Source organism: Callithrix jacchus, chromosome 10 (genome assembly GCF_049354715.1).
Source record: "Callithrix jacchus isolate 240 chromosome 10, calJac240_pri, whole genome shotgun sequence".
In the NCBI taxonomy this organism is placed as follows: Eukaryota; Metazoa; Chordata; class Mammalia; order Primates; family Cebidae; genus Callithrix; species Callithrix jacchus.
Window position 1 is genome coordinate 35,652,180 of NC_133511.1, and position 143,700 is coordinate 35,795,879.

The window sequence follows — 143,700 nt, forward strand, 5'->3', positions numbered from 1 at the left end:
GCTAGATGCGTCAAGCAGCTGATACACTAAAAAAATATAGTTAAAGGTTTCTTCTGAGGGGACTGAGGGAAATTGCTTGTAAAAGAATTTCACATCAAAAGCACTTCAAAAGCCCTCTACCTTGGGCTCTATATATGCTCCCGAGATGTTGTTACTCCCCAGATAACCTTCCAGGTTAATTCGCACTTTCCTTTACTTTCCTTAGTTCCCTTACTCTGCAAACCAGACCCAGGTTCAAGATTGTTAGAAACCATTGCACTGTAGTTCAGATTTTGTATTTATTGCTATCATGATCTAAGTGTCTCAAACAATTAGTAACTGGAGAAAAACTGTCCAATTATTTTTTGAAAATTAGTGACCACCACAGAACATCAACTGTATGCTCCTATTCTCTGTTTTCCACACCCAACAATAACTTAGCTTTAGAGACTGTACTGTTAACTACTCCTGTAGTTAACTTCACCTGCGAGGAAGGCCTTAGGTGCTGCTTCTCCATCCCCAGCCAAGGGTGGATGGCAGGCTCCACTGTCCTGGTGTAGAAGTGTGCATGCCGGTTTTCACTACAGGCCCTCTCTGCACACCACAATGAGGCCATGTCCCTGGGGCTGTTCCTGCACAACTCTCACAGCTATGGGCATGTTTACGTGGTCTGGGACCTCCCAGGGGGTGGCAGAAAGCAGGGAAGACTGGGGCCCACTCAGGAGACAGGGCATTGACTGAGAAGAGACTTCCAAGGAGGTGAGTTGAGGTCTTGGGAATCAGGGTGTCTGGAGAAAAAGGGGTCTGGGAGCAGAAGTCCTGATGAAATCTCCTAGGGTGTGTTTCTGGCTTCGGAGAATAAAAGCTGCAGCCCTGGGCAGCCTCTTCTCCTCCCACCATCCCCACCTAGGACAGCAGCCAGGGCAGGTTTTGTCATGAAAGAGGTGGGCACAGGGAAGTCCTGGCCATGGGACTGGATCCAGGTGTGGGGCAGCCTTCAAGCTGTCCCTGTGGAGTCTGGGATGTGAGAAGGAGGGAGAGGAGCAGGCCAGCAGACCTGGACAAGGGAACAGGAGGAAGTGTCAGCGCAAACTCTGCACAACCAAGGTCCAGAGAGGCGGATGCTCAGAGGGGCCTGGAATTCAGGCTTCTGACCCACCCCATGACTCTTCCCTCCATTGCTCCATTCCAGGGATTTCTCACAGGCCATAGACTATGGCTTTTGCACAGCAGGCACCTTCTGGTGTAGGGGAAGGTGAGGTGCCTGCCTGAAGAATATCCCTCTCTGATATGCTTTTCCTCATCCTTCCACCTGCACCTTCCAAGCCTCTGAAAGTGTAGGGCAGATGACAAAATGGCCCTGTGGAGTCAAAAAACTAACACAAGTTTTCCACTAGTTTGTATGTGACTTTGGACAAATAGCCCAGTTTCTTTATCTAGCAAATGAGACATTTCCCCCTCTCCCAACTACCCTACACAGGATCTCTAGATGTCTAATAAGAAAACAAAACTAGTTTTTAAACTGTAGCATGCCATTTGTATGCACATTATTATTACTCTGATTATTAGAAGGCGAGCTGAGGTTAACTGTGTAGAAGAGGAAACACAGTCTAAAAATTCACATTCACAGATTTTAGTCAAACTGCTGTCACTTAATAGCTTTTCTGAGTCTTAGTTCCATAATTTTAAAAATGGGCTTGTCAGGAGTGATGTCAGTGAGACAATGGACTGGAAACTTCAAACCTTTGTTCCCCATGGAAATATTAGAAAAGCAACTAGAGATGATAAAAACTTTATAGGAGCTCTGAAACAAATCCAACTTCTACAGCAACTAAGAAAACATCAAATCAAGAAAAAGTTACATTTAAGCCAGCAGGAAATGCTGTTAAATTTATATCTACCCTTGCTCTACCCCCCTTGGCATCTTGCAGCACAATTCCCAGTTTCTTCCCTCAGGCTAGAAGAAAAAGAGTAGCACTAATCTGTAGTAGTCTACTCTGTATGTGACTGCCCAAAGGACTGGTTTCTGTTTTGCCTGGCTGGGAGTTCAGGTGGAGAATGATGCCATGGCTTGGATCTCAGGCTGCTGGAAGCCTTGTAAAGCAATGGCAGACACCAAGGCATGGGAGAGCTAAAGGGGAGGTTGAAGACTATGGACACCTGGGCCAGTGGAACATAAGCAGAGAAATACAATAGAACATCTCAGGCCTCAGCGTGAGAGAAGCTGAGTGAGGGTCAAGACATGTAAAAGCAGCTGTTTATATGGGAGCAATTGAGGAAAGAAAAAGAGAAAAAGCATACACACACATACAGGCCCAGGCAAGACACATGCCGGGAAAATACCTAAAAAGAACTTAAGGCTTTATCCCAGGCTGATCCAGACTTATGACATGTTTTCCTAATTAGCAAAAGTCTGCCACACCAGTCTTTAAAGTCTGAGAGAGTCATCTGTTTCTTTAAATGCCCAGTTTTTTTTGTTGTTGTTTTTTTTTAATTTTTTATTGGATTTTAGGTTTTGGGGTACATGAGCAGAGCATGCAAGACAGTTGCGTAGGTACACACATGGCAGTGTGCTTTGCTTTTCTTCTCCCCTTCACCCACATTTGGCATTTCTCCCCAGGCTATCCCTCCCCACCTCCCCCTCCCACTGGCCCTCCCCTTTTCCCCCCAATAGACCCCAGTGTTTAGTACTCCCCTCTCTGTGTCCATGTGTTCTCATTTTTCATCACCCACCTATGAGTGAGGATATGCGGTGTTTCATTTTCTGTTCTTGTGTCAGTTTGCTGAGGATGATGTTTTCCAGATTCATCCATGTCCCTACAAACGACACAAACTCATCATTTCTGATTGCTGCATAATATTCCATGGTGTATATGTGCCACATTTTTCCAATCCAGTCTATTATCAATGGGCATTTGGGTTGATTCCAGGTCTTTGCTATTGTAAACAGTGCTGCAATGAACATTCGTGTACATGTGTCCTTATAGTAGAACGATTTATAGTCTTTTGGATATATACCCAGTAATGGGATTGCTGGGTCAAATGGAATTTCTATTTCTAAGGCCTTGAGGAATCGCCACACTGTCTTCCACAATGGTTGAACTAATTTACACTCCCACCAACAGTGTAAAAGTGTTCCTTTTTCTCCACATCCTCTCCAGCATCTGTTGTCTCCAGATTTTTAATGATCGCCATTCTAACTGGCGTGAGATGGTATCTCAATGTGGTTTTGATTTGCATCTCTCTGATGACCAGTGACGATGAGCATTTCTTCATATGATTGTTGGCCTCATATATGTCTTCTTTCGTAAAGTATCTGTTCATATCCTTTGCCCACTTTTGAATGGGCTTGTTTGTTTTTTTCCTATAAATCTGTTTGAGTTCTTTGTAAATTCTGGATATCAGCCCTTTGTCAGATGGGTAGACTGCGAAAATTTTTTCCCATTCTGTTGGTTGACGATCCACTCTAGTTACTGTTTCTTTTGCCATGCAGAAGCTGTGAAGTTTGATTAGGTCCCATTTGTCTATTTTGGCTTTTGTTGCCAATGCTTTTGGTGTTTTGTTCATGAAGTCCTTGCCTACTCCTATGTCCTGGGTGGTTTTGCCTAGATTTCCTTCTAGGGTTTTTATGGTGCCAGGTCTTATGTTTAAGTCTTTAATCCATCTGGAGTTAATTTTAGTGTAAGGTGTCAGGAAGGGGTCCAGTTTCTGCTTTCTGCACATGGCTAGCCAGTTTTCCCAACACCATTTGTTAAACATGGAATCCTTTCCCCATTGCTTGTTTTTGTCAGGTTTATCAAAGATTGTATAGTTGTATGTATGTTGTGTTGCCTCCGGTGCCACTGTTTTGTTCCATTGGTCTATACCTCTGTTTTGGTACCAGTACCATGCTGTTTTGATTACTGTAGCCTTGTAGTATAGTTTGAAATCCGGTAGTGTGATGCCCCCGGCTGTGTTCTTTTTGCTTAGAATTGACTTGGCTATGCAGGCTCTCTTTTGGTTCCATATGAAGTTCATGGTGGTTTTTTCCAGTTCTGTGAAGATAGTCAATGGTAGCTTGATGGGGATAGCGTTGATTCTGTAAATTACTTTGGGCAGTATAGCCATTTTCACGATATTAATTCTTCCTAACCATGAACATGGAATGTTTCTCCATCTGTTTGTGTCCTCTCTGATTTCGTTGAGCAGTGGTTTGTAGTTCTCCTTGAAGAGGTCTCTTACGTTCCTTGTGAGTTGTATTCCAAGGTATTTTATTCTTTTTGTAGCAATTGCGAATGGCAGTTCGCTCTTGATTTGGCTTTCTTTAAGTCTGTTATTGGTGTAGACGAATGCTTGTGATTTTTGTACATTGATTTTATATCCTGAGATTTTGCTGAAGTTGCTTATCAGTTTCAGGAGTTTTTGGGCTGAGGCGATGGGGTCTTCTAGGTATACTATCATGTCGTCTGCAAATAGAGACAATTTGGCTTCCACCTTTCCTATTTGAATACCCTTTATTTCTTTTTCTTGCCTGATTGCTCTGGCTAGAACTTCCAGTACTATATTTAATAGGAGTGGTGAGAGAGGGCATCCTTGTCTAGTGCCAGATTTCAAAGGGAATGCTTCCAGTTTTTTGCCCATTCAGTATGATATTGGCTGTTGGTTTGTCATAAATAGCTTTTATTACATTGAGATACATTCCATTGATACCGAGTTTATTGAGGGTTTTTAGCATAAAGGGCTGTTGAATTTTGTCAAATGCCTTCTCTGTGTCAATTGAGATAATCATGTGGTTTTTGTTTTTGGTTCTGTTTATGTGGTGAATTACGTTGATAGACTTGCGTATGTTGAACCAGCCTTGCATCCACGGGATGAATCCTACTTGATCATGATGAATAAGTTTTTTGATTTGCTGTTGCAATCGGCTTGCCAATATCTTATTGAAGATTTTTGCATCTATGTTCATCATGGATATTGGCCTGAAGTTTTCTTTTCTCTTTGGGTCTCTGCCGGGTTTTGGTATCAGGATGATGTTGGTCTCATAAAATGATTTGGGAAGGATTCCCTCTTTTTGGATTGTTTGAAATAGTTTTAGAAGGAATGGTACCAGCTCCTCCTTGTGTGTCTGGTTGAATTCGGCTGTGAACCCGTCTGGACCTGGGCTTTTTTTGTGTGGTAGGCTCTTAATTTCTGCCTCAACTTCAGACCTTGTTATTGGTTTATCCATAGTTTCAGCTTCCTCCTGGTTTAGGCTTGGGAGGACACAGGAGTCCAGGAATTTATCAATTTCTTCCAGGTTTACTAGTTTATGCGCATAGAGTTGTTTGTAATATTCTCTGATGATGGTTTGAATTTCTGTGGAATCTGTGGTGATTTCCCCTTTATCATTTTTTATTGCATCTATTTGGTTGTTCTCTCTTTTATTTTTAATCAATCTGGCTAGGGGTCTGTCTATTTTGTTGATCTTTTCAAAAAACCAGTTCTTGGATTTATTGATTTTTTGAAGGGTTTTTCGTGTCTCAATCTCCTTCAGCTCAGCTCTGATCTTAGTTGTTTCTTGTCTTCTGCTGGGTTTTGAGTTTTTTTGATCTTGGTCCTCTAGCTCTTTCAATTTTGACGATAGGGTGTCAATTTTGGATCTCTCCATTCTTCTCATATGGGCACTTATTGCTATATACTTTCCTCTAGAGACTGCTTTAAATGTGTCCCAGAAGTTCTGGCATGTTGTGTCTTCGTTCTCATTGGTTTCGAAGAACTTCTTTATTTCTGACTTCATTTCGTTGTTTACCCAGTCAACATTCAAGAGCCAGTTGTTCTGTTTCCATGAAGCTGTGCGGTTCTGGGTCGGTTTCTGAGTTCTGAGTTCTAACTTGATTGCACTATGGTCTGAGAGGCTGTTTGTTATGATTTCAGTTGTTTTGCATTTGTTGAGCAGTGCTTTACTTCAAATTATGTGGTCAATTTTAGAGTAGGTGTGATGTGGTGCTGAGAAGAATGTGTATTCTGTGGATTTGGGGTGGAGAGTTCTGTAAATGTCTATCAGGTTTGCTTGCTCCAGGTCTGAGTTCAAGCCCTGGATATCCTTGTTGATTTTCTGTCTGGTTGATCTGTCTAATATTGACAGTGGAGTGTTAAAGTCTCCCACTTTTATTGTGTGGGAGTCTAAGTCCTTTTGTAAGTCATTAAGAACTTGCCTTCTGTATCTGGGTGCTCCTGCATTGTGTCCATATATGTTTAGGATCGTTAGCTCTTCTCGTTGTATTGATCCTTTTACCATTATGTAATGGCCTTCTTTGTCTCTTTTGATCTTTGTTGCTTTAAAGTCTATTTTATCAGAGATGAGAATTGCAACTCCTGCTTTTTTTTGCTTTCCATTAGCTTGGTAAATCTTCCTCCATCCCTTTATTTTGAGCCTTTGTGTATCCTTGCATGTGAGATGGGTTTCCTGGATACAGCACACTGATGGGTTCTGGATTTTTATCCAATTTTCCAGTCTGTGTCTTTTGATTGGTGCATTTAGTCCATTTACATTTAGGGTTAGTATTGTTATGTGTGAATTTGATACTGCCAGTTTGATGCTAAGTTGCTGTTTTGCCTGTTAGTTGTTGTAGATTCTTCATTATGTTGAAGCTCTTTAGCATTCAGTGTGATTTTGGAGTGGCTGCTACTGGTTGATTCTTTCTATGTGTAGTGCCTCTTTCAGGAGCTCTTGTAAAGCAGGCCTGGTGGTGACAAAATCTCTGAGTACTTGCTTGTTCGCAAAGGATTTTATTTTTCCTTCACTTCTGAAGCTCAGTTTGGCTGGATATGAAATTCTGGGTTGAAAGTTCTTTTCTTTAAGAATGTTGAATATTGGCCCCCACTCTCTTCTGGCTTGTAGTGTTTCTGCCAAGAGATCTGCTGTGAGTCTGATGGGCTTCCCTTTGTGGGTGACCCGACCTTTCTCTCTGGCTGCCCTTAGTATTCTCTCCTTTATTTCAACCTTGTTGAATCTGACGATTATGTGCCTTGGGGTTGCTCTTCTTGCGAAATATCTTTGTGGTGTTCTCTGTATTTCCTGCAATTGAGTGTTGGCCTGTCTTGCTAGGTGGGGGAAATTTTCCTGGATGATGTCCTGAAGAGTATTTTCCAGCTTGGATTCATTCTCTTCGTCCCCTTCTGGTACACCTATCAAACGTAGGTTAGGTCTTTTCACATAGTCCCACATTTCTTGGAGACTTTCTTCATTCCATTTTATGCTTTTTTCTCTGATCTTGGTTTCTCATTTTATTTCATTGAGTTGGTCTTCGACTTCAGATATTCTTTCCTCTGCTTGGCTATTGAAACTTGTGTTTGCTTCGCGAATTTTCGTATTGTGTTTTTCAGCTCCTTTAATTCATTCATATTCCTCTCTAAGTTATCCATTCTTGTTATCATTTCCTCGAATCTTTTTTCAAATCTTTTTTCAAGGTTCTTAGTTTCTTTGCATTGATTTAATACATGATCTTTTAGCTCACAAAAGTTTCTCATTATCCATCTTCTGAAGTCTAATTCTGTCATTTCGTCACAGTCATTCTCCGTCCAGCTTTGTTCCCTTGCTGGTGAGGAGTTTTGGTCCTTTCTAGGAGGCGAGATGTTCTGGTTTCGGCTGTTTTCCTCCTTTTTGCGCTGGTTTCTTCCCATCTTTGTGGATTTTTCCGCTGGTCATCTGCGTAGTTGCTGACTTTTTGATTGGGTCTCTGAGTGGACACCCAGAATGTTGATGATGAAGTATTTCTGTTGCTTGATTTTCCTTCTACCAGTCTAGCCCCTTCGCTGTATGACTGCTGAGGTCCGCTCCAGACCCTGCTTGTCTGGGGTGCACCTCTAGCAGCTGTGGCACAGTGAGGGATGCTACCAGTTTCTTTTTCTGCTATCTTTGTCCCAGGATGATGCCTGCCTAATGTCAGTCTTTTGGATATAGAGGGGTCAGGGAGGTGTTTGAGGAGACAGTTTGTACTTTATAGGGGTTTAATTGCTGAGCTGTGCACTCTGTTGTTCCTTCAGGGCTGTTAGGCTGCTATGTTTGATTCTGCTGCAACAGAGCTCATTAAAAAACCCTTTTGTTTTTTTTCCCTCAAATGCTCTGTGTTGAGGGGTTTGGGCTTTATTTTTGGATGTTCGATGAGGTGTCCTGCCCAGGTAGAAGGCAGACTAGACACTGTTTGACTGCCGAGTCTCCACCCTGCTGTTGTGTGATTCACCCCATTCCTACAGGCTCTGCTGTGGTCTCCGCCATGCCCTGCTGCGGAGTCTCTTGGTTGTAGCGTGTTGCCTCAGCAACGGCAGGCTGCGTCAGCAGTGGGCGTGTATCCCAGTAGGGATGGGTTGCCTCGGCAATGGCTGGCTGCATCAGCAGTGGGCGTGTATCTCAGTTGGGGTGGGTTGCCTCGGCAACGGCTGGCTGCGTCAGTAGTGGGCGTTTATCTCAGTTGGGGCGGGTTGCCTCGGTAGTGGTGGACGCCCCTCCCCCACAGAGCGTCTCGGGCCGTCTGCTCGGGATAGTTTGAAATCGCGGTTTTGTTCGTCCCACTGGGTATCCCAAACGATCTGTCCCTACAATCCCCTGGGCTGGGCTTCTGTCCAAGTCTCGTTCAGTCTCAAGCCCAGCCCTCTCAAGTCTCAGGTTGCCAGTTCAACAAGGCACCCAGACAAGCGCGCCCTGTGGGGATTGCTGGATAGGGCCGGCCGCCGCCGCCCAGGCTGCCGGCTTCGCCAGGCAGACCTACTGCCTGGCATCCCGTGTCTTTTTTATACTTGGGAGTTTCCCCGTTCTGTGGGCAACAAAGATCAGTCTGGAAATGCAGCTCAGACTCACCGTTTGCGGATTCAACGCGAGCTCCAATCCTGGGTTGTTCTCACAGCGCCATCTTGAGTCCTCCTCAATGCCCAGTTTTTAACAAAAGATTACAAGGCATACAAAGAAACAGGAAAACATCACCTATTTGCAAAAACAAAATAAGTTTTCAGAAACTCTCTTGGAAGAAACACACACATCAGACTTACTAGATAAAAGAATTTAAAATAACACTTAAATGTGCTTAAAAGGGTTAAAGGAAAACACAAATGAAGAATTAAAGAAAATTAGAAAAGCAATATATAAAAATACATAAAAATGATAAGAAAATAATCAAAATTATTTTTAGAAAAGCAAACAGAAACTCTGGAGCTGAAAAATACAGTAATCAAATTGGAAATTATACTAGAGCTGTTCAACAGCAGATTCAAAAGGTCAAAAGAAGGAATTGGTGAACTTGAAGGCAGGCCATTTAAGTTATGAGTCTGAGGAACAACAGCAACAATAAATAAAGCAAAGGGAGCTCAGGGACTTAAAAGGCACTGACAAGTGAACCAATGTATGCATTATGGAAGTGTCAGAAGAGATATTGAGAAAGAAAGACAGAGTTTTTTTTTTTTTAAATAATAACGGTTGAAAATTTCCCAAGAAATCATGAAGCTCTCTAAATTCATGAAGCTCAATGAGTTCAAATAGAATCACCATAAGATACCCACACTGAGTCATATTAGTTAAATTGCCTAAAATCAAGTAAAATAGACAGAAAGGAGCAAGATGAAAGTGACTGGCCGTGTAAAAGGGACTCCCTAGAAGATGATCAGTGAATTTCTCAGTGGGAACTTTACAGGTCAGAAGACAGTCAAGGACATATTTAGAATGCTGAGAAAACAAATAAGGAAACTCTCAACTAAGAATTGTATATCTGAAAAAGAAAAAAAGAAAAAACTTCCTTCAAAAATGATGGCACAATAAAGACATTCCCAAAAACACGAATTCTGGAAAGCATATTGCCACAAGACCTACCCTACAGAGAATGTTAAAGGGAGTCCTTCAAATCTAAACAAAAGGGCCCCAAAGAGTAACTGGAAGCCCTGGCATATAAAAGTAATGGTATCTGATCAATCGCATGCATGAGCAAATATACACACATGCACATATACCATATTTTGGTTTGTAATTCCGTATTTATGTTGTGATAAACCAATCACAAAAGGTCAAATAACATATAAGTTTACCTATATGAGGTACCTAGAGTGGTCATGTTTATAGAGACCAAAAGTAGAATGGTAGTTGCCAGGGTCTGGATTAGGGGAATAAAGAGTGTTTAATGAGGGCAAGGTTTCAGTTAATGGAAAAATTTTGGGAATGGAAGATGGTGATATTTGGACAACAGTGTGGATGTACTTAATGCCATTGAACATTGCACTTAAAAATGGTTAAAATAATAAATGTTATGTTATGCATATGTTACATATACACAAAATACATACATCAATGTATACAATAAAATAATAATGCTATAATAATTTTCCAATACATGCAATACATATTTTTTGAGATGGGGCCTTGCTATATTGGTCAAGCTGATCTCAAACTCCTAGGCTTGTCATTCTTTACCTCAGGATCCTGAGTAGCTGCAATTTTAGGCATACATACAATGTTTTAGTTTGCATACTTCAGAGAACATGTTTTTATCGTTTACTGCCAGCAAGAAAGACAATAAATAAGTAAGTAATGAAAACACTGGGCCAATTTCAGACAGTATTATGTGCTGTGAAAATATCTAAATAAGAGCCAGGCACCATGGCATGTGTCCATAAGTTCATCTATTTGGAGGGCTGAAGCAGGAGGATCCCTTGAGCACAGGAGTTCGAGGCTATCGTGAGCTATTCACGCCTGTGAATAGCCAATGCACTCTAGCCTATGCAACATAGCAAGACCCCAAATCAAAAGAAAAGAAGAAAAGAGAAAGATAATATAAATCTAAATAGAATATAGAGAAAGAGAGACCGGGGTGGGAAGAAACATCAGGTTCTGACTTGTGTTGTTGAAGGCCTTTCTGAGTGGGTGATTTTCCAGCCTGAGTGATAGGAAGCAGTGGCTATGTGTGCAGCCCTGGGGGGAGGACTCCAGGCAGAGAAACATCCCTGAGATGTTGAAAGAGGCCAAGGATGTGTGTGGTGGGGCACGGTGAGGTGTGGAGGTGAGCCGGATGACTTGGGAGACCGGCTCTCTCGGGCCCTGTAGAATTGTGTTCAGTGTGCACTGAAATCATGCAATCTGATGCACACTTTGGAAAGCTGTTCTCCCTTCTGAGAGAATAATAAATTTTTATTTCAGAGGGAAGTAAGGAAGCTAGACAAGAGGTTGTCGCCTTGTCCAGGCAAGAGATGATGGTGTGCTGAATGGCACTGGTTGCAATGGAGATAGACTGGGAAGATGGTTGGATTAGGAAAAGACAGAAGGTAGAATTCAGGAGAATCTCCTATGGGCCAGACCAGTGTTTCCAGGGAAAGAGAAGAACCATGGATGACTCCTAGGGTATTAGTCTCAGGAATGAGCATGTAATGACACCATTTACAAGAATAAGGAAGATAAGCGAAACAGTTTTGGATAAGTAAATTCAACACTTTTTTTTTTAATCTTCTCAATTTGAGATGCTGGCAGAGGTGGTAAAGGCAGATAGATAAATGAACCTAGAATCCAGGAGTGAAGTCAGGGCTGAAGCTACAGTTGTACCCATTATTGTGCAAAAGGAACACTTCCAAGTGAGAAGGGGCAGAGAAGGGGAAGTTTGTAAGAAACTGAAAGAACTACAGGTGGAGAGTGTGGGATTCTGGAATCCTGGAGAGGAAGCCATTTCAAGCAGGAAAGAGATGAACAGTGCTGAGGTATGAAATAATGTTGACTCCTCTGAGGTAGTATTCAAATGTCAACCACAGGGGGCTCCTTGAAATGGAAATGGAGTGGGTGGCACAGGCAGGAAGGAGCTCCAGAAAGTGAGAAGCTACTCAGAACTCCAGAAGATGCTCAGTTGTAAGTGCAGGTATCATCAGGGTCAGAAGTCCAGGTCAGTGTCTATAATCCAGTGGTTGAACCATGAACCTGCCCTTCTCTTCTTACAAAATGCTGGGACTCTCCCCACTTCCACTCAGGATTCAGAGGCCTGGGGAGACAAATCCAGGGAGAGAGAGCTGCCCCTCTCCCCAGGGCTTTGAGGATGGGATGTCTTAGCTGAGCCAGGGAGAACTGCTGAATGAGCCTCCCTGGACCGCTAAGGCCTGGAAGTCCCTGGGAGACAGCTTCTTTTTCCTCCAGATGGCCATTTCTCCATAATAACCCAGAAGAGAAAACTCTGGGCCTGTGTATGAAGCACGTCCAGGCCAGTGTGCACTGCTGCAAGCAGCAAGACTAGTCAGCGGGGCTCAGGTTTCTCCATTACTTTGACTTCCAAGGCAAGCTCATACTGCCTTTCTCCTCAATTCCGGGTAAAGCAATTATTGTCTGATGGTGGGGAGAAGCTGTCTCTTTTCCAAGAAGTTAAAGTGGGGCAGAAAGAACAGAAAAGATGATTTGGGCCCTTGTAGGATCCAGAACATGAATTGATCAATACCATGAGAAAACAGAGAACAAAGATAGAAGACAATTGAGTGATGTTTGGACATGTCAGCTTTCTCTACGTTCCCAGCAGGGGCCATGTGTCCTGGTAGGTGCAGCCTTGAAGCCATCCTGCAAATGATGTTGAGGGCACAAGGGTTCCTGCTCCAGTAATCAGAGAAGGCCATGGGCTGGGAGAGACCCTTCACCTCCACTACACTGACAAAATCTTTATACTTCTGCGGCAAGCGTCACCCATTCATTGTCTTAGTCTGCTCTGGATGCTATAACAAAATACCATAGGCTGAGTGGTTTATAAACAACAGAAATGTATTGCTCACAGTTACAGAGGTTGTAAATCTATGACCAAGTCACCAGCAAGTTTGGTGTCTGGGGAGGACTCACTTCCTAGTTCACAGACGGTGCCTTCTTATTCTGTCCTCCCATACTAGAAAGGATGAAGGGTCTCTCTTGAGCCTCTTTGAAGAGGACACTCATCCCATCCATAAAATTTCCACCTCCATGGCCTAATCAATTCCAAAAAGCCGCAACTCTTAAACTCATCACTTTGCGGGGGATTAGGTTTCAACATAAATTTGGGGGGAACATGACCATGGTACCCATCTTTTATAGCTACAGAAAACCTAGATTGAACTTCCCTACCACCTTGATCTCCACTGTTTCAATCTCTGCACTCAAGATACGGAGAATCCGTAATTGCGAGGGGGGAGTTTTGAGTTTTAAGGAGAAAAGAAAAAGGAGAAGAAAATTCATGCTGTTGATCACTTCAGTGTGTCAGGTACTTTAAACAAGTGTTCATTTTAATACCACAAATTGTATTTTTTTATAGAGGAGGGTGTGAAGGCCTAGAGAATCAAAGTAACTCTCCAAGATAACCCAGTTATTAGGAGAAGGCAGAGCTGGAGTGCACACTCAAGTCTTCACAGCTAAACCAGCAGAAGGGTGAGGGTTTAAGTGATTTCCTCCCAGATGTCATCCCTGAGTCAGGCTTCTGGGCCTTGATGTTATCACCTCAAATACTGTCATTCCCCCAGGTGCTAGAATTCAAACACTTTCCCCCAGGAGACTTCATACAGGAAAAATATCCACTTCAGGCCCTGGAGACTGTCTGACAGCTGGGGTGCTTTCAGTCCACTCTGCATCCCAACTTAGCTGTCAACTCCAGGGCCTGAATCTCAGACCTCAGTGCCTTGCCCACTGTCCATGCTTCCTTTCTACAAAAGGCAAAAACACTGGCCACTTTTGTGCCCAGTTTGATCTGAGGGTCAAAGGATTGTAAGTATTGCCGTATCACATGTTTAACATGTTTAAGTTGTAATGACCACTTGCTAAGTGTAACTCACAAGTCTCGACACTGGAAATGACACAGAGGTGGCTCAGATATTGATCTGGTTTGGCTCTGTGTCCCACCCAAATCTCACCTTGAATTTCAATAATCCCCACATGTCAAGGGCGGGACCAGGTGGAGATCATTGAATCATGGGGATGGTTTCCCCCATGCTGTTCTCATGACAGTGAGTGAGTTCTCATGAGATCTGATGGTGTTAGGTCTGGCATTTCCCCTGCCAGCACTTCTTTCTCCTGCCACCATGAGAAGAAGGACATGTTTACTTCCACTTCCACCATGGCAGTAAGTTTCCAGAGGGCCCCCCAGTGACTCACATGTGAAACTGTGAGTCAACTAAACCTCTTTCCTTAATAAATTACTCAGTCTTCTGCAGTTCTTTATAGCAGCGTGAGAATGGACTCATACAGATGTGATCCCTGCTTTCAGGAAGATTTACAGCCTAGAAAAGGTGTCAGATGCTGAGGAGAGTAAAGTGCCCTGGTGACCATTGAACAGAGAATGAAGTAAAAGACTCCTTATTAGAGGAATTTAAGTGGGAGCAAACACCCCTGGTGACCATCAAACAGGCTATCTGGAGGGAAAACTCCTTATCTGGGAATATAGAAGTAATTAAACTTGTCTAGTATCTAAAGTCAGCATCTGGTTCCAGGCGTCTTTTATAAGTAACTTAAACGTCTATACATCTCTGAACTGCCATGTGAAAACTCATTTTGCAATGCTTGCTGATATTAAGGCATCAAAATGTCTAGAAATGTAATCACTTATGACCTATGTGGCTAACGTGACCCAAATTACCCTCAAGCCCCCCTCTTAAGGTCCGTAAATGCTCCTAAGGAAAATTCACTGAGGCACGCTCGGTCCTCTCACAATGAGGCACACCACTGCACCCTTTTGCAGCCTGACTTCTTTCTAATAAACTTTCCTTTTTTTAAAAAACTATACTGTTGTCAGTAAATCCTCTTTACCAACACACAAGTTGACTACTTCCCAATACGAGGGTTCTGACACCTTGTCAGGCAGATGCAAGTTAAACAATCAAGCAATAAAACAAGAAGGGCAGACTGAATAGAGGAAAGGCAGCCAGCCCGGTGGCTCACCCCTGTAATCCCAGCACTTTGGCAGGTGGAGGCAGGCAGATCACCTGAGGTCAGGAGTTTGAGACCAGCCTGGCCAACATGGCGAAAACCTGTCTCTACTAAAAATACAAAAATCAGCCGGGCATGGTGGTGGCCACCTATAATTCCAGCTACTCAGGAGGCTGAGGCAGGAGAATTGCTTGAACCCTGGAGGCAGAGGTTGCAATGAGCTCAGATTGTGCCACTGTACTCCAGCCTGGGCAACAGAGGAAGAGTTTGTCTCATAAATGAATAAATAAATGAATAAATAAATAAATAAATAAATAAAATATGTCCAGTGCCTGGGACTCAGACCACCAGGGTCACAAAGAACAGAGGGTGACCTCAGGCAGAACTATGGGTGGTCCTGCTGCTTCAACTCCTACTGAGGGCAGATAAGCATTCAGAGAGTCTTGGCAGGTCAGGAGGCTAGAGTGCAAAATTCCAGATCTGGACTTCATCCACCTCCCCCAGGGCCTCCCTCAGCCCCACACACACCCCCAGGTAGACTCTGGGCTCATTTTGCCTATCAAGGATGAGGCTAACTCTCACTGTCCATCAGCTTCCAGATAGAGAGTAGCTTCAGGCCAATACAGGAGGCAGGTTGCCACCGTGGAACACATGTTGGCTTTGCAGCCTCAAGATTGGTTGAAAATCCAGCCTCCCTGCTGGATTTGGTCTTCAACCAAGATCTGGTTACCCAGGTGTATGTGTTCATTGATGCTCCTGGGTGGCTTTGAGTGTACTCTGGGAGCTCCACGCCCCCATGTGGGACTTGGTTCGCAGGTTATGGGCTTAGGTGCAGGGCTTTTGTGGGTTTCACTTGCTTCCATACAGGCCCATGGGATAATAGGAGCCACCAGGCTGGGAGTTCCTGTGGTCAGCCGTGCATGGCCTTGACCCCATGTGCATTTCTCTCACTGGGTCTGTGCCATGCTGCAACTGTTCATGTGTGGCCAACTGTGTAATTTAATCTTGCATTCAGTAGCTTCTGTGTTATGGCCTCCCTGTGGTAGTTTGGATTTCGGAACAATGAGAGAGCCAGAAATTGAAAAAGTCATCTTTGAGACTTCTCTGTAGACAGAGTTGGGCAGGAGCGGAGGATAAATATATCTGACCTTGCAAACCCTTTCACCTGAAGACAGTTACAGGCTTCTCAGATCCAAACCTTTGAAATCTTCTCCTCTGATGTTTTATTGCAGCATGATTAGAGGGGTGTGTGTGTGTGTGTGTGTCTATGTGTGTGTGTGTGTGTGTGTGTGTGTGTGTGTGTTGAAGAGTTTTCTGGCTTAGTAATCACAAGACTTTCTAATAAGGCTCTTCAGAGAACTTCCACATGAGGCTGCCTTCTATGAGGGTGACATGCAGGCTCCTTTCCCACAGTTTCTGAAGGCTCAGCTCCATATCAGCCCACACAGCACATTATTAAAAGGACTGCACTTTTTTCTGTCCTCCAGGCTGATACCTCTGAATGGTTCAGAAACCCACGAGATGCTCATAGGTTTTATACTTTTCAGTGGAGATTAAGGCTAAAGATTTTACCATGAGAAGAGAAGGAGTTAGAAAAAAAAAGATGGTGGCTCAAAAAAATTTTTTTTTCAATAACCTTCCCAGGTTCAAACCCAAAGCCTGCTTATCGTTGCCTCCTCCTCAGGAAGCAACACAGGACATGGTACTCAGAGATGAATTTTGTTCTCTCTTCCTGGGGCAGAAATGCAGATTGTCCCCATCCCCCTACTCGTACAGCTCTAGGAGCTGTCATGCCCCTTGATCACCTTCCGCAGTCCAGACGTCCCTCCCCTCTTCTGTGCCATGGCCCTGTTCCCATCTGTGCTTGTTTCCAGGTATGTCTGGCTCTACCTTAAGAGAATGATAGCAGCACGACAATGACAGCCATGCTGTGAACACTCACTATGCCACACACTGCAATCCAGGCTTTGTGTAGAGCATCTCACTAATCAACGCTCTACGTGTAAACAATTCACTGTTCTTTATAGAGGAAGGAATGGAGACTCAGACAGGTTGAGTTATTTACCCTGTGTCACACAGCTGGTTAATCTAACCAGGGCCTGACTGACTCTTAAACCCAGTATGTCAATCTCTATGTTGTGCTGTGCTGTACATTACCTGCCATCCTCTTCCCCTCCCTCCTTCTGAATCAGAAGGCAGAGACCAGATGTCAGTGTCTCTCTGTTGCAACCCAACTGTCTCTGAGACCTGGCACTTGGGGAGCTGACACAGCTGGAGGATGGCCTGGAAGGTCAAACTGAAGCTAAGGTGAGGTTCAGTGTTGGTCAAAGCCACCAGGCTGGTCACCTTGTCACATTTTCATGGATAGACTTGAATAGGTACCCACAGAATAGCACCAAGCTCCCCTGTGCCTGGGTGGAGAAAAAGGGTAAGTATGCTATCTTCCTATCTCCATCAACCTGTAAAGGAAGAGGCAAGGCAGGTGCCCCTTCACTGAGGCAAGGTGCCTAGGGCCTCATTAGCTTGTGCTTTTTGAGACATCTGTGAACAGCAGGTGCTCAGAGCTAGCCCAAGGGAGAGAACAAAGCTGCCTCCATTCAGAAGGCAGGGAAAGCATCAATTTTTTATCTTGTCCAAATCAATCTGCAGCTTCTTTAAGAAAAAGAAAAAAAGCCCAGTAAAGTCAGTCTGCGTTGGTCAACCAGGAACAGTATCGATCATCTGCTTCTTACTTCTGGATAATAGTTCATCTGTGACCCCACTTTTTAGAGCACTGATGGGACTGTAAAGCCATTAGTTCAAAGGATGAGATTAAGTGGAATTGGAAAAGAGATGCTTCAGGCTTTTCTGAATCCCACCAGGCTCCAGAGCTTTGGAGGTGGTGAGTCAGGTGCAGTGCCCTCTGGCCAAAACAGTAGCCCTGAGGATGTGGGCTCCTGGCAGAGTAATCCGCCCTTTCAAGTGTGGGCTTTTGCTCTCCAGACTGATGGTGAGCTCCGTCAGCACAGGAGTGTTTCTAGTGCAACAGAGTGGAAGGGGACCTTTACACAGCTCAGGTCATTTCTTCATTTGCAGGTTTGCATGTGGAAATCCCAAAAAGTGAGTTCACCTGTGAAGGTTGCGGCCCCGACTCCCTTCAACGAGTGTTTTTGGTTAATTTTGAACAAAAGTCCCGGGAACCCCGGTTCATGTCTAAGTCTTTTCCACTTTCTAATTTTCATTTTATGTCCACATCTCTCTTAATACCATGTTGTTAGACCCTTGTTTGGTACTCAAAAAGCACGCTAATTAAATGGCAGGGAGAACAAGATTTAAAGTCAGCTGCTGCCATTGGGAAGGTGCCAGGTCTCTTCTGTTACAGAGAGAATCATTCTTGGGTTCATTCCCTGGGATTCTCTGTGCATAGCGCTAACAGCCTGGACCCTGTACAGCAACCTCCATATGTAACTTTCTGCAGCCATTGGCCCTTGCTGGCCACAAGCCCATCTTCCCCTCCCTAAGGAGCCAGACATTCCTTGTCCTGCCCTCCTGACCCTGCTGCAGCCCCTGCACCTCCCTGGGGACCACTGCCCACCTGGATGTCCACTTCTCATAAGTCACAGGGTCAGGTAGGGACTGAGCTCCCAGGAGAGGGAAGGTCTTCTTGGCCCAGGTGTGGGAATTAAGAGAGGACTCTGTACACAAGGACTGAGGGAGAGGTGATGAAAGCTCTCCAGAAAAATAAAAACAATGCCCCGAGGGAGAAAAGACCAGGGAGGGGACTCTCCCTTCCAGGTCTGTGAACGACAGAGACAGCGCTTGCCGTGAGCCTTTGTGGCTTTCCTTGCTTTGAATGCTCTGATTTTTCTCATTGCTGAGCATATTGAACAGGAAACAACAGATTCAGAGAAGATGAACATTCATCGAAGCAAGGAGGGAGATTGTAAACCAGAGGCATTACATTTTGGTAGCCAAAGTCAGAAGCCATTGGCAGTGGCAGCAGAGGAAAGAAGACAGGCAAGTTTTCGGAGGGATCTCGGGAGAGAAGATTCTGATGACCTAGGATCTAGAAGCATCCATAGAGCTCCGTGGCAGAGTTCTGCTGGCTGAGATGGTCGCCTCCCACCTGCCCAGGCCCAGTAGGGAGACTCAGGGGGCAGTGTGGACTCAGTGTGGACTGCTTAGCACAGGAGCCAGGGGACCCAGGCTTCTGCTTACCCACCTACTAAATGCTATTGTGGTGTCTTCAAAATTCATTCAAACACCCATGTAACAAAAACAGTGTTTTCTACGGAGAATGGTTTTTTGATCCTGTCCTTTTTGGAAAAACACTGATTGTTCTGAGTCCATAGTCACAGGTGACTCTGCCAGTCTGGTTTAGTCCCGCTTAAGAGATTGAGGGCAACTGACCCTCTTCCTGGCCCAGCAGCAGCAGAGCCATTTCAGATGCCAGTAGAGGAAGGTTCTCCCTTGCAAAACAAGCCACTTGTTCTCTACTTGCTGCCATCCAGGGCTGGGGTGAGCATGGGGTTGAGGGAGAAGTTCAGGGCTGTTGCATGGTGAAAGACTTCTGGCAGAGGCAAATGAGCCGCAGTGCATGCTCAGGAGGGAGTTCCCGCACCTGCAGCATGGCCAGATTTCTCAAATACAAACAGAGGACACCAAATTCAATTTGAATTTTAGATAACAAATTAGTTTTTGTATACATTGTTTCAATCATTGCATGAGACACACTCAAAAATCAAATCTGCCATCCTGTTCTTTCTCTGAAAACCCTGTACTCCTGCCACTCAGCTACCCTGGTAAGTTTAGCTGGACTGTAAGTGGACTGGTAAGGCTGCAGGGTCACTGTGGGCTTGGGATGGTGGGGCCTTGCTGGGGATCTGGGGGTCTGGTGGATGTGCCCAGGGTCATGGGAGAAAGAGCGACTGGTGGTCTTGAGATTCTCTGGTGCACAGCAGCGTCCTGGAGGGTCTCTGCCTCTGCGGAGCTGGACTCAGGGACATGGAGAGCCACAGGCCCTGGATCAGGCTTGGCTAAGATGAGGTGAGCTTCTGGGGCTTTCAGATGGGCCATGAGGACACGGGTTGAATGATTCACATGCAGCACCTCATTTTCATGAAATGCTTAATTCAAGCGCCCTTTCTGCTAGGTTCTTTTTTTTTTCCAGTCTCATGGCAGCGAACTAACTTTCCTCATCATGATACTTAAGTCCCTTTGGGTCCGGGAGTTCTGCATCCTGCAGTGCGAGCTGCCAGGACCAGAAGCAACTGATGAGAAAAGCAAGCAGAGCAGGGTAACCTTACCAATGCACCTGGTAAGGGGAAATGCCTGCTTAGGTACTCTTCTTTCCTTAGATTTACCTGGCCTGCTTTGGACACTTCCACAAGGGAAAGACATGGCAAGGGACCCTGGACACCAGATGGGTTTGGGTTAAAAGACAGGGAAGCATTTTCCAGATCTCAGCTGAGCACCAGATCCTCCTCCATAAGGGTATTCAGAGCCACAACCTCCTCCCTGCTCCAGGCCCTAGACCTCCACACTGCAGCCCTGGTGATAAAGGCTGTGTGCCCCACCATGACCCACCAGACCTCTGTCTCTGCCCCCGTTCCCAGCTCCTCTTAGGTTTTGTGTGTGGAGGGAAAGGTGTACAAAAAGCCTGGAAAGTCATTTTCTGCCAGATCCAAGCCCACTACATTCTTCTTCCTGAGGAAGAGTCTGGCAGAAGGTAGAGCCAGGCCACTTCATCACCCCTGTCTTGTCTGGAACATAAGCCTGGGTTGGGAGCTGGTGGGAGACCCCCATCCTATTGCCCAAACCTCCTGGGCACAGAGGAGCCACTGGCATCTGCCAGGGGTAGGGCTGACTCCTCCAGCAGCCCTGCGCTCTTACGCTCAGGCTCAAGGGCAGTTCGGGAGCTTCTCTCCCACAGCTGCCTCCCCAGGCACTTGAGATGCTTTTCTTGGGACTAAGCTCTCAGTAAAAGCTAAAGCCTGTGACGAAGGCCTCTTGGACAGAAATGCAGTGAGTGACATTTGTGGAGGTGAATCTGGGTCCTAGGGGAACCTAGAAGGCAGGTGAACCAGTCCTAAAAAGTATCTTCTTTCCCTTCTTTTTTCCCATCCCTAGATGCTGGCACCTCATCTGACTCCAGCACAACAAGCAGCCTGTAAGGCTTCCCAAAACTTATTGTGGGCTGAAGGACTCGAGCAGTTCTGACACCATCATTGGCCCTTCCAGGATCCTCCTAGAGAATCACAGAGCACTGGGTTGGACTCAGCAGATCTGGGGCTTAACCAAGCCGGAATGACTGCCTCAGCTGTCCCCCTGTGCATCAGCAAGGCTGTCCTGGCCCCATCTACCTTCAGCACAGCAGACAGAAACGTTTGGAGGCTTGGAGACCTTTGCCCTAGTGGCCCATGAGGAGCTGGGGTGGACATTGCCCTGGCTCTGTGACATTGTCCATTCTCACAGCTTAGAAAGGGCCTGATGAGTGAAGCTATTCCTGTCCTCAGCTCAAGACCCTGGTTAGGACCTGGCCTCCTGGTCTGGTTGAGTAGCCAGAGAACACTTTTTGTGGTGACCAATTCTTGGAAAATTGGGTGGGAACCCAGAAAGAGGCTCCATACTCGTACACAGTCTTTTACATGTACTTCAGAAGAAAGATCAACCGTGTGCTCTCACCCCTGTCACCCTGCAGCACACTGCCCTGGGGTCAGCAATGGGGAGATCATGGCTATGGGCAGTGGAGGGGTGCCAGGGAAAGCACTTGGCTGGGACTTGGGAATGGGGTAGGACAAAAAGAGGGCTCCGCTTTGCTCAGGCTTGTGGGGGGGCATGGGTCAGGGTGTGTCTGCAGAATACCCATAGTATCTGTCATATAAGTTGGACATTTTTGTGAATGACAGAGATGCTATGAACAATTATTGTAGAATCGTCTAGGAGAGATTGCACTTTATGGTTCCCTAAGAATATGAAATGGAGAGTTTGGGGGTCTGGCAGTGATAATGAGGAAATACAAAATAAAGTTGTGGGGACAACATAGAGCAGACCAAAGTACATGGTCCCTCCTCAGCCTGGCAGTGGGTGTGCATGCCTATCAGGTATTGGGAAGATAAGGCTTGGGCCCTGGCTGTGGTGTGGGGAAAGAAGGAATGAGGTTGGAACAGACTGGGAAGGCCTGAGTGCCCTTGGACAGTGGAGGACATGATACTTGGGCACAGTAGCAAGGGTAGTGCCGAGCTTTAGGATGTTCACTCTGTCATCAGCAAGGTGGGTGGAGAGAGACACTGCATCCGAGATGGAGAAGCCAAGCCAGGCCTCCAGTCCAAAGGTAGGGGTGCCCTAAGCGGGGCATGAGCCAGGAAGTGTGGCACATTCTGGAGGTTTGTTCTCTAGGCTCCTCAGGCCCAGAGCAGGGGGCCCTTCTTGAATGGGGAGCTAAAGCTACACTATGCCCCCTATAAGGCCCAGGCTGTGCTGTGGGAGCAGCTTCTTGGAGTAAAGCGGCCCAGAGCAGGGGGCCCTTCTTGAATGGGGAGCTAAAGCTACACTATGCCCCCTATAAGGCCCAGGCTGTGCTGTGGGAGCAGCTTCTTGGAGTAAAGCAGCCCAGCCAGGTTCTGCTAAGGTGTTGCTGAGGTCACATAAAGCAACAGTCCCCGGTTCAGCTCACCCACACCCCTTAACAAAGCAAGCCACTGGCTGTTCCAAAATTCTTCTCAATGGATACCCCACTGGTCTGCTATTGCAAAGTACAACAGATGCTCACTGAAGCCTGACAATGCTAGTCTCTTGTGCCTCAGTTTCCATAGCTGAAGAGGATGGCTCTTTCCCCTGCCACCCTCAATATGAACACTTGCCAGATGGTTGCAAGCAGGTGACTCCACTTCACACTCCTGAGACCCAGCTATGGAAGTCCAGGGGCAGCCCCTGCAGGGTGGGGTGTGGGTCCTACAGGCACACAGCAGAGCCCATCTGAGGTCTGAGGCTGAGGGATCCTCACCCAGGAGGGAGTGTAACTGGGGGACAGAAGATGGGCTCCAGGGGCATTCCAATGATGCTCAGTGTTCCCTGATCAGATGTGTTTTTCCAGGTCCTTGGGCTCTCACTCATCCAAGAATGGGGAGGAGACCCAGGTGGCACAGTGATATTGTTCAAGTAAATATCTGAAACAAAGAGCTTTGCAAAAAAGCAATTTATTAGGCAGAGAGAGAGAGAAAGAAAAAGAGAGAGTGAGCTCCCATGCTGTCATGGGAGGAGATCCAGAGATGGAGTCTGCACAGGTACGGAGAAGGGGAACTTTTAATCTGGGAGTTACTCCCTCCCTATTCAGGTTCTTGTCCCATGAGAGGAATTCCTTCAAACTTCCGCTGGAGTGATTGATCTTTGACTTTGATATTGGATTAGCTGCCTGGCCCACAGTCCTCCCAGAGCTTTTCATGGGCTTTCTAAACAAAGGAAGTTTACCTGGGCAGTCTACCTTCCTGTGGGCAGGAAAGTTAGACAAAGAACTCTAGGCTCCTGGACAGGGCACAGGGGTGATAGAGGCAAGGTGCTGGGAAGTTCTTGGCTTTGAAACCATGCCCTTTGTGGACCCAGGAAGAGAAGTTAACATAGTCCCTCAGGAGGACTCTGAGAGGTGGCTTCCATGAGTCGGGGTCTATTCTGCAAGGCAAGTGAGGTTGGAGACTCTCATTAACCAATGAGAAAATAACTCTTTGAGGGGATTATTGGGGACAGATAGGAGGTGTCATGTAAATTGCACATAGCACATCTAACACCCTTTCCATCACTGGAAAAGGCAGCGGGGATATTTATTGCCTGGTGCACCCTGGCCCATGGCCCCAGATGATACTAAACCCACAGGCAGGATTAGGGGGTGAGGTCTGCAGGCAGAATGAACAATTCAGCAGCTGGCTCTTCTTTGCTTTCCCCATGCATCTCTGTAACTCTGTAGAACTGGAGCTCAGAATACCTGGCTGTGACACTGGGTAGAGACTTCCCGGCCATTTGCTGAGTGTCGGCCGCTTGTCAGATCTGCACCGCAGCAGGGTCCTGACTCCTGAGGTCCATATCACACCCACTCCTGCAGGTCTCACAGCCTCCACATGCTTCCTGGGCTTCCATGCCACTGCCAGTTCCTGCTCTAAAAGACATTTGAGGCTGGATGCGGTGTCTCATGCCTGTAATCCCAGCACTTTGTGAGGCCAAGGCAGGTGGATTGCTTGAGCTCAGGAGTTCAAGACCAGCCTGGGAAACATGACGAAATCCCATCTCTACAAAAAATACCAAAATTAGCCAGGCATGGAAGATTGCACCACAGCACTGGGTGACAGAGAAAGATCCTATCTGAAGATAAATACATAAATAAAATTAAAAATAAACAAAAGACATTGAAGTCACTCATCCACAAGTTCATTCAGCAGGTGTGCACGTGTACAGATTAGGGACATGTTCTTTGTGGTCCTCCTCTTAACACCGTCAGTGAGCCCCTCCTGCTTCCCATGCCATGCCCAGCCCCGGCTTCTGCAGACTCTCAGGCTCCACCTTTGCCTATCTCCCCAGCTTTGTCCCCGGCACACCCTCTATACTCTCAGTACTTTAGTTACACTGACAATTTGGTTTGCCAAGTGGCTTCCTGTGGGTCCTTGCCTGGCTCATGCTATTCTCACTACTGGAAATGGACCTTCCCTCTTCCATTCTTGTAACCTGATTTCTGTACATTTCCACAGGAATCAGTGCCATGAAGGTAGATAAAGTACTAACTCCATAGACACACAGATGGGGGTTCACTTTGCCAAACAGGCAAGTCCCTCAGCCTGGTGAACCCCATCATCTCGGGTTTTCTGAGACAGCGATTAGTACATTTCCTCAGGGGCTGCAGTGACCCAGTGGAGAGAAGACACACAGCAGTTAGCTCAGTGCCTGGCGCGTCCTACAGTGCTTGGTAACTGCCCACTAGGTTATTACGTGCAGGAGAGCACCTGGCATAGGGCTGGCTGTATCCTAGCTGCTCAGGGCTGATGGCTCCTTTACAAACTTCCTGCAAGGAGTCCTTCCAGTTACAGGTGCTGCTCTAAGGGCTTGATTAAGCCCAGCCCTGGCTCAGCAACCCAGACAGACCATCTCCTGTTTTCCAGGGTTGCTTGTGATTGGTCACAGCCCTTTCTCCACCTGTGCCTTGTATTGTGACGGAAACCTCACTAGTCATCCCACACTGTCTTTGCACAGTCAATCCTGTCATTCATTATCCATCCTTCTTACCTGGACATCCCTGGGCTTCAGTGTTGGATTGGGAATAAGAATATTAAAAAAAAAAAAAAGAGTAAAAGGCCGTATCACAACCCTACTGTCGATATAAAAATTTTATTTTTTGGCCAAGGGTGGTGGCTCACGCCTGTAATCCAAGCACTTCAGAGGCCAAGGCAGGCAGATCACCTGAGGTCGGGAGTTCAAGACCAGCCTGACCAACATGGTGAAACCCTGTCTTTAAAAAAAAAAATTTTTTTTTCTTTTTTCTTTTCTTCCTTTTAATCCTTCTGTATGCCTTTCTCTCTGAAGTTACACATTTTTCCTTGCTTTTCTTTCGTATGTTCATTGTTTCTGAATGATAGGAAACCTCTGTCAGACTCTTAGAATAAACTGTTATGATGCTTAACTTCCTTCATAGTCAGCTTAATTTAAACAAACAAGCGAGATGTGGTCAGACAAAGAAAAGAACGGAAAGCAGCACTGCTCTCCTCAGGAGAAGTCACCCAAGCAAAGGTAACCATGCCCATAGGGCCTGTGGAGAAATAGATGGAAACTCAGAACTTCCTCAAGAAGTAGGCAGGGGCTTTCTGGGTGACTGGCTGCCAAGAGATGATGGCTAGATTTTCTGTTTCAGTTCCACTGTCACTATAGCTGAAGGGTTGGGTGGTTTGTGCTGATGGGTGTGAGATGCTTGGTTCTGTGTCCCAGAAACAGTCATGGACAGCACACAGAGTCTTGTCCTAACTAAGGATTTGCCCTAAGCTCTGGAAAGACACAGGCTTTGTGCTCTGTCTCAGAACGTGCCCCAGGGCGAGTAAGCTCAAGGCCATCTGCTCATTTCTGGTCTTAGAGCATATCCACACACACTGGTTACCGTGGAGAGCCAGCTTCACATATTGGCTCCTCAGTTCACTTCTTGTGAATGCAGGCTAACAGCCAGATGTGAGCCACATGGGGATGCTTGAAGAGCATTTGAAAAAATGTCAGGTGACACCTGCCACCAGGGGCTGGGTGTGGCCTGGGAAGCAGGAGGAGGACCACAAAGAACATGGCCCTAATCTGTAAGCAACTGCACACGTGCTGAATGAACTTACGGATGAGTGACTTAAATTAATTAATGAGAGAAGCTGCATGAGAGAAGGGGCTTTGTCTGTCATGTTCATTATTGTATCTATTATATTATGTCACATTCATATCATATTATATATTGGAGATATAATAGCCAGGTCGGTGTTGCATAGTAGGAGCTTAAAAAGTGTTTGTTGAGGCCGGGCGTGGTGGCTCAAGCCTGTAATCCCAGCACTTTGGGAGGCCAAGGCGGGTGGATCACGAGGTCAAGAGATCGAGACCATCCTGGTCAACATGGTGAAACCCCGTCTCTACTAAAAATACAAAAAATTAGCTGGGCATGGTGGCACGTGCCTGTAATCCCAGCTACTCAGGAGGCTGAGGCAGAAGAATTGCCTGAACCCAGGAGGCAGAGGTTGTGGTGAGCCAAGATTGCGCCATTGCACTCCAGCCTGGGTAACAAGAGCGAAACTCTGTCTCAAAAAAAAAAGTGTTGAATGAATGAATAAGTGAATTCACTACTCAATGGATAAGCTTTATGCCCCATAGTTTCTGTAAGGTAGTGCTTTACAGAAATGCCCATATGCATTAGCGGAGCAGGGGCTGCATACTGTGATGTCTAGCTGAGGAATGGTTGGAGCAAACTCAGCAAGGCCTGCTGGAAAGAAGGATGCAGGATTTTTTTTCAGGCTGCCCGACTGATGGTCCTTTCCCCAAGGCATCTCTGATAGGGTCTGCCCACTTCCATTGGTATCCATGTGACTCTGAGTCTCTGAGGTGGCTCTTCAGTCTAATGAGGCCCTTCCTGGCTGGAGACTGCTGTGTGGGCTGTGCCCTCTGTTCCTCCAGGGCAGCTGGCCAAGGGAAGATGTGTCTCGGCTGGGGGCTGTGACTCCAGGGACAGAGGACCAAGGACCAGAGACTTCTGTTCTGGGAAGCTCAGAAACAAAGCGTTAAGGAAAGGCCTTGACATCCCACCCTTCCAGGCAGAAGGTGCACCTGGTAACTCCTTGGTGATGGCCAGGAACACTATGGCAACATTGCCTCCATGACTGTGTCTCATGGCAGGGCCATTAGGATAATGCCATGATGCTTTCCACATCAGCTGCACCTCTGTCTCATTTGTGTGATGTCAGCTCCTCTGCTCTGGTGCTGAGAAATGGCTGTGTGGGTATAGTAGGTGGTAGTTTGAAAGGAATTAGCATAAAGTCATTTGGCAAAGTCATGCCTAGACCTGCTGGGCCCTCCTCTCCATTCATCTTTGCCCTCCCTCCAGGCTGGAGGTGGCTGGGAGCAGACATTTCTGTAGGTATACTTCTGCTCCTGCCCTACTGTATCTCAGGCCATGACCAGACTGAGACATTACACTGAGGGCACGTGGACACTCATTTGACATAAAGCAAAGGTTCTCAGAGTGAAGTCCCTGCACCACCATTATCAGCATCATCTGGGAACTCGTTAGAAAGGCAAACTTTTGGGCTCCACCCCAGGCCTGCTGAGTCAGAAGCTATGGTGGGGAGGCCTCACCATCTTATTTTAACAGGTATTCCAGGTGATTCTGAGACATGTAGAGGTTTGAGCCATTTTTGGGGAATAATTTCAGTCCTTCAGAGGGGCTTCTGACTGGGACCTCGGGAATGCTTTCATGGCTTCATGGAGAAAGGGTGACTTGGGTTACAGGTTTCAGACAAAACTAGGTTCAAATCCTTCCTGTGCCCTTCTCACAGTGGGTCATATTGAGTAAGAGACTATATACTCAGATTCTTAGTGCCCTTTCTTGTGTATCTGGGACAATATTTTCTGCTGTGTTTTCTTTATGAAGTTAATAAAATGATCAAAGGGAGACTATGGCAGAAAGAGCTTTACAAATCATAAAGTATGGCATAAATGTCATTTTCAAAAGGCAATAAAGGGTAGTGCCTTTGAGAATAAACTTTGAAACTGGCCTGCTTGATTATGAATCCAAACTTTGCCACAGATGACTGTATTCTTTCGATGAGTTAATTAAGCTCTCTGTGCAACAGTTTCCTCACCTGTAAAATACAGATGTAATCATGCCAACCAATGATGTGAGGGTTAAATTGATTAATATAAATTAAGCACTTAGAACCACGTTTGGCACATAATAGTGTTATATAAAGGTTTTCCATGATGATGATGATTAGTTATTACTATTGTTTTTGAAATCTGTGTTCTGATTAGGACAATTAGCACATGTTCCTGTCTTCTGGTAACTGCCAGTCCCAATGGCCATTAGAAGTACAGGGTTCTGTGCCTTCCTGGTGTATCAACAGAAGCATAAAGGTGCAGCACCTGAAGGCTGGGCTGCTTCTCCTTTGCACGTGGATACTCTTCACTGAGCACCCACTCCATGCCCGGCTCTGCCATGACTGGCCCTTGGCCCCATTCCAAACCTCAGAGTGACACCACAAGGCAGGCACTGTTATTTCCACTTTACAGATGAGAAATCTGAGGCTCATGGATTTGAAGATACTTGCCCCCTTTTAAATTCTAGCAGGAGGTAGAGTTGGGATATAATTCCAGACCTGTCTGACCCCAAGGCCTACTCCACATGCATGCTGACTTCTTATGTACAAATGTAGACATCAATTGCTGGAGAAGAGAGATGACTGCCCAAGGAGGAGAACCAATGTTTCTAACTCACTCCCACATAGATGCTTCTTCTGGGGTCTGGGTTTTCCAAATGCTTAACTAGAAATAAATGCCAAGTCAGTTTACTTCTGTCTTCACTGCAGGCCCTTTTGTGCTATTGTGTGGTCCCATTGGTCATAAAAAATGGCTTGCCATGTGAGTGGGAGGTGGGCTGGGACTGTCTTCATCGTCTCCGGAGATTCATGACCAAGTGAGGTGAATGCCTCTTTCAAGCCTTGATCCTTTTGGACTTGGAGAAGCACCTTGGAATTACTAGAAAAATATGGCTATCAGGACTTTGACATTTAGATTGCTGGTTATCCAGACAGTGAAAACCATGAAACTTACAAAAATGAGACTTGCCATGTCCAAGGTTCTCCTTTGGAGAATAGTGATGAGACTTAGCAACTGCCCTCCAGTAAATTTATTCCATTTGAGGTGGCAGGAACAGTGCAGCATGGTCCAGCATTCCACAATCCCACAGAGCACCTGAGTGCAGAACCAGCCCATCCAGGATGTGGATACACAAACAGTATGATTCCTTTCTTTTTAACAATTTTTCTGTCTCTCCTGTTCCTCATCCATGCATTCATCCATTCATGTACCCATTTATACATGCATCCATTGATCCATGTATCCATCAATTCACCTGTTCACCTAACCAGTCATCCATCCATCCATCCATTCATCCATCATCCATTCATACATACGTACATGCATCCATCCATGCATCTATCCTTTCATCCATCCATCCATCTATCCAACCATCAATCCAACCATGCATCTATGCATCCATACATGCATCTGTGCATTCATCCATCTATCCATCCATTCATCTATGCATCCATCCATCTATGCATCATACATTTATCCATGCATGCATGCATGCATCCATCCTATCCATGCATTGATCCATCCATCCATTTATCCATCTATTCATCCATCTGTCCATCCATGCATCCACTCATGTATCCATTTACTCATCCATCCATCCATGTTTATTAATACAAAACATATTCAAAGTTTTTGCCCCTATTCTTTCCTAAACCTAAAACTCTCTTCTTCCAGAGGTCCACATGGTTCATCTCTGCTTGTTCCCTGAATGTGTTCATGTTTTCCTGCCTAGTGAGGCCTTTCCTCACCACCCTATATAAAAATATCAGCTCTCCCACTGTTCCTCTTAATCCTCCTTATTCCATTTTAGTTTTTTATGTTATTTTGTTGATACTCTATTTCATATTATTTTGTTTATAGGAGGACAGAGGATTTGTTAGTTTCATTATAATTTTACCTAAAACAGTACTAGGTCTGAAATAAGTACTCAGTGTACATTTGTTGAAAAATTGAGTTTATGAATGAATGAACGAATGTTGTGATTAAGTACATATTGTCTTTAAGAATCATCCTTTTGGAAAATTATATACTTATTCTAATAAAGCCAATTATTACTTTTTAAAGTTAATAATTACTTGTGTTTAGCACCAACACATGTTACACATGTAAGCACATTTATTTCTGACTCATGATACAATGCTGCAGGAGGTGATGTTATCTCCACTGTTAAGATGGAGAAATGGGGCTTCCCAAAGTTATATAGCTCATGGATGGCAGGCTCAAGCTTCTGACTCAGCCCATCTGCAGCCAGTCTCCTTCCCTACTCAACAGTGACTCTCAACCATTAGTCCAAGGCTTTCTTTCACACAAGCCTCCCATATCTGTTTTAAAAGCTGCACACAGAGTCCAGCCCCATCACTCTGAAGCCACACCCAGCCCTTCATCATGTCTGTCTGGGATCCTGATTCCCCACCTTGCCTGATTTGGCACCAGATAATTTTAACTATTTCCCAAAATCAAACAAACACCCCATAAAAAAGTAAAACTATGACTGAAGACAAGACAAGACCCTCAATATAAATATTATGTGGGTTTTTTGTTTGTTTGTTTTAAAAAAAGGATAGTTCCAGACTTTATACTGATTCTGTGTAGTGGTTTTCCAAAAATCACTAAAACAATTGGGGAATTTTCAAGTAAATACTAAAAGCATTTGTGTGTTTTACATATGATTTATCAATACAATCAGTCTACTCATTGGCATCAGTTCTAAGAATTAATAGAAGTCTGTCCATTCCTGAGCCTTACGCCAAACCACTTTCTGGGTTGTTGTTTGCTTGCTTGCTTGTGTTAATGTCTGGAAGCAAAGAGACAGTAGCATCACTAAGATTTTTTTTTCCTGACATTTCTAATACGAAGGGCCTCACTTGATCAGAAGACTTAATGAAGCTACTCTTGTTGGAGAAATTCCTTTTGGTTCAGCAGAACACATACTTTATGAGCACAGGATATAGCCAAATGTGCCAGGATAGAAAACTCAGGGTCTCCGCCCTAGGGGTATTCAGGGTCTCGCTCTGGTAGAAGAGAGGAACATACAGCCCATTTACATTGGAATGTGACAAGGGCTGCACTAGAGGGCTCTCCCAGCACACATGAAGGGAAACAGTCATGGCAGAGAGAGGGATGGTCCTGCAAAAGGTGTCTGAGTGAAGTTTTCCGTGGCGTCAATACAAATGGGACAGGTAAGGTATATTGACCTCTTGCTGTGAGCCAGGCACTGTGCTGAGTGCTTAAGCACGTTTTCATTTTATTCCCACTGCCACCCCATGAGATGGGAATTATCATTATTCACATTTTATGGCTGATGACACTGATGCTCAAGATCACTTTATTGGTACCATGTGCTCCTGGGTCCTGCTGAGCCCAACTGCACTCTTCAGCCCTGCTCTCTGAGCAAGAGTTGGCTAAGGCTGAGAGGGCTGCATGGGCCAGGGCCTGCAGTGCAGAAAGGTGCCGGCCACCAGAAGTGCTTGCCAACAAAGGCTTGCCATGCTTTCTCTAAGTGCCTTAGGTCAGGGTCCCCAACCCTGGGCTGCAGACTGGTACTGGTTGGTGGCCTGTTAGGAACTGGGCCACATAGCAAAAGCTGAGTGGTGGGTGAGTGAGGTCTGCTGCCTGTCAAATCAGCCAGGGCATTAGATTCTAATAGGAGTGACTGCACATGCAAGGGATCTGGGCTGTATGAGCATTATGGAATTGAATGTCTGAAGATCTGAGGTGGAACAGCTTCATCCAGAAACACCCTTCTGTCCATGGAAAGATTATCTTCCATGAAACCAATCCCTGGTGCCCAAAAGGTTGGGGACTGCTGCTGTAGGTGACTAAATACATTCAATCCTTTAAACAGCCTACAGAGAAAACATTGTTTCCAGGTCACAGATGCAAAGCCTACAGCACAGAGAGGTGGAATACTTGCCCCCAGTCATCTTGCTGGTAAGGCAGGACCAGGTTTCAAACCCGGCTGGGCCAACATCAGATCCTGGCCCTCAGAGTGAGCACCCCACATGAGTGTTTGGGAAACAACATGCAGATCTGTGACATGAAGGAAGCATGTGCCCTGGTGAGTGCCAAGACTGGAGGGATAGTGGGTGTGGGGGAGACTTTGTCCAGCGGGACTGTGCACTGTGCCCATGAGCTTAGACTTTACCTTCCAGGAGATCAGGGTGGGGCGCTGAGGGATTTGAAGCACCAGGGTAACACGGTCCAATTTGCATTTCAGTGAGATTCAGCTGGATATTGTGTAGAGGGCAGGCTCATGTAGACAAGTCTACACACAAGACCATCCAGAGAGGCGATGCAGAGCCCTGCCTGCCAGTGAAGGCAATCTGAGCATGGGTGTATCATGAGTAGGAGGAAATGAGGGAGGCAGAGATGAGTTGTTCCTTTTCGTGCATTGGAAGGGTTCACACTTAGAGAAGATGAGAACTGGCTTTTTGGCAAGAGACCGAAGTCTGTTGCAGAAGGGAGGTAAATAAGGTCACATTCATGTCTAATCTGAGATGACTCAACTTTCCCCTCCTCCCCTCCCTTAGCTAACAGAAGCTCAGACCTTTGTATAATTATTTTCCTGGCACTCTTCTAAAGGTATCTAGGCTTCCTAGTTGACCGATCAGTTCCATTCTCAGCCTCCTTTCCGCTGAGTGACTTTCCATTACTAGGAAAGTAATGGAAAGTGCAAAGCCTAGGAAGTCACCCATTCAGCCTCACAGCTCAGGTTCACCATGCAACCCAACACTTAGCCATGAGATGCCAGGGAACATTTGCCTTTTTGATAAAGAAAAACCCTCCTCCACCCTCAACTGCTCTCTGCCTTGAATGAGGATGTAATGTCCAGGACCATGGCAACCATATGACAAGCAAAGAGGGAGAAATCATCATAGGAATTGCAGAGATTTGGGTCTGACACCACCGAGCCGCCACTTACCCTGTGAGTTTCCATTACATGAAAATAGAAAGTGCTATTTGTTTAAGTTACTGTTGGTCAGTAGTTATTTCATCAGCTGCTGAAAACAGCTCCAACTGATGCCTGTGCACCACTCCTCAACCCTTGACTGTCAACACTCACTCCTGCTGCCTGGGCTGGAGACACTAACCTCACCTCCTGCTGGTCTCTGAATGTCTCACCAAAGGAAAAGGGATGTTCTTGCAGAAGAAGAAGTCTTCATTTTTCTGTTTGCAGAGGAGAGGTCCCTATGTAGGGCCATTTGGTACTCACTTTCAGTTCACCCGCAGACTTTGTTTTCTGTCCAAGGCAGACATCCAGTAGAAGATCACTGGGTTCAGGAAAAGATAAGTAGCAGCTGTCACCTGGGCTTAAAAGCCACCCCTTCTGTCCTTCCCACTCCCGCTTAGGGAATTTCCTGGCAAATCACAAGGGCCCTTTGAGTGTGACCACTAATTTGCCTGTGTGTATGATTATGCAACCTTGCGGAATCATCTCTGAAGTTCTTACCTGCGTTATCTCTCAGGGTTTTTGACAGATACAGGAGAGCATCCACACGTAAATTACCGTGCATGGGTCAGGGCATGCCTGCCACATCCTGTGTGGAAGCTTCATTCCTGGTCTTTTCTAACAAGACTTTTTATAAGATCAGGTGAGACAAACTCTGGAGGCACCAAGCAAGAGGTGTTGCCTCTTCCTGAAAAAGGCTTTCCCTGTCTACCCACATCAGAAAAGGCCTCATTTGGTTAATCCAAATCTTCCACGCTGATTTTGATGGCTATTTTCTGTGGCTCCTTTTCTGGCAAATGGAACACAGCCAGTCTCCTGCACAGACAGTTGCTGATTTTGTGTAGTGTGAAAGATAACTTCCAGCTATCATAAGCATCTGTCAAGCTCCACTCCAGTGATCTTTCTCAGTAGTATTTTAAACAGAATTCAGGCTGAGCCCATCCCTCCAAATGGAAATGAGTCCTCTTTCCATTTCCTGAGCCACTGCACAGGCTGGACTTGCCATCTTCTGAGATAATTGTTGGCCAAAGCTCTGAATTAAGCCCCATGATGAACAGAGAAGCAGGAAGGACCATGTATGGTGGCCCACATGTTGGAGAGATGGGAAATCAAGATGCCATTTGAACCCCTGCCTGGGGGCCAACCCAACATGAGCAGCATCGAGAAAGGAAGTACTCTTGGCCTCCCGAGAGACTGAATTAACCCCAGTTGTTTCTCCTTTTCAAGATAAAGCTGCTCCAGGAGGCACATCTGCTTCTCAGTTTGGACCAAATTCAAACCTGGCAGCCATGTGACCTTTTTATTTAAATCCAGACTCTAAGCTGGTTTAATCCCACAGTCCCAAGGAGAGGTATCTCCCTTATCTCCCTTTTCCTCTCGAAGCCCTCCTGGCCCTTTCTGATGCAAAGCCTCAGGCCTTGTTGTGACAGTAGAGGCCAGATGCAGAGATGATGCCTCTTTGGGAGCCATTGAACACAGTGCATTAGGGAGGTTTGAAACACTGGCTCACTTAGAGCTCCACAGGGCCCCATGCTTCATTTGGGAAGCCAGATACACCTCTGCCCTCACAAATATGCTTCCTGTCCCTCATCATATTTAGTAATGTCCTGTAAAAATCAGGGCTCTCTAGAGAACCTGGAGAGTATGTCTATCTCTCTCTCTCAACATATTTAAGATAGATGATAGACAGATGATAGGTGACAGGTAGATGATAGATGACTGACAGATAGATGATAGATAGATAGATGACAGGTAGATAGGTAGATCACAGATACATGGATAGGTTTAGATGTAGATACAGATATACAGACACACAAATATAAATATAGATGTGGGGGCTAAAAAGTCTGAAATCTGTGAAATCCCCTGATTCTTGCATGATTCTGAAATGATGATAAAGAGTAAGAAGAAGATGAATCAGAGGAACTCAGTAATATTACCCAGCTTCATAGAAAATAGAACAGCTAAGCTGTCCTTACATGGGCTTAAGATTCCCTGGACACAGTAGATTCCTAGGGCCTGCTGTATTTCTTTTACAAGACCTCTGCTTGAACTGACTCTCCCTTACATAATCCCCCCTTTTGACTATGAGGCCTTGATGTTACAGGGGTTGGATCTCTATGTAATATTCCAGATGCCTGTGCTGTAATCAGCAGTCAGACTATGCCCCATTGTTAGGGCACACAGAATGCTATGCAGTTAGATAAATAAAGCCATAGGAATTTAACTGGACCTGAGTTGAAATCCTGGTTCTGTTTCTCACTACTTGGATGACCTTCACCAAGTGCTTTACCCTTTCTAAAGGCTCAGTTTTCTTCAGTCTGTCATTACTCTGGAATTTCTTTAGGCTTGTCATGAAGAGTTGATATATAATTGATGGCTGATGAAGAGGTAACAGGTAAGGAGTGTTCAGCGAAGCACTATTCTCCCTCCTGTCACCACTCACAACAAAGTAACAAAGTATTTTTAGTCTAAAATCACTCGAATCAAAAACTGTAACTAATAATGTTCATCCCTGCTTTTTTTCTCTAGAAAAAGGAACTTCAGGCAAATGTGTTGGGCTCTTTGTCCATGATCTTTGGTTCTGCTCTCTACAGTCTGCTGTAAGCATGTTCTTGTCACTGCTGGGCAGAGCAATGGAGGAAGAAGCAGCTCTCCATGGTGAAGGGCCCAAATCCTCCACACAGACCATGACCTAAAGCCCCTCACAGAGGTGTGGTGAGCAGAGCCTCTGGCACTTGCTTCTACTGAGGAAGCTCAGAGACAAGTTTGATGTTTAATTACAGCAAGGACGTATTCCTCAGTTAAGCTGATGTACAACACTACCTCTTTGTTACTTTGATTCTGATATTCATTATATTCCTTAGTTGTGAAAATGAAACAAAATAAGATATAAATAAACTTAGTAAATCAAAATAATCCTGATTATATACATCGATCACCAGCCAATCCCTGGATTACTTCCCCTCTAGATGCCATGGCATCTAATATAACAATATACATGTACTTATGTTTGTATATATACACGTAAGCATGTGCCAGCATGCACGAGTATGCCGAAGCTTCCTGTTTTGTTTTTCCTAGGCCCCTGCTTAATGGAATCAGGTAAAGTGCTGATTTGGATAGAGACTGTCATAACCCTTTGCAAAAAGAAGATAATGCACTCAGGAAACAGTTACAATGATATCAACTGTGCTCATAGAAATAATTTCATATCAGAATAAATACACCTAAAGAAAAGCATGCACACAGGCTGAACAGTAACTTAGGGTTTGATCAGCAGTGGAAAAATTTCAACACTGAAGAAAATGGTGAGATGCAGCATGCACCACCCCTTCCTGGGGCTCCACTTTTCTCCACTGGTGTGAGATTTCCTTCCTGAGACCAGTGCTTTCATTGCACTGGGCAGGAGAAGAGAGAAAATGAGTTAGCTTCAATTTTATAAAAACCCAAAGAAAGAATCGAGAAAAATCTGAGGTTATGAAATCTGTGTACACTAGCTTTGATTTTATGGTGGTGACATAGCTGAAAACAATTGATTTATATTAAAAAAAAAGCCTATTCAATTGTTAAAGAAAAAAGTCAATGATATTTATATTTAAAAAATGCACTTTTGTTTTAATCTTGTTTTCTCTTTTCTCCAACCTGAGTAAACTCAGTTTTTCTTTCCAGACTTGGACCTCTTTTCACTAAGGTGCTACCTAGTTACCCTGCTTGTCTCTGTCCAGTGCTGAAAACAGCTCACTTCCTGACCCTGATTTGTAAGCAAGTTATTAGGATTAGCCTTGAAAAATCAGCAGATGAGTCTTGGCTCTTTGAGGCAATTTTTTTTTTTTCTGCTTCAAAGAGTCTGAACTCTTTGTAACCTATAAATAATCAAGACAAAAATTATAAAATTTAGGCCTTCACAATCAAGGCTGTCAATGAATCACTAGACTTGCATTAAAGATAAGAGTGCCTAAGCCAGCTTTGTATTTAAACAATGCTTCTTATTAGCTCAAGCACATAGAAAATGCAGAGTAGCTGTCATTCTTTTTTTTCTCTCTTTTTTTTTTTGTTTTGAGGGAAAAAGAGAAAAAGAAGGGGAAAAAGAAGAAAAAGAGGGAAAAAGGAATATTACTTCATTCCTAAAATGGGTTTCAATAATGGCCGATCAATATTTTGAGTTTTTAAAGTGGTTAATGCATATTTTATGTGTTTAAAATGGAGACCTCTATTGTGTTTATTTGTTCTGGCTCTGAGTTCAAGTCCTGGATATCATTATCAATTTGTTGTCTCGTTGAATCTAAATCTCATTATGTGTCTTATGTATCTGGGTGTTAAGATCTCTTATTGTTGCATTAATCCTTTTACCCTTGCATCCCTGTAGCTTTGAAATCTATTTTATTAAGTGTGAGAATTGCAACTCCTGCTTTTTATTTATTTATTTTTGCTCTCCATTTGGTTGGTGAGTTTTTTTCCATCCCCTTGTTTTGAGTCTTTGTATATCTTTAGATATATCGTTAGATTTTGTGGATAATGTATATTTTGTGTGTTTAAAATGGAGAGCTCTATTGAGTTTATTTGTTCTGGATCTTAGTTCCAGTCCCGGATATCATTATCAATTTTCTGTCTCATTGAATCTAAATCTCATTACGGGTCTTATGTATCTGGGTGTTAAGCTCTCTTATTATTACATTAATCCTTTTACCCTTGTATCCTTGTAGCTTTGAAATCTATTTTGTCAAATGTGAAAATTGCAACTCCTGCTTTTTATTTATTTATTTTTGTTCTCCATTTGGTTGGTACGTTTTTTTTTTCCAACCCTTTATTTTGAGTCTATGTATATCTTTGGATATACCATTAGATTTTGTCTGTATCTTTTGATTGGGAGATTTGGTTGATTTAAATTTAGGGTTGCTGCCGTTTGATATTAACTGGCTATTTTGTCCTTTCATTGATAAAAATTCTTCTTTATGTTAATGCTCTTTACTTTTTGGTGTATTTTTAGAGAGGGTCATACTGGTTGTTCCTTTCTGTGTATAATGCTTCTTTTAGAAGTTCTTGTAAAGTAGGCCTGGTGGTAATAAAATCTCTGAGTACTTGCTTGTTCCTAAAAGATTTTATTTTTCCTTCCAATGTAAAGCTTAAATTGGCAGGATATGAAATTCTGGGCTGAAAGTTCTGTTGATTAAGTATACTGAATATTGGCCCCCACTCTCTTCTAGCTTGTAGGGTTTCCATTGAGAGATCTGCTGTGAGCCTAATAGGCTTCCCTTTATGGGTAACTTGATCTTTCTCTCTGGCTGCCCTTAATATTTTCTCCTTCATTTCGATCTTGGTGAATCTAACGATTATGTGCCTTGGGGTTGGTCTTCTTGAGGAATATCTTTGTGGTGTTCTCTGTATTGCCTGGGGTTGAATAGTGTCCTGCTTTGCTAAATTAGGAAAATCTTCCTGGATAATGTCCTGGAGAGTATTTTCCAGCTTGAATTCATTCTCTCCGTCACATTCAGGTACACCAATCAAGCGTATATTAGGTCCTTTCACATAGTCCCATATTGCTTGGAGACTTTGCTCATTCCTTTTTATCCTTTTTTCTCTATTCTTATCTTGTCGTTTTGTTTCATTAAGTTGATCTTTGACCTCTGATACCCTTTCTTCTGCTTGATCCATTCAGCTGTTTAAGCTTGTACAAATTTCACTAAGTTCTCGTGTTGTATTTTTCAACTCCATAAGTTCATTTGTATTCCTCTCTATATTGTCTATTCTTTTCAACATTTCATCTAACCTTTTTTCCAAGTTCTTAGTTTCTTTACATTGGGTTAGAACAAGTTCCTTTAACTCCCAGAAGTTTCTTATCATCCACCTTTTAAAGCCTACTTCAGATAATGGAACACAGTCCTTTTTCATCAGGGTTTGTTCCGTTAGTGATGAGTCCTTTTCCATCAGGGCTTGTTCGGTTGCTGATGAGTCCCTTTCCATCAGGGCTTGTTCTGTTGCTGGTGGGTTCTGATTTTGAGTATACTCGGCCTTCTTAGGCTGTTTTTTTCCCTTCGTTGTAGATGAACCACCTTTCTAATTAGGTTTCTGAGTCAACATCCAACTTATTGATTCCCAGTGCTGGGATCCAAGCAACCCACTGTGGCAGCCTAAATAGCAGCGATAAGACTGATGGTGCTCTTCTGCCCGGGAATCTCTGGTCTGGCTTCCCTCTTGAGTCCGCAACAAGCGGCTCTGACTTCCTGGAGCTCCAAACTCCGGTCAGTAGGGGAAGCAGTCCCATTGGCTCTGCATGAAGAGCTGCTGCACCAAGACACTGGCAAAACCGCTGCGGCAGCCACAAGAGTCGTGCTGGTGACCCGTGGGGCTCCTCCACTGGGAATCGGCTGATCGGTGAGTGACGAAAATTCGTCTAAAGATGTGGCATCGTCTCATTCTCTGGGCTTTCACTGGGAGCTACAATCCTGAGCTGTTAGTGGTCGGCCATCTTGGATCGATCCTGCTGTCATTCTTTTACTTTCTGCACCACAAATAGCATCATTTAACATCCATCAGAGTACTGGAAAGCAGGTCTACAAAGTATTTGCTCTGTCACATTTTAGAGGCCTTCTAGCTTCAGGAATCTCCTATTCAAATGTAAATACTTCCAGAAAGAGAAAAAACTTTTAGCCAGCATATAAATATTTTCATGTGTACACACAACCTGAATAAGGATGGTGGCACCCAGCTAAGCTTTAAAGTACTGTTGAGTTAAGTGGTCAGATGAAGGACCTAAGCAGGGTGCCAGAATAATTAAGGTGAAGGAAAGGTCTAGAAAAATATGATGGATATGTTCTATAGACAAATATTATCCAATTCACTTTTCTTATTTAGAGCTTGAAAGTCTATTTGTCTTTCACTCATTCATCCAGCCCAAGTGTGAGTTTATTCCTAATCTTGAGATCTGCCCATGAAAGAGTTTTTTGCTATATAGCAATGCCATGGATATAAAAGTCTCCAGGAAGGAGGTGGTAGTGATGGAGAAGAAGGTAGAGAAAGCTCTCCTCTAGATCAGCCTCTGCCACCACCTAGTGCATGTTTCTTAGCTAATTGTCCTGACAACTCTACTGGGCTCTCTAAAATGGGCTCTTTCCTGTTTTAACACCAGATCTGGGAGATTTAAATGCAAGCCCAATTTGCACATTACATAATTGGGTCTAGAATTTCAATATACATTTGGTTGTAAATTAGGAAGTATTATTTTCTCAAAATGCATAACCTAGACGTGGGCAGCTGATGGTGTTATTTTAGACCTAGCTGGTGTGAGGGATGGCCTCTCTTTGTTCTCTTGGTCTTTATTATATGCTCCTGACTTTGCCATGACAAGATGGTACCTCCAACACAAAACTGTATCTCCAATTAAAGCAAAAAATACACAAGTATTAGTTTTAACTATTGTATTTGGAAAGAAAACAAATGTTCTAGACCCCCCAATAATCACATATAATTCATTTGTCTGAAAAATGACATGTCACTACCCTTACTGTCAAAGAGGCTTAGGAAAATAAGTATTGAGTTTTCCAGCCCCTATAGTGAAGTCAAAATCATAATAAAATGTGTCTGTGATTGCCTAATTACTGAGCTAAGTACATTGTCTGCCACGTGATAGACAAGGAATAAAATCTGGGTCATTAAATACAGATTTTATTCTCCCCTACCTCCTCTTCCACCACACGCACACACTTACTTTCCACCGTAGGACTGCTGGCTTGTTTTCTGAATCCATATCTGCTGTTCCATGAAATATATACATTTTCAAAGAAAGGCCATTTTCCATTCCAAGTTGCTGCTATTTTAAAAACAGGCTACATTACCTATCTAGGCAGAGCAATGCATAATAGAAACTCACCACATCAAGAATCAGGACCCCTTGTTTTTTATCCTGATTTCGTAAGAAATGGAAGATTTTTGCCCACTCTATACTTCAGATTTACCTGTAAATATGAAGAAACATTACCTTCTACCACCTTACTTAAGATGTATTTTGTGTGATATATTTATAAATGGATTTAAAACACTGTGCATAAGCTCTATAGATTGGAGCGATACCAATAATATCACTGTCCACTCCCATATACAATATCTGCTCATAGCTCCAAAGCTTAAAATTACTTTAACATGCGTAATCATATGAGAGCCTTCCTTCATCCATTCATATGTTTAGTCTGAGTAAGAAAACATCTCACAGTTTCACATCTGGCAACAACACCTCTCACAAAACACATATTTTTCGTTGATTTCAATTGAAATCAAAATAGCTTTATACATCTTATTTTGTACAGTCTCATTAAGAGTCTCTTAAAGTAATAACTGGCATGATGCTCCCTTCTCTCTTCCATTATCTGCCCCCTGCCAGTAAACCCAAAGAGAGGAACAGATCTGTCACCCGAGTGGAAAAGATCTAGTGACTTGAAGATAGTGGTGCACATTTCTGGGAGAAGTGGTCCTGGTTGAGGAATGATTTCATGAGATTGCCAGTAAACAGTTCAAAATAACGGATTCTGAACGAGATTCATTGTTTTCTCTGGCTGAGAAGCAAAGTGTTCGTTTGCCCCCCTAACCATGCGCGGGCTGCTACCTTCCTTGGTTAGAGTGCAGTTTGGGTAAAAACTGGAGACTCCACATGGTCTGACCTCCCCCTCCTTCTGAAGTAAGGGGCCTTCTGTGTTTTCTGCCATTTAGAAATGCTACTTACAAAGTTCAATTAAAATGCATGAATTGGGCTGGGTACAGTGACTCACACCTGTAATCCCAGATCTCTGGGAAGCCAAGGCAGGAGGGTTGCTTGAGACTAGGTGTTTGACACCAGCATGGAAAACAGCAAAACCTCATCTCTACATAGTCTTTTTTGAATTAGCTGGGCATGGTGGCACACACCCATAGTCCCAGCTATTTAGAAGCCTGAGATGAGAGATGAGAGATTGCTAGAGCCCAGGAGTTCAAGGCTCCAGAGGGCTATGTTGTGCCAGTGCACTCCAGCCCAGATAACAGAGAGAGATTTCAATAAAATAAAACAAAATAAAATGTATGAATGGATAAACAAATCTGGTTTATTCATATAATGGATTATTAGGCCACAGAAAGTAATGAAGTATTTGATACATGCTACAACTTTTCACTTAGTGTAATTTCATCATGTGTTCATTATTTGATCATAATGTGCACAAAATAAGATTGAAAAATCAAGTAATGTATTATTTCATTTATCTAAAATATCTAGAATAGTTAAATCCATACAAAGAGAACTCACTAGTGGTTGCTAGTGTCTGGGAAGAAAGAAGCAAAAATGGAAAGTGACTATTTAAGGGTAAAGAGCTTTTCCTTCCAAAGATCATAAAAATATTTTGGATAGACAGATGTATGATTGCACAACCTTGCAAATGTGCTAAACGTCATTGTATTTTACACTTTAAAATTATTCTTTATGTCATATGAGTTTTACCTCTGTAAACAAGCAAAGAAATAAGAAAAACCTTAGTGTAATTTACCTCAAGAAGAAAACACTGTGGGGCTCTAATCTAATATACAGCTAATCTGATATCGTGGGCAACTTCTGCTGTGAATTTGCCGTGCCTTCCACTGTCTTCTCTGGATCTGGCCTGAGATATGTTCTGGGAGACTTTCTACCTCAAGGGCTATGAGATATGCAGTGGGAGAATAGCATAATGCACTAGGCTGTCACAAAAGGAACTGTGGCTTTGCCACTACTTCACTACTTTCCATGGTAGAAACTACACTTACTTTTGCACCAACCCAATACCATTTACCCTCCAGCTCCCTCTGTCAATATTTAAGCCTGTGTTTGATCTCGGTGTGGTGTAAGACCTGAAACTAAAGCCTTGACATCTGCTTTGACGTCTGGTGAAACCACCACAGCTTCGAAGACTCTAATGCACTTCCCGCCCCACTCTAATTCTGTGGATGGGGCCTCCTAGTCAAACAAGCGTCCTTATCCAGGGACTAGACACAGTTCTTTTTCATCCCTGAGAGGAGCCCTTATGCTCCCTGCCAGCCTACACAGTTACACAGAGAAGACATGTGGTCCTTCCCTGGAAACCAGGGACATTCCTCCCTCTTGAGACTGAGAGGCCTGTCTCCCACAGTCTTTGATTGTTCTCTCTGTTCTTGAGTTATAAACTTTTGACCCATTGCTCAAGTGGCCTCCTCTGGAATAAAAAACACTGGGATCTCTCGTATCACTAATACCCACGGTATAAATGAAGGTAGTGTGTGCCTCTACAGATGCTAAGGGTGGAAGAACAAGGCCTCATCCCCATGGAGTTCTAGGTGTTATTGACAGTGAGTGCCTAATGCTGGGCTCTTGAAAAAGCCATTGCTGGATTTTTCACCTCCCCTGCAGGCCCTGAACAGTTGGTTTAATTGAGACATAATGGACTCTTCAAAGAACTCCTATTAAGGTACAAGGTAGCAAATGGGTCTATTGCTGGGTGTCACTGTTGTCAAGGGCATCAACTGGTCTTATTCATACTTCCTGGGGACAAGCATTCACTTGCCAATGCCACACAGATCCCTCAATTGCCCTTATTGGCCATAACCCCTCAAAGGTTCATGCTTTTGACAACTTCCCCATCACGTGGGCCTCTCCCTACTGTTCTAGTACCACTTCACTCCCTAGGGAGATTCTTCTACTTTCCAGAAGTCTGAATGAGGCAGGAGTTCAGCAGAACTGGTTTGGCAGGGTCACCAGAGCCTGCCAGGAAAATGACATGTGGTAAAGAAGCCCATCCAAACCCGCCAAAACCAACATGGCAAGGAAAGTGACCTCTGGTTGTACTTATCACACACTAATTATAATAAATGAGTATAATACAGGAAACTCCCAACAGCGCATGTCAGTTTACAAATGCCATGGCTGGCTGCACAGGGACCTTATCCTATACGGTCGAAAAGGGGGAAGAACCCTTAGTCCTGGAAAGTGCCCACCTTTTTCCCAGAAAATTAATGAGTAATTCACCACTTGTTTAGCATATGATCAAGAAATAATCATAAAAATAGCCAACTAGCTGCCCTCAGGGCTGCTCTACCCATGGAGTAGCCACCCTTTTATTTTTATTTTTTTACTTTCTTAATAAACCTGCTTTCACTTTACTGTTGGTTCACTCTTTAATTCCTTAATTCTTTCCTGTGTGAAGCCGAGACCCCAACTTTGGAGTTTGCCCTGTGATATCAGCAAACACCATAGTCTAAACTGATGCCAGGGCATCGAAGGGCCAATGGTCGTGTAAGGCCTGACATTAAGTTTCAACAAGTAGTATGTTCTGCCTTGATATCTGGAACTAGTAAGGCTTGCACAGCCTGAGCCCATGTCATCCACCCCCACCACCACCTTGCTCCGCTCATGCAGATCAGGTCTCCCAATTAAACAACCCACCTTATCAGGAAGACTAGCAGTCCTTGCCTCTTCCTGAGTAGCAGTATTTATTACCCGCCAGCCCACAGCATTATTTAAACAAGCCAATCACATCTTCCTACAGAAACCAGGGGCACCCCACCCTCTAGCTATTACAAAGCTTACCTCCCTCCTTGTTCACCCTGTACAACCCCCATGTTGTAGATTTCTAATTTTATCCAAGAATACGCATCAGAATCATCTATGGAAATGTGTAAAACCAGCAGAGCAGTTACCCCAAGACCAGTGATTCCAATGTGAGGGCTCTGGACTGGGCTATGGCTGCCGTATAGTTAAGTCATGTGTGATTGTGGTGTTCAATCAGGTTGATAACCATTAGTCCACTTCAATGCTCTCAATATATCCTGTGCATATGAATCACCTGGCAATCTTCTTTAAATGCATATTCTGATTCAGCAGGTGGGGGGCGGGGTTTACATCTGAAATTCACAACAAGCTCCCAGTGGCTGTTGCTGCTGCTGGTCCAGTTACCACACTGTCCATAGCAAAAATCTAGACCAGTGGTTCTCAGCCTTGGATGGTTTCAGAATCGCTGGCAACGTTTAAAAATAATTGATACCCAGTCCATACTTTAGATTAATTCATCAGAATTTGTAGACATAAACTAGTGTATCTGCATTTTACCAATGTCTACAGGAAATTCTGACTGCATATATTTAGAGGTAGGGGTCTCGATGGCTGTTTCTTAACCTTTTTCATTTTTATTTTATAATCACTGCCCTAAAGAGCCTTTTTAGAGATATATTTTCCTAATTGCTTCTACTGTGCTCCTCACAAAATTTAAACCAGTGATATACATTACGTATTTGTCTATGTCCTGTGACCCTTTAGAGGGACACAATCATTGTAATGTATAAATGTTTTCATCTCCTCCAACAGCCAATCTCTCTCATTATGGAGAATATTGACCCGATTGAGAACGCATGGCCTAAAATGACAATCTTTGAGCACCATTCAACTCTCTGGTCCTTTGACCATGATCACAACTATCGAAATCCCCAGGAAATAAGCAAAACAACCTAGAGAGACTCTGATGTACAGGAAGCGAAACTCTGTTTTCCCTGTTGCAGTATCTAATGAGGAGGGGCTCTGGGATGCCCCTATAATGTATTATTAACATACCTTCTTTGTACCTGCCTGGCATGGAAAGCCCTGTCCTCTGTTAATACCTCTCTTGTGTGTAGGTGTGTCAGGGGGCAGAGGTGTCTTCCCCCATGGAGTGAGGTTTTGGCAGTGCCATCACACAAAGATCCCCTGCTCTGACCAATTAATGAGTCTGTAGCCCATGACAGCCAATCAGATACTGCTTTTTTGGAATGTGAATTTTGAGCTCGGGGACAGAAAGAATGGCCATGTGTGATCACCCTGTGACATCCCAATAGAACTATCATCAGTGTCTAAATTTCAGCTCCTGCAGTCCTTTTTGAGATGAGTCATCCATATTTTCCTTTCCTCAGCTCCTCACTTTCCAAAAGTTTATTTTTTACTTATTAGTGAAAGTGCCTTTGGTCACCTACAACCAAGCAACCTTAATTATATTCTTTATAAGCAATATATAACCCCACAAGATTATGTTCAACCTACATTTTAGTCTTTTTAAAATAGTGATAAAGGAATAGACCTCACCCCAATGGGCGCTCCAGGCCCAGGGAGGTATCCTCTTCTCGCCAAGCTTTGCCTCATACATGGCCAGAGTCTGGGCACTCAGACAGCTGATATCTGATGAAGAAATAAGTGACTCATAAATAAGAGAAAATAACTTCTGCCCATGCTGAGTCAGACACGCTATCAAAACTTGCTAAGGCCAAACACTGAAACAGACAGAATATTTAAACAGTATCTTCGTCCTTCCCTCTTTTCTAGTTCTCTGGTAACTTTTTCTGCCCACTATTTCCAGCTTCCTTAAGCTCTTCCCATAAAGTAACACATATGCTAGGCCAGTCCCAACATCATTTATCCATCTTCTTTCCCTGTCCTTCTCTCTGTAGGGCAGCAAATAGGCAACCTGAGACTGGACCAAGCTTAGGACTGAAAGGCCAGCCCAAGTCTCATCCAAGGATGAGACTAAACACTGAAAACTGAAAATCAATGATTGGCCAAAAAGACCAGGTCTAGACCTCTCAGAGCATGCAAAGGTTATGGCGTAGGTAGGAATGCCACTCTCCCCAGGCCTTTTTTTTCTATCATGTCAAATCATAAAGTTAAACTGGAAAGCTTCTTCTCAAAGAGTAAAAAGATCAATCATCTTTTTCTTTCTTTTTCAGCCAGACCTGTGTCTACTTTTGGCTTAGCTGGCTTGGTGCCAGGCATTGCGGTCAGTTTCTCTTTCTGTAGGTTTCATTTCTTCTGCCTGACAGGCCCTCTCTGGTTTGGCCACTGGCGGTAAGATCTGAGGTTTTGTTACAGGAAGAGAAATAAGTTACAGGAAAGGTGTCTTGATCCAGACCCCAAGGGAGGGTTCTTGGATCTCGCTCAACAAAGAATTCAGGGCAAGTCATCAGCACAAAGCAAAACCAAGTTTATTGGAAAAGTAAAGAAAAAAAAGAATGGCTACTCCATAGACAGAGCAGCCCTCAGGATGGCTGGTTGCCCATTTTTGTGGTTATTTCTTCATTATAGGAAAAATAAGGGGTGGATTATTCATGCCTCCCATTTTTAGACCATAGAGGGTAACTTCCTAACATTATCATGGCATTTGCAAACTGTCATGGTACTGATGGGAATGTAGATCTCTGAGGATGGCTAGAGATCACTCTTGTGGCCGTGTTGGCTTGGGTGGGTTTGGGCTGACTTCTTTACTGCAAACCTGTCAACAAGGCCTTTATGACTTGTATCTTGTGTTGACCTCCTGTCTCATCCCGTGACTTAGAATGCCTTAACCATCTGGGAATGCAGCCCCGTAGGTTTCAGCTTCATTTTACCCAGTGCCTATTAACCAGTGTCTATTCAGGATGGGGTTGTTCTGGTTCACATGTCTCTGACATTTGCCCCCTCCCTTTAATAAGAGAACACTTAATCCCAACAGTTGCAGAGAGATGAAGATCCATCTTTTGTAACTTCTTCAGGCTGAATAGTGGCAATGACATTCCTCCCTAATAAGAGACCTATTCGGTCTCTCGTGTTCAGGGTAGAGAGAAGCTCAATCAGAAAGCATCAGTATGGTGAGGGCCATCCACGACTCTTGAGTTTTAAATAGAGGTAATATCTGGAAGATTAATAAGTGTTTAGTTTAAGAAAACATTCTGTAAGCTTGCTCTGTATTTCTACACAAAGAGTATAACAGCAACATATCCCACAAGAGTAAAAAGCAAAGTTATTCCAAGTAAACTAAATTGGAAGGTTTTTCATGAACTGGTGAACTGTTAGAACTAAGCTGGTATTGAAATATATACTGATAGCACATTTATATAAAGACAGCCCAAAGAAAACCAAACACCATTTTATAATAACCAACTTGACAATCCTTTCTATATTATTTTTGTACCAAAGAAGTCAAATTTCACCTTTACATTAATGTACTATTAATGTTAAACTCAATTTTTAATAAAACTTTATAGCCATATTTACCCAATTTTAACTTTTAACCAGAAGGTAATGTATTTTTTTTTTGAGGCAGAGTCTCACTCTGTTACCCAGGCTGCAGTGCAATGGCATGATCTCAGCTCACTGCAACCTCCACCTTCTAGGTGCAAGTGATACTCCTGCTTCAGCCTCTTGAGTAGCTAAGATTACAGGTGCTCACCACCACATCCATCTAATTTTGTATTTTTGGTAGAGAAAGGGTTTCGTCAATGTTGGTCAAGCTGGTCTCGAACTCCTGACCTCAGGTGATCCACCCTCCTCAGCCTCCCAATATGCTGGGATTACCGGCATGAGCCTCCACAACTGGCCACCATAAGGTAACATTCTTATAAACCTTTTATAACTGTTTACATTTCTGTGTGTGTGTGTGAAAAAGCAGATCAGTGCTCTAAGAAAAACCTGTTGTGCTTCTATTCCAATGTTTAATTTATCTACCATCTTCCTCCAGAGATTTTTTTTTCCCACAAAAGGAAAAGTAGTGTTCTTTTTTTTTTCTTCTTCTTTAGTTCCTTTTTGCTTTTTTTTTTTATTGCATTTTAGGTGTGGGGGTACATGTGCAGAACATGCAAGACAGTTGCATAGGTACACACATGGCAGTGTGTTTTGCTTCCTTTCTCCCCTTCACCCATATTTGGCATTTCTCCCCAGGCTATCCCTCCCCACCTCTCCCTCCCACTGGCCTTCCCCATTTCCCCCCAATAGACCCTAGTATTTAGTACTCTTCTCTCTGTGTCCATGTGTTCTCATTTTTCATCACCCACCTATGAGTGAGAATATGCTGTGTTTTGTTTTCTGTTCTTGTGTCAGTTTGCTGAGGATGATGTTCTCCAGATTCATCCATGTCTATACAAATGACACAAACTCATCATTTCTGATTGCTGCATAATATTCCATGGTGTATATGTGCCACATTTTTCCAATCCAGTTTATCATCAATGGGCATTTGGGTTGATTCCAAGTCTTTGCTATTGTAAACAGTGCTGCAATGAACATTCGTGTACATGTGTCCTTATAGTAGAATGACTTATAGTCTTTTGGATATATACCCAGTAATGGGATTGCTGGGTCAAATGGAATTTCTATTTCTAAGGCCTTGAGGAATCGCCACACGGTCTTCCACAGTGGTTGAACTAATTTACACTCCCACCAACAGTGTAAAAGTGTTCCTTTTTCTCCACATCCTCTCCAGCATCTGTTGTCTCCAGATTTTTTAATGATCACCATTCTAACTGGCGTGAGATAGTATCTCAATGTGGTTTTGATTTGCATCTCTCTGATGACCAGTGACGATGAGCATTTTTTCATATGATTGTTGGCCTCATATATGTCTTCTTTCGTAAAGTATCTGTTCATATCCTTTGCCCACTTTTGAATGGCCTTGTTTGTTTTTTTCCTGTAAATCTGTTTGAGTTCTTTGTAAATTCTGGATATCAGCCCTTTGTCAGATGGGTAAACTGCAAAAATTTTTTCCCATTCTGTTGGTTGCCGATTCACTCTAGTGACTGTTTCTTTTGCCGTGCAGAAGCTGTGGAGTTTCATTAGGTCCCATTTGTCTATTTTGGCTTTTGGTCCCAATGCTTTTGGTGTTTTGTTCATGAAGTCCTTGCCTACTCCTATGTCCTGGATGGTTTTGCCTAGAATTCCTTCTAGGGTTTTTATGATACCAGGTCTTATGTTTAAGTCTTTAATCCATCTGGAGTTAATTTTAGTGTAAGGTGTCAGGAAGGGGTCCAGTTTCTGCTTTCTGCACATGGCTAGCCAGTTTTTCCAACACCATTTGTTGAACAGGGAATCCTTTCCCCATTGCTTGTTTTTGACAGGTTTATCAAAGATTGTATAGTTGTAGATATGTTGTGTTGCCTCTGTTGCCTCTGTTCTGTTCCATTGGTCTATATCTCTATTTTGCTACCAGTACCATGCTGTTTTGATTACTGTAGCCTTGTAGTATAGCTTGAAATCCTGTAGTGTGATGCCCCCCGCTGTGTTCTTTTTGCTTAGAGTTGACTTGGCTATGCGGGCTCTCTTTTAGTTCCATATGAAGTTCGTGGTGGTTTTCTCAAGTTCTGTGAAGAAAGTCAATGGTAGCTTGATGGGTTTGCGTTAATTCTGTAAATTACTTTGGGCAGTATAGCCATTTTTACAATATTAATTCTTCCTAACCATAAACATGGGATGTTTCTTCATCTGTTTGTGTCCTCTCTGATTTCGTTGAGCAGTGGTTTGTAGTTTTCCTTGAAGAGGTCCCTTACATTCCTTGTGAGTTGTATTCCAAGGTATTTTATTCTTTTTGTAGCAATTGTGAATGGCCGTTCGTTCTTGATTTGGCTTTCTTTAAGTCTGTTATTGGTGTAGAGGAAGGCTTGTGATTTTTGCACATTGATTTTATATCCTGAGACTTTGCTGAAGTTGCTTATCAGTTTCAGGAGTTTTTGGGCTGAGGCGATGGGGTCTTCTAGGTATACTATCATGTCGTCTGCAAATAGAGACAATTTGCCTTCCTCCTTTCCTATTTGAATATCCTTTATTTCTTTTTCTTGCCTGATTGCTATGGCTAGAACTTCCAGTACTATATTGAATAGGAGTGGTGAAAGAGGGCATCCTTGTCTAGTGCCGGATTTCAAAGGGAATGCTTCCAGTTTTTGCCCATTCAGTATGATATTGGCTGTTGGTTTGTCATAAATAGCTTTTATTACTTTGAGATACGTTCCATTGATACCGAGTTTATTGAGGGTTTTTAGCATAAAGGGCTGTTGAATTTTGTCAAATGCCTCCTCTGCGTCAATTGAGATAATCATGTGGTTTTTGTTTATGATTCTGTTTATGTGGTGAATTACGTTTATAGACCTGTGTATGTTGAACCAGCCTTGCATCCCCAGGATGATTCCTACTTGATCATGATGAATAAGTTTCTTGATTTGCTGTTGCAATTGGCTTGCCAATATTTTATTGAAGATTTTTGCATCTATGTTCATCATGGATATTGGCCTGAAGTTTTCTTTTCTTGTTGGGTCTCTGCCAGGTTTTGGTATCAGGATGACATTGGTCTCATAGAATGATTTGGGGAAAATTCCTTCTTTTTGGATTATTTGGAATAGTTTCAGAAGGAATGGTACCAGCTTCTCTTTGTGTGTCTGGTAGAATTCGGCTGTGAACCCATCTGGACCTGGGCTTTTTTTGTGTGGTAGGCTCTTAATTGCTGCCTCGACTTCTGCCCTTGTTATTGGTCTATTCATAGTTTCCTTCCTCCTGGTTTAGGCTTGGGAGGACACAGGAGTCCAGGAATTTATCCATTTCTTCCAGGTTTACTAGTTTATGTGCATAGAGTTGTTTGTAATATTCTCTGATGATGGTTTGAATTTCTGTGGAATCTGTGGTGATTTCCCCTTTATCATTTTTTATTGCATCTATTTGGTTGTTCTCTCTTTTCTTTTTAATCAATCTAGCTAGTGGTCTGTCTATTTTGTTGATCTTTTCAAAAAACCAGCTCTTGGGTTTATTGATTTTTTGGAGAGTTTTTCGTGTCTCTATCTCCTTCAGTTCAGCTCTGATCTTAGTTATTTCTTGTCTTCTGCTGGGTTTTGTGTTTTTTTGATCTTGCTCCTCTAGCTCTTTCAATTTTGACGATAGGGTGTCAATTTTGGATCTCTCCTTTCTTCTCATATGGGCACTTATTGCTATATACTTTCCTCTAGAGACTGCTTTAAATGTGTCCCAGAGATTCTGGCATGTTGTGTCTTCGTTCTCGTTCATTTCAAAAAACTTCTTTATTTCTGCCTTCATTTCATTGTTTATCCAGTCAACATTCAAGAGCCAGTTGTTCAGTTTCCACGAAGCTGTGCGGTTCTGGGTTGGTTTCTGAAATCTGAGTTCTAACTTGATTGCACTATGGTCTCAAAGACTGTTTGTTATGATTTCAGTTGTTTTGCATTTGCTGAGCAGTGCTTTACTTCCAATTATGTGGTCAATTTTAGAGTAGGTGTGATGTGGTGCTGAGAAGAATGTATATTCTGTGGTTTTGGCGTGGAGAGTTCTGTAAATGTCTCTCAGGTTTGCTTGCTCCAGGTCTGAGTTCAAGCCCTGGATTTCCTTGTTGATTTTCTGTCTGTTTGATCTGTCTAATATTGACAGTGGGGTGTTAAAGTCTCCCACTATAATTGTGTGGGAGTCTAAGTCTCTTTGTAAGTCATTAAGAACTTGCCTTCTGTATCTGGGTGCTCCTGTATTGGGTCCATATATGTTTAGGATCGTTAGCTCTTCTTGTTGTATCGATCCTTTTACCATTACGTAATGGCCTTCTTTGTCTCTTTTGATCTTTGTTGCTTTAAAGTCTATTTTATCAGAGATGAGAATTGCAACTCCTTCTTTTTTTTGCTCTCCATTTGCTTGGTAAATCTTCCTCCATCCCTTTATTTTGAGCCTTTGTGTATCCTTGCATGTGAGATGGGTTTCCTGGATACAGCACACTGATGGGTTTTGGATTTTTATCCAATTTGCCAGTGTGTGTCTTTTGATTGGTGCATTCAGTCCATTTACATTTAGGGTTAGTATTGTTATGTGTGAATTTGATACTGCCATTTTGATGCCAGCTGGCTCTTTTGCCCGTTAGTTTTTGTAGATTCTTCATTATGTTGATGCTCCTTAGCAATTAGTGTGATTTTGGAATGGTTGGTATTGGTTGTTCCTTTCTATGTGTAGTGCCTCTTTCAGGAGCTCTTGTAACGCAGGCCTGGTGGTGACAAAATCTCTGAGTACTTGCTTGTTCACAAAGGATTTTATTTTTCCTTCACTTCTGAAGCTCAGTTTGGCTGGATATGAAATTGTGTTGAAAGTTGTTTTCTTTAAGGATGTTGAATATTGGCCCCCACTCTCTTGTGGCTTGTAGAGTTTCTGCCGAGAGATCTGCTGAGTCTGATGGGCTTCCCTTTGTGGGTGGAAAAGTAGTGTTCTAAACAATATCGGGATACAGGGAAGAAAGGGCTTTCCTCCCACCGCAGCACGCTTTCATGTGCACAGTCAACTCTTTCTGCACAGGGGGTGTGCGAGGCTCTCCTTTCTGGAGGTCCTCAGATCTGGGTTGTCCAAACATTTGCAAACCTGACTGTGGTTTTCCATTAAAATAGAGTGAGTATTGGATTATCTGAGAGTGGTTAGGATGGGAGCAGGTTCCTCAGCAGTTGTGGCGGGCAGAGCACTGGGCATGTGCGGTTTGGCCATTGCACATAGTCACTCTGCAACCCTCTTCAGTATAGGGTAGGGCACAGCAGGATGCGAAGACACGGAGACCTAGGTTACCTCATCACAAACATACTTCAGCCTTTGAACTCCAACCCATGAAACATTTCTAGATATTGCTTTCTTACAAAACTGTTGCAACATTTTAAATGTGATTATTATTCAAAAGTCAACATGTTTACTTCATTTAAGGTTTTGCTACATTTTTTTCAAGGACAGTTTTAACAAGCTCGCTGGTCTTGGCTTGGACTTGGGTATCCTGGCACACGTGTCCAGCAAATGTGGGGTTCCAGCACAGCCGCCGTGGGGAAGCCGGGGAACAGGGGCCTCAGAACGAACAGCGCCCGGTCCGCCGTGGCAAGTGAGGAGGCACCTCCCTAAAGGAAGCCTGCATCCAGAATCCTAAATCCCGCGACAGGGAGCCTCCCTGCGGCCTTCCCAGCAGCTTCGCTTAGGAGGGTCATGAGTTTCTCCAAGTAATCTGAAGCCCACCAGGGCCCCGACCCTTCCATCCTAGGGGACAGCTTCCCCAGTGGAAGCGCAGGCACTGGCAGGAAGAAGTAGCTGGGAGGGCAGAAGGAGGCACCGCAAGTTTTATCCACCTCTGTGCGACTGCAAGGGACCAACACGCTAGGAGTGCTGCCCGCGAGGTTCCAGTTAGGCACCAGCAGTCGTGGTTGTGGGGCGGGGCCTGGGGCTGCAGGGTGGAGCCTCCGAGGCCAGGATTGCAGGCAGATGCGGTGCTGTGGGGGGCAGAGGCGGGGCAGAGAGGTGGGGCTGTAGGAGCGGAGGCGGGGCTGTGGGGCGGGGCTGAAGTGGCAAAGGTGGGGCTTCGGGGGCGAAGCTGCAGAGGTGGAGGCGGGGCTGGGGGGACGCTGAAAAGATGCACATGGGGCCGCCGGGCCTCAGGGCCTCAGTCTAGGGGTGGGACCACTGGGGCGGGGCTACGAAGTTGGTCTCCCCACTCTACCAGTGGGATATTCAAGAGAACCCACATACCCAATAAGAGTTCCACATAAAGAATAAAGCAGAGATGGAGACCTTATAAAAAAAATACTGATAGTCAAAAGTTCCTGGAAGCAAATCTAGAAATTTCCCATTGAAAGGGCCTGGAATTACGGACTCTAACATGATTCAAACCATAAAATAAGAACACAAAATTTCAGATCACTGGAGACAAAGTAAAGATCCTACAAGAATCCCAAGAGCAAACTAAAATGAATCAGTTGATACACAAAGAATCTGGAGCCAGAATGGGTTCAGACTTCAATAGCAACACTAAAAACCAGAGACCTAAAAAGCCTTTGAAATTGTGAAGGCAAGTAATTCCAAGGTAAAATTCAATACAACAAATATTTTCAAATTTGCAAAGTCTCCACAAACTTACTTCCCAGACATCATGTCTCAGGGAGGTACTGAAAGATGTAAACATGGTCCTTCAGAATGGAGATCAAGGTGAACAGAGGCCTCAGAATGCCACTGTGTACCAGATGAGAGTAGGCCCCAAAGCTCAAAGGGAGAAGAAAATTCAAAGACTGAAAACATTTGAGTCTTTTTATTTTTATTATTTTTTATTGCATTTTAGGTTTTGGGGCACATGTGCAGAACATGCAAGACAGTTGCATAGGTACACACATGGCAGTGTGTTTTGCTTCCTTTCTCCCCTTCACCCACATTTGGCATTTCTCCCCAGGCTATCCCTCCCCACCACCCCTCCCACTTGCCCTCCCCTTTTCCCCCCAATAAAACCCAGTGTTTAGTACTCCCCTCCCTGTGCCCATGTGTTCTCATTTTTCATCACCCGCCTATGAGTGAAATATGCGGTGTTTATTTTTCTGTTCTTGTGTCAGTTTGCTGAGAATGATGTTCTCCAGATTCATCCATGTCCCTACAAATGACACAAACTCATCATTTCTGATTGCTGCATAATATTCCATGGTGTATATGTGCCACATTTTTCCAATCCAGTCTATCATCAATGGGCATTTGGGTTGATTCCAGGTCTTTGCTATTGTAAATAGTGCTGCAATGAACATTTGTGTGCATGTGTCCTTATAGTAGAACGATTTATATTCCTTTGGATATATACCCAGCGGAGTTTCTATTTCTAAGGCCTTGAGGAAGACACACTGTCTTCCACAATGGTTGAACTAATTTACACTCACACCAACAGTGTAAAAGTGTTCCTTTTTCTCCACATCCTCTCCAGCATCTGTTGTCTCCAGATTTGGTAATGATCGCCATTCTAACTGGCGTGAGATGGTATCTCAATGTGGTTTTGATTTGCATCTCTCTGATGACCAGTGACGATGAACATTTTTTCATATGATTGTTGGCCTCATATATGTCTTCTTTCATAAAGTGTCTTTTCATATCCTTTGCCCAATTTTGAATGGGCTTGTTTTTTTCCTGTAAATCTGTTTGAGTTCTTTGTAAATTCTGGATATCAGCCCTTTGTCAGATGGGTAAACTGCAACAATTTTATCCCATTCTGTTGCTTGCCGATTCACTCTAGTGACTGTTTCTTTTGCCGTGCAGAAGCTGTGGAATTTCATTAGGTCCCATTTGTCTATTTTGGCTTTTGTTGCCAATGCTTTTGGTGTTTTGTTCATGAAGTCCTTGACTACTCCTATGTCCTGGATGGTTTTGCCTAGACTTTCTTATAGGGTTTTTTTGGTGCCAGGTCTTATGTTTAAGTCTTTAATCCATCTGGAGTTAATTTTAGTGTAAGGTGTCAGGAAGGGGTCAGGAAGAGGTCCAGTTTCTGCTTTCTGCACGTGCCTAGCCAGTTTTCCCAACACCATTTGTTAAACAGGGAATCCTTTCCCCATTGCTTGTTTTTGTCAGGTTTATCAAAGATTGTATGGTTGTAGGTATGTTGTGTTGCCTCTGATGCCTCTGTTTTGTTCCATTGGTCTATATCTCTGTTTTGGTACCAGTACCATGCTGTTTTGATTACTGTAGCCTTGTAGTATAGTTTGAGATCCGGTAGTGTGATGCCCCCCCTGTGTTCTTTTTGCTTAGAATTGACTTGGCTATGCAGGCTCTCTTTTGGTTCCATATGAAGTTCATGGTGGTTTTTTCCAATTCTGTAAAGAAAGTCAATGGTAGCTTGATGGGGATAGCATTGATTCTGTAAATTACTTTGGGCAGTATAGCCATTTTCATGATATTAATTCTTCCTAACCATGAACATGGGATGTTTCTCCATCTGTTCGTGTCCTCTCTGATTTCATTGAGCAGTGGTTTGTAGTTTTCCTTGAAGAGGTCTCTTACGTTCCTTGTGAGTTGTATTCCAAGGTATTTTATTGCTTTTGTAGCAATTGTGAATGGCAGTTCGTTCTTGATTTGGCTCTCTTTAAGACTGTTATTAGTGTAGAGGAAGGCTTGTAATTTTTGCACATTGATTTTATATCCTGAGACTTTGCTGAAGTTGCTTATTAGTTTCAGTAGTTTTTGGGCTGAGGCGATGGGGTCTTCTAGGTATACTACCATGTCGTCTGCAAATAGAAACAATTTGGCTTCCACCTTTCCTATTTGAATACCCTCTATTTATTTTTCTTGCCTGATTGCTATGGCTAGAACTTCCAGTACTATATTGAATAGGAGTGGTGAAAGAGGGCTAGAACTTCCAGTACTATATTGAATAGGAGTGGTGAAAGAGGGTATCCTTGTCCAGTGCCGGATTTCAAAGGGAATGCTTCCAGTTTTTGCCCATTCAGTATGATATTGGCTGTTGGTTTGTCATAAATAGCTTTTATTACTTTGAGATACATTCCATCAATACCGAGTTTATTGAGGGTTTTTAGCATAAAGCGCTGTTGAATTTTGTCAAATGCCTTCTCTGCGTCAACTGAGATAATCATGTGGTTTTTGTTTTTGGTTCTGTTTATGTGGTGAATTACGTTTATAGACTTGTGTATGTTGAACCAGCCTTGCATCCCCAGGATGATTCCTACTTGATCATGATGGATAAGTTTTTTGATGTGCTGTTGCAGCCAGTTTGCCAGTATTTTATAGAAGATTTTTGCATCTATGTTCATCAAGAATATTGGCCTGAATTTTTCTTTTCTTGTTGAGTCTCTGCCGGGTTTTGGAATCAGAATGATGTTGGTCTCATACAATGATTTGGGAAGGATTCCCTCTTTTTGGATTATTTGGAATAGTTTCAGAAGGAATGGTACCAGCTCGTCTTTGTGTGTCTGGTAGAATTCGGCTGTGAACCCATCTGGACCTGGGCTTTATTTGTGTGGTAGGCTCTTAACTGCTGCCTCGACTTCAGACCTTGTTATTGGTCTATTCATAGTTTCGGCTTTCTCCTGATTTAGACTCGGGAGGACACAGGTGTCCAGGAATTTATCCATTTCTTCCAGGTTTACTAGTTTATGTGCATAGAGTTGTTATTATTCTCTAATGATGGTTTGAATTTCTGTGGAATCTGTGGTGATTTTCCCTTTATCGTTTTTTATTGCATCTATTTGGTTGTTCTCTCTTTTCTTTTTAATCAATCTGGCTAGTGGTCTGTCTATTTTGTTGATCTTTTCAAAAAACCAGCTCTTGGATTTATTGATTTTTTGAAGGGTTTTTTGTGTCTCTATCTCCTTCAGTTCAGCTCTGATCTTAGTTATTTCTTGTCTTCTGCTAGGTTTTGAGTTTTTTTTATCTTGCTCCTCTAGCTCTTTTAATTTTGACGATAAGGTGTCAATTTTAGATCTCTCCACTCTTCTCATGTGGGCCCTTATTGCTATATATTTTCCTCTAGAGACTGCTTTAAATGTGTCCCAGAGGTTCTGGTATGTTGTGTCTTCATTCTTGTTGGTTTCAAAGAACTTCTTTATTTCTGCCTTCATTTCCTTGTTTATCCAATCAACATTCAAGAGCCAGTTGTTCAGTTTCCATGACGCTGTGTGGTTTAAATTAGTTTCTGAAATCTGAGTTCTAACTTGATTGCCCTATGGTCTGAGAGACTGTTTGTTATGATTTCAGTTGTTTTGCATTTGCTGAGCAGTGCTTTACTTCCAATTATGTGGTCAATTTTTGAGTAGGTGTGATGTGGTGCTGAGAAGAATGTATATTATATGGTTTTGGGGTGGAGAGTTCTGTAAATGTGTATCAGGTTTGCTTGTTCCAGGTCTGAGTTCAAGCCCTTGAGATCCTTGTTAATTTTCTGTCTGGTTGATCTAATATTGACAGTGGAGTGTTAAAGTCTCCCACTATTATTGTGTGGGAGTCTAAGTCTCTTTGTAAGTCATTAAGAACTTGCCTTCTGTATCTGGGTGCTCCTGTATTGTGTCCATATATGTTTAGGATCGTTAGCTCTTCTTATTGTATCGATCTTTTTACCATTATGTAATGGCCTTCTTTGTCTCTTCTGATCTTTGTTGCTTTAAAGTCTATTTTATCAGAGATGAGAATTGCAACTCCTGCTTTTTTTTTTCCTCTCCAGTTGCTTGGTAAATCTTTCTTTATCCCTTTATTTTGAGCCTTTCTGTATCCTTACATGTGAGATGGGTTTCCTGGATACAGCACACCAATGGGTTTTGTTTTTTTATCCAATTTGCCAGTGTGTGGCTTTTGATTGGTGCATTTAGCCTGTTTACATTTAGGGTTAATATTGTTATGTGTGAATTTGATACTGCCATTTTGATGCTAGCTGGCTGTTTTGCCCGTTATTTAATGCAGATTCTTCTTTTTGTTGATGCTCTTTAGCGTTCGGTATGTTTTTAGAATGGTTCATACTGGTTGTTCCTTTCTATGTGCTTCTTTCAGGAGCTCTTGTCAAGCAGGCCTGGTGGTAACAAAATCTCTGAGTACTTGCTTGTTTGCAAAGGATTTTATTTTCCCTTCACTTATGAAGCTCAGATTGGCTGAATATGAGATTGTCGGTTGAAAGTTCTTTAAGGATGCTGAATATTGGCTCCTACTCTCTTCTGGCTTGTAGAGTTTCTGCTGAGAGATCTGCTGTGAGTCTGATGGGCTTCCCTTTGTGGGTGACCCGACCTTTTTCTCTGGCTGCCCTTAGTATTTTCTCCTTCATTTCAACCCTGGTGAATATGCTGATTATGTGCCTTGGGATTGCTCTTCTTGTGGAATATCTTTGTGGTGTTCTCTGTATTTCCTGGACTTGAAATATTGGCCTGTCATGCTAGGTTGGGGAAATTTTCCTGGATAATATCCTGAAGAGTATTTTCCAGCTTGGATTCATTCTCTTTGTCACATTCTGGTACACCTATCAAACATAGATTAGGTCTCTTTACATAGTTCCACATTTGTTGGATACTTTGTTGATTCCTTTTTGCACTTTTTTCTCTAATCTTGCTTTCTCATTTTATTTCATTGAGTTGATCTTCGACTTCTGATATTCTTTCTTCTGCTTGGTCAATTCAGCTGTTGAAACTTGTGCATGCTTTGTGAAGTTCTCATGTTGTGTTTTTCAGCTCCTTCAATTCATTCATATTCCTCTCTACGTTGTCCATTCTTGTTATCATTTCCTCTAATCTTTTTTCAAATCTTTTTTCAAGGTTCTTAGTTTCTTTGCATTGATTTAGAGCATGTTCTTTTAGCTCACAGATGTTTCTCATTATCTACCTTCTGAAGTCTGATTCCGTCATTTCATCACACTCATTCTCCATCCACCTCTGTTCCCTTGCTGGTGAGGAGTTTTGGTCCCTTGTAGGAGGCAAGGTGTTTTGGGTTTCGGGTGTTTTCCTCCTTTTGCGCTGGTTTCTTCCCATCTTTGTGGATTTATCCACCTGTCGTCTGAGTAGTTGCTGGCTTTTTGATTGGGTCTCTGAGTGTACGCCCAGATTGTTGATGCTGAAGTATTTCTGTTACTTAGTTTTTCCTTTTAACAGTCTAGCCCCTCTGCTGTACAACTGCTGAGGTGCACTCTAGTCCCTGCTGTTGTGGGCTCCGCCCTGCTGCTGTGGGCTTTGCCCTGCTGCTGTGGGCTCCGCCCTTCTGTCCTGGGCTCCACCCTGTTGCCCGTGGGCTCTGCCCTGTTGTCATGGGCTCTGCCCTGTTGGCAGTCTCTCTGTTATGGCGGGTTGCCTTGGCAATGGCAGGCTGCGTGAGCAATGGGCATGTACCTCAGTAGGGGCGGAATGCGTCAGTAGTGGCAGATGCCCTTCCCCCACGGAGCTTCACTGTCCTGCATTCATCTGTGCCCGCAGTGAAACTCTCAACCCCGAGCGTTCTGATTCTCCGTTTTGTTTGTCCCTGTGGGGGTGGGACATGCCGAGCCTGATCACCTGGCTCCCTGCCTCAGAGCCCTTTCTCCCTATTTTTTTTTTTAAGTTGAACGAATGACTCTCTCCCAGGTGTTTTAGTCGCCTGCTGGCAGGGCACCGAAATCTGTGTGATTTCCCTTGCAGGAGCCCACTGCACTGGCTCAAATGTCATTTCCCGGAAATCTCCTTGTCTGGCTCATCTGCCCTCCCAAATCTCAGATTGCCGGTTTAACAGGGCACCCAGATCAGCGCATTTTGTGCGGGGTGCCGCTGCACTGTGGCTCCATCTGAAACGGCCCGCAGAAGCCAAGAGGGCTGCACTGGCTTCCCATGACTCTCCTGCACCTGGAAATTTCCCCATTCTGTGGGCAACAAAGATCCATCCGGAAATGCAGCTAGGACTCACCCTCTGTGCCTTCACTGAGAGCTGCAATCCTGAGTTGTTCCTACCGTGCCATCTTTGAAAGGAAGGATTTTGAATTAACCCAATCGAATAAAAAGAAAGAACAAATAATTTTTAAAAATTAACAAAGCCGGGAGCCCACTCAAGCTTCACCGCAGAGGGGAAGGTTCTGGAATGGGAGTCATATATATTTTAAATAGCTGGACATGCCTATAGTCCCAGCACTTTGGGAAGCTGAGGTGGGTAGATCATTTGAGTTCAGGAGTTTGAGACCAGCCTGAGCAACATGGCAAAACCATGTGTCTACCAAAAAATTTTTTAAAAAAATACACACACACAAAGGCTGAGTGTGGGTGTGATGGCTCATGCCTGTAACCCAAGCACTTTGGGATGCTAAGGCAGGTGGATCACTTGAAATCAGGAGTTTGAGACCAGCTTGGTCAACACAGTGAAACCTCATTTCTACTAAAACTACAAAAATTTGCATGGTGGCACACACTTGTTATCCAAACTGCTCAGAGGGCTGAGGCAAGAGAGTCAATTGAACCTAGGATGCAGAAGTTGTGGTGAGCCGAGATCACACCACTGCATTCTAGCTTGGGTGACAGAGTTAGACTCCATCTCAAGAAAAGAAATGCAGATTCTGATGCAGAAAGCCTGAATTAGGGCCTACTGTGCTGGCCAGTGCTGCTGGCCAAGGTGGACCACACTTTGAGGAGCAAAGTTTGGGCAAGGGGACAGAAGTGATCAACATTAGAACTGTTTAAAGAAAAATGCTGCCAGGCGCAGGGGCTCACACCTGTAATCCCAACACTTTGGGAGGCTGAAGCGGGTGAATCACCCGAGGTTGGGAGTTTGAGACCGGCCTGACCAACATGGAGAAACCCCATCTCTACTAAAAATATAAAATTAGCTGGGCAAAGTGGTGCATGCCTGTAATACCAGGTACTTGGGAGGCTGAGGCAGGAGAATTGCTTGAACCTGGGAGGCTGAATTTGTGGTGAGCTGAGATCATGCCATTGCACTCCAGCACAGAGGGCAATAAGAGCGAAACTCTGTGTCAAAAAAAAGAAAAAAAAACAACTCTAGACAAATTAAATTCAACAGAAGGTAATTGAACAAAGACTGATTCCTTTAAAAAATTGCTTTTAGAGATGGGCCTCACTCTGTTGCACAGGCTGGAGTGCAGTGGCACAGTCATAGCTCACCACAGCCTCAAACTCCTGGGTTCAAGGGACCCTCCTGAGTGGCTAGAACCACATGACACATGTGATGTTTCCCAGATTTCATTTAGTTATTTATTTTCATGTTGTTATATTGCCCATGCTGATCTCAAACTCCTGGCCTCAAGCCATCCTACTGCCTTAGCCTCCCAAAGTGCTGAGATTATAGATGTGAGCCTCCATGCCCAGACTAAAGAACAGTTCCTGAATCAGGTGGCTCTGGGAACAAGCAGAGCTTTAGAAAGCTCCACTCTGCAATGTAGGCAGGGATCACTTATAGAAAACAGAAGTGAGGTGTGAAAAACAGCTTGATTGGTTACAGCTCAGTATTGAGACATGGTCTGATCAGTTGGTAGCCTGTAACTAACTGAAGATCAGCTGCTGTGCTTGGCTGAGACTCAGCTATCTGTTACAAAACCTCTATATTAGGCCTTTGGTTTATCTGCTGAAGTCAGGTTGCAGTTCTTTCAGTAGGAACTCAAGGTATGGAGGCAGTCTCTGGCCAAATTTAGTTTAATTTATTAGGAACTTTAGTAACACCTGAGGTCCTATTAGGGTAGGAGGGGGATTAAAAAGAGGCTCTGAAGGAGCCTGGAGGTGAGAGGGGACTTGACCTGAGAAGGTCCTTGGAGAACCAGGACAGTGTTGTTGGAAAAGATACTATAAAAGCATGTTTTTTTTTTTCTTTTTGAACAAGAGTCTTGCTCTGTCGCCAAGGTCGGAGTGCAGTGGTGCGATCTCAGCTCACTGCAACCCCTGCCTCTCAGGTTCAAGGATTCTCCTGCATCACCCTCCCACGTTGTTGGGATTACAGGTGCACCAACAAGCCCAGGTAATTTTGGGTTCTTAGTAGAGACAAAGTTTTGCCATCGTGGACAGGCTGATCTCAAACTCCTGACCTCATGTAATCCACCCCACTCAGTCTCTCAGTGCTGAGATTACAGGCGTGAGCTAATGTACCCGGCCTATAAAAGCATTTCAAGGCAAAATTGTCAACAGCAATACAAGCTAAGAGATGATAAGGGGCCCTGCTCAATTAAGAGGCTACTACAGGCTGGGTATGGTAACTAGCACCTGTAATCCCAGCACTTTGGGAGGCCAATAGAGTGGATCATGAGGTCAGGAGATCGAGACCATCCTGGCCAACATGGTGAAACTCTGTCTCTACTAAAATACAAAAATATCTAACTGGGCATGTGGCCCTCGCCTGTAGTCCCAGCTACTCGGGAGGCTGAGGCAGGGGAATTGCTTGAACCTGGGAGGTGAGATTGCAGTGAGCTGAGATTGGGCCACTGTACTCCAGCCTGGGTGACAGAGCAAGACTCCATGTCAAAAAAAAAATAGGCGACTACAAGTAAAAAAGAATAAAAAGCTACTGATCAATATATCATGAATATGGTTTCTGTGAATAATAGAAGCTGAAATATTTAATAATGTTGGGGTGTAGAGAGTGAATAGGGAAAGTGGAGCTAATCTCTTTTTCTAGAAAGAGAGAAAGTGGGGCAGGGGTGGTTTATAGGGAAGTTGTTTGGTTTGGTTTTGCAGGTGTGACACCAGAAGCTCTGGAGTTATACTGAAAGGGAAAGGGATGAGGGAGAAATTGACCCAGAGAATGTGGGTGGTTTCTTGTCTCCTAAATAAACAAACATGTTTACTGAATGTCTGCAGTGTGGCAGCTCCAGGAATAAACAGGACACAGCCTTGAGCTTCAAGTTCTTGACTACTAAGGGAACTTTGTGCCTCTCCTGTGAAACATGGGCTTTGCGATGAATAATCTTTTCTATATGAGGCCTAATTCAAGAAAGATACACATGTATCTGGTCACCAGTTTTCCTCACAGTGGAAATATTTTCATTTCTCCATCACTGGAGAGTACAATTGTTAGCCTAAAATTCCAAAACAGCACCATACTGTTAGAGTAGGTAGTCAGGCAGATATGAGCAGAGCAGGAGAGGACTCCCCTCCCTCTAGGAATGTCAGGTGATGGGTCAGGCAACCATCAGGTGATGATCAGGCAGTTGTTAAACTGTTTCTCAAAAATAATAATTGGACCGGGCGTGGTGGCTCAGGCCTGTAATCCCAGCACCTTGGGAGGCTGAGGTGGGTGGATCACCTGAGGTCAGGAGTTTAAGGTTAGCTTGACAAACATGGTGAAACCCTGTCTCTACAAAAATTAGCCAGGCATGATGGCAGATGCCTATAATCCCAGCTGCTTGAGAGGCTGTAGTGGGAGAATCGCTTGAACCCAGGAGGCAGGGTTGCAGTGAGCTGAGATTGTGCCATTGAACTCCAGCCTGGGTGACAGGGCAAGACTCCATCTCAAAAAATAATAAAATAAAATAAAATAAACCGGGCACAGTGGTTTATGCCTGTAATCCCAACACTTTGAGAGGCCTAGGTGGGCAGATCACGAGGTCAGGAGTTTGAGACCACCCTGGCTAATATGGTGAAACCCTTTCTCTACTAAAAATACAAAAGTTAGCCAGGCGTGGTGGTGAGCATCTATAATCTCAGTTTACTTGGGAGGCTGAGGGAAGAGAATCGCTTGAACTTGGGAGGCGGAGGTGGCAGTGAGCTAAGATTGTGCAGCTGCACTCCAGCCTGGGTGAGAGAGTGAGAGTCCATCTCAATAACTAAATAAATAAAAATAAAAATTGGTTATAGCAGTCACCAAGGGAAGGCAGTCTCCCAACAGATAGCAAACACCTGACACTGGTAATCAACAGCTTCCTGATAAGATCTCAGGAGCTGGGGGATTGGGCTCAAGCATGTGCACTAAGAGGGAAAATGGCAGATTTTAACTGGTATTTGACCTTTCTCTAGCAACACTCAACTGGTAAGGGAAGAACACCTCAAATAAGCATGCACATAACTTTAGTGAACACACTGTGCACGTGGTTCCTCCCCAAGTACTGGCAGGCAACAGCACGAGGACAGCCCACATGGAGGGAAGAATCAGGGGAGGAGGAATGCACACCCCAGAACCATGCCAGTGTATGGTCAGCTGGAGCTCTTGGATCTCTCAAGTCACTCGCTTGGACCTTCTCCAAGTGTAGTTTACTTCCTTGTGTTCCTGCTCTGAAGCTTTTTAATAAACTTTCACTCCTGATCTAAAACTTGCCTCAGTCTGTCACTCGGCCTTATGTCCGGCGGCTGAATGATTTCCTTTGAGGAGGCAAGAATGGAGTTCTGACCCATGGGAGCCACTGCTGCTGACAGTATCAGTAACCACTGTATGAGGCAACAGCACTGGGTCTCTGAAGCAATGTTGAGTGAGACAAATAGCTGAAGGGGTTAAAACATGGGGTTAGGTTAGAGGCTTGGTGCTGAAGGACTGGGCAGGGTGGCCAACACCTGCAATTCCAGCACTTTGAAAGGCCAAGGCAGAAGGATCACTTGAATCCAGGAGTTTGAGACCAGCCTGGGCAACATAGCAAGACATTGTCTTTACAAAAAATTAAAAAAAAAAAAAAAAAACTTGACTGGGAGAGGTGGCTCATGCTTATAATCCCAGCACTTTGGGAGGCCAAGATAGGCAGATCACCTGAGATCAGGAGTTCAAGACCAACCTGGCCAATATGGTGAAACCCCATATTAACCAGGTGTAGTGGAGTGTGCCTGTAATCCCAGCTACTAAGGAGGCTGAGGCAGAATTGCTTGAACCGGGGAAGCAGAGTTTGCAGTAAGCCAAGACTGTACCATTGCACTCCAGCCTAGGCGACAAGAGCAAAATGCCATCTCAAACCAAAAAAATGAAATTAGCCAGGCATGCTACATTACTATGTATATGCCACAGGCATTAGTGCATGCCTGTGGTCCCAGCTACTCAGGAGGCTGAGGTGGGAGGATCACTGGAGTCTGGGAAACTGAGGCTACAATGAGCCGCAGTTGTGTCACTGCACTTCAGCCTGGGTGACAGAGTGAAACCCTGTCTCAATAAAAAGAAAAAGAGAGATTTGGCATTGCAGTATAGTCACAGATGAGGGACAACCATAAAAACTCAGCCCCTTGGAAAATTCGACATCTGATGTGAACTGGAGGCAGGGGCTCCAGCGCTGGGTTATGGAGTAAAGTGCAGTGTGCAGGGCCTAAATAAGAAGGTGAGGGCCATGGTGCAAAGGCCTTCCAGAAGCTCCATCTGCCCCTAGCTTCTCTCAGGCTAAACGAGGATAAAAGAGAATTCAATTCAAGCATTCAGACCCCACCCAGCCCAGAATAGACTCTGCAGTCTATTAAATTGCTCTGCATATTTCCAGAGAAATTGAAGTTCAATCCTCCTCCAATTCTGCTCCCCAAATCAGCCCACCTAGAGGTTTATGTAACTACTGTCTCTGTTTCTCATTTATATGCAAATATTCAAAGCCTGACCATCACAGAACTGTCCACAGGGAGCAAACAAATTTAGAGGCATCATACAGGTGCTCATTTCCCTTACAGCTTGAAAGTACCTACAGGTTCCCAGATTCAGACAATTGGTGATTTGGGGATTCCTCTAGCATCTTGGTTTTGGAGGAACTCAATGCCTCTAGCCCTGGGCCACTGCCTCCTCTGCTATGCTCTCTGAGGCCTTCTCCCTCCTCTGCCCCTCTACATCCCCTGGGCATTTGGAGCCATCTTAAAGCAGTTGAACACAAATAAAGGAAGAACATTGCAGTTCTTTCCTTCAAGGATAAGTGCTTATACAGGCAGATATGTGTGATGTATGCTTCAGGATTGGTTCTATGGATAGTGAGTCTGAGGCTACAATAAGCCATAATTGCACCACTGCACTCCAGCCTGGCCCACAGAGAAAGTTCCTGTCTCTAAACAAACAGAACAAAACAAAGCCCGAGGAAGTTATCCCAGTTGGGCAGAGGCCAGCAGCTTTGTCTAGGCTTTTGTCTAGTCTGCCTGCCTTCCCTCATTTCTCTTCCAGAAAGACTTTTTGGACCCCCAAGTCTGGGTTAATTTTCCATGGTACTTGGAGAACACCCCAAGTATATTATCTAATATATAGTAATGTGGTAGTTCCTTGGGCATAGAACTGTTCCATTTTCTTCATCTTGGAATTCGAGTGCTTTTTGAATGCTCAATGCACTCAGTAGGCCCTCATAAATGGTTTCTTTCTTTCTCTCTCTCTTTTTAATAAAGATGGTATTTCACTATGTTACCCAGGCTGGTCTTGAATTCCCAGGCTCAAAGGATCTTCCCATCTTGGCCTCCCAAACTGCTGGGATTACAGGCCTGAGCCATTAGGCCTGGCCTCATGAATGTTTTCTGAATGAATGAGTATGAATGAGGGTGAGCTGAATCTACTGGGTCAGTTCACATGGAGGGTAGGGGCAGGCAGGGAGTAGAGAACCAGGACCAAAGCAGGGAGGAGCTTATGAGCCATGCTAAGGAATTTGGCATTGACCCCTTAGGCAGATGGGCCATTCAGGAAAATTACTCTGTTATATGATGAATGCATTGGTTGAGGTGAGGACACTGCTAGAGTGAAGGGGTCTTACACAGGGTTTGACACACGCAGGAAATGGATGACTATTTCTTAATGAGGAAGCAGCTGGAAGCCTACTGAAGTTAGGTGCAGTGGCTCACACCTCTAATCCCAGAACTTTGAGAGGCCAAGGTGGGCAGATCACCTAAGGTCAGGAGTTTGAGACCAGCCTGACTAACAAGGTGAAACCCCATCTCTACTAAAAATACAAAAATTAGTGCACACCTATAGTCCCAGCTTCTTGGGAGGCTGAGGCAGGAGAATCACTTGAACATGGGAGGCATAGGCTTGCAGAGGTTGCAGTGAGCTGAGATAATGCCACTGCATTCCAGGCTGGACTACAGAGTGACACTCTGTCTCAAAAGAAAAAAAAAAGGCTACTGAACCTATCCAGGTGAGAGTTGACTAGGCTGAAGCTAAACAGATTACTGTTTTGGGGGCAAGAAATATTATCTCACTGTTGCTGCAGGTCAGGATTCTGGACATGGTTTTGCTCGGTCCTTTGGCTCAAGGTCTCTCAAAAGGAAGCAATTATGGTGTCAGCCAGGGCAATAGTCATCTCAAGGCTTTCCTAGGGGAGAGTCCATTCCAAGCTTAGTCAGTAGTTATTGGCAAGTCTCAGGGTCTCCCTGGCTGTTAGCCCAAGTCACCAGTTTCTTGCCATGTGGCCCCTCCATAGGGCTGCTGACCACATGTTAGCTGGCTTTCCACAGAATGAAGGCAAAGAGAGAGAGAACGCAAGATGAAAATTACATCTCCTTTCTGTATGCTAATCTTGGAAGGGCCATCCCATTACTCGTGCCCTATTCTATTTGTTAGAAGTCACTTTGGGTCAGGCACGGTGGCTCACACCTGTAATCCCAGAACTTAGGGAGGCCAAGATGGGTGGAACACTTGAGGCCAGGAAAAATAAGTGGTGTGGTGGCATATGCCTGTAATTCTAGCTACTGAGGAGGCTGAGTCATGAGAATTGCTCAAACCCAGGAGGCATAAATTGCAGTGAGATCACATAACAGCACTCCAGCCTGGATGATAGACCATGACTGTGTCTCAAAAAAAAAAAAAAAAGTTGGCTGGGTGTGGTGGCTCATGCCTGTAATCCCAGCACTTTGGGAGGACAAGGCAGGTGGATCATGGGGTCAGGACAGAGACCATTCTGGCCTTCTGGCCAATATGGTGGTGAAACCCCATCTCTAAAAAAAAAAAAAAAAAAAGTTAACTTTTGGAAAAAATGATGCCCATAAGGAAACGGTATAAACCATGGATAAACTTTTCTTTTTTTATTTCAGTAATTTTTGAAGTACAGGTGCTTTTGGGTTCCATGGATATGCTTTTCAGTGATGATTTCTGAGATTTTGGTGCACTTGTCACCTGAGCAGTGTACACTGTACCAAATGTGTACCCTTTTAGTCCTCTCTCCCCACCCCTTCCCTCCAAATCCCCAAAGTCCATTCGTATGCCTTTGTATCCTCATAGCTTAGCTCCCACTTATAAGTGAGGACCTATGGTATTTGTTTTCCATTCCTGAGTTACTTCACTTAGAATAATGACCTCCAGCTACATCCAACTTGCTGCAAAGGCCACTATTTTATTTCATTTTATGGTTGAGTAGTATTCCTTGGTGTATATATACCACATTTTCTTTCTTTCTTTTTTTTTTTTTTGAGATGGAATCTCACTCCGTTGCCCAGGCTGGAGTGCGATGGTGCGATCTTGACTCACTGCAACCTCTGCCTCCCGAGTTCAAGTGACTCTCTTGCCTCAGTCTCCTGAGCAGCTGGGATTACAGGCACACATCACCATGCCCAGCTGTTTTTTTTTTTTTTTGGTTTCTTTTGAGATGGGGTTTTGCTCATGTCACCCAGACTAGAGTGCAGTGGCACAATCTTGTCTCGCTGCAACCTCTGCCTCCCAGGTTGAAGTGATTCTCCGGCCTCAGCCTCCCAAGTAGTTGGGATTATAGGCACCCACCAACCATGCCCAGCTCATATTTGTATTTTTAGTAGAGACAGGGTCAGGCTGGTATCAAACTTTTGACCTCAGGTGATCTGCCCTCCTCAACCTCTAAAAGTGCTGGGATTACAGGCATAAGCCACCGTGCCTGCCAAGTGTCAGCTTCCTTATTGATTCTGATGACTGCATAATATTCCATTGCATACATGTACTGTAATTTATTCAACTAGTCCTCTGTTGACATTTAGATTATTTCCATTCTTTTGCCTTTATATAAACTATCTGCAGAATAAGCATGCATATGTATCAAATCATGCATATAAATTTCTAAATGTGAAATTTGAGTAAAAAAGATTATAATTTTGATGTGTTGTCAAAGTATCCTTTATCAAGATTCAACAGCAATTATACAAATTTAGCCGATATTTCTTTATCTCTTTTAAGCTGTATTCAATGGCTGTGAGAAAGGAAATATGAAACTGACCCAAAAAAAAGATTCTAAAGTGGCTTTCCCAAAATGATACATTTGATTTTGCAAAATATAAACTTCTTAGGGTTCAAACAGCTTACCCCATAGAAGACTTTGAAATTTTAGTTTAATTCTTGTACAATACTTGTAAAGATTGTGGTTTCTAATACTCCAAAGTCTTGCTCTTTGGCTTAATTTTTTTTATTTTAATCATGTAGATGTTTCCAGCTGCACTATATAGAGAGCAAAACTCAGAAAGGTGGCAAATAGTTCAGCTGTTTTACAGACCTGAGCACTGGCAGAGAAGAGGAAAGGGGCTCTCCGAGGGAGCACTCCTGGAGGCTCTTACTGTCCTTGAGGCATTTTCCTTGCCCAAATAAGAAGAAAAAATATTTTCCAGTCTTAAATTGAGTGCCAAAATTATTCTTGGAATTGCTCCCTTGATCTGTCAGTTTCAGTTTTTCCATGGAGGTGTGGTTGGGGCAGCCAGACCTTCACCGTCAGAATCAGGATTGGAACTGAATTGCTCCCACACACAGCTGATTTAGAAAAATTCCTTGCAAGGCAATTTTGATAAGTGATGAGAAACATCAGAGAGCTGATACATGTTGGATCTGAAGCTCTAACCACACATCTGACTTGAGTCTCTCTATGGTGCTAGTGGCTAACAGTGACACAAAGGAATTAATCATCCTTGGAGATTTCTTAGGAAAGAAAAGACAGAGGAGTTGAGTTTCACGGCTTCTTAGTGTGAGTCTCTGGCTCATTTCCCAAGTTCTTCATTTTCATTCTCTTGCTTAGTCTGGTCTAGTCAAGAGTGTTGGCTTTGGAGCCAGATGAACCTTAGCCACATCCATATTTGTCCCTTGCTGGCTGTGGGATCATGGATGAATTCGCATGCTAGAGATAGGGTCCCCACCAATAAGACTGGGAGCACACTATCCTCCTCTACCTTCCTGTTAGTGTTGAAGTGAGGATTAAAGAAAATCAACTAGGCCGTGGTGGCTCACACATGTAATCCAGACACTTGGGAGGCCAAGGCTGGCAGATCATCTGAGGTCAGGAGTTCAAGACCAGCATGACCAACATGGTGAAACCCTGTATCTATTAAAAATACAAAAATTAGCCAGGCATAGTGGCAGGTGCCTGTAATGCCAGCTACTTGGGAGGCTGAGGCAGGAGAATTGTTTGAACCCGGGAGGCGGAGGTTGCAGTGAGCCAAGATCATACCAGTACACTCCAGCCAGAATGACAGAGTGAGACTCTATCAAAAAAAAAAAAGAAAGAAAGAAAGAAAAGAAAAGAAAGAAAAAAGAAAGGAAGGAAGGAAAGAAAGAAAAGAAAATCAACTATGGGCATGATGTCTTGCATGGTCCTGACAAATAAGGCTCAATAAATGTTCCTTTCATATTATCACCTTTCTACCCCACTGGCCAATGACCTAAAATTCATTCTTCTGGAGCTTATGGTCTTGACCAGTATTAAGTTAGAAAAGAAGCATTACGGTAAGGCAATCTAAGTCGGAACACCAGCTTCACTTGTACCTAAACTAGAATTTGGAATTTTTCTAAAAATCCATTCCTTTCCATGTGGTAAAATTTTCAAACCCTCTGCAGTGTATTTTGCAGTGTTGACATCCCCTGTCTCCTGAGTAGCTGTGACTATAGGCACGCACAACCATGCCCAGCTAATTTTTGTACTTTTAGTAGAGATGAGGTTTTGCTATGTTGGCCAAACTGGACTCGAATTACTGATCTCAGGCAATCCATCCACCTCAGCCTCCCACAAGTGCTGGGATTACAGGCATGAGCTGCAACATGTGGCCAGAAGCTACATTTTTAATATAGCAAAAAAGCTAGAAGGAAGATGTGTGGGTCCCTGAATCACTCCTGGAGAACTGCCCAACCAGGAACATCTGTATTAGACTACATTGTGAGTGAGAAACAAGCCTTTGTGTATTAAGCTACTGAGATGGGGTGGGGAGGTATTTGCTCTAGCAGCGAGTATTATCAATACAACCTCAAAGACAAATTGCCATCTCCCAGTCTTCAAATATCTTTACATCAGCCCCTTCTTTCCTCCCTCTCTCTCACTCTCTCCTCCCCACTTCCTCTTTCTCTGTCTTCTTTCTTTTTTCCTTCTTTCCTTCCATGCTTCTTTTTTTTTTTTTTTTTTTTTTTGAGACAGAGTCTTGCTCCATTACTAGGTACCAGGCAGGAGTGCAGTGGCACAATCTCGGCTCACTGCAACCTCCGTCTCCCAGGTTCAAGCAATTCTCCTGCCTCAGCCTCCTGAGGAGCTGGGACAGGCATGCACCACCACGCCCAGCTAATTTTTGCATGTTTTAGTAGAGACGGGATTTCACCATGTTGGCCAGGATGGTCTCAATTTCTTGACCTCGTGATCCACCCACTTTGGCCTCCCAAAGTGCTGGGATTACAGGCTGAGCCACTGCACCCAGCTCATTCATTCTTTCATTCCTTCCCCAGTACTAATGGAATATCCAGCACATTTTTTCTAGGCATTGTTCTAGGCACTGGGGATCCTGAGGGAACAAAGCAGACAAATCTTTGCCCTCAGGAAGCTCACATTATAATGGGTGAGTCAGAGAATAGGCAAGTAAATAATAAGATTTCAAGCACTAATTATTGCAGCTGTCCCTAGGTATCCATGGAGGATTGGTTTCCTGGATTAGCAAATTGATAGATGCTCAAGACTCTTATATGAAATGGCATAGTACTTGTATATAACCTACACACATCTTCCTGCATACATTTACTCTTAGTAAAAGAAACTTAGGGCTTTTCTTTGAGACAGGATGTCACCCTGTCTCCCAGGCTGGAGTTCAATGGCATAAACACAGCTCACTGCAGCCGTAAAGCCCCAGGCTTAAACTCCTGCCACAGCCTCCTAAGTAGCTGGGACTAAAGGCATCTGTCACCATGTAGGGCTATTTTTATTTTTATTTTTTATAGAGACAAGTTCTCTTGATGTTCCCCAACCTGGTCTTAACTCCTGGCCTCAAGTGATCCTCCAACCTCAGCCTCCAAAGTGCTTGGATTACAAGCATAAACCAGTCTGCCCCCTCTTTTGTGCTTTAAATGATCTCTAGTGTACTTATAATACCTAATACAATGTAAATGCTATATAAGTAGTTTGTTGTGTTCTTTTTCTGAGACAGAGTCCTGCTCTGTTGCCCAGGCTGGAGTGCAGTGGTGCAATCTCAGCTCACAGCAACCTCCACCTCCCAGGTTCGAGCAATTCTTTGCCTCACCCTCTCGAGTAGCTGGGATTACAGGTGCCACTACCATGTCTAACTAATTTTTGTATTTTTAGTAGAAATGGGGTCTCACCATCTTGATCAGGCTGGTCTAGAACTCCCGACCTCGTGATCCAACTGCCTTGGCCTCCCAAAATGCTGGGATTACAGGCTTGAGCCACCATGCCCAGCTATATAAGTAGTTTTTATATTCTCTTGTTAGACAGTATGACAAAGTGAAAAAAGGCCTGTACATAGTCTGTACAGCAGCAGTCACCTACTTTTTCTCATTGAATATTTTTGATCCATTGTTGGTTGAATTCACAGATGTTGCACTCACAGAGGTGAAACTCGCAGATACAGAGGGCTTACTGTACTTCACTGAAAAATAAAGAAGAATAAAAGGAGTTAGAGAGTGACTAAAAGCATCTTTTATATAAGGTGGTTGGGAAAGAGCTCTCTGTGCTGGTATTATCTGACCAGAGACCTGAATGATACAATGATTAGAAGAGTGAACTCTTAACAAGTTGTTAAGAGTTGTTCCTCTGAAACAAGTTATTTATAGAAGGAAAAAAGGTAACAACAGTACAAAAAAGTAAAGAAAACTAGGCCAGGTACAGTGGTACAAAGAAGAAAACTAGGCCAGGCACTGTGGCTCACACCTGTAATCCCAGCACTTTGAAAGGCTGAGGTGGGTGAATTGCTTGTGGCCAGGAGTTTGAGACCAGCCTAACATGGCAAAATCCCACATCTCTACTAAAAATACAAAAATTAGGCTGGGTGTGGTGGCTTACACCTGTAATCCCAGCACTTTGGGAGGCCCAGGTGGATCACCTGAGGTTGGGAGTTCGAGACCAGCCTGACCTGTCTCTACTAAAAATACAAAATTAGCTGGGCATGGTGTCTCATGAATGCCTATAATCCCAGCTACTAAGGAGGCTGAGGCAGGAGAATCGCTTCAACCCATGCGACAGAGATTGCAGTGAGCTGAGATTGCACCACTGCACTCTAGCCTGGATAACAGAGAGAGGCTTGGTCTCAAAAAAAATTAGCAGCGTGGTGGCACACACCTGGAGCTGCAGCTGCTCGGGAGGCTGAAGCACCATAAAAACTGCTTGAACCTAGGAAGGAGAGGTTGTAATGAACTGCGATTGTGCCACTGTACTCCAGTCTGGGCAACAAAATGAGACCCTGTCTCAAAAAAAAAAAAAAAAAAAAAAAAATATATATATATATATATATATATATATACTGAAATGAATCAACTTAGACAAAGACAAGTCAAAAAGAAAGATGAAACCCAAACCCCAGGCTTATAGATTCCTGACCTGACTTTGCCCTTGTCTAAAACTGGTGGATAAAGCTCTTTCTTCTGTTTTTGACTTTGTATCCATATTTCCAGTCTTTCAAGTTGAAATTTGCCCATTTATTCAGACAACTCAATAAATATAGTAATACATCAGCCTCTATCATTAGACATTCATAAACTCTATTAAATAAACTGAACTTTGGGAACTCCAGCAGGTTATTTAAGATCTCCAGTCCTTCATTTCCTCATCTCTAAAACAGAGACAGCACTGGTAACTAAATTACTTCAGAGGTTTGTTCTGATGATCAGATGAGATTGTTCACCTAAAATGCTAGTACAGAGTAAGGGCTAAAGAAATGTTTTTTTTTGACCGAATTTCACTCTTGTTGCCCAGGCTGGAGCGCAATGGCATGATCTCAGCTCACCACCACAACCTTTGCCTCCTGGATTTAAGCAATTCTCCTGCCTCAGCCTATTGAGTAGCTGAAATTACAGGCATACACCACCATGCCCAGCTAATTTTCATATTTTTAGTAGTAATGACATTTCTCCATGCTGGTCAGGCTCTTCTCAAACTCCCGACATCAAGTGATCTGCCCACCTCAGCCTCCCAAAGTGCTGGGATTACGGGTATGAGCCACCACACCTGGCCACAGGAAAAAAAAAAATAATATGTATTAAAATTAATTTTATAATTATAAAATTAATTATAATACATAAATATATTAGAATATATTCTATATATAATTAATATATTATATATTAATTCTAATATATATTCCTGGCCACAGGAAAAAAAATGTTTATATATATATTTGAGACAGAGTCTCACTCTGTCACCAGGTTGGAGTACAGAGGCCTGATCTCTGCTCACTGCAACCTCCGCCTCCCAGGTTCCAGCAATTCTCCTGCCTCAGCCTCCTGAATAGCTGGAACTATGCAGGCCACCACGCCCAGCTAATTTTTGTATTTTTGGTAGAGACAGGGTTTCACCATGTTGGGGTCTGGTCTTGAACTCCTGACCTTGTGATCTGCCTGCCTCAGCCTCTGAAAGTGCTAGGATTATAGGCGTGAGCCACTGCACCCAGTCTAGAAATACTTTTATAAAGGCTAAACTAACTGGACATTATTCAGAGCCCAAGTCTATCAAATACCTGACTCCATGTTCTTTTTTTTTGAGATGGAGTTTCACGAAGTTTCACTTCTGTGTGCATGGTGCCCTGTGGAGTTGTACAGGACAGCAATTCAGAGGTGACCTTGCAGCTAGAACCAGATTCCTGTCTCAGGTCAGCTGCTTGTGAATATGCATCACTGACACAAAGCCTCCTTCATACCAGAGGCAATGGGGTCACTGCCACCACCTTCAAAGCTGATGACTTTCTCTTCAAGTCTGAATGAATTGAAGTTTGGCTCAAAAGAAGGCAGAAGTATCTTGGGTTCTCAAGAACATGGAGGGCCAGGCACGGTGGCTCAAGCCTGTAATCCCAGTACTTTGGGAGGCCAAGGTGGGTGGATCACTAGGTCAAGAGATCGAGACCATGCTTGTCAACATGGTGAAACCCGGTCTCTACTAAAAATACAAAAAATTAGCTGGGCATGGTGGCATGTGCCTGTAATCCCAGCTACTCAGGAGGCTGAGGCAGGAGAATTGCCTGAACCCAGGAGGCGGAGGTTGTGGTGAGCCGAGATCACGCCATTGCACTCCAGCCTGGGTAACAAGGGCGAAACTCTGTTTCAAAAAAAAAAAAAGAAATGAACAAAAAAATACAAATTTGGATATTTTATTGGTATAAAAAATCTTTAGGGCTTTATTCCTTTTTTTTTTTTTTGAGACAGAGTCTTGCTTCATCACCCAGGCTGGAGTGTAGTGGAGTGATCTTGGCTCACTGCAACCTCCGCCTCCTGGGTTCAAGCAATTCTCCTATCTCAGCCTCCCGAGTAGCTGGGACTACAGGCACCTGCCAACATGCCCAGCATAATTTTTGTATTTTTAGTAGAGACAGAGGGTTTCACCTTGTTGGTCAGGCTGGTCTCGAACTCCTAACCTCAGGTGATCCACACACCTCGGCCTCCCAAGGTGCTGGGATTACAGGTGTGAGCCACCGTGCCTGGCATTTTTTTTCTTTTGGAGGCAGAGTCTCACTCCATTGTGCAGGCTGGAGTGCAGCATCATTTGTGCACCGTACCCTAGGCTGGGCACGGTGGCTGATGCCTGTAATCCCAGCACTTTGGGAGGCCGAGGCGAGTGGATCACCTGAGGTCAGGATCACCTGAGGACAGAGTTTTGTCATGTTGTCCAGGAGACCAGCCAGATGGTGAAACCCTGTCTCTATTAAAAATACAAAAATTAGCTGAGCCTCTTGGCAGGTGCCAGTAGTCCTAGCTACTCGGGAGGCTGAGGCAGAAGAATCACTTGAACCCAGGAGGCAGAGGTTGCAGTGAGCCAAGATTGCGCCAATGTACTCCAGCCTGGGTGACAGAGCAGGACTCCATCTCAAAAAAAAAGAAAAGAAAAGAGAAAAAAGAATACACACACACACACACACACACATGCATACATGCATACATATATATATATTTTAATGAAGGCATTTGAATTTGGCATCTATTTCCCAATATTAAGGAGAAGAGGATGGGCATGGTGGCTCATGCCTATAGTCCCAGCGCTTCGGGAGGCCCAGCAGGGGGATCACTTGAACTCAGGAGTTTGAGACCAGCATAGCCAACAAGATAAAAATGCATCTCTACTAAAAATACAAAAATTAGCCAGGCATGGTGGTGTGTGCCTGTAGTCCAAGCTACTCAGGAGGTTGAGGCATGAGAATCAATTGCAGATGCTGTAGTGAGCCGAGATCATGCCACTGCACTCCAGCCTGGCTGACAGAGCGAGACTCCATCTCAAAAAAAAAAAGGGAGAAAAAATAGGAAGAGCTTAATTCTCAGGTGGCATCAAAATATCTGTCTATCAGATTTTATGGTCGCTGGAGAGGAATTTTTCCTGATGGCCTGGAGCCAATACTGACAAAAATAATTGGCAGGGTGGGCCAGGCATGGTGGCTCATGCCTGTAATCCCAGCACTTTGGAAGGCAGAGGTGGGTGGATCACGAGGTTAGGAGATCAAGACCATCCTGGACAACATGGTGAAACTCCATTTCTAAAAATAATAATAATAATAATTGGCAGGGTGATCATTAAAACAAGATCTCACATTAATGTGTTCCCCTGCCCATGTCCAAGGCAGAATTTTCATATTGGCTGAAGCAATGCTATGCACATAGTAGATGCTGCGTAACTGTTTGATGCAAGCTGGCAGAAGAGAATGTATAAAGTTACTGAGGAATAAAAAACAGGGGGGACCACTTCGGAAATGCAATCACAGTGTTTGAGGTACAGGAGAGGAGTGTATTTGCAACCCAGGAAATATCCAACCCCAGGAAACAGATGCTGGTGTCTGTTGGTGAAAACATCTTTTTCATAGAAAACCCTAGGGTTTTATTTTTACCTTGGTAACTATCAAAATTTTTAATCGATCTCAGGAATTTATCTCCAAAATGACATTCTGAGTGAATGCCTCCATTCAGGGCAAGCTGGGTTTTTCAGTAATTGCCTCTGATGTCTGTTCTTAGGTCTTACTCCCTGCCCTAACCCCTGTCGCTGTCAATTACCCTGGGAGGCTGCTCGCAACAGTGGAGACTATTGCCTCAGTGACAGCCGCCTGGGCCCTCAGTATGAGTGGTGCCAAGTGGCTGCAGCCTGTGCTGAGGGCTACGCTGAGAGCTAAGGGAACTTTCAAGGCATTGCTCTCCCCAAAATCTATAATTTTTCTTTCTACTGTGTATGAGCACTGACCCACAGTTTTAGGTGGCATTTCAATCTCAGATCTCAGCCAGATCCCCAAGCTGCCTGTGATGTAGAGTGATTCTTTTTTTTTTGAGACAGAATTTTATTCTTGTTGCCTAGGCCAGAGTGCAATGGTGCGATCTTGGCTCACTGCAATCTCTACCTCCTGGGTTCAAGTGATTCTCCTACCTCAGCCTCCTGAGTAGCTGGGATTTCAGGCATGTGCCACCATGCCTGGCCAATTTTGTGTTTTTAGTAGAGATGGGGTTTCTTCATGTTGGTCATGCTGGTCTCAAACTTCCAATCTCAGGTGATCTGCCTGCCTCGGCCTCCCAAAGTGCTGGAATTACAGGAGTAAACCACCAAGCCTGGCCACAAAGCGATTCTTAACATTGCCTGACTGCAGCTGAGGAATTCAGAGGACATAGTAGGGAAAAGAGAAAATCCTGGCTAAAGTGATGATGCTGCCCTAGAGGCTGCCTTCCATAAACCATTTCCACCTTCTGCACGTAGCAATGTTTTCTGAAGGATTAAGATATTTCAGCTGGGGGGCAGTGCCTCATGCCTGTAATCCCAACACTTTAGGAGGCTAAGGTGGGTGGATCACCAGAGGTCAGGAGTTTGAGGCCAGTCTGACCAACGTGGTGTTACCCCATCTCTACTAAAAATACAAAAAATAGCTGGGCATGGTGATGGGTGCCTGAAATCCCAGCTACCCAGGAGGCTGAGTCAAGAGAATTGCTTGAACCCAGGAGGTTGCAGTGAGCCAAGATTGCCCCATTGCACTCCAGCCTGGGTGACAAGAGCAAAACTCTGTCTCAAAAAAAAAAAAAAAGACTATTGAAGAAACCTCATTATGAACTTTTTAACAGTTTACTAAATATCCTAATTTCCAGGCCATCACAGCCAATTAGTCAGGGAAAGCTTCTAGAAGAATGAGAGGCTCTGTTTGCTGATTTTTGCTCTCCAGTTTCCACTGTTGGTCATTTCCCTGTAAGGATAACCAGTGACTCCAGACATATTAAATATGGTTGTATTCTACTACCATTGTCTTCCAATATTAATTACACTTTAAACATGCCAAAATAGTTTGTTACACTTATCATTATGAACTTCTCAATGTCTTTCTGAGCCCAGTCCTAGCATTATTTAAAATTGACTAAGTGTTTCTATAAATGATATTAAAAATGTATTTGGAAACCTGACAAAGATTTGTGGAAACAAGTGACTACAAAAAAAATTCCATGAAGCCAAGAAGATCACAGAAAATAAAAAATAGTTTCCTGGCCAGGTGCGGTGGCTCATGCCTGTAATCCTAGCACTTTGGAAAGCTGAGGTGGGCGGATCACAAGGTCAAGGGATCAAGACTATCCTGGCCAACATGGTGAAACCCTGTCTCTACTAAAATTAAAAAAATTAGCTGGGCATGGTGGTGCATGCCTGTGTCCCAGCTACTTGGGAGGCTGATGCAGGAGAATCGCTTGAACTCAGGAGGCAGAAGTTGCAGTGAGCTCTTACCACTGCACTCCAGCCTGGGCAACAAAGTGAGACTGTCTCAAGAAGAGTGGTTTCTCATAAAAAACAAACAGGTCACGTGCAATGACTCATGCCTATTACATCTTATTTTTTTTTTAATGGAGATGGGGTTTCATCATGTTAGCCAGGATGGTTTCAATCACCTGACCTCGTGATCTGTCAGCCTCCAAAGTGCTGGGATTATAGGCATGAGCCACCATGCCCATCCTATCACACCTGTTATACCAGCACTTTGGGAGGCTAAGACAAGAAGATCACTTGAGCCCAAGAGTTTGAGACCAGCCTTGGAAACATGGCAAGACCTTGTCTCTATAAAAACAAACAAACAAACATCAAATTCTTAATCATGTGAAATAGTACAAGAACAGATTGACAGAGAGAAGGCTAGGTAACTTATTCAATGTAAGATGAGCTCTTTACAAATAGAAAAAGATTTTTAAAACTGGCTTCAGTTGATTCTGTAAGGAAAAATGAAAAATATCTCTGTACTAGTGTCTCTGCAAAAAAAAACAAGTAAAAGAAAATAAACTAACAATATGAGAATTTCCCTTCTTTTCTTTCTTTTTTTTTTTTAGAGGACCCAGGCACAAATGTGACGAGGCCAACACTGACAGCTCTCAACTATGCATCCAGGGGCCAGTGGCCAGGCTAATGCTGCAGGAAGAGGTAGAGTTTCTGCTGGACGAACCTTGGGACAGCAGCCCTGCAGGGGATGGGGAGGGTCACCTGCTGTTTGCCTGGTAAGGAGGCCCTGCTCACAGATGAGCCTGAGGCTCCCATCAGTGAGGGTCGGCTCCACTTGGCACCTCTGGGAAGCTTAGCCCCATTCTTTGGAGGAAGAAATAGAGGTTAAGAGAGGTCAGGGAACCTCCCAAGGACACACAGCACGCAGGCGGCGAGTCAGTGTGGTTCCTGCACTCACCTCACCTCAGTCCCACACAGACAGCCCTGGTGGGCCTGGGAGCCAGGGCAGTCCCAGCCCTTTTCCTGACAGGGGTGGGAGAAGCAAGAGACAACAGCATGGCAGGGTCTCTCTGGCCAGTATGGGGAGAGGCTCCGGGAGTCAGCTGGGCAGGTGAGAATGCACCTGCCTAGGCCTCCAGAGGCATCATGTACTCTATGGGCAGGAAGGGACTCCCCTTACTCTGCCCCCCAATGCCCTGAGGAGAGGTCACAGTGGGTGACACCTGAGGAGGGAAAAGCAGAGGAAAGCACTTCTTTTTTTTTTTTTCCTCTCCTTGTCCCACTCCTATGAACTGGTCAGTGGCCAAATTCTCATTCCGTCTGCTCTCTTCTTTTTGTCATTTTTCTTGAACTGACTGCTCAGTTCAGGTATTTTCATTCTTAGTTCTACAATAAAAAAATTTAAGGTTGTTAATCTTCTTGTAAGTGGAGATTTGGTACATTCCCATAAGCTCTGTTATGTAGTGCTCTCCTTTTAGTAAATATCTGAATAGATTTTGCTTTCCTTGAATTTATTTTGTGATATGAATAATGCATAGTCGGTTTTCTTTTTGTTTGCAATTGCCTGCTGTCTTTTCCTAAAGGTTATGTTTAATGTTTCTGCTCATTCATATGTTGCATACACTTGACTTAAATACATACACTTGACTTCCACCTACAATGCACACCAATCCTCTTGATTTGCCGTTAGTTTAAATGCCAGTGGTTGCACACCCAGGGATTTTTGAACTTGTGGATTTTGAATGTCCTTGTTAATCTTCCTGTAAGAGATACTCCCTTACAGGTGATGTGTCTAATGGCAACTAAATCAGGCAGGGTTCTTTGGTTGCAAGCAACAGAAAGCAACCATGGTTAGCTTAAGAAAAAATGGGCCCAGTACAGTGGCTCATGCCCGTAATCCCAGCACTTTGGGAGGCTAAGGTGGGCAGATCACAGATCACCTGAGGTCCAGAGTTCAAGACCAGCCTGATCAATATGGAGAAACCCTATCTCTACTAAAAATATAAAAAATTAGCCAGGTGTCGTGGTGCATGCCTGTAATCCCAGCTACTCAGGAGGCTGAGGTAGGAGAATCGCTTGAAGCTGGGAGGCAGAGGTTGTGGTGAGCCAAGATCACTCCATTGCACTCCAGCCTGGGCAACAACAGTGAAACTCCATCACAAAAAAAAAGAAAAAGAAAAAGAAAATAGAAAAATGATATGAGCTAGCTCACAGATGAAAGGGAGTGGCTGAAAAACTAAATCCCCTCTTACAGGGGAACATGTAAATTTATTAAACATAGTATGAAATGTCTTTCATTCCTTTCCCTTAGCCAGACACTGTTCCAACCACTAGGAAACCAGTGGAAAACATGATAAAAACAACCCCTGTTAGGAGACATATAGAGCTAGCACTGATCTGGACCCATGCCTATGGCCCACCAGCCTCTCTTCCTATCACATTTCAATGCATACCCTAAATACAACCGCCACATACTTCCCTGGTGCACCAGGCTCTTTAATGTTTCCATAACTTTGATCATGAAATTTTCTCTGTACTCATTATTCTTTCCTGCAAAGTCCTCTCTCACATCTTTGCTCGGTGACCTTCTACTTAGTCTTCAAAAATCAACCAAAATGTCACCACTATTAGGAGATCAACAACCTCCACCCCCAACTTTTTTTCTTTTCAGTTCAAAGCAATTTTAGTTGTAGTCAATGGTGTTGGCTGATTAAGATTAAAATGTCATTTTTATTTAATTTAATTAATTAATTTATTTGGGAAGGGAAAAAAAAAAAAAAAACCAAGGCAGGAGGATTTCTTGAGGCCAGGCATTTGAGACCAGCCTCAGCAACAAAGTGAGACCCCATCTCTACAAAACTATTAAAACATAAAATAGCTGGGCATGGTGGCATGTGCCTGTAGTCCTAGCTACTTAGAAGGCTGAGGAGGCAGAATGGCAGGGGGCTAGGAGTTGAGGCTACAATGACATGTGATTCTGCAACTGCACTCCAGCCTGGGGTAACAGAGTGAGACCCTGTTTCTAAAAGAAATAGGAAATTTCCAGCCTGGGCAATATGGCAAAACCCTGTCTCTACAAAAATTAGCCAAGTGTAGTAATGCCTGCTTGTAGTCCCAGATACTTGGGGGGCTGAGATGGGAGCATCACTTGAGCCCAGGAGGTTGAGGCTGCTATGAGCATAGATTGCACCACTGAACTCCAGCCTAGGGTGAGAGAACAAGACCCTGTATCAAAATAAAATAAAATCAGTTTGAAAGACAGGGAGAATCAACAGTGGATGTTAACACTAGTGATAATTACATAGTCTTCATTCATCTTCCTAGTAAATTCTTGTTATCAGTCTTTTTTTTTTGAGACAGGATCTTATTCTGTTGCCCAGATGGAGTGCAATGAGGCAATCACAGCTCACAGCAAGCTCAACCTCCTAGACTTAGGCCTCCCAAGTAGCTGGGACCAACACCACCATGCTTAGATGATGTTTTTCCTTTTAGTAGAAACAAGGTTGTGCTATGTTGTCCAGGCACTCATTACTACTTTTGATATATATTTTTTTGAGGTAAGGTCTCACTCTGTAGCCCAGGCTGGAGTACAGTGCATGATCTTGGCTCACTGCCACCTCTGCCTCCTGGGTGCAAGCAATCCTCCCACCTTGGCCTCCCAAGTAGCTGGGATAACAGGTGCACATGACCACACCTGGCTAATTTTTAAATTTTCTGGAGAGATGGGGTTTTACTATGTTGCCAGGACTGTTCTCACACTCCTGAGCTCCAGTGATCTGCCCACCTAAGCCTCCCAAAGTGCTGGGATTATAGGCATGAGCCACCGCCTGGCATCATTACTATTTAAATGGTAAAACCTGGCTAGTGGAAAAACTTGGCTGACACTTTTTCTGCCCAGTGATAAAGGGCACCTGGCAAGGACCAGGTGTCCCACTGCAGTGCTCCTGCCAACAAAGCCCAAAAGCTGGGCCTAGTCACCAGCAAATATCAGACAGCTTAAGGGGTAGCCGCATGCAGGCCATCCAGAAAGCCTCCTGAATTCCAGTTCAATGCATTCTCCTCTACCTGGACCCTAACACTTAATAGAAAATAATTTCTAGGAGGCTGGGCTGGATTTGGCATGATAAGAACATGAGACAATTCTACAGTGCTACTGAAGATTTAGACTACATATGAAGATTATGTAAACAGGCATGAGGATATCTTAAAATTTATTGTTAATCAGCAAGTATGACTAAGCTGCACTATAAATGCCTTTCTATGTAGAGAACTTTATTAAAGTTCAATGATTGATTTTTTAAATATAGAGACGGGCAGGCACAGTGGCTCACACCTGTAATCCCAGCACTTTGGGAAGCCAAGGTGGGCAGATCACCTGAGGTCAGGAGTTCAAGACCAGCCTGGCCAACATGGTGAAACCCGGTCTCTACTAAAATTATAAAAATTACCTGGCATGGTGGCACATGCCCATAGTCCCAGCTACTCAGGAGGCTAAGGCAAAACAATCACTTGAACCCAAGAGGCAGAGATTGTAGTGAACCAAGATTGCACCACTGTACTCCAGTCTGGGTGACAGAGTAAAACTCTGTCTCAAAAGAAAAAAAAAAAATATATATATATATACATACATACATATATATATATATATATATATATACATACATATATATATATATATATATATATATATAGAGAGAGAGAGAGAGAGAGAGAGAGAGAGAGAGACAGACTAGAAATTAAGCTGTCAGCACAAATAGTCCTACAAATATCAAAATCCCAGAAAATATCTTAACCTTTATATGGGATATCCATGTGTTCCACGAGTCCTAAGCAGTAACTATTTATTCAAGCAGATTTGACCTTTGTCAGTAATGACGCCACCATTAGCTGAGGAGAAGTCATAGCTCTTACTCTCAATTGAGCCTCAGGAATTTTGTTTTTTTTTCTTGGAGACAGGGTCTTACCCTGTCACCTAGGCTGGAGTGCGGTGGTATAATCTCAGCTCACTGCAACATTTGCCTCCCAGGCTTAGAAAAGTTTAAGAAAAAAGAAAAAGAAAAAGAGGAAAGAAGAAAACAAAGAAAGAGAAAATAGTTAAAACAACTTGGGCAGCATCACATATCTGGGTGGTACTTATACTACCAGTTCAATGCATTCTCCTCTACCTGGACCCTAACACTTAATGGAAAATGATTTCCAGTAGGTTAAGCTGGATTTGACAGGATAAGAACATAAGACAATGGGAAGGTAACCCAAATCTAACCCCTAGTCCTATCTACCAAATCATATCAAATTATTAGGACTCTATTATGATCCCTCAAGTAAACAATTTGCTTTGAAGAAAACAACTGATTTCTCTTCCAAGTTGTAGAAGGTCAGAAATTGACCATTTATGCCTCAGTGATGTCAAATATTTAATCTATAAATTGAGGTATGATGGTATGATACTCATCCATGGCATTAAATTCAAAGCAGATTGGGTGCCATGGCTTAAGCCTATAATATCAGCACTTTGTGAGCTGAGACAGGTGGATCACCTGAGGTCAGGAGTTTGAGACCAGCCTGGTCAACATGGTGAAACTCTGTCTCTACTAAAAATACAAAATTTAGCCAGGCATGGTGGCAGGAAAATCACTTGAACCTGGGAGTTAGAGGTTGAAGTGAGCTAAGATCCCACCATGGCACTCTAACCTGGGTGACAGAGTGAGACTCCATCTCAAAAAACAAACAAAAAATTGAAAGCAAAGAGGTTGCACAGGAAAATGTGAACTATATGACCTCATCAAATACCACAAGAGGGGCCAGGCATGGTGACTCACACCTGTAATCCCAGCACTTTGGGAGGTGAGGTGGGTGGATCACTTGAGATCAGGAGTTCCAGACCAGCCTGGCCAACATAGTGAAACCCCATCTCTAATAAAAATATAAAATTAGCCAGGTGTGGTGGTGCATGTCTATAATACCAGCTACTTGGTCTTTTGTTCTATCCAGCTGGACTAACCAGTCCAAACTATGGCACTATTTAATACAAAAGCAACCACAACAAGGACACCAGAAATGTCCTTGCTTCATAAGTATATTATGTATTACTATATTTATTGCAATGTATTCATTTCATTTATAAGTATACATATGTCACTCTCCAAATACACTGAACTCTTTGATTAACAAGATTATTTCTTACTTCATCATTACACCCCCAATGCACAGTGCCTGACTCACTATAGATCACCTAGATAAATGTCTGTTGATTATATAATGAATTAATGAATGAATAATTACCTCTGATCCAAGATATGATTTACCTTGTATTAATTCAGGTGCTGCATAAGCCAGACTCCCACAGCGTGTCTGTATATGATAATCCTTGTTACCCTGCCAATAAGATAAAAATGAAACACTTATTAATTATAGCCCTTAAGAGAATAAAACCTTGATAAACATTCTTTTTTTTTTATTGTTCTGTTTTGAGACAAAGTCTCACTCTATCATCCAGGCTGGAGTGCAGCGGCATGATGTCAGCTCACTGCAACCTGCGCCTCTTGGATTCAAGCAATTCTCCTGCCTAAGCCTCCTGAGTAGCTATGATTACAGGCACCCAGTGCGCCACCATACCCAACTAATTTTTGTGTTTTTGGTAGAGATGGAGTTTCACCACATTGTCCAGGCTAGTCTCAAACTCCTAACCTCAGGTGATCTGCCCACCTCAGCCTCCCAAACTGCTGGGATTATAGGCATGAGCCAGTGTGCCTGGCTGATAGATATTCTTTGAGCACAAGCAAAGAGAAGCTAGATGAAGAACTACCCCACATAATAAAGGATTTCTACAACCAACACAATACTCTGTGTGTACATGTATGTATGCACGTGTGGTCTCTGCTTCTCTAGATTCCCAACACCACTACAACCTGGCATGAACAAATCCTTTTCCCCTTAGCTCAGTCAAATCAGGTTCATACTTCCCTAAATACCCATATACATAATAGTCAGCCTAGCATATATCCAAGCACCGTGTCTTTCCAACCCCAAGTATTTCAGGGGGAAAAAGAATTTATTTACTGGAACTTATCTCCAGTATCAAATCTTTACAAATACAGAAGAGCTTCTATTTTCTTAGAGGAGAAAAAGCAATATGTTACATAAAATAGTACCTCGAATGTCTGTTTTCTAGATGCAGTTTTCTAGATGCACTCCCTTAGCTTCCAGATCTGTTAAAATGAGAAATCTGCTCATCGTCCTCTGCCCTCCCACAGAAATACCAAGACATAATGAAAACAAAGCTACAGTCCAACAGCTGTATAGAGTTCTTACAGCCGGCAAAGGATTTGTGAAATTGTGAGATGTCATTTACAACTGAAACAACATGCCCAGGAATGTGCTCCTCAGAAGAAGGTTGAGGCCTCGTCCAGGCAACCCCACTTTCTTAGATGGTGTCTGTGTGGGTAATCCGTGGCAGCCATAAATGAAGGCTCATAGGTTCTGTCACAAACCTTCTCCACTCCCTCCCATGAAGAATGACTTATTACTTAAACCAGTTTATCTGTTCAAAGTATGTTTTCTCTTTACATGTCTGCCAATAAAAAATAAAAATAAAAACTCTGCCTTCCTGCCTTCTAGCATTTGGTTCCCAGGAAAAAGTCTCCACTGAGAGTCTCTGAAGAGCCAAGGGAGGGAGAGAAGAATCAGAAAAAAATCAGACATTCTGCCAAAGGGGCAAAATCTGCTTCCCTTTGCACCTAGCTAATTCTGATCGGGGCAGGAAACAGTCATGGGACTACAAAAGCCTGAGACAAGTCTGCAAATTCAACATTCTTAATGAGTGTAGACAGCTCACTTTAGAGACTGTGAGTACCATGATTACAGAACTCCAGAGGAAGCCTCCAACAGGCAGCCACACAGGAGATCTGCTGCAGATAGCAGAGCTAGAAAATTCAAAGTCACCTCAAAAAGAAGTTATGCTGGAGAACACCAATACCTAACCATGGAATGCAAACTAAGGAAATACATAATAGTTATAAATTTAGAAGTGCATATGGGCCTTTTCCTTCTTTTAAAAGGAAAGGGGACTGTTTCTCAAAATGTAACTGTTAGTTATAGAACCATTTGGATAATAGATTTGCACTAAATTCTCAACTTTTATCTAAACAAAGGCATCATCTAGTGGCAATATCCTCAAACTGCAAGCACATGGTCAAGTCAGCATTCCTGCTGTAATAGCCTCAGGTCACTTCTGTACTGCAAATTCTCACTGTATACCTAGTCTTCAGCAGAACCAACCCTGGAAGTAGGGCAGTGACTCTCAATCTTGATTGCATGTTATGATCATCTAGAGAACTTACAAAAACTACTGATATCAGAAATGAAATTTAACATTCTTCTCAATGGATGCAACCAAGCTCAATAAAGACTAAGTAGAAGTTAGGACAAAATCACACCCTAAGAAATAAATACATTTACAAAGAACATAGATGCATCTTATTTCTGCACTTACCTTGGGCTTTGCACAGAGACCAAAGTCAATCAGCTTCAATTTATGATATTCATCAAAGAGCAAATTTTCCTGGGAAAACAAAGATATTGTGATAACCATATACTGACTTCCTTACATCATACCCCACTTCTAGCTATTTCTAAAAATGATTTAAGGCTAGGTGTGGCAACTTATGCCAGTAATCCCAGCACTTTGGGAGGCAGAAAGGATGAGGCAAAATGAGAGGATCATTTGAACCTGGCGTTCAAGACCAGCCTAGGCAACACAGCAAGACCTGGTCTAATTTTTTTTTAAATAAATAATTAATTAAAATGAGTAAAAATGATTTGAAGTTGTTTCTATTAAAAAGTATGGGTACAACAAACCAAAAATGACTAAAAATTAACGAAATGACAAGATGTATAGAAGGGAAAAGAGGAGGAATGTTGATTATCACTTTCCCACAAGATTCATTAGCATAAACCATTTTCTCCTTGGTGTTCTGAAGGTCAACTACAAGCAAACACAATTTGTGCCAAAAAGCAAATATAAACCAAAAGAGTGAGTTCAAATTGACAAGTTCGGTATAAACAGATGGAAAAAGATAGTTTCCAGCCAGGTGTGGTGACTCACACCTGTGATCCCAGCACTTTGAGAGGCTGAGGCAGGCAGATCACTTGAAGTCAGGAGTTTAAGACCAGCCTGGCCAATGTGGTGAAACCCCATGCCTACTAAAAATACAAAAATTGGGGGCTGCGGTGGCTCCGGCCAGTCATCCTGGCACTTGAGGAGGCAAGGCTATGAGTTCAAGGCCAACCTGAACAACATTACAAGCTCTCATTGATGCACAACAACAACAACAAAAGTACAAAATTAGCCAAGCATGGTAGCAAGCACCTGTAATTCCAGCTACTCGGGAGGCTAAGGCAGGAGAATCACCTGAACCCAGGAAGCAGAGGTTGCAGTGAGCCAAGATCACACCACTTCACTTCAGCCAGAGTAACAGAGCAAGACTCAGTCTCCAAAAATAAAATAAATAAAATGAAATAAAATAAAAATACAAAAAATTAGCTGGGCATGGTGGCATACACCTGTAGTCCTGGCTACTTGGGGGGCTGAGTTGGGAGGAACACTTGAGCCCAAGAGGTTGAGACTACAGTGAGCCCTGATCATGCCATTGCAGTCCAGCCTGGGTGACAGAGTGAGACTCTGTTTCAAAAAAAAAAAAACAAAAAAAGACACTTATAAAGTCACACACAATTCACAGATATACAAAATGCTCATAAATGCATCCAAAAAGCCTACCAAGGCCAGGAGTAGTGGCTCACATCTGTAATCCCAGCACTTTGGGAAGCCAGGGCAAAAGGACATCTTGAGCTCATGAGTTCAAGACCAGGCTGGGCAACAGGGTAAAACCCCATCTCTGCAAATAATTAAAAAACTGGCTAGGCATGGTAGAGACCAGCCTAGCCAACACGGTGAAACCCCATCTCTACTAAAACTACAAAAATTAGCTGGGTATGGTGATCCATGCCTGTAATCCCAGCTACTAGCCAGGCTGAGGCAGGAGTATCATGTGAACCTGGGAGGTGGAGGTTGCAGTGAGCTGAGATTGTGCCACTGCACTCCAGCCTAGGCAACAGAGTAAGACTCTGTCTCTAAAAAAAAAATTAGACATAGTGGTGTGCACCTATCCTCCCAGCTACTTAAGAGATTGAGGTGGTTGGATCACTTGAGCCCTGGAGGTCAAAGCTGCAGTAAGACAAAAGTACACTACTGTACTCCTGTCTGGACAACAGGAAAAAAAAAACCTTCCAAAAATCAAAAGAAAGAGGAAAAAAGGCCAAGTGTAGTGACTCATGTCTGTAATCCCAACACTCTGGAAGGCCAAGGCAGTTGGATCACCTGAGGTCAGGAGTTCGAGACCAGCCTGGCCAACATGGTGAAACCCCATCTCTACTAAAAATAGTAAAAGTAAGAAATGTCATAGATTATGATGGGAACAACAACAACAAAAAGAAGCAAACCTAAGACAGATACCTAAACAGATCATTTGGAAACCTAAAAATAACAGGTAAATGATATTGAACTCTCAGGTAAGTATCTAACTGTGATGCAGTCACTTACTGGTTTGAGGTCCCTTTGAGCATAGCCCTGGCTGTGCACATAAGTGATGGCAGATACTATCTGATGGAAGACAACCCTGGTCTCCTCTTCTGTCAGGTGATCCTGGGAAATTATGTAGTCAAACAGCTCTCTTCCAGGGCAGTACTTCAACAGCAACAGAATCACAGATATTGTTACAACTTACAAAAATCACTTCATGAAAATTTAAAATTAAAAAGTACACTTAAGTCAGAGATATTATTAATTTGACTTTATAAGCAAGGGAACTAAATAAGGCATATTCAAAAATACACTCTCAGGATCAAACAAGTCAATAAGGACTCCAGGAATTAGAACAATAACTCTTTCATTGAACAGTTTTATTATAGTAAGTAGAAGTAAAACCAACTACCACTGTGATTTTAAAAAGCTCACCCAGGGTTTTATATTTTTACAGCTAAGTATTAAAACCCATTCTCATCTTAATGCCCTCTCATTTAGTGTAATTACCTGAAATTTTAAAACCCAGCAATAATTATTGTTTCTCCATTCCAAAGACCAGTGGTTTTCAATCTGTACCAGGAGCCCAGGTCTAGAGGGGTATCTCAGAGGCTGAAGAACAGGCACAGGAGCACAAAGTTCAAGGCTTCCCATCCCTTTTCCAGGGCAACCCCACTTTTCTGTAAGCTGGGTTTTCATTTTAGCAATATCAATTAAAATTACAAATGCATATAGATTTGACCTCACAGTTGCACATTTAGTTATTGCTCTTACAGATGTACTCACTCATATCAAAAAGCAGTACCTTGGCCAGGCACAGTGGCTCACACCTGTAATCCCAGACCTTTGGGAGGCCAAGACAGGTGGATCACTTGAGGTCAGGAGTTCAAGACTAGCCTGGCCAACATGGTAAAACCCTGTCTCTACTAAAAATATAAAAAATCAGCCAGTGTGGTGGTGGGCACCTGTAATCCCAGCTACTCAGGAGGCTGAGGCAGGAGAATCACTTGAACCCAGGAGGCAGAGGTTGCAGTGAGCTGAGATTGTGCCATTGCAGTCCAGCCTGGGAGACAGAGTGAGAGTCCATATAAAGAGGGGAATAAAAATTCAACTTTTGGCCAGGCACAGTGGCTTATACCTGTAATCCCAGCACTTTGGGAGGCTGAAGCAGGCAGATCACTTAAGGTCAGGACTTCGAGATGAGCCTGGCCAACATGGTGAAACCCTGGCCCTACTAAACATACGAAAATTAGCTGGGCATGGTGATGCACACCTGTAATCCCAGCACTCAGGAGGCTGAGGCAGAAGAATCACTTGAACCCAGAAGGCAGAAATTGCAGTGAGCCCAGACTGTGCTACTGTATTCCAGCCTGAGTGACAGAGCAAGACTGTCTCAAAACAAAAATTCAACTTTTATTTTACTGTTATTGTTTTTGAAACAGGGTCTCTCTCTGTCACTCAAGCTGGAGGGCAGTGGTGTGATCATGGCTCACTGCAGCCTTGACCTCCTGGGCTCAAGTAATCTTGACCTTAGCCTCCCGAGTATCTGGAACTACAGGTGCATGCCACCATGCCTGGCTAATTCTTGTATCTTTTGTAGAGACAGGGTGTCACCACTTGCTCAGGCTGGTCTTGAACTCCTGAGCTCAAGTGATTCACCCACCTTGGCCTCCCAAAGTGCTAGGATTACACGTGAGCCACTGTACCAGTTCTCAACTTTTGTGTTAGATACAGGGGTCCACGTGAAGTTTTGTTACAAGTGTATTTTGTACCGAGGTAGTGAGCATATCACATAATTTGTAGTTTTTCAACCCATACCCCTCTTCCTTCCCTCACATCTAGTAGTCCACAGTGTTTATTGCTTCCTCTTTTAAAAAATTGAAAAATTAGGCCAGGCGTGGTGGCTCAGGTCTGTAATCAAGACACTTTGGGAGTCTGAGGCAGGCAGGTCATCTGAGGTCAGGAGTTCAAGACAAGCTTGGCCAACAAGGTGACACCCCATCTCTACTAAAAACACAAAATTTTTTCATATGATTGTTGGCCTCATATATGTCTTCTTTCGTAAAGTATCTGTTCATATCCTTTGCCCACTTTTGAATGGGCTTGTTTGTTTTTTTCCTGTAAATCTGTTTGAGTTCTTTGTAAATTCTGGATATCAGCCCTTTGTCAGATGGGTAAACTGCAAAAATTTTTTCCCATTTTGTTGGTTGCCGATCCACTCTAGTGACTGTTTCTTTTGCCGTGCAGAAGCTGTGGAAGACAGTGTGGCGATTCCTCAAGGCCTTAGAAATAGAAATTCCATTTGACCCAGCAATCCCATTACTGGGTATATATCCAAAAGACTATAAATCGTTCTACTATAAGGACACATGTACACGAATGTTCATTGCAGCACTGTTTACAATAGCAAGGACCTGGAATCAACCCAAATGCCCATTGATAATAGACTGGATTGGAAAAATGTGGCACATATACACCATGGAATATTATGCAGCAATCAGAAATGATGAGTTTGTGTCGTTTGTAGGGACATGGATGAATCTGGAGAACATCATCCTCAGCAAACTGACACAAGAACAGAAAATGAAACACCGCATATTCTCACTCATAGGTGGGTGATGAAAAATGAGAACACATGGACACAGAAAGGGGAGTACTAAACACTGGGGTCTATTGGGGGGAAAAGGGGAGGGCCAGTGGGAGGGGGAGGTGGGGAGGGATAGCCTGGGGAGAAAAGCCAAATGTGGGTGAAGGGGAGAAGAAAAGAAAGCACACTGCCATGTGTGTACCTACGCAACTGTCTTGCATGCTCTGCTCATGTACCCCAAAACCTATAATCCAATAAAAAATTAAAAAAAAAAAAAAAACACAAAATTTATCCAGGCATGGTGGCACATGCCTGTAATGCCAGGTACTCAGGAGGCTGAGGCAGGAGAGTTGCTTGAACTCAGGAGATGGAGGTTGCAGTGAGCCCAGATCACACCACTGTACTCCAGCTTGGGTGACAGAGTGGGACTGTAGTCTCAAAACATAAAGATAAATAAACAAAAAATTGAAAAAATAAAAAGTTTAACAATTAAAAAAAAAGAAGGGCACACAGGATGGCTTAACTTGTTGCAGCCACCTTGGAAACTATAATCTGCCACAGAGGGCAAGTAAAAAGAAAGTTGGAGTCTAAGATTTCACAAATCTAGCCGTCTGAGAGATGTCCCAAGAGCCATTCCTGTGTTGGCTTAAGGGGAGTGGAAGCAAAGGTCATCAGAGCTGAGGAAGACGTGGGATAGTGAGTCACGCAAATTGCATGCTCATTCATGTGGATGCTGACATCCTCAGGAAAGCAGAAGGACTTCAGAGAACAGAGGACAAAACACAATCTTATTTTTACTTAAGAGACAGGATCTGTCTTTGTCACCCAGTCTGGAGTGCAGTGGCACAATCATAGCTCACTGTAGTTCTGAACTCCTGGTCTCAGGCAATTCTGCTGTCTCTGCCTCCTGAATAGCTAGGGCTACAGTGTGTGCCACTATGCCTGGCTAATTTTGTATTTTTATTTTTTGTAGAGACGGAGTCTTGCTATGTTGCCCATGCTGGTTTGCAACTCCTGGCCTCAACTGATCCTCCCTCGTTGGCCTCCCAAAGCATTGGGATTACAGGCATGAGCCACTGTGTTCCACCAGAAAACACTTTTTTTGACTTGGAGTTTTGCTCTTGTTGCCTTGGCTGGAGTGCAATGGTGTAATCTCGGCTCAGGACAAACTCCACCTCCCGAGTTCAAGTGATTCTTTTGCCTCAGCCTCCCCTGATTGCTTGAGGCTGCAGTGAGCTATGATCTTGCCACTGCACTCCAGCCTAGGTGAGAAAGTAAGACCATGCCTCAAAAAAAATTTGACCTCCCATCATGTTGAGGTACTAGCCTCTTCTACCCACTTACAGTAGTACATATAGAAACACTGTCCCACTTTACTCCAGCCTGTGTGTCAGAGTGAGACTCTGTCTCAAAATAGAATTTTTTTTGGCAAGGGGTGGTAGCTAATACCTGTAATCCCAGCACTTTGGGAGGCCAAGGCTGGTGGATCATGAGGTCAAGAGATCAAGACCATCCTGTCCAACATGGTGAAATCTCATCTCTACTAAAAATACAAAATTAGCTGGGGCTGGTAGCATGTACCTATAGTCCCAGCTACTCCAGAGGCTGAGGCAGGAGAATGGCTTGAACCCAAAAGTCAGAGGTTCCAGTGAGCCGAGAGCATGCCACTGCACTCCAGCTCAAAAAAAAAAAATTTTTTTTTTTGACACAGAGTCTTGCTCTGCTGCCAGGCTGGAGCACGGTGGCGCAATCTCAGCTCCCTGCAACCTCTGCCTCCTGGGTTCAAGCAATTCTTCTGCCTCAACCTCCCAAGTAGCTGGGACTACAGATGCGTGCCAAATGCCTGGCTAATTTTTGTATTTTTAGTAGAGATGGGGTTTCACCATGTTGGCCAGGATGGTCTCGATCTATTGACATCGTAATCCACCTGCCTTGGCCTCCCAAAGTTCTAGGATTACAGGTGGGAGCCACTGTGCCCAGACAAATCTTTTTTTAAATTAAAAAGTTCTAGTATCTAAAATGAGCAAAATTGCCAGGCGCAGTGGATCACACCTGTAATCCCAGCACTTTGGGATGCCGAAGCAGGTGGATCATCTGATGTCAGGAGTTTGAGACCAGCCTGCTGTGAGCCAAGATTGCACCACTGCACTTCAGCATAGAAAACACTGAGACTCCATATCAAAAAAAAAAAAAAAAGTAAAAATGTGTTTGAAAAGAACAGCAATAGCCAGGCACAGTGGCTCACACCTGTAATCCTAGCACTTTGGGAGGCTGAGGGTGGATGACAGCTGAGACTAGAAGTTTGAGACCAGCCTAGCAACATGGCGAAATTCTGTTTCTATACAAAATACAAAAATTAGCCAAGCTTGGTAGCATGCACATGTAATCCCAGCTACTTGGGGGGTCGAAGGGCAAGAATTGCTTGCGCCTGCCCAGAAGTTGAGGCTGCAGTGAGCCACAATTGTGCCACCTCACTCCAGCCTGTGCAACAGAGCAAAACCCTGTCTCCAAAAGGAAACAAACAAAGAACAGATCATTTTCTTATTATTGTTCACTGCAACCTCATCCTCCCAGGTTCAAGCAATTCTTCTGCCTCAGCCTCCCAAGTAGCTGAGATTACAGGCACCTACCACTACACTCGGCTAATTTTTAGTAGAGACGGGGTTTCACCATGCTGGCCAGGCTGGTCTTGAACTCCTGACCTTGTGATCCACGCACCTTAGGCTATCAAAGCGCCAGGATTACGGGTATGAGCAACAGTACCTGGCCAATCCCTTATATTTTTATAAAGATGTTTCCTTTGTTTCCTTTTTTTGTTGTTTATTTCTCTTTATTTCAATCAGAGAGAGTCCGGGTTCCCTTATCATCCTCCCTCCTCAGTCTCTGCCCCCAGGGGTTAAATAATTTAAAAAAATATTTTAAAAGCTGTAACAAAGTAACATCAAAGGAAATGGGAAGAAGGATGGGGGCGGGTCAGGAATCATGAAGGAGGGTAGAGAAGAGAGCCTATTCCCTACCCCCCACTCTTGGATTCCAGCCTGGGCAGCAGCTACAAAGTTGCAAAGGCTTTATGGCTATTGCAACAGCAATCAAAGGTCAAGCTTGGGGGTGCAGCCTAATGGGAAGCAGCCTCAGAGGGTGCTGATCCTGCCCAGGATGAGCAGCGGTGAAGGACACTCCTGGGGTCCCTGGCTAGGAAAGGTATTAGGGGTCGCACGTACCCAGGCTGAGGCAAGGAGAATACGTGGCCGGGGTAGCAGCGGCGCGGGTAGACCTTCACTGGCCATTGAGATGCTTCTTCTGCGCGACCTTGTGCTTGTACCCACCAGGCGCCGGGAGGTTGGTGTGCAGCACCTGCTCGTTGCGTCGGGTCCTTGCAGACTGGGAAATCTTTTTTTTTTTTGAGACGGAGTTTCGCTCTTGTTACCCAGGCTGGAGTGCAATGGTGCGATCTCGGCTCACCGCAACCGCCGCCTCCTGGGTTCAGGCAATTCTCCTGCCTCAGCCTCCCGAGTAGCTGGGATTACAGGCAGGCGCCACCATGCCCAGCTAATTTTTTGTATTTTTAGTAGAGACGGGGTTTCACCATGTTGACCAGGATGGTCTCGATCTCTTGAGCTCGTGATCCACCCGCCTCGGCCTCCCAAAGTGCTGGGATTACAGGCTTGAGCCACCGCGCCCGGCCAGACTGGGAAATCTTAAAACTCCTCTTTGGAGCTTATAGGTGACTGCAGCCAGGCGGGAGCCCGTCGACGCGGAAGTACCGGCTCTGCAGCGGCTTCCATCACCAGCCTGCGCATGCGCGCTCCTGGAAGACCCAGCAGCACCGCCTCTACTTCCGATTGGCTCCGCGTGCTGGCCTCTGGAAACGTCACGGTGGCGGTGTGTCACCAGCGCACAGGGACAGGCCTCCGGCGACGTCACAAAGGCGGACCTTCGGCGACTTCACGCGGAGGTGTGTTGCCAAGGAGCTGGGTTGTCTTCACAGGGCAGAGCCTGGTAAACGCCACCGCCTGCTGTGTTCTGCTGGCTGGAGAAGGGTAGGTAACAAACTGCGACCCAGCAAAGTGTTTATGTGGGTCAAAAATAGGAAAAGTGTGTCCTGACCCTGGGGAGGTGGGAAGTTTTCTTCAGGCCAGGAGTTCAGGAGCAGCCTGGCAAAGTGGTGTGACCCCCGTTTCTGTAGTCCCACCTCAGCCTCCCAGCTACTTGAACCCCAAGGTTCAAGGCTACAATGAGCTATGATTCTACCACAGCACTCCAGCCTGCGAGATTGAGGTAAACCCTGTCTAAAAATATAAAAAACTATCCAAGCGTGTGACATTGGGGCTGCTTAAAGAAAAATTGAGGCTACCTGGCCCCTGTAATCCCATAACTTTGGGAGGCTGAGGGGGGAGGATGGCTTGGAATCAGGAGTGTGAGACCAGCCTCAACAACATGACAAAACCCCATCTCTACAAAAGATACAAGAATTAGCCAGGCATAGTGCATGCCTGACCTAATATTTTGTATTTTTTTGTAGAGATGTGGGGGGAGTCTTGCCTCCGTGTTGCCCAGGCTGCTCTCGAATTCCTGAGTGCAAGCCATTTTCTCACCTTGGCCTTCAGAGTTGTTCAGATTAATGGTGTGAGCCACAGCGCCCCACTTGGGTTAGGCTATTTAATAACAAAGTCCGTGGCTCGGCTCAGTGGCTCACACCTGTAATTCCAGCACTTTGGGAGGCCAAGGCAGGTGGATCACCTGAGGTCAGGAGTTCAAGATCAGTGTCGCCAACATGATGAAACCCGGTTTCTACAAAAATTAGTGGCATGTGGTGGCACATGCCTGTAGTCCCAGCTACTCGGGAGGCTGAGACAGGAGAATTGCTTGAACCCAGGAGGCAGAGGTTGTAGTTAGTCAAGATCACATCCCTGCACCCTAGCCTGGATGCAGAGTGAGACTCCAGAGTTTGAGACCAGCCTGGGCAATTTAGGGAAACCCTGACTCTACAAAACAAACAAATAAAAAAGACATGTGTAACTGTGTCCACCTGTGGCCCCAGCCACTTAGGATGCTGAGGCAGGAGGATCACTTGAGGCCAGGAGCAGGTCTGCAGTGAGCTACGATCATCCCACTGCTCTCCATCCTGAGCATAAGACCATGTCTCTAGATAGCTAGCTAGATAATTGATACATAGTTTTCTATCAGAATTTGTTTTCCTACATTTGAGCATATTTTTCTAAAGTAGCATTCAACACATCAGCATTTTACAGTATTATTAGTAGTTAATATGATTATGTTTTTCTGAAATACAGTATCCTTTACAAAAGCAGTTTTGTCTGTCAGAGCACAGAGATAGGTCCTCAAGTGAATTTGCCTGATGTTGGTGAAGAATTGTTTTGATTCAGCAGGTTGGAAAAACTGTTTTTATAGAATCTAAGGAGAAATATTTCAAAGCCCAGTGAGGTCTATGGTGAAAAACCAAATATCCCATGATAAAAACTGGAAACAAGCTATCTGTGAAAATAAATTGCGATATGTGGATTCAGCCCAAATTTTTGAAGCTCTGTTTTGGTTCAGCGGGTTGGAAACCCTGTTTTTGTAGAATCTATAAAGGGACAAGCATTCTATAAAAATGCTTTGCAATTCGTCGAGTCAGCCTATGGCTTTGAACTTATATTTGCATTCAGTAGGTTGAACACCCTCGTTTTGTAGAATCTAAGGTAATACATTTTGCATTTGGAAGCTTATTGAGGCTTCTGGTGAGACTGAATATTTTGTGATTAAAAACTAGAAAATATATATCTGTAAAAATGCTTTTGGATGTGTGGATTCAGCTCACATAGTTTAACATTTCTTTTCATTCAGAATGTTGGAAACACTCTCCTTGTATAATTCAGGAATAAACATTTCAGAGCCGATTGAATCAAATGGTTAAAAACCAAATATCCCACAATGAAAACTAAAAAAAGTACTCTGAAAATGCTTTGTAATGTGGGGGAATCGGTTCGTACGGTCAGACTTTGTTTTGATTCTGGAGGTTGCAAACACTCTTCTTGTGGCATGTAAGTAGTGACATAGAGGCCTATGGTGAAAAACCGAGTATTCCACATTAGAAACAAGAGAGACGGTGTCTGTGAGAATGCTTTGCAATGTGTGCATTAAGCTGACAGGGTCGATCCATTGTATTTATTCAGCTGGTCGGAAACACTCTATTTGTAGAATCTGGCAGCAACATTTCAAATCCCATTCAGACATATGATGAAAAACCGAATACACCAAGATGAAAACTAAAAAGAAGCTATCTGTGAAAAATACTTTGTGATGTGTAGATTCAGTTCACAGTGTTAAACAATTATTTTTGTAAAGAATGTCTGAAATACTCTTTTTGCAGAATCTGAAAAGGAGTATTTCAGAGCCTTTAGAGGCCTACCATGAAAAACAGAATATCCTGTGATACAAATTAGAAACAAACGATCTGGAAAAAGCTTTGAAATGTGTGGATTCAGTTCACAGAGGTGAATGTTTGTTTTTATTCCACAGGTTGGAAGCACTATTTTTGTAGAATCAAATCTATCTGAATTTGATTTCTATCAAACAGCCACAATGGCAAAAAAAAAAAAAATACAAAATGCTGCACACCTTTGCATGTCATCCTTGCACTGTGGGTATGCTGGCCTTCTGTATATCATCCCAATTTTAGTGTAGGTGCTGCCGAAGTGGGCACATGCCATGCCCAGCTCAGCTTTTTTATTTTTTCTGTTTTTATGTTTTTTATAGGGAGTGGGTTGCACTGTGTTGTTTAAGGCCAGTCTCGAAACTGTGACCTCACAATCTGCTCGCCTCGGCCTTCTAAAGTGCTGGGATTAGAGGCATGAACCGCTGAGCCCAACCTAAGTTTTGTTTTCACTTTAAAGATGAGGTTTCACCACATTGGTCAGGCTGGTCTCGAACCCACAACCTTGGGTGATACGCCCACCTTGGTATTCAAAGTGCTAGGATGACAGACTCACTTGAGCCACTGTGCCCGGCCAGCTGATTTATTGCTAAAAAAAAAATCAGAGAGACTGGGTCTTTCGCTGTGATGCATGCCAGCAATCCTAGCACTTTGGGAGGCCGAGGCGGGTGGGTCACCTGAAGTCACGAGTTCAAGTTCTGCCTGTGCATCTCAAAGAAAACCAACCTTATTTAAAAAAAAGAAAAGAAAAGAAATCAGACAGATCAGTGTGTACAATTGTAAAAAACGAAGTGCCTGATGACTCCATTCCCCACTCTGCCTTTCTGTATCACGTATTGTTTCCCTCTTCTCACCTAGGCTGGAGTGCAATGGTGTGATCTTAGCTTATTACAACATCTGCCTTCTCGGTTCAAGGGATTGTCCTGCCACAGCCTACCAAGTAGCTGGGGTTGCAGGTGTCCACACCACCACGCCCATCGAACTTTCTCTTATTTTTTTCTACCTCAAATCTATCTGTGTTTGATTTCTACAAAACAGCCACAATGGCAAAAAAAGAAAATTCGGGACACAGCACACCTTTGCGTGTCATCCTTGCGCGGTGGCCACTCCGGCCTTCTGTGTATCATCCCAATTTTAGTGTAGGTGCTGCCGAAGTGTGCACATGCCATTCCCAGCTCAGCTTTCTTATTTTTTTTGTTTTTATGTTTTTTATATGGAGCGGGTTGCACTGTGTCGTTCGAGGCCAGTCTCGAACTGTGACCTCACGATCAACTTGCCTCGGCCATTGAAAGTGCTGGGATTACAGGCATCAGCCACCAAGCCCAACCTAAGTTTTGTTTTCGTGCTGAAGACGGGGTTCACCATGTTGGTCGAGCTGGTCTTGAACTCAAAACCACGGGTGATCCACCCACCTTGGTTTTCAAAGCGCTTGGATGACAGGCTCACGTGAGATGCAGTGTCCAGCTGGCTGACTTTATTGCTAAAAAAGGAATCAGAGAGACTGGGCCGGGTGGTTTGACTCACGCCAGCAATCCTAGCTTTTTGGGAGGCCAAGGTGGGCAGGTCACCTGAGGTCAGGAGTTCGAGGTCAGCCTGGACATCCCGGGAAAAACCCACCTCATTTAAAAAAAGAGAAAAAGAAAATGAAGAGAAATCAGACAGATCAGTGTGTACAATTGTAAAAAACGAGGTGCTGGATGACTCCACCCTCGCCCCGCCTTTCTTTATGACATAGCGTTTCCCTCTTATCACCCAGGCTGGAGTGCAACAGTGCGATCTTGACTTATTTGCAACATCTGCTTCCTCAGTTCAAGCGATTTTCCTGCCACAGCCTCCCAAGTAGCTGGGGCTGCAGGTGTCCACACCACCACATCCAGCTAATTTTCTGGTTTTTTTTTTTTTTTTTTTTGTACCTCAAATCTATCTGTATTTGATTTCTACAAAACAGCCACAATGGCAAAAAAAAAAAAAATTGCAGAACGCAGCACATTTTTGCGTGTCATCCTTGCGTGGCAGACATGCCAGCCTTCTGTGTATCATCCCAATTTTAGTGTAGGTGCTGCCAAAGCGAGCACATGCCATGCCCAGCTCAGTTTTTTTAGTTTTTCTTTTTTTATGTTTTTTATAGGGAGCGAGTTGTGCTTTGTTGTTCGAGGCCAGTCTCGAACCTGTGACCTCACGATCAGCTCACCTTGGCCTTCCAAAGTGCTTGGATTACAGGTTTTGCTTTCATTTAAAAGACGGGGTTTCACCATGTTGGTCGAACTGGTATCAAATCCACAACCTCGGGTGATCTGCCTGCCTTGGTCTTCAAAGCGCTTGGATGACTGGCTCACTGTGCCACCATGCCTGGCTGGACGACTTTATTGCTAAAAAAAAAGAAGTCAGAGGGACTGGGCTGGGCGCTGTGACTTATGCCAGCAATCCTAGCACTTTGGGAGGTCGAGGTGGGCAGGTCACCTGAGGTTACGGGTTCGAGGTCAGCCTGGTCATCACGGGGAAAACCCACCTCATTTAAAAAAAAGAGAAAAAGAAAAAGAAAAGAAATCAGAAAGACCAGTGTGTACAATTTTAGAAAACGAGGTGCTGGATGACTCCATTCCATGACCTGTCTTTCTTTATGACGCAGTGTTTTCCTCTTATCACTCAGGCTGAAGTGCAATGGTGCGATCTTGGCTTATTGCAAAATCTGCTTCCTTGGTTCAAGCGATTGTCATGCCACAGCCTCCAAAATAGCTGGGACTGCAGGTGTCTACACCACCATGTCCAGCTAAGGTACTGTTTTTTTTTTTTTTTTTTTTTGGTACCTCACATCTATCTGTATTTGATTTCTGTAAAACCACCACAACAGCAAAAAAAAAAATACGGAATGCTGCACACCTTTTACGTGTCATCCTTGCACAGCGGCCATGCTGGCCTTCTCTGTATTATCCCAATTCTAGTATAGGTGCTGCCAAAGCAGGCACATGCCATGCCAGGCTCAGCTTTTCTATTTTTTTCTGTTTTTATGTTTGTTATAAGGAGTGCGTTGCGTCCTCTCATTCAAGGCCAGTCTTGAACCAGTGACCTCACGATTTGCTCACCTTCACCTTCCAATGTGCTGGGATTACAGGCGTTAGCAGCTGAGCCCAACCCAAATTTTGTTTTCGTTTTAAAGACAGTGTTTCACCATGTTGGTCGTGCCGGTCTCGAACCTGCAACCTCGGGTGATCCTCCCACTTTGGTCTTCAAAGTGCTTGGATGACAGTCTCATGTGAGCCACCATGCCTGGACAGCTGACTTTATTGCTAAAAAAGAAATCAGAGAAACTGGGCCAGCACTGTGACTCATGCCAGCAATCCTAGCACTTTGGGAGGCCAAGGTAGGTGGGTCACCTGAGGTCACGAGTTCGAGGTCAACCTAAGTATCCTGGGGAAAACGCACCTCATTTAAAAAAAGAGAAGAAAGGAGAGGACTCAAGATGGCACTGTGAGAACAACCCAGGATTGGAGCTTTCATTGAATCTGCAAAGAGGTGAGTCGGAGCTGCATTTCCAGACTGATCTTTGTTGCCCACAGAATGGGGAAACTCCCAAGCATAAAAAAGACACGGGACGCCAGGCAGTAGGTCTGCCTGGTGAAGCTGGCAGCCGGGGCGGCGGCGGCCAGCCCTACCCGGCAATCCCCACAGGGCGCGCTTGTCCGGGTGCCCTGTTGAACCAGCAACCTGAGATTTGAGAGGGCTGGACTTGAGACTGAACGAGACTTGGAAAGTAGCCCAGCCCAGGGGATTGCAGGGACAGATCGTTTGGGGTACCCAGTGGGAAGAACAAAACCATGATTTCAAACTATCCCGAGCAGATGGTCCAAGACGCTCTGTGGGGGAGGGGCGTCCACCACTACCGAGGCAACCCACCCCAATTGAGATACACGCCCACTGCTGACGCAGCCAGCTGTTGCCGAGGCAACCCGTCCCTACTGAGATACATGCCCACTGCTGATGCAGCCTTCCGTTGCCGAGGCAACCTGTCCCTACTGAGATACACGCCCACTGCTGACGCAGCCTGCCATTGCCGAGGCAACATGCTACAGCGAAGAGACTCTGCCACAGGGCACGGCAGAGACTACAGCAGAGCCTGCAGGAACAGGGCGAATCACACAACAGCAGGGCGGAGCCTTGGCAGCCAAACAGTGGCTAGTCTACCTTCTAACTGGGCAGGACACCTCAACGAACATCAAAAAATAAAGCCCGAACCCCCCAACACAGAGCATTTGAGAAAAAAGGGTTTTTTAATGAGCTCTGTTGCAGCAGAATCAAACATAGCAGCCTAACAGCCCTGAATGAACAACAGAGCTCACAGCTCAGCAATTAAGCTCCAAAAAAGTACAGACTGTCTCCTCAAGCAGCTCCCTGACCCCTCTATATCCAAAAGACTGACATTTGGCAGGCATCATCCTGGGATAAAGATAGCAGAAAAAGAAACGGCTAGCATCCCTCACTGTGCCACAGCTGCTAGAGGTGCACCCCAGACAAGCAGGGCCTGGAGTGGACCTCAGCAGTTGTACAGCGAAGGGGCTAGGCTGGTAGAAGGAAAACCAAGTTAACAAAAATACTTCATCATCAAAAATCTGGGTGTCCACTCAGAGACCCAATCGAAAAGTCAGCAACTATGCAGACAACAAGGGGATAAACCCACAAAGATGGGAAGAAACCAGCAACAAAAGGAGGAAAACACCCGAAACCAGAACAGCTTGCCTACTAGAAAGGACCAAAACTCCTCACAAGCAAGGGAGAAAAGCTGGACGGAGAATGACTGTGACGAAATGATGGAATTAGACTTCAGAAGGTGGATAATGAGAAACTTTTGTGAGCTAAAAGAACACGTATTAAATCAATGCAAAGAAACTAAGGAACTTGAAAAAAAGATATGAGGAAATGATAACAAGAATGCATAACTTAGAGAGGAATATGAATGAATTAAAGGAGATGAAAAACACAATACAAGAGCTTCGCGAAGCATACACAAGTTTCAATAGCCGAATTGACCAAGCAGAAGAAAGAATATCTGAAGTCAAAGACCAACTCGATGAAATTAAACGAGAAACCAAGATTAGAGAAAAAAGCACAAAAATGAATGAACAAAGTCTCCAAGAAATGTGGGACTATGTGAAGAGACCTAACCTACGTTTGATAGATGTACCAGAAGGGGATGAAGAGAATGAATCCAAGCTGGAAAATACTCTTCAGGACATCATCCAGGAAAACTTCCCCCACCTAGCAAGACAGGCCAACACTCAAATGCAGGAAATACAGAGAACACCACAAAGATATTCTGCAAGAAGAGCAACCCCAAGGCACATAATCATCAGATTCAACAAGGTTGAAATAAAGGAGAAAATACTAAGGGCAGCCAGAGAGAAAGGTCGAGTTACCCACAAAGGGAAGCCCAACAGACTCACAGCAGATCTCTCGGCAGAAACACTACAAGCCAGAAGAGAGTGGGGGCCAATATTCAACATGCTTAAAGAAAAGAACTTTCAACCCAGAATTTCATATCCAGCCAAACTCAGTTTCAGAAGTGAAGGAAAAATAAAATCCTTTGTGAACAAGCAAGTACTCAGAGATTTTGTCACCACCAGGCCTGCTTTACAAGAGCTCCTAAAAGAGGCACTACACATAGAAAGGAACAACCAGTACCAGCCATTCCAAAATCACACTAAAAGTTAAAGAGCATCAACATAATGAAGAATCTACAACAACTAACAGGCAAAACAGCCATTTAGCATCAAAATGGCAGTATCAAATTCACACATAACAATATTAACCCTAAATGTAAATGGACTAAATGCACCAATCAAAAGACACAGACTGGCAAATCGGATAAAAATTCAAAACCCATCAGTGTGCTGTATCCAGGAAACCCATCTCACATGCAAGGATACACAAAGGCTCAAAATAAAGGGATGGAGGAAGATTTACCAAGCAAATGGAGAGCAAAAAAAAGCAGGAGTTGCAATTCTCATCTCTGATAAAATAGACTTTAAAGCAACAAAGATCAAAAGAGACAAACAAGGCCATTACATAATGGTAAAAGAATCGATAAAACAAGAAGAGCTAACGATCCTAAACATATATGGACCCAATGCAGGAGCACCCAGATACATAAGCCAAGTTCTTAATGACTTACAAAGAGATGTAGACTCCCACACAATAATAGTGGGAGACTTTAACACTCCATTGTCAATATTAGACAGATCAACCAGACAGAAAATCAACAAGGATATCCAGGGCTTGAACTCAGACCTGGAGCAAGCAAACCTGATAGACATTTACAGAACTCTCCACCCCAAATCCACAGGATATACATTCTTCTCAGCACCACATCACACCTACTCAAAAATTGACCACATAATTTGAAGTAAAGCACTGCTCAACAAATGCAAAACAACTGAAATCATAACAAACAGCCTCTCAGACCATAGTGCAATCAAGTTAGAACTTAGAACTCAGAACTCAGAAACCGACCCAGAACCGCACAGCTTCATGGAAACTGAACAATCGGCTCTTGAATGTTGACTGGGTAAACAATGAAATGAAGGCAGAAATAAAGAAGTTCTTCGAAACCAATGAGAATGAAGACACAACATGCCAGAACTTCTGGAACACATTTAAAGCAGTCTCTAGAGGAAAGCATATAGCAATAAGTGCCCATATGAGAAGAATGGAGAGATCCAAAATTCACACCCTATCATCAAAATTGAAAGAGCTAGAGGAGCAAGATCAAAAAACTCAAAACCTAGCAGAAGACAAGAAATAACTAAGATCAGAGCTGAACTGAAGGAGATTGAGACACGAAAAACCCTTCAAAAAATCAACAAATCCAAGAGGTGGTTTTTTGAAAAGATCAACAAAATAGACAGACCACTAACCAGATTGATTAAAAAGAAAAGAGAGAACAACCAAATAGATGCAATAAAAAATGATAAAGGGAAATCACCACAGATTCCACAGAAATTCAAACCATCATCAGAGAATATTACAAACAACTCTATGCACATAAACTAGTAAACCTGGAAGAAATGCATAAATTTCTGGACTCCTGTGTCCTCCCAAACGTAAACCAGGAGGAAGCTGAAACTATGAATAGACCAATAACAAGGTGAGAAGTCAAGGCAGCAATTAAGAGCCTACCACACAAAAAAAGCCCAGGTCCAGACGGGTTTACAACCGAATTCTACCAGACACACAAAGAGGAGCTGCTACCATTCCTTCTAAAACTATTTCAAACAATCTAATAAGAGGGAACACTTCCCAAATCATTTTACGAGACCAACATCATTCTGATACCAAAACCCGGCAGAGACCCAACAAGGAAAGAAAACTTCAGGCCAATATCCATGATGAACATAGATGCAAAAATCTTCAATAAAATATTGGCAAGCCGAATGCAACAGCAAATCAAAAAACTTATTCACCATGATCAAGTAGGATTCATCCTGGGGATGCAAGGCTGGTTCAACATTCGCAAGTCTATAAACGTAATTCACCACATAAACAGAACCAAAAACAAAAACCACATGATTATCTCAATTGATGCAGAGAAGGCATTTGACAAAATTCAACAGCCCTTTATGCTAAAAAACCCTCAATAAACTCGGTATCGTTGGAACGTATTTCAAAGTAATAAAAGCTATTTATGACAAACCAACAGCCAATATCATACTGAATGGGCAAAAACTGGAAGCATTCCCTTTGAAAACTGGCACTAGACAAGGATGTCCTATTTCACCACTCCTATTCAATATAGTTCTGGAAGTTCTAGCCAGAGCAATCAGGCAAGAAAAAGAAATAAAGGGTATTCAAATAGGAAAGGTGGAAGCCAAATTGTCTCTATTTGCAGACGACATGATAGTATACCTAGAAGACCCCATCGCCTCAGCCCAAAAACTCCTGAAACTGATAAGCAACTTCAGCAAAGTCTCAGGATATAAAATCAATGTGCAAAAATCACAAGCATTCCTATACACCAATAACAGACTTAAAGAAAGTCAAATCAAGAACGAACTGCCATTCACAATTGCTACAAAAAGAATAAAATACCTTGGAATACAACTCACAAGGAACGTAAGGGACCTCTTCAAGGAGAACTACAAACCACTTCTCAACGAAATCAGAGAGGACACAAACAGATGAAGAAACATTCCATGTTCATGGTTAGGAAGAATTAATATCGTGAAAATGGCTATACTGCCCAAAGTAACTCATAGAATCAACGCTATCCCCATCAAGCTACCATTGACTTTCTTCACAGAACTGGAGAAAACCACCATGAACTTCATATGGAACCAAAAGAGAGCCCGCATAGCCAAGTCAATTCTAAGCAAAAAGAACACAGTGGGGGGCATCACACTACCGGATTTCAAACTACTACAAGGCTACAGTAATCAAAACAGCATGGTACTGGTACCAAAACAGAGATATAGACCAATGGAACAAAACAGAGGCACCGGAGGCAACACAACATATCTAAACTATACAATCTTTGATAAACCTGACAAAAACAAGCAAGGGGGAAAGGATTCCCTGTTTAACAAATGGTGTTGGGAAAACTGGCTAGCCATGTGCAGAAAGCAGAAACTGGACCCCTTCCTGACACCTTACACTAAAATTAACTCCAGATGGATTAAAGACTTAAACATAAGACCTGGCACCATAAAAACCCTAGAAGGAAATCTAGGCAAAACTATCCAGGACATAGGAGTAGGCAAGGACTTTATGAACAAAACACCAAAAGCATTGGCAACAAAAGCCAAAATAGACAAATGGGACCTAATGAAACTCCACAGCTTCTGCACAGCAAAAGAAACAGTCACTAGAGTGGATCGGCAACCAACAGAATGGGAAAAAATTGTTGCAGTTTACCCAGCTGACAAAGGGCTGATATCCAGAATTTACAAAGAACTCAAACGGATTTACAGGAAAAAAACAAGCCCATTCAAAAGTGGGCAAAGGATATGAACAGACACTTTACGAAAGTAGACATATATGAGGCCAACAATCATATGAAAAAATGCTCATCGTCACTGGTCATCAGAGAGATGCAAATCAAAACCACATTGAGATACCATCTCACGCCAGTTAGAATGGCGATCATTACCAAATCTGGAGACAACAGATGCTGGAGAGGATGTGGAGAAAAAGGAACACTTTTACACTGTTGGTGGGAGTGTAAATTAGTTCAACCAGTGTGGAAGACAGTGTGGCAATTCCTCAAGGCCTTAGAAATAGAAATTCCATTTGACCCAGCAATCCCATTACTGGGTATATATCCAAAAGACTATAAATCCTTCTACTATAAGGACACATGTACACGAATGTTCATTGCAGCACTGTTTACAATAGCAAAGACCTGGAATCAACTCAAATGCCCATTGATAATAGACTGGATTGGAAAAATGTGGCACATATACACCATGGAATATTATGCAGCAATCAGAAATGATGAGTTTGTGTCGTTTGTAGGGACATGGATGAATCTGGAGAACATCATTCTCAGCAAACTGACACAAGAACAGAAAATGAAACACCGCATATTCTCACTCATAAGCGGGTGATGAAAAATGAGAACACATGGACACAGAAAGGGGAGTACTAAACACTGGGGTCTATTGGGGGGAAAAGGAGAGGGCCAGTGCGAGGGGGAGGTGGGGAGGGATAGCCTGGGGGGAAATGCCAAATGTGGGTGAAGGGGAGAAGGAAAGAAAAGTACACTACCATGTGTGTTCCTACGCAACTGTCTTACATGCTCTGCTCATGTACCCCAAAACCTAAAATCCAATAAAAATTTAAAAAAAGAAAAAAGAAAAAAATGAAATCAGAAAGATCAGTGTGTACAATTGTAAAAAACGAGGTGCTGCATGACTCCACCCCTTGCCCTGCCTTTCTTTACCACATAGTGTTTCCCTCTTGTCACCCAGGCTGGAGTGCAACTGTACAATCTTTGCTTATTGCAACATCTGCCTCTCAGTCCAAGCGATTTTCCTTCTGCAGCCTCCCAAGGAGCTGGGGCTTCAGGTGTCCACACCACGCCATCCAGCTTTCTTTTTTTTCTGTACCTCAAATCTGTCTGTATTTGACTTCTACACAACTGCCACAAAGGCAAAAAATATACGGAGTGCTGCACACCTTTACGTGTTATCCTTGCATGGTGGCCACCCCACCCTTATGTATTTTCTCACAATTTTAGTGTAAATGCTGCCAAAGTGGGCAGATGCCATGCCCGGCTCAGCTTTTCTATTTTTTTCTGCTTTTATGTTTTTTATACGAAGCAGGTTGCACTGTGCCATTCAAGGCCAGTCTCGAAACTGTGACCTCACGATCTGCTCTCATCCGCCTTCAAATGTGTTGGGATTACAGGCATTAGCCGCTGAGCCCACTGTAACTTTTGTTTTCATTTTAAAGATGGGGTTTTACCATGTTGGTCGGGCCGGCCTTGAACACACAACCTCGGGTGATCCACCCGCCTTTGTCTTCAAAGTGCTTCGATGACAGACTCACGTGAGCCACCGAGCCTGTCTGGTCGATTTTATTGTTAAAAAAACAATCAGAGTGACTGGGTCGGGCAATGTGACTCATGCCAGCAATCCTAGCCCTTTGGGAGGCCGAGGTGGGCAGGTCACCTGAGGTCACAGGTTCCAGGTCAGCCTGGGCATCCCAGGGAAAACCCACCTTATTTAATAAAAAACTGAAAAAGAAAAAAAAAGACATCCAAAAGATCAGTGTGTACAACTGTAAAAAACGAGGTGCCAGATGACTCCACCCAAAGCCCTGCCTTTCTTTATGACGTAGTTTTACCCTCTTGTCAAACAGGCTGAAGTGCAATGGTGCAATCTGGGCTTATTGCAACATCTGTCCCCTTGGTTCAAGCGATTGTTTTTCTGCATCCTCCCAAGTAGCTGGGGTTGCAGATGTCCACACAACAACGTCCAGCTAACTTTTCATTTTTTTCTTTTGTACCTCAAATCTGTCTGTGTTTGATTACTACAAAACCGCCACAATGGCAAAAAAATACAGGACACTGCCCACCTTTGTGTGTCATCCTTGCATGGCAGCCAAGCCAGCCTTCTGTGTATTGTTTCAATTTTAGTGTAGGTACTGCCGAAGCACGCACATGCCATGCCTGGCTCAGCATTTTTATTTTTTTCTGTTTCTTTTACAGGAAGCAGGTTTTGCTTTGTCGTTCAAGCCCTGTATCGAACATGTGACCTCACGATCCACTCACCTCGGCCTTCCAAATTGCTTGGATTACAGGCGTGATTGACTGAGCCCAACCTAAGTTTTGCTTTCATTTTAAAGACAAGGTTTCACCATGTTGGTCGGGCCAGTCTCAAACCCACAATCATGGGTGACCCACCTGCCTTGGACTTCAAAGCGCTTGGATGAGAAACTCACGTGAGCCACCGAGCCCAGCAGGCCGACTTTATTGTTAAAAAATTAATCAGAGAGACTGGGCCCAGTGTGACTCACACCAACAATCTCCAGAGGTCACAAGTTCGAGGTCAGCCTGGGAATCCTGGGGAAAACTCACCTCATTTTGGAAAAAGGAAAAAGTACACAGGAGGCGGCTCCAGAAGATGGTGCAGTAGGAGCAACTCAGGATTGCAGCTCTCAGTGAATGCACAGAGGCCTGCCATTGCCAAAGCAAACCTCCATTACGGAGAGGTTTTGCCAATACAGAGGCAGGCCACCATAATCACACCCATATAAACAGGACTACAAAGAATTACACCCGGAAGCAAAGCAGATCCCACAACAACAGGGAGGAGCCTATGACAGTAGGGGAGAGCCCACAGCAAAAAGGCAGAGCTCACGACAGCAGGGCGGAGCCCACAGCAGCAGGGAGGAGCCAACAGCAGCAGGGCAAAGCCCACAGAAACAAGGCGGACACCACGGCAGCAGGGCAGAGCCTCAGCAGGCAAATAGTGACTAGACTGCCTCCTAGCTGGGCAGGACAGTGCAACAGACACTTATAAAGAAAGCCCTAACTCCCCAAGACAGAGCATCTGAGAAAAAAAGGTTTGATGAGTTCTGCTGCAGCAGACCTAAACGTACCTGCCTGACATTCAGTGGGCATTATTCTGGAAAAAAGATAGCAGAAGAAAGAACTGGTAGCATCCCTCACAGTTCCACAGCTGCTACAAGTGTACCCCAGAGAGCAGTGCCTGGAGTGGACCTCAGCAGTCATACAGCAGAGGGGCTAGACTGTTAGAAGGAAAACTAAGTAACAGAAATACTCCATCATCAACAATCTGGGCGTCCACTCAGAGACCCAATCGAAAAGCCAGCAACTACTCAGATGACAGGTGGATAAACCCACAAAGATGGGAAGAAATTATCGCAAAAAGGAGGAAAACACCCCAAACCAAAACACCTCGCCTCCTACAAAAAACTAAAACTCCTCACCAGCAAGGGAACAAAGCTGGACGGAGAATGAGTGTGATGAAATAACGGAATCAGACTTCAGAAGGTGGGTAATGAGAAACTTCTGTGAGCTAAAGAAACATGTTCTAAATCAATGAAAAGAAACTAAGAACCTTGAAAAATAATTGAAAAAAGATTCAAGGAAATGATAACAAGAATAAATAACTTAGGGAGGAATATGAATGAATTGAAGGAGTTGAAAAACAACACGAGAACTTCACAAAGCATGCACAAGTTTCAACAGCTGAATTGACAAAGCAGAAAAAAGAATATCAGAAGTCAAAGATCAACTCAATGAAATAAAACAAGAAACCAAGGTTAGAGAGAAAAGCACAAAAAGGAATAAATGAAGACTCCAAGAAATGTGGGACTATGTGAGGAGACCTAACCTACGCTTGATACGTGTACCAGAATGTGATGAAAAGAATGAATACAAGCTGGAAAACACTCTTCAGGATATTACCCAGGAAAATTTCCCCAAACTAGCAAGGCAGGCCAATATTCAAGTCCAGGAAATACAGAGAACACCACAAAGATATTTCACAAGAAGAGCAACACCAAGGCACATAATCGTCAGATTCACCAGGGTGGAAATGAAGTAAAAAATGCTAAGAGCAGCCAGAGAGAGAGGTCAGGTCACCCACAGAGGGAAGCCAAACAGACTCACAGCAGATCTCTCAGCAGAAACTCTACAAGCAAGAAGAGAGTGGGGGCCAATATTCAACATCTTTACAAAAAAGAACCTTCAACTCAGAATTTCATATACAGCCAAACGGAGCTTCATAAGTGAAAAAAATAAAATCCTTTTCAAACAAGCAAGTACTCAGAGATTTTGTCACCACATGGCCTGCTTTACAAAAGCTCCTAAAAGAGGCACTACACATAGAAAGAAAAAACCAGTACCAGCCATTCCAAAAACATACCAAATGCTAAAGAGCATCAACAAAATGCAGAATCTGCATCAATTAATGGGCAAAATAGCCAGCTAGCATCAAAATGGCTGTATCAAATTCACACATAACAATATTAACCCTAAATATAAATGAGCTAAGTGCACCAATCAAAAGACACAGACTGGCAAATTGGATAAAAAGCCAAAACCCATCGGTGTGCTGTATCAAGGAAATCCATCTTACATGCAAGGATACACAAAGGCTCAAAATAAAGGGATGGAGGAAGATTTACCAAGCAAATGGAGAGCAAAAAGAAGCAGGAGTTGCAATTCCCGTCTCTGATAAAATAGACTTTAAAGCAACAAAGATCAAAAGAGACAAGGCCATTACATAGTGGTAAAAGAATTGATATAACAAGAAAAGCTAATGATCCTAAATATATATGGACTCAATACAGGAGCACCGTGATATATAAGGCAAGTTCTTAATGACTTACAAAAAGACTTAGACTCTCACATGATGATAGTGGGAGACTTTAACACTCCATTTTCAATATTAGACAGATCAACCAGACAGAAAATCAACAAGGATATTCGGGGCTTGAACTCAGACCTGGAACAAGCAAACCTGATAGACATTTACAGAACTCTCCACCCCAAATCCACAGAATATACATTCTTCTCAGCACCACATCACAGCTACTCCAAAATTGACCACATAATTGGAAGTAAAGCACTCCTCAGCAAATGCAAAACAACTGACATAATACCAAACAGTCTCTCAGACCGTAGTGAAATCAAGTTAGAACTCAGAATTCAGAAACTAACTCAGAACTGCACAGCTTCATGGAAACTGAACAACTGGCTTTTGAATGTTGACTGGATGAAGAATGAAATAAAAGCAGAAATAACGAAGTTCTTCAAAACAAGCGAGAATGAAGACACAACATACCAGAATCTCTGAGACAAATTTAAAGCAGTCTCTAGAGAAAAATATATAGCAATAAGTGCCCACATGAGAAGAGTGGAGAGATCCAAAATTGACACCCTATCATCAAAATTGAAAGAGCTAGAGGAGCAAAATCAAAAAAACTCAAAACCTAGCAGAAGACAAGAAATAACTAAGATCAGAGCAGAACTGAAGAAGAAAGAGACACGAGAAACCCTTCAAAAAATCAATAAATCCAAGAGCTTGTTATTTGAAAACATCAACAAAATAGACAGACCACTAGCCAGACTGATAAAAAAGAAAACAGAGAACAATCAAATAGATGAAATAAAAACCAATAAAAAAGAAATCACCACAGATTCCACAGTAATTCAAACCATCATCAGAGAATACGATAACTCTATGCAAACTACTAAACCTGGAAGAAATGCATAAATTCCTGGACTCCTGCATACTCCCAAGCCTAACCGAGGAGAAAGTCAAAACTATGAAAATACCAATAACAAGGTCTGAAGTCAAGGAAGCAATTAAAAGCCTACCACACACAAAAAACCAAGGTCCAGATGGGTTCACAGATGAATTCTACCAGACACACAAAAAGAAGCTGGTACCAATTTTACAAAAAATATTCCAAATAATCCAATAAGGGAATCCTTCCCAAATCATTTAATGAGACCAACATCATCCTGATACCAAAACCCGGCAGAGACCCAACAAGGAAAGAAAACTTCAGGCCAATATCCATGACGAACTTAGATGCAAAAATCTTCAATAAAATATTGGCAAGCTGATTGCAACAGTGCATCAAAAAACTTATCCATGATGATCAAGTAGAATTCATCCTGGGGATGCAAGGCTGGTTCAACATACGCAAGTCTATAAATGTAATTCAACACATGAACAGAACCAAAAACAAACACCACATGATTATCTCAATTGATATAGAGAAGGCATTTGACAAAAATTCAACAGCCCTTTATGCTAAAAACCCTCAATAAACTCGGTATTGATGGAACGTATCTCAAAGTAATAAAAGCTATTTATGACAAACCAACAGCCAGTATCATACTGAATGGGCAAAAACTGGAAGCATTCCCTTTGAAATCTTGCACTAGACAAGGATGACCTCTCTCATCACTCCTATTCAATATAGTACTGGAAGTTCTAGCCAAAGCAATCAGGCAAGAAAAAGAAAAAAAGGCTATTCAAAAAGGAAAGGTGGAAGCCGAATTGTCTCTATTAGCAGACGTGATAGTATACCTAGAAGACCCCATCACCTCAGCCCAAAAACTCCTGAAACTGATAAGCAACTTCAGCAAAGTCTCAGGATATAAAATCAATGTGCAAAAATCACAAGCATTTCTACACACCAATAACACACTTAAAGAGAGCCAAATCAAGAACGAACTGCCATTCACAACTGCTACAAAATCAATAAAATACCAACAGATACAACTTACAAGGAACATAAGGGACCTCTTCAAGGAGAACTACAAACCACTGCTCAACGAAATCAGAGAGGACACAAACAGATGGAGAAACATTCCATGTTCATAGTTAGGAAGAATCAATATCGTGAAAATGGCTATACTGCCCAAAGTAATTTACAGAATCAATGCTATCCCCATCAAGCTACCATTGACTTTCTTCATAGAACTGGAAAAAACCACCATGAACTTCATATGGAACCAAAAGAGAGCCTGCATAGCCAAGTCAATTCTAAGCAAAAAGAACACAGCGGGAGGCATCACACTATCAGACTTCAAACTATAATACAGGGCTACAGTGATCAAAACAGCATGGTACTGGTACCAAAACAGAAATGTAGACCAATGGAACAAAACAGAGGCATCGGAGGCAGCACAACATATCTACAACCATACAATCTTTGATAAACCTGACAAAAACAAGCAATGGGGGAAAGATTCCCTGTTTAATAAATGGTGTTGGGAAAACTGGCTAGCAATGTGCAGAAAGCAGAAACTGGACCCCTTCCTGACACCTTACACTAAAATTAACTCCAGATGGATTAAAGACTTAAACATAAGACCTGGCACCATAAAAACCCTAGAAGAAAATCTAGGCAATGCCATTCAGGACATAGGAGTAGGCCAGGACTTTATGACCAAAACACCAAAAGCATTGGCAACAAAAGCCAAAATAGACAAATGGGACCTAATCAAACTCCACAGCTTCTGCACAGCAAAAGAAACAGTCACTAGAGTGAATCGGCAACCAACAGAATGGGAAAAAATTTTCGCAGTCTACCCATCTGACAAAGGGCTGATATCCAGAATTTACAAAGAACTCAAACATATTTACAGAAAAAACCAAACAGGCCCATTCAAAAATGGGCAAAGGATATAAACAGACACTTTACAAAAGAAGACATACATGAGGCCAACAAACACATGAAAAAATGCTCATCATCACTGGTCATTAGAGAGATGGAAATCAAAACCACACTGAGATACCATCTCATGCCAGTTTGAATGGCGATCATTAAAAAATCTGGAGACAATGGAGGACTCAAGATGGCGCTGTGAGAACAACCCAGGATTGGAGCTCTCCTTGAATCTGCGGAGAGGTGAGTTGGAGCTGCATTGCCAGACTGATCTTTGTTGCCCACAGAACGGGGAAATTCCCAAGTATAAAGGAGACACGGGACACCTGGCAGTACCTCTGCCTGGCGAAGCCGGCAGCCGGGGTGGTGGCAGCTGGCCCTACCCAGCACTCCCCACAGGGTGCGCTTGTCCAGGTGCCCTGTTGAACTGGCAACCTAAGACTTGAGAGGGCTGGACTTGAGACTGAACGAGACTTGGACAGTGGGCCAGCCCAGGGGATTGCAGGGATAGAGCGTTTGGGCTAGCCCAATGGGATGAACAAAACCTTGATTTAAAACGATTCTGGTGCAGTTGGTCGGAGACACTCTGTGCGGGAGGGGCGTCCACCATTACTGAGGCAACCTGCTCCAACTGAGATACACGCCCACTGCTGACACAGCCAACCGTTGCCGAGGAAACCCATCCCTACTGAGATACACGCCCACTGCTGATGCAGCCTGCCATTGCTGAGGCAACCCGCTACAACAGAAAGACTCTGCCGCAGGACGTGGCAGAGACCACAGCAGAACAGCAGAGCCTGCAGCAACAGGGCGAACCACACAACAGCAGGGCGGAGCCTCGGCAGGCAAACAGTGGCTAGTCTGCCTCCTAGCTGGGCAGGACACCTCAACGAACATCCAAAAATAAAGCCCGAACCCCCAACACAGAGCATTTGAGAAAAAAAGGATTTTTTAATGAGCTCTGTTGCAGCAGAATCAAACATAGCAGCCTAACAGCCCTGAATGAACAACAGAGCTCACAGCTCAGCAATTGAGCTCCAAAAGAGTACAGACTGTCTCCTCAAGCAGCTCCCTGACCCCTCTATATCCAAAAGACTGACATTTGGCAGGCATCATCCTGGGACAAAGATAGCAGAAAAAGAAACTGGTAGCATCCCTCACTGTGCCACAGCTGCTAGAGGTGCACCCCAGACAAGCAGGGCCTGGAGTGGACCTCAGCAGTCATACAGCGAAGGGGCTAGACTGGTAGAAGAAAAACAAAGTAACAGAAATACTTCATCATCAACAATCTGGGTGTCCACTCAGAGACCCAATCGAAAAGTCAGCAACTACGCAGACGACAAGCGGATAAACCCACAAAGATGGGAAGAAACCAGCAAAAAAAGGAGGAAAACACCCGAAACCAGAGCACCTCGCCTCCTAGAAAGGACCAAAACTCCTCACCAGCAAGGGAACAAAGCTGGATGGAGAATGACTGTGACGAAATGATGGAATTAGACTTCAGAAGGTGGATGATGAGAAACTTTTGTGAGCTAAAAGAACATGTATTAAATCAATGCAAAGAAACTAAGGAACTTGAAAAAAGATATGAGGAAATGATAACAAGAATGGATAACTTAGAGAGGAATATGAATGAATTAAAGGAGATGAAAAACACAATACAAGAACTTCGCGAAGCATGCACAAGTTTCAATAGCCGAATTGACCAAGCAGAAAAAAGAATATCTGAAGTCGAAGACCAACTCAATGAAATAAAACGAGAAACCAAGATTAGAGGGAAAAAATGCAAAAAGGAATGAATAAAGTCTCCAAGAAATGTGGGACTATGTGAAAAGACCTAACCTACATTTGATAGGTGTACCAGAAGGGGATGAAGAGAATGAATCCAAGCTGGAAAATACTCTTCAGGAAATCATCAAGGAAAATTTCCCCCACCTGGCAAGACAGGCCAACACTCAAATGCAGGAAATACAGAGAACACCACAAAGATATTCTGCAAGAAGAGCAACCCCAAGGCACATAACCTTCAGATTCAACAAGGTTGAAATAAAGGTGATAATACTAAAAGCAGCCAGAGAGAAAGGTCGGGTCACCCACAAAGGGAAGCCCATCAGACTCACATCAGATCTCTCGGCAGAAACACTACAAGCCAGAAGAGAGCCAATATTCAACATTCTTAAGGAAAAAAACTTTCAACCCCGAATTTCATATCCAGCCAACCTGAGCTTCAGAAGTGAAGGAAAAATAAAATCCTTTGCAAACAAGCAAGTACTCAGAGATTTTGTCACCACCAGGCCTGCTTTACAAGAGCTCCTAAAAGAGGCACTACACATAGAAAGGAACAACCAGTACCAGCCATTCCAAAATCACACTAAATGCTAAAGAGCATCAACATAATGAAGAATCTACAACAACTAACAGGCAAAACAGCCACTTAGCATCAAAATGGCAGTATCAAATTCACACATAACAATATTAACCCTAAATGTAAATGGAATAAATGCACCAATCAAAAGACACAGGCTGACAAATTGGATAAAAATCCAAAACCCATCAGTGTGCTGTATCCAGGAAACCCATCTCACATGCAAGGATACACAAAGGCTCAAAATAAAGGGATGGAGGAAGATTTACCAAGCAAATGGAGAGCAAAAAAAAGCAGGAGTTGCAATTCTCATCTCTGATAAAATAGACTTTAAAGCAACAAAGATAAAAAGAGACAAAGAAGGCCATTACATAATGGTAAAAGGATCGATACAACAAGAAGAGCTAACGATCCTGAACATATATGGACACAATGCAGGAGCACCCAAATACATAAGCCAAGTTCTTAATGACTTACAAAGAGATTTAGACTCCCACACAATAATAGTGGGAGCCTTTCACACTCCACTGTCAATATTAGACAGATCAACCAGACAGAAAATCAACAAGGATATCCAGGGCTTGAACTCAGACCTGGAGCAAGCAAACCTGATAGACATTTACAGAACTCTCCACCCCAAATCCACAGAATATACATTCTTCTCAGCACCACATCACACCTACTCAAAAATTGACCACATAATTTGAAGTAAAGCACTGCTCAACAAATGCAAAACAACTGAAATCATAACAAACAGCCTCTCAGACCATAGTGCAATCAAGTTAGAACTCAGAATACAGAAACCAACCCAGAACCGCACAGCTTCATGGAAACTGAACAACTGGCTCTTGAATGTTGACTGGGTAAACAATGAAATGAAGTCAGAAATAAAGAAGTTCTTTGAAACCAATGAGAACGAAGACACAACATGCCAGAACCTCTGGGACATATTTAAAGCAGTCTCTAGAGGAAAGTATATAGCAATAAGTGCCCATATAAGGAGAATGGAGAGATCCAAAATTGACACCCTATCGTCAAAATTGAAAGAGCTAGAGGAGCAAGATAAAAAAAACTCAAAACCCAGCAGAAGACAAGATATAACTAAGACCAGAGCTGAACTGAAGGAGATTGAGCCACGAAAAACCCTTCAAAAAATCAATAAATCCAAGAGCTGGTTATTTGAAAAGATCAACAAAATAGACAGACCACTAGCCAGATTGATAAAAAAGAAAAGAGAGAACAACCAAATAGATGCAATAAAAAATGATAAAAAGGAAATCATTACAGATTCCACAGAAATTCAAACCATCATCAGAGAATATTACAAACAACTCTATGCACATAAACTAGTAAACCTGGAAGAAATGGATAAATTCCTGGACTCCTGTGTCCTCCCAAGCCTAAACCAGGAGGAAGCTGAAACTATGAATAGACCAATAACAAGGTCAGAAGTTAAGGCAGCAATTAAGAGCCTAACACTCAAAAAAAGCCCAGTCCAGACGGATTCACAGCCGAATTTTACCAGACACACAAAGAGGAGCTGGTACCATTCCTTCTAAAACTATTTGAAACAATACAAAAAGAGGGAATACTTCCCAAATCATTTTACGAGACCAACATCATTCTGATACCAAAACCCGACAGAGACCCAACAAGAAAAGAAAACTTCAGGCCAATATCCATGATGAACATAGATGCAAAAATCTTCAATAAAATATTGGCAAGTAGATTGCAACAGCAAATCAAAAAACTTATCCATCATAATCAAGTAGGATTCATCCCGGGAATGCAAGTCTGGTTCAACATACGCAAGTCTATCAACGTAATTCACCACATAAACAGAACCAAAACCAAAAACCACATGATTATCTCAATTGATGCAGAGAAGGCATTTGACAAAATTCAACAGCCCTTTATGCTAAAAACCCTCAATAAACTCGGTATCGATGGAATGTATCTCAAAGTAATAAAAGCTATTTATGACAAACCAACAGCCAATATCATACTGAATGGGCAAAAACTGGAAGCATTCCGTTTGAAATCTTGCATTACACAAAGATGCCTCCTTCCCCACTCCTAATCAATTGCTCTGGCTAGTACTGGACGTTCTAGCCAGAGCAATCAGGCAAGAAAAAGAAATAAAGGGTATTCAAATAGGAAAGGTGGAAGCCAAATTGTCTCTATTTGCAGACGACATGATAGTATACCTAGAAGACCCCATCGCCTCAGCCCAAAAACTCCTGAAACTGATAAGCAACTTCAGCAAAGTCTCAGGATATAAAATCAATATGCAAAAATCACAAGCATTCGTCTACACCAAAATCAGACTTAAAGAAAGCCAAATCAAGAACGAACGGCCATTCACAATTGCTACAAAAAGAATAAAATACCTTGGAATACAACTCACAAAGAACGTAAGGGACCTCTTCAAGGAAAACTACAAACCACTGCTCAACGAAATCAGAGAGGACACAAACAGATGGAGAAATATTCCATGTTCATGGTTAGGAAGAATTAATATCGTGAAAATGGCTATACTGCCCAAAATAATTTACAGAATCAATGCTATCCCCATCAAGCTACCATTGACTTTCTTCACAGAACTGGAAAAAACCACCATGAACTTCATATGGAACCAAAAGAGAGCCCGCATAGCCAAGTCAATTCTAAGCAAAAAGAACACAGCGGGCAGCATCACACTACCGGATTTCAAACTATACTACAAGGCTACAGTAATCAAAACAGCATGGTACTGGTACCAAAACAGAGATATCGACCAATGGAACAAAACAGAGACACCAGAGGCAACACAACATATCTACAACCTTATAATATTTGATAAACCTGACAAAAACAAGCAATGGGGAAAGGATTCCATGTTTAACAAATGGTGTTGGGAAAACTGGCTAGCAATGTGCAGAAAGCAGAAACTGGACCCCTTCCTGACACCTTACACTAAAATTAACTCCAGATGGATTAAAGACTTAAACATAAGACCTGGCACCATAAAAACCCTAGAAGGAAATCTAGGCAAAACTATCCAGGACATAGGAGTAGGCAAGGACTTCATGAACAAAACACCAAAAGCATTGGCAACAAAAGCCAGAATAGACAATTGGGACCTAATCAAACTCCACAGCTTCTGCACAGCAAAAGAAACAGTCGCTAGAGTGGATTGGCAACCAACAGAATGGGAAAAAATTTTTGCAGTCTACCCATCTGACAAAGGGCTGATATCCAGAATTTACAAAGAACTCAAACATATTTACAGGAAAAAAACAAACAAGGCCATTCAAAAGTGGGCAAAGGATATAAACAGACACTTTTCTAAAGAAGACATATATGAGGCCAACAATCATATGAAAAAATGCTCATCGTCACTGGTCATCAGAGAGATGCAAATCAAAACCACATTGAGATACCATCTCACGCCAGTTAGAATGGCGATCATTACCAAATCTGGAGACAACAGATGCTGGAGAGGATGTGGAGAAAAAGAAACACTTTTACACTGTTGGTGGGAGTGTAAATTAGTTCAACCATTGTGGAAGACGGTGTGGCGATTCCTCAAGGCCTTAGAAATAGAAATTCCATTTGGCCCAGCAATCCCATTACTGGGTATATATCCAAAGGACTATAAATCGTTCTAGTATAAGGACGCATGTACCCAAATGTTCGTTGCAGCACTGTTTACAATAGCAAAGACCTGGAATCAACTCAAATGCCCATTGATAATAGACTGGATTGGAAAATGTGGCACATATACACCATGGAATATTATGCAGCAATCAGAAATGATGAGTTTGTGTCGTTTGTAGGGACATGGATGAATCTGGAGAACATCATTCTCAGCAAACTGACACAAGAACAGAAAATGAAACACCGCATATTCTCATTCATAGGCGGGTGATGAAAAATGAGAACACATGGACACAGAGAGGGGAGTACTAAACACTGGGGTCTATTGGGGGGAAAAGGGGAGGGCTCGTGGGAGGGGGAGGTGGGGAGGGATAGCCTGGGGAGAAATGCCAAATGTGGGTGAAGGGGAGAAGGAAAACAAAGCACACTGCCATGTGTGTACCTACGCAACTGTCTTGCATGCTCTGCTCATGTACCCCAAAACCTAAAATCCAATAAAAAATTAAATTAAAAAAAATCTGGAGACAACAGATCCTGGGGAGGATGTGGAGAAATAGGAACACTTTTACACTTCTGGTGGGAGTGTAAATTATTTCAACCATTGTGGAAGACAGTGTGGCGATTTTTCAAGGCCTTAGAAATAGGAATTCCACTTCAACCAGCAGTCCAATTTTTGGGTATATATCTACAGCACTATAAGTCGTTCTACTATAAGGACACATGCACACAAATTTTCATTGCAGCACTGTTTATAATGGCAAAGACCTGGAACCAACCCAATTTCCCATCCATGATAGACTGGATTGGTAAAATGTGGCACATATACATCATGGAATATTATGCAGCAATCAGAAATGATGAGTTTGTGTCGTTTGTAGGGACATGGATAAATCTGGAGAACATCATTCTCAGCAACCTGACTCAAGAACAGAAAATGAAATACTGCATATTCTCACTCATAGGCGGGTGATGAAAAAGGAGAACACATGGGCACAGGAAATGGAGTACTGCACACTGAGGTTTATTGTGAAGAATAGTGGAGGGACAGCATGGGGGAATCTGGGGAGGGATAGCCTGGGGAGAAATGCCAAATGTGGGTGAAGAGGAGGAAGGCAGCAAAACACACTGCCATGTGTGTACCTATGCAAACTGTCTTGCATGTTCTGCACATGTAACCTAAAACTAAAATGCAATAAAAAAGTAAAAAATTAAGTGTTAAAAAAAACAACTACATTGCAAATAATGATTAGATTACTAATAGACTTTATTAAATGCTGCCTCTAGATAAAAACTGGAAACAAGCCATCTGTGAAAATGCTTTGTGATATGTGGATTCAGCCCAAATTTTTGAAGCTTTGTTTTGGTTCAGCAGGTTGGAAACCCTGTTTCTTTAAAATCTATAAAGGGACAAGCATTCTTAAAAATGCTTTGCAATATGTAGAGTCAGCCTATGTCTTTGAACTATTGTTTGGATTCAGCAGGTTGAAAACACTCTTTGTTTAGGATCTAAGATAATACATTTTGAAGCTTATTGGGGCTTCCGGTGAAAGAATGAACATTTTTTAATTAAAAACTAGAAAATATATATCTGTTAAAATATTATGGGATGTGTAGATTAAGCTCACAGAGTTTAACATTTGTTGTGATTCAGAATGTTGGAAACACTCTTTTTGTAAAATTCAGAAAAAAACATTTCAGAGCCCATTGAGTTCTACAGTTAAAAACCAAATATTTCACAATGAAAACCAAAAAAAAAATACTCTGAAAATGCTTTGTGTTGTGTGGATTTACCTCATACCATCGAATTTTGGTTTTGATTCTGGAGGTTGCAATCACTCTTCTTGTGGAATCTAGGAAGCAATATAGAGGCAATTGGTGAAAAACTGAATTTTCCACATTAAAAACAAGAGAGAAGCTATCTGTGAAAATGCTTTGTGGTGTGTGCATAAAGCTAACAGAGTTGAACATTTCTTATTATTCAGCTGGTCAGAAACACTCTTTTTGTAGAATCTAGCGAAACGTTTCAGATCTAATTGAGACTTCGCATGAAAAACCGAATACACCACAATAAAAACTAAAAAGAAGCTATCTGTGAAAAATACTTTGTGATGTGCCAATTCAGCTCACAGTGTTAAACAATTGTTTTCAAAAAGAATGTCTGAAATACTGTTTTCTGAAAATCAAAAAAGGGACATTTTAGGGCCTTTAGAGGCCTATGGTGAAAATCAGAGTATCCCGTGATGAAAACTAGAAACAGCCTATCTGGGAAAATACTTTGAAATATGAAAATTAATTTCACAGAGGTGATCTTTTTTTTATACAGCAGGTTGGAAGCACTCTGTTTTGCAGACTCTAGAAAAAGATATTTTGATGCTCATTGAGGTATACAGGTGAAAAACCAAAAATGTTGTGATAAAAATTAGAAACAAGATATCTGTGAAAATGCTTTTTGATGTATGGATTCAGCTAACAGAGCTGAATACTTGTATTGATTTGGAAGTTTTGAAACACTTTTTTTTTGTAAAATTCAGGAGGGAGCACTTCATATCCCATTGAGTCCTATAGTTAGAAATGAAATATCCCAAAATGAAAACTAAAAAAACGTACTGTGAAAATGCTTTGTGATGTGTGGTTTTAGCACATACACTTGACCCTTTGTTTTGATTCTGTATGTTACAAACACTCTTTTTGTGGCATCTAAGAAGGGATATAGAGGCCAATGGTAAAAAAAAGAATATTCCACGTTAAAAACAAGAGAGAAGGTATATGTGAAATTGCTTTGTGATGTTTGCCTTAAGTACACAAAGTTGATTATTTGTTTTTATTCAGCTGGTTGGAAACACTCTTTTTAGAATCTAGCAGCAACATTTCAGATCCCATTGAGAAATATGATGAAAAACCGAATTCACCACGATGCAAACTTAAAAGAAGCTATCAAAGAAAAATACTTTGTGACATGCAGATTTAGCTCACAGTGTTAAACGTGTGTTTTCATAAAGAATTCTGAAATACTCTTTTCGGAGAATGTAAAAAGGGACATTTCAGAGCCTTTAGATACATACGGCAAAAATAAAAATATCCCGTGATACAAACTGGAAACAAACAATCTGGGAAAATGCTTTGCAATGTGTTCATTAAGTTCACAGAGCTGATCATTTGTTCCTTTCAGCAGGTTGAAAGCACTCTATTTTGAAGAATCTAGAAAAGCATATTTGAAATCTCACTGAGGACCATAGGTGAAAAGCCAAATATCCTGTGACAAAAATTAGAAGCAAGATATCAGGGAAAATCGTTTGTGATGTGTGGATTCAGCTCACAGAGTAGAACTTTTGTTTTGATTCAGCAAGTTGTGAACACTTTTCTTTGTAGAATCTAGGAAAATATTTTGAAGCTCATTGAAGCCTGTCATGTAAAATCTAATGTTGAATAATAAAAATCAGAAATAAGCTGTCTATGAAAATGCTTTGCAATGTGTGAATTAATGCTATGAAATTTAAACTTCGTTTTCATTTAGCATGTTTTTAAAATTTGTGTGGAATCATGAAAAGGACATTATAAAGTCCATTAAGACCTATTGTAAAAAAAACTGAATATACCATGATAAAAACAGGAAACAACTATCTGTGAATTTGCTTTGCAAGGTGTGGATTCAGGTAACAGATTTGAACCTTTGTTTTGATTAAGCAGTTTGGAAACACTTTTTTGGAGATTCTAAAGTTGGATATTACAGAGCCGATTGAGGACTATGAATCACATGATGAAAATTATAAACAAGCTATGTTTACAAATGCTTTGCCATGTACACCTCCAGATCACAGGGTTCAAGAATTGTTTTGACTCAGCAGGTTGGAAAAACTGTTTTTCTAAATCTAAGAAGAAATATTTCAAAGCCCACTGAGGCTTATGGTGAAAAACCAAAAATCCCATGATAAAAACTGGAAACAAGCTATCTGTGAAAATGCTTTGTGATATGTGGATACAGCCAAATTTTTGAAGATTTGTTTTGGTTCAGCAGGTTGGAAACCCTGTTTCTGTAGAATCCATAAAGGGACAAACATTCTATAAAAATGCTTTGCAATATGTAGAGTCAGCCTATGGCTTTGAACTGTTGTTGGTATTCAGCAGCTTGAAAACACTCTTTGTTTAGAATCTAAGGTAATATATTTTGAAGCTTATTGAGGCTTCCAGTGGAAGACTGAACATTTTTTGATTAAAAAATAGAAAATATGTATCTGTTAAAAAGTTTTGGGATGTGCGGATTCAGCTCACAGAGTTTAACATTTCTTTTGATTCAGATTGTTGAAAACACTCTCTTTGTGAAATTTTTTAAAAAAAATTCAGAGCCCATTGAGTCCTATGGTTAAAAACCAAATACTTCACAATGAAAACTGAAAAAAATACTCTGAAAATACTTTGTGATGTTGGGATTAAGCTCGTACAGTGGAACTTTTGCTTTAATTCTGAAAGTTGCAAACACTCTTCTTGTGGTATCTAAGAAGTGGTATGGAGGCCTATGGTGAAAAACTGAGTATTCCACGTTAAAAACAAGAGAGAAGCTATCTGTGAAAATGCTTTGTGATGTGTGCATTTAGAACATAAAGTCGATCCTTTGTTTTATTCAGCTTGTTGGAAACACTCTATTTGTAGAATCTAGCAGCAACTTTTCAGATCCCATTGAGATGTATGATGAAAAACCGAATATACCACGATGAAAACTAAAAAGAAGGTATCTGTGAAAAATACTTTGTGACGTGCAGACTCAGCTCGCAGTGTTAAACCTTTGATTTCATAAAGAATGTCTAAAATACTTCTTTCAGAAAATCTAAAAAGGCACATTTCAGAGCCTTTAGAGGCCAATGTTGAAAAGCAGAATATCCCGTGATACACACTAGAAACAAATGATTTGGAAAAATGCTTTGCAATGTGTGGATTAAGTTCACCGAGGTGATCGTTTGTTTTTATTCAGCACGTTTGAAGCCCTCTTTTTTGTAGAATCTAGAAAAGGATATTTGAAAGCTCATTGAGGACTACAGGTGAAAGGCCAAATATCCTGTGATAAAAATTAGAAGCAAGATATCTGTGAAAATGGTTTTTGATGTGTGCATTCAGCTCACAGAGTCAAACTTTCCTTTTGATTCAGCAAGTTGGGAACACTTTTCTTTGTAGAATGTAGGAATATATTTCGAAGCTCATTGAATCTTGTCATGCAAAATCTAATACTGAATAATAAAAATCAGAAATAAGCTATCTATGAAAATGCTTTGCAATGTGTGAATTAATATTACAGAATTTAACCTTTTTTTTCATTTGGCATTTTGGAAAATCAATGTGGAATCATAAAAGGAACATTATAGAGTCCATTAAGGCCTATGGTAAAAAACTGAACATCCAGTGATAAAAAGTAGAAACAACTATCTGTAAATATGCTTTGCAATGTGTGGATTCAGCTCACAGATTTGAACCTTTGTTTTAATTCAGCAGTTTGGAAACACTTCTTTGGAGATTCTTGGGTGGGATATTTCAGAGCCAATCGAGGCCTATCAATACCATGATGAAAACTATAGACAAGCTATCTTTACAAATGCTTTGCCATGTATGCCTCCATTTCACAGAGTTCAAGAATTGTTTTGATTCAGCAGCTTGGAAAAACTGTTTTTAAAGAATCTGAGAAGAAATATTTCAAAGCCCACTGAGGCCTATGCTGAAAAACCAAATATCCCATGACAAAAACTGGAAACAAGCTATCTGTGAAAATGTTTGTGATATGTGGATTGAGCCCAAATTTTTGAAGTTTGTTTGATTCAGCAGGTTGGAAATCCTGTTTTTATAGAATCTAAAAAGGGACAAGTATTCTATAAAAATGCTTTGTAATATGTAGAGTCAGCCTATGGCTTGGAACTTTTGTTTGGATTCAGCAGGTTTAAAGCACTCTTTTTGTGGAACCTAAGATAATATATTGTGAAGCTTACTGATGCTTCTGGTGAAAGACTGAACATTTGGTGTTTAATAACTAGAAAATATGTTTCTGTTAAAATGTTTTGAGATGTGTGGATTCAGCTCACAGAGTTTAACATTTGTTTTGATTCAGAATGTTGGAAACACTATCTTTGTAAAATTCATGAAAAAACATTTCATAGCCCATTGAGTCTTATGGTTAAAAACCAAATATCCCACAATGAAAAGTAAAAAAAAAATACTCTGAAAATCCTGTGTGATGTGAAAATTCAGCTCGTACAGTCGAACCTTCATTTTGATTTTGGAGGTTGCAGTCACTCTTCTTGTGGAATCTGAGAAGCGATATAGAGGCCTTTGGTGAAAACCGAATATTTCACGTTAAAAACAAGAAAGAAATTATCTGTGAAAATGCTTTGTGATGTCTGCGTTTAGCTCACAGAGTCAATTCTTTGTTTTTATTCAGCTGGTCAGAAACACTCTTTTTTTTTAGAACCTAGCAACAACATTTCAGATCCCATTGAAACATATGATGAAAAGCTGAATTCTTCACAATAAAAACTAAAAAGAAGCTATCTGTGAAAAATACTTTGTGATGTGCAATTTAAGCTCATAGTGTTAAACGTTTTCTTTCCTACAGTATGTCTGAAATACTCTTTTTGAATTATTTATAAAGTGACATTTCACAGCACATAGAGGCCTATGCTAATAAACATAACAACCCATGATAAAAACTAAAAACAAAAGATCTGGGAAAATGCTTTGCAATCTGTGGATTCAGTTAACAGAGGTGAAGATTTGTTTTTATTCAGCAGGTTGAAAGCACTCTGTTTTGCAGAATCTAGAAAATGACATTTGAATGCTCATTGAGGAATATAGGTGAAAAAACAAATATGTTGTGATAAAAATTAGAAACATCATATCTGTGAAAATGCTTTTTGATGTGTGGATTCAGCTCACAGAGATGAACATGTGTTTTGATTTGGAAGTTTGGAAACACTTTCTTTGTAAAATTCAGAAGGGAGCCTTTCAGAGACCATTGAGTTAAAAACCAAGTATCCCAAAATGGAAACTAAAACAAGTACTGTGAAAATGCTTTGTGATGTGGGGTTTTAGCTCATAGAGTCGAACCATTGTTTTGATCCTGTAGATTGCAAACACTCTTCTTGTGGAATCTAAGAATGGATATAGAGGCCTATGGTGAAAAAAAAATATTCCATGTTATAAACAAGAGAGAAGGTACCTGTGAAAATGCTTTGTGATGTTTGCATTAAGCACACAAAGTCGATCATTTCCTTCTATTCAGCTGGTTGGAGACACTCTTTGTAGACTCTAGGAGCAACATTTCAGATCCCATTGAGACGTATTATGAAAAACCAAATACACCACAATGAAAACTAAAAAGAAGCTATCTGTGAAAAATACTTTGTGATGTGGAGATTCAGCTCACAGTGTTAAACGTTTGTTTTTATAAAGACTCTCTAAAATACTCTTTTCACAGAATTCAAAAAGGAACATTTAAGAGCCTTTAGAGGCCTACCACGAAAAACAGAATATCCCGTGATACAAAATAGAAACAAACGATCTGGAAAAATGCTTTGCAATGTGTGGATTAAGTTCACAGAGGTGATAGCTCGTTTTTATTCAGCAGGTTGGAAGCACGCTTTTTTGTAGAATCAAATATGTCTGTATTTGATACCTACAAAACAGCCATAATGGCAAAAAGAAATACAGAACGCTTCACACCTTTGCATGTCATCCTTGTGCGGGGGCCATGCCGGCCTTCTGTGTATCATCCCAATTTTAATGTAGCTGCTGCCGAAGTGGGCACATGCCATGCCAGGTTCAGCTTTTTTATTTTTTTATGTTTTTATGTTTTTCATAGGTAGCGGGTTGCACTGTGTCGTTCAAGGCTAGTCTCGAACCTGTGACCTCACGATTTGCTTGCCTTGGTTTTCCAAAGTGCTGGGATTACAGGCGTGAGCCACTGAGCCCAACTAAGTTTTGTTTTCATTTTAAAGACGGGATTTTACCATGTTGTTCGGGCCAGGCTCGGACCCGCAACATCGGGTGATCCGCCCGCCTTAGTTTTCAAAGTGCTTGGATGACAGGCTCACGTGAGTCACCTTGCCCAGCCGGCCGACTTTATTGTTAAAAAATAAATCTGAGAGAATGTCCGGGGCATTGTGACTCATGCCAGAATTCCTAGCAATTTGGTAGGCCGAGGTGGGCGGGTAACCTGAAGTCACGAGTTCGAGGTCAGCCTGGGAACCTCGGTGAAAACCCACCTCATTTAAAAAAGAGAAAAAGAAAAAGAAAAGAAATCAGACAGACCAGTGTGTACAATTGTAAAAAATGAGGTGCCGGATGACTCCACCCTCCACCCCACCTTTCTGTATGACGTAGCATTTTCCTCTTTTCACCCAGGCTGGAGTGCAGTGGTGTGATCTTGGCTTATTACAACATCTGTCTCCTCAGTTCAAGCGATTGTCCTGCCACAGCCTTTCAAGGAGCAGGGGTTGCAGGTGTCCACAAAACCACCACCAGCTAACCTTCTGTTATTTTTTATATTATTTTATTTTATTTTCTATATCTCAAATCTATCTGTATTTGATTTCTACCAAACAGCCACAATGGAAATAATAATAATAATAACAGAATGCTGCACACCATGGTGTGTCATGGTTGCACGGTGGCCACGCCGGCCTTCTGTGTATCATTTAAATTTTAGTGTAGGTGCTGCAAGAGCGAGCACATGCCATGCCCGGGTCAGCTTTTTAATTGTTTTCTGTTATGTTTTTTATAGGGAGTGGGTTGAGCTGTGTTGTTCGAGGCCGGTCTTGAACCTGTGACCTTAAGATCCGCTCGCCTCAGCCTTCTAAAGTACTAGGATTACAGGTGTGAGCCGCTGAGCCCAACCTAAGTTTTGTTTTTGTTTTTAAGATGTGGTTTCACATGTTGGTCGAGCCAGTCTCGAACCCGCAACCTTGGGTGATCTGTCTTCAAAGTGCTTGGATGACAGGCTCACATGACCCACTGTGCCCGTCTGGCTGACTTTATTGTTAGAAGAGAAATCAAAGAGACTGGGCCGGGCACTGTGACTCATGCCAGCAATCCAAGCACATTGGGAGGCTGAGGTGGGCAGGTCACCTGAGGTCACGGGTTCGAGGTCAGCCTGGGCATCCCAGGAAAAACCCACCTCATTTTAAAAAAGAGAAAAAAAGCAATAAGACAGATCAGTGTGAACAATTGTAAAAAACGAGGTGCCAGATGACTCTACTCCCAGCCCAGTCTTTCTTTATGATGTGGTATTTCCCTCTTGTCATGCAGGCTGGAGTGCGACAATGGGATCTTGGCTTATGGCAACATGTGCCTCCTCGGTTCATGCAATCGTCTTGCCGCAGCCCCCCAGGTAACTGGGGTTGCAGGTGTCCACACCACCACATCCAGCTAATTTTTTTTTATACCTCAAATCTATCTGTATTTGATTTCTACAAAACAGTCACAATGGAAAAAAACAAAAAATACAGAACACTGCACACCTTTGCATGTCGTCCTTGTGTGGCGGCCTCGCCTGCCTTCTGTGTATCGTCCCAATTTTAGTGTGTGCTGCTGAAGCGAGCACATGCCATGCCCGGCTCAGCTGTTTTATTTTTTTCTGCTTTTATGTTTTTTATAGGGATCGGGTTGCGCTGTGTCGATCAAGGCCAGTCTCGAACCTGTGACCTCACGATCTGCTTGCCTCAGCCTTCCAAAGTGCTGGATTACAGGCATGAGCCGCCAAGCCCAACCTAAGTTGTGTTTTGGTTTTAAAGACAAGGTTTCACCGTGTTGGTTGAGAAGGTCTCAAACCCACAACCTTGGGTGATCCGCCTGCTTTGGTCTTCAAAGTGCTTGGATCACAGGCTCATGTGAGCCCCCGTGCCCAGCCAGCTTTTATTGTTAAAAAAGAAATCAGAGAGACTTGGCCGGGCACTGTGACTCACGCCAGCACTCCTAGTGCTTTGGGAGGCCGAGGTGGGTGGGTCACATAAGGTCACAGGTTCGAGGTCAGCCTGGCCATTTTGGTGGAAACCCACTTTCTTTAAAAAAGAGAAAAAGAAAAAGAAAAGAAATCAGACAAATCAGTGTGTACAATTGTAAAAAACGAGGTGCCAGCTGACTCCACCTCCTGGCCATGCCTTTCTTTATGACGAAGTGTTTTCCTCTTGTCACCGAGGCTGGAGTGCACCGGTGGGATCTTGGCTTATTTCAACATATGCCTCCTCAGTTCAAGCGATTCTACTGCCACAGCCCCCCAAGTAGCTGGGGTTGCAGGTGGCCACATCACCACGTACAGCTAATTTTCTTCTTTTTGTACCTCAAATCTATCTGTATTTGATTTCTACAAAACAGCCACAGTAGAAAAAAAAATATTGAATGCTGCACACCTTTGTGTGTTGTCCTTGCCTGGTGGCCATGCCCGCCTTCCGTGTATCTTCTCAATTTTAGTGTAGGTGCTGCCGAAGTGAACACATGCCATGCCCAGCTAAGCTTTTTTATTTTTATCTGCTTTTATGTTTTTTATAGGGAGTGGGTTGCATTGTGTCTTTCAAGGCCAGTCTCGAACCCATAACCTCACGATCTGATCGCCTTGGCCTTCCAAAGTGCTAGAATTACAGGCGTGAGCCGCGGAGCCCAACCAACGTTTTTTTTTGTTTTAAAGACGGGGCTTCACCGTGTTGTTCAGGCCAATCTTGAACCTGCAACTTCGGTTGATCACCCACCTTTGTCTTCAAAGTGCTTGGATGACAGGCTCACGTGAGCCCCTGTGGCCGGCCGGCGGAATTTACTGTTAAAAAAGAAATCAGAGAGAATGGGCCGGGCACTATGACACACACCGGCAATTCTAGCACTTTTGGAGGCCGAGGTGAGTGGGTCACCTAAGGTTACAGGTTCAAGGTTAGCCTGGGCATCCTGGTGAAAACCCACCTCCTTTAAAAAAAGAGAAAAAGAAAAAGAAAAGAAATCAAACAGATCAGTGTGTACAATTGTAAAAACTGAGGTGCCGGATAACTCCACCCCTAGCCCCGACTTTCTTCATGACGTAGTGTTTCCCTCTTGTCACCCAGGCTGCTGTGCAATGGTGGGATTTTGGCTTATTGCAACATGTGCCTTCTCAGTTTAAGCGATTGTCCTGCTGCAGCCCCTTAAGTTACTGGGGTTGCAGGTGTCCACACCACCACATCCAGCTAATTTTTTTTTGTACCTCAAATCTGTCTTTATTTGATTTTTACAAAACAGCCACAATGAAAAAAAAATACAGAATGCTGCACACCTTTGAGTGTCGTCGTTTTGCGGCAGCCATGCCCACCTTTTGTGCATGGTCCCAATTTTAGTGTAGGTGCTGCCTAAGTGAGCACAGGCCAGGCCCAGCTCAGCTTTTTAATTTTTTTCTGCTTTTATGTTTATTATAGGCTGCAGGTTGTACTTTGTTGTTCAACACTTGTCTCAAACCTGTGACCTCACGATCCACTCACCTTGGCCTTCTGAAGTGCTAGGATTACAGGCGTGAGCCACCGAGCCCAACCTAAGTTGTGTTTTTGTTTTAAAGATGGGGTTTCACCGTGTTGGTCGGACCAGTCTCTAACCTGCAACCTCCGGAGATCTGCTCGCCTTGGTCTTCAAAGCCCTTGGATGAGTTCCTGGCCGGTGGACTTTATTGTTAAAAAAAAAATCTGAGAGAATTTGTAGGCGCTGTGAGGCATGCCAGCAATCCCAGCACTTTGGGAGGCCTAGGTGGATGGATCACCTAAGGTCACCGGTTAGAGGTCAGCCTGGGCATCCTGGTGAAAACCCACGTTTTTTAAAAAAGAGAAAAAGAAAAAAGAAATCAGAAAGATCAGTGTGTACAATTGTAAGAAACAAGGTGCCAGATGACTTCACCCCCAGCCCCACTTTTTTATGATGCAGTGTTTCCCTCTCGTCACCCAAGCTGGAGTGCACCAGTGGGATTGTGGCTTATTGCAACATTTGCCTCCTCAGTTCAAGGGATTGTCCTGCCACAGCCTCCCAAGTAGTTGGGGTTGCAGTTGTCCACACCACCAGCTAACTTTTTTTTTTTTGGTACTTCAAATCTATCTGTATTTGATTTCTACAAAACAGACACAATGAAAAAAAATATTGAACACTGCACACCTTTGCATGTCATCATTGCATGGTGGCCATGCCCATCTTCTGTGTATCTTCCCCATTTTAGTGTAGGTGCTGCCAAAATGAGCATATCCCATGCCTGGCTTAGCTTTTTTATTTTTTTCTGCTTTTATGTTTTTTATACGGAGTGGGCTGCACTGCATGCTTCAAGGCAAGTCTCCAACCCATGACTTCACAGTCTGCTCAACTCAGCCTTCCAATGTGCTAGGATTACAGGCATGAGCTGCAAAGCCCAACCTAAGTTTTTTTTTTTTGTTTTAAAGACGGGGTTTCACCGTGTTGTTCAGGCCAATCTCGAACCCGCAACCTCGGGTGATCTGCTTGCCTTGGTCTTCAAAGTGCTTGTATGACAAGTTCACGTGAGCCCCAGTGGTCGGCTGGCTGAATTTATTGTTAAAAAAGAAATCAGAGAGAATGGGCTGGGTGCTATGACTCACGCCAGCAATCCTAGCACTTTTGGAGGCCAAGGTGAGCGGGTCACCTGAAGTCACTGGTTTGAGGTCAGCCTGGGCATCCCGGTGAAAACCCACCTCCTATAAAAAAAGAGAAACAGAAAAAGAAAAGAAATCAAACAGATCAGTGTCGACCATTGTAAAAAACGAGATGCTGGATAACTCCACCCCTAGCCCTGACTTTCTTTATGACGTAGTGTTTCCCTCCTATCACCCAGGCTGTGGTGCAAAGGTGGGATCATGGCTTATTGCAACATGTGCCTCCTCAGTTCAAGCGATTGTCCTGCCGCAGCATCCCAAGGAGCTGGAGTTGCAGGTGTCCACAACATCACGTCCAGCTAATTTTTTTTTGTACCTCAAATCTATCTGTGCTTGATTTCTGCAAAACAGCCACAATGGAGAAAAAAAAAACGAAACACTGCACACCGTTTTGTGTCGTACTTCTGTAGAGGCCATGCCCACCTTCTATGTATCGTCCCAATTTTAGTGTAGGTGCTGCCTAAGAGAGCACAGGCCCTGCCCGGCTCAGCATTTTTATTTTTTTCTGCTTTTATGTTTTATATAGGGATCGGGTTGAAATGTGTCGTTCAAGGCCAGTCTCGAACCTGTGACCTCACCATCTGCTCGCCTCGGCCTTCCAAAGTGCTAGAATTACAGGTGTGAGCCCCCAAGCCTATCCTAAGTTGTGTTTTTGTTTTAAAGACGGGGTTTCACCGTGTTGGTCGGTCCAGTCTCGAAGCCACAAACTCGGGTGATCCACCCGCCTTGGTCTTCAAAACTCTTGGATGAGTGCCCGGCCGGCGGACTTCATTGTTAAAAAAGAAATCAGAGAGACTAAGCTGGGTGCTGTGACTCATGCCAGCAATCCTAGCACTTTGGGAGGCCGAGGTGGACGGGTCACATAAGGTCACGTGTTCGAGGTCACCCTGGGCATCTCGGTGAAAACCCACCTCCTATAAAAAAAAAAATAAAAGAGAAAAGAAAAAGAAAAGAAATCAGACAGATCACTGTGTACAATTGTAAAAAACGAGGTGCCAGATGACTCCACACCGGCCCCGCCTTTCTTTATGACGTAGTGTTTTCCCCTTGTAACCCAAGCTGGAGTGCAACGGCGAGATCTTGGCTTATTGCAACATGTGCCTCCTCAGTTCAAGCGATTGTCCTGCCACAGCCCCTGAAGTAGTTAGGGTTGCAGGTGTCCACACCAGCATGTCTAGCTAAATTTTCCTTTTTTGTACCTCAAATCTATCTGTATTTGATTTCTACAAAACAACCACAATAGCAAATAAAAAAAAAATACGGAACGCTGCACACCTTTGTTGTTCTTGCACGGCGGCCAGGCTTGCCTTCTGTGTTTCATCCCAATTTTAGCATAGGTGCTGCCAAAGCGAGCAAATGCCATGCTCAGCTCAGCTTTTTAATTTTTTTCTGCTTTTATGTTTTTCATAGAAAGCGATTTGTGCTGTGTCGTTCAAGGCCTATCTCTAAGCCTGTGACCTCTCGATCTGATCGCCTCGGCCTTCCAAAATGCTAGGATTACAGATGTCAGCCACCAAGCTCAACCTAAGTTGTCTTTTTGTTTTAAAGATGGAGTTTTACTGTGTTGGTCGGGAAGGTCTCGAACCTCGGGTGATCCACCTGCCTTGGTCTTCAAAGTGTTTGGATGACAGGTTCACATGAGCCTTAGTGCCCGGCCAGCCGATTCTATTGCTAAAAAAAAAATCAGAGAGACTGGGCTGGGCACTGTGACTCATGCCAGCAATCCTAGCACTTTGGGAGGCCGAGGTGGGTGGGTCACCTGAGGTCATGGGTTTGAGGTCAGCCAGGGCATCCTGGCAAAAAAAAGAGAAAAAGAAATCAGAGAGATCAGTGTGTACAATTGTAAAAAACGAGGTGCTGGATTACTCCACCCCTGGCCCCGCCTTTCTTTATGATGTAGTGTTTCCCTCTTGTCACCCAGGGTGGAGTGCAAGGGTGGGATCTTGGCTTATTGCAACTTGGGCCTCCTCAGTTCAAGCGATTGTCCTGCCACAGCACCACAAATAGCTGGGGTTGCAGGTGTCCACACCACCACGTTCAGCTAACTTTTCTTTTTTTTTGTACCTCAAATTTATCTGTATTTGATTTCTACAAAACAGCCACAACTGCAAAATAAAAGAAAAAATGCAAAACGCTGCAGATTTTTGCATGTCCTTCTTGTGCGTCGGACACTCCCGCCTTTTGAGTATCTTCCCAATTTTAGTGTAGGTGCTGCCGAAGCAAGCAAATGCCATACCCGGCTCAGCTTTTTTATTGTTTATGCTTTTATGTTTTGTATAGGGAGCAGGTTGTGCTGTGTTGTTCAAGCCCAGTCTGGAACCTGTGACCTCACAATCTGCTTGCTTCCACCTTCCAAAGTGCTGAGATTACAGCCCTGAGCCGTGGAGTTCAACCTAAGTTGTGTTTTTGTTTTAAAGACAGGGTACCACCATGTTGGGAGGGCCAGTCTCTTACCGGCAGCCTCAGGTGATCCACCCACCTTGGATGACAGGCTCGTGTGAGCCCCAATACCTGGCCAGCCACCTTTATTGTTAAAAAGAAAATTAGAGAGACTGGGCTGGGTGCTGTGACTCACGGCAGCAATCCTAGCACTTTAGGAGGCTGAGGTGGGCTGTCACCTGACGTCACGGCCTTGAGGTCAGCCTGGGTATTTCGGTGGAAACCCACCTCCTTTAAAAAAATAGAAAAAGTAAGAAAAAATAAATCAGACAGATCAGTGTGTACAATTGTAAAAAACGAGGTGCCAGATGACTCCATCCCAGGCCCCACCTTTCTTTATGACATAGTGTTTCCCTCTTGTCACTCACGCTGCGGTGCAATGGTGGGGTCTTGTCTTATTGCACCATGTGCCTTATCAGTTCAAGCGATTCTACTGCCACAGCCCCCCAAGTAGCTTGGTTGAAAATGTCCACATCACTACGTCCAGCTAACTTTTATTTTGTACCTCAAATCTATCTGTATTTGATTTCTACAAAAGAGCCACAACAACAACAACAACAAAAAAAAAAACAAAAACAGAATGCTGCACACCTTTGCGTGTCATCCTTGCACAGCAGACAGGCCCACTTTCTGTGTATCGTTTCAATTTTAGTGTAGGTGCTGCCAAACCGAGCACATGCTGTGCCCGGCTCAGCTTTTTTATTTTTTCTGCTTTTATGTTTTTTATAGGGAGCGGGTTACACTGTGTCGTTCAAGGCCAGTCTCAAACCTGTGACCTCACGATCTGCTCGCCTCAGCCTTCAAAAGTGCTGGGATTACAGGCATGAGCCACTGAGCCCAACCCAAGCTTTGTTTCTATTTTAAAGACAGGGTTTCACTGCGTTGGTCGGGCCGGTCTAGAAACCACAACCTCAGGTGATCCGCCTGCCTTGGTCTTCAAAGTGCTTTCATGACAGGCTCACGGAAGCCACCGTGCCTGGCTGGCCAACTTTATTGTTAAAAAGAAATCAGAGAGACTGGGCTGGGTACTGTGATTCACGCCAGAAATCCTAGCACTTTGGGAGGCCAAGGTGCACGGTTCAACTGAGGTCACGAGTTCGAGGTCAGCCTGGGCATTCCAGTGAAAACCCACCTCATTTTAAAAAAGAGAAAAAAGAAAAGGAAAGAAATCAGACAGACCAGTGTGTACAACTGTAAAAAATGAGGCACCAGGTGACTCCACACCCCCGCCCCACCTTTTTTTATGATGTAGTCTCCCTATTGTCACCCAGGGTGCGGTGCAATGGTCCAATCTTGTCTTATTGCAACATGTGCCTCCTTGGTTCAAGTGATTGTCCTGCCACAGCCCCCCAAGTAGCTGGGGTGTCAGGTGACACACGACCACGTCCACATGACCACGTCCAGCTAAACTTTTTTTGCACCTCAAATTTATCTGTATTTGATTTCTACACAACAGCCACAATAATAAATAAATAAATAAAATGGAATGCTGCACACCTTTGTGTGTTGTCCTTGTGCAATGGCTATGCCAGCCTTCTGTGTATCATCCCAATTTTAGTGTAGGTGCGGCCAAAGCGAGCACATGCCTTGCCCGACTCAGCTTTTTTATTTTTTTCTGCCTTTAGGTTTTTTATAGGGAGTGGGTTGTGCTGTGTCTTTCAAGGCCAGTCTTGAAACTGTGACCTCACAATCAGCTCGCCTCGGCCATCCAAAGTGCTAGGATTACAGGCGTGAGCCACCGAGCCCAAACTAAGTTGTGTTTTTGTTTTAAAGACGGGGTTTCACTGTTTTGGTCTGGCCAGTCTCAAACACGCAACTTCGGGTGATCCGCATGCCTTGGTTTTCAAAGCGCTTGGATGACAGGCTCACATGAACCCCCATCCCTGTCTGGCAGACTTCATTGTTAAAAAAGAAATCAGAGAGACTGGGCCCAGTGCTGTGACTCAAGCCATCAATCCTAGCACTTTGGGAGGCCAGGGGAAGGCCACCTGACATAATGAGTTCGAGGTCAGCCTGGGCATCCTGGTGAAAACCCATCACATTTAAAAGAAAAAGAAAAAAAATCAGACAGACCAGTGTGTACAGTTGTAAAAAACTAGGTGCTGAATGACTCCACACCCTGCCCCGCCTTTCTATATGATGCAGTGTTTTCCTCTTGTCACCAAGGCTGGAATGCTAGGATTACAGGCGTGAGCCACCATGCCCAAACTAAGCTGTGTTTTTGTTTTGAAGACGGGGTTAGCAATCTTGGCTTATTGCAACATCTGCTTTCTCGGTTCAACCAATTGTCCTCTCGCAGACCCCCAAGTAGCTGGGGTTGCAGTTGTCCAAACCACCATGTCCAGCCAAACTTTTTTTTGTACCTCAAATCTATCTGTATTTGATTTCTACAAAACAGCCACAATGGAAAAAAAAATACGGAAAGCTGCACACCTTTGTGTGTCGTCCTTGCACAGCGGCCATGCCCGCCTTCTGTGTATCCTCCCAATTTTAGTGTAGGTGCTGCCAAAGTGAGCACATGCCATTCCTGGCTTGGCTTTTTTATTTTTTTCTGCATTTCTGTTTTTTATATGGAGCGGGTTGCGCTGTGTCGTTCAAAGCCAGTCTATTACCTGTGACCTCATGGTCCACTCGCCTCCACCTTTCAAAGTGCTGGGATTACAGGCATGAGCCCCCGAGCCCAACCCAAGTTTTGTTTTCATTTAAAAGATGGGGTTTCACCACGTCGGTCAGGCCGGTCTTGAACTTGCAACCTCAGGCCATCCGCCCGCCTTGGTCTTCAAAGCACTTGGATGACAGGCTCAAGTGAGCTACCATGCCCAGCCAGTCAACTTTATTGTAAAAAAGAAATCTGAGAGACTGGGCCGGGTGCTGTGACTCACGCCAGCAATCCTACCACATTGGGAGGCCGAGGTGGTCACCTGAGGTTACAAGTTTGAGGTCAGCCTGGGCATTCTGGTGAAACCCACCTTATTTTAAAAATAAGAAAAGGAAAAGATAAAAAAACGAGGAGCAAAATGACTCCACCCCTCGCTCCACATTTCTTTGCGACGTAGTGTTTCCATCTTGTCACCCAGGCTGGAGTGCAACGGTGGGACCTTAGCTTATTGCAACATCTGCCTCCTCGGTTCAAGCGATTGTCCTGCCGCAGCCTCCCAAGGAGCTGGGATTGCAGATCTCCACACCACCATGTCCAGCTAACTTTCTGGTTTTTTTTTTTTTTTTTTTTGTACCTCAAATCTATCTGTATTTGATTCTACAAAACAGCCCCAAAGTCAAAAAAATATATATGGAACGCTGTGCACCTTTGCATGTCCTTTGCACGATGGCCACGCTGGCCTTCTGTGTATCTTACCTACCAATTTTGGTGTAGGTGCTGCCGAAGCAAGCACATGCCATGCCTGGCTCAGCTTTTTAATTTATTTCTGTTTTTATGTTTTTTATAGGGAGTGGGTTGCACTGCGTTGTTCAAGGCCTGTCTCCAACCTGTGACCTCAGGATCCGATCACCTCCACCTTCCAAAGGGCTGGGATTACAGGCGTGAGCCACCGAGCCCAACCCAAGTTTTGTTTTCATTTTTAAGATGGGGTTTCACAGTGTTAGTCGGCTGGTCTTGACCCACAACCTCGGGTGATCCCCCTGCCTTGCTTTTCAAAGCACTCCAATGACAGGCTCACATAACCCTCATGCCCGGCTGGCTGACTTCATTGTAAAGAAGGAAATCAGAGATACTGGGTCAAGCACTGTGATTCATGTCAGCAATCCTAGCACTTTGGGAGGCCGAGGTTGGCAGGTCACCTGAGGTCACAAGTTTGAGGTCACCCTGGGCATCCTGGTGAAAACCCACCTCCTTTAAAAAAAGAGAATATGAAAAAGAAAAGAAATCAAAAAGATAAGTGTGTACATTGTAAAAACTGAGGTGCCAGATGACTCCACCCCTGGCCCCGCCTTACTTAATGACGTAGTGTTTCCCTCTTGTCACCCAGGCTGGCGTGCAACGGTGGGACCTTAGCTTATTGCAACATGTGCCTCCTCGGTTCAAGTGATTGTCCTGCTGCAGCCCCCCCAAGTAGCTGGGGTTGTGGGTGTCCACACCACCATGTCCAGTTAATTTTTTTTTGTACCTCAAATCTGTCTGTATTTGAATTCTACAAAATAGTCACAGTGGCAAAAAAATAAAAAATAAATATTTATGGAACACTGCACATCTTTGTGTGTCATTCTTGCACAGCGGTCACACCCGCCTTCTGTGTATCATTCCTATTTTAGTGTAAGTGCTGCCGAAGTGAGCACATGCCATGCCCGGCTCAGCTGTTCTATTTTTTTCTGGTTTTATGTTTTTTTTATATGGAGCGGGTTGTGCTGTGTCTTTCAAGGCCAGCCTCGAACGTGTGACCTCACAATCCTCTTCCGGCCTTCCAAAGAGCTAGGATTAGACGTGAGCCATGGATCCCAACCTAAGTTGTGTTTTTGTTTTGAAGATGGGGTTTCACCATTTTGGTCGGGCCAGTCTCAAACACACCACGTCGGGTAATCCGCCTGCCTAGGTTTTCAAAGTGCTTGGATGACAGGCTCACGTGAACCCCCATGCCTGGCCGACCAACTTTATTGTTAAAAAATAAAAGAGACTGGTCTGAACACTGTGACTCATGCCAGCAATCCTAGCACTTTGGGAGGCCGAGGTGGGAGGGTCACCTGAGATCACAGGTACAACATCAGCCTGGGCATCCCAGTGAAACCCAACCTCCTTTAAAAAAATAGAAAAACAAAAAGAAAACAAATCAGAGAGATCAGTGTTTACAATTGTAAAAAACGAGGTGCCGGATGACTCCACCACCGGCCCCACCTTTCTTTATAATGTAGTGTTTTCCTCTTGTCACCCAGACTGGAGTGCAATGGTGGGATCTTGGCTTATTGCAACATGTGGCTCCTCAGTTCAAGCGATTGTCCTGCTGAAGCCCCCCAAATATCTGGGGTTGCAGGTGTCCACACCACCATGTCCAGTTAAATTTTTTTTCTTGTAACTCAAACCTATCTGTATTTGATTTCTACAAAACAGACACAATGGCAAATAAAAAAAATATGGAACACTAAATACGTTTGCATGTTGTCTGGCTCAGCTTTTTTATTTTTTATTTTTTTGCTTTTATGTTTTTTATAGGGAGTGGGTTGTGCTGTGTCATTCAAGGACAGTATCAAACCTGTGACCTCACCATTCGCTAGCCTCGGCCTTCCAAAGTGCTAACATTCAGGGCGTGAGTCACGAGCTTAACCTAAGTTGTGTTTTCATTTTAAAGACTGGGTTTCACCATTTTGGTCAGGCAGGTCTCAAACGCGCAACCTTGGGTGATCCACCCACCTTGGTCTTCAAAGCGCTTGGATTACAGGCTCATTTGAGTCCCCGTGCTTGGCCGGCTGACTTTATTTTTATAAAGAGAACAAAAAAAAGAAAAGAAATCATATAGATCAGTGTGTACAAATGTAAAAAACGAGGTGGCGGATGACTCTGCTTCCGTCCCCACCTTTCTTTATGACATAGTGTTCCCCTCCTGTCACCCAGGCTGGAGTGCAAAGGTGGGATCTTGGCTTATTGCAACATGTGCCTCCTTAGTTCTAGCGATTGTCCTGCCACAGCCCCCAATAGCTGGGGTTGCAGATGTCCACACCACCGTGTCCAGTTAATTGTTTTTTGTACCTCAAATCTATCTGTATTGGAATTCCATAAAAGAGTCACAATGGCAAAATAAATAAATAAATAAATAATTACAGAACACCTTTGCTTGTCGTTCTTGTGTGGCGGCCACGCCCACCTTCTGTGTATTGTCCCTATTTTAGTAGGTGCTGCTGAAGCGAGCACATGCCATGCGCAGCTCAGGTTTTATATTTTTTTCTGCTTATATGTTTGTTTATACGGAGTGGATTGCACTGTGTTTCAAGGCCAGTGTCAAACCTGTGACCTCACAATCCGCTCGCCACCGTGCCCAGCCAGTCAACTTTATTTTGAAAAAAGAAATCAGAGAGACTCGCGGGGCACTGTGACTCACGACAGCAATCCTAGCACTTTGGGAGGCCGAGGTGTTCGGGTCACCTGAGATCATGAGTTCCAGGTCAGCCTGGGCATCACGGTGAAAACCACATCATTTAAAAAAAAAAAGAAATCAGACAGACCAGTGTGTACAATTGCAAAAAACAACATGCTGCATGATTCCATCCCCCACCCCACCTTTTTTTATGACGAAGTACTCCCCTATTGTCACCCAGGCTGGAGTGCAATGGTGTGGTCTTGGCTTATTGCAACATCTGCCTCCTCAGTTAAAGCAATTGTCCTATCA

General features: G+C 43.3%; 1 protein-coding gene and 12 non-coding genes across 14 annotated transcripts; all 13 read right to left on the reverse strand.

Annotated features, from left to right (window-relative positions):
- Positions 1 to 47,073: 47,073 nt before the first annotated feature.
- Positions 47,074 to 97,029, reverse strand: LOC108590290 (maternal embryonic leucine zipper kinase-like). 2 transcript variants are annotated; one of them, XM_035265178.3, is made up of 6 exons: positions 96,432 to 97,029; positions 90,645 to 90,788; positions 88,539 to 88,607; positions 86,353 to 86,422; positions 73,679 to 73,778; positions 47,074 to 47,776 (listed from the first exon to the last, which is right to left on the reverse strand). In XM_035265178.3, exons 1-6 carry the CDS (start codon positions 96,495 to 96,497, stop codon positions 47,725 to 47,727), a joined length of 501 nt encoding a protein of 166 aa, XP_035121069.3. In that variant the 5' UTR covers positions 96,498 to 97,029; the 3' UTR covers positions 47,074 to 47,724. The 2 variants fall into 2 exon arrangements, with proteins under 2 accessions (XP_035121069.3, XP_035121068.3); XM_035265177.3 differs by lacking the exon at positions 47,074 to 47,776 and adding an exon at positions 55,141 to 61,072.
- Positions 97,030 to 99,809: 2,780 nt separating this feature from the next.
- Positions 99,810 to 99,916, reverse strand: LOC118145952 (U6 spliceosomal RNA). Its single transcript, XR_004731429.1, has one exon. It is a non-coding gene; the product is annotated as a U6 spliceosomal RNA (small nuclear RNA).
- Positions 99,917 to 100,701: 785 nt separating this feature from the next.
- LOC118145958 (U6 spliceosomal RNA) lies at positions 100,702 to 100,808 on the reverse strand. The gene has a single exon (XR_004731436.1). It is a non-coding gene; the product is annotated as a U6 spliceosomal RNA (small nuclear RNA).
- Positions 100,809 to 101,614: 806 nt separating this feature from the next.
- LOC118145951 (U6 spliceosomal RNA) lies at positions 101,615 to 101,721 on the reverse strand. Its single transcript, XR_004731428.3, has one exon. It is a non-coding gene; the product is annotated as a U6 spliceosomal RNA (small nuclear RNA).
- Positions 101,722 to 102,504: 783 nt separating this feature from the next.
- Positions 102,505 to 102,612, reverse strand: LOC118145924 (U6 spliceosomal RNA). Its single transcript, XR_004731408.3, has one exon. It is a non-coding gene; the product is annotated as a U6 spliceosomal RNA (small nuclear RNA).
- An 8,076-nt stretch (positions 102,613 to 110,688) lies between these two features.
- LOC118145953 (U6 spliceosomal RNA) lies at positions 110,689 to 110,791 on the reverse strand. Its single transcript, XR_004731431.1, has one exon. It is a non-coding gene; the product is annotated as a U6 spliceosomal RNA (small nuclear RNA).
- Positions 110,792 to 129,970: 19,179 nt separating this feature from the next.
- Positions 129,971 to 130,073, reverse strand: LOC118145939 (U6 spliceosomal RNA). Its single transcript, XR_004731420.1, has one exon. It is a non-coding gene; the product is annotated as a U6 spliceosomal RNA (small nuclear RNA).
- Positions 130,074 to 134,401: 4,328 nt separating this feature from the next.
- LOC118145950 (U6 spliceosomal RNA) lies at positions 134,402 to 134,508 on the reverse strand. The gene has a single exon (XR_004731427.1). It is a non-coding gene; the product is annotated as a U6 spliceosomal RNA (small nuclear RNA).
- A 786-nt stretch (positions 134,509 to 135,294) lies between these two features.
- LOC118145946 (U6 spliceosomal RNA) lies at positions 135,295 to 135,401 on the reverse strand. The gene has a single exon (XR_004731424.1). It is a non-coding gene; the product is annotated as a U6 spliceosomal RNA (small nuclear RNA).
- A 2,536-nt stretch (positions 135,402 to 137,937) lies between these two features.
- LOC118145947 (U6 spliceosomal RNA) lies at positions 137,938 to 138,044 on the reverse strand. The gene has a single exon (XR_004731425.3). It is a non-coding gene; the product is annotated as a U6 spliceosomal RNA (small nuclear RNA).
- A 799-nt stretch (positions 138,045 to 138,843) lies between these two features.
- Positions 138,844 to 138,950, reverse strand: LOC118145956 (U6 spliceosomal RNA). The gene has a single exon (XR_004731434.2). It is a non-coding gene; the product is annotated as a U6 spliceosomal RNA (small nuclear RNA).
- An 829-nt stretch (positions 138,951 to 139,779) lies between these two features.
- Positions 139,780 to 139,886, reverse strand: LOC118145937 (U6 spliceosomal RNA). The gene has a single exon (XR_004731418.2). It is a non-coding gene; the product is annotated as a U6 spliceosomal RNA (small nuclear RNA).
- Positions 139,887 to 141,554: 1,668 nt separating this feature from the next.
- Positions 141,555 to 141,661, reverse strand: LOC118145955 (U6 spliceosomal RNA). The gene has a single exon (XR_004731433.1). It is a non-coding gene; the product is annotated as a U6 spliceosomal RNA (small nuclear RNA).
- Positions 141,662 to 143,700: the final 2,039 nt, after the last annotated feature.

Excerpts from the sequence above, each read along its gene's own strand:
- LOC108590290 (XM_035265177.3), bottom strand. The coding sequence starts at position 96,497 with ATGGCCAGTGAAGGTCTACCCGCGCCGCTGCTACCCCGGCCACGTATT. Across the intron at positions 88,608-90,644 it reads CTCAAAGGGACCTCAAACCA|GAAAATTTGCTCTTTGATGA; the intron begins GTAAGTGACTGC and ends TTGTTTTCCCAG. Across the intron at positions 73,779-86,352 it reads AGCACCTGAATTAATACAAG|TGAAGTACAGTAAGCCCTCT; the intron begins GTAAATCATATC and ends TTTATTTTTCAG.